General features: G+C 35.2%; 4 protein-coding genes and 1 long non-coding RNA gene across 9 annotated transcripts; 2 read left to right on the top strand and 3 right to left on the bottom strand.

The window, feature by feature from the left end:
* Positions 1–10,127: 10,127 nt before the first annotated feature.
* LOC127871025 (uncharacterized) lies at positions 10,128–80,363 on the bottom strand. Of its 4 annotated transcripts, none has more exons than XM_052413656.1 (28): positions 80,240–80,363; positions 66,530–66,644; positions 65,156–65,269; positions 64,802–64,863; positions 61,869–62,052; positions 59,962–60,092; positions 59,477–59,509; positions 57,704–57,791; positions 55,285–55,370; positions 49,664–49,732; positions 49,178–49,269; positions 45,953–47,179; positions 41,849–42,004; positions 39,325–39,485; positions 38,954–39,138; positions 37,200–37,302; positions 29,927–31,295; positions 29,320–29,437; positions 26,009–26,176; positions 25,137–25,247; positions 23,684–23,797; positions 22,896–23,008; positions 19,978–20,242; positions 17,854–17,929; positions 16,435–16,503; positions 15,924–16,009; positions 13,516–13,592; positions 10,128–12,851 (listed from the first exon to the last, which is right to left on the bottom strand). In XM_052413656.1, exons 2-28 carry the CDS (start codon positions 66,626–66,628, stop codon positions 12,796–12,798), a joined length of 5,412 nt encoding a protein of 1,803 aa, XP_052269616.1. In that variant the 5' UTR covers positions 66,629–66,644; positions 80,240–80,363; the 3' UTR covers positions 10,128–12,795. The 4 variants fall into 4 exon arrangements, with proteins under 4 accessions (XP_052269616.1, XP_052269599.1, XP_052269608.1 ...); XM_052413639.1 differs by having other exon boundaries at positions 16,423–16,503; XM_052413648.1 differs by having other exon boundaries at positions 16,423–16,503; positions 66,530–66,641; positions 80,240–80,337.
* On the bottom strand, positions 10,128–92,516 carry LOC127871108 (uncharacterized). The gene is made up of 2 exons (XR_008045100.1): positions 92,398–92,516; positions 10,128–10,477 (listed from the first exon to the last, which is right to left on the bottom strand). It is a non-coding gene; the product is annotated as an uncharacterized LOC127871108 (long non-coding RNA).
* On the top strand, positions 89,644–100,036 carry LOC127871093 (BET1 homolog). Its single transcript, XM_052413773.1, has 4 exons — positions 89,644–89,780; positions 97,762–97,880; positions 98,066–98,122; positions 98,865–100,036. Exons 1-4 carry the CDS (start codon positions 89,762–89,764, stop codon positions 99,018–99,020), a joined length of 351 nt encoding a protein of 116 aa, XP_052269733.1. The 5' UTR covers positions 89,644–89,761; the 3' UTR covers positions 99,021–100,036.
* Positions 100,037–112,679: 12,643 nt separating this feature from the next.
* LOC127865316 (uncharacterized) lies at positions 112,680–115,676 on the top strand. Of its 2 annotated transcripts, none has more exons than XM_052405319.1 (3): positions 112,680–112,776; positions 113,455–114,030; positions 114,824–115,676. In XM_052405319.1, exons 1-3 carry the CDS (start codon positions 112,758–112,760, stop codon positions 115,036–115,038), a joined length of 810 nt encoding a protein of 269 aa, XP_052261279.1. In that variant the 5' UTR covers positions 112,680–112,757; the 3' UTR covers positions 115,039–115,676. The 2 variants fall into 2 exon arrangements, with proteins under 2 accessions (XP_052261279.1, XP_052261280.1); XM_052405320.1 differs by lacking the exon at positions 112,680–112,776 and adding an exon at positions 112,787–112,946.
* Positions 115,677–131,770: 16,094 nt separating this feature from the next.
* On the bottom strand, positions 131,771–141,785 carry LOC127871110 (ER degradation-enhancing alpha-mannosidase-like protein 2). The gene is made up of 11 exons (XM_052413812.1): positions 141,673–141,785; positions 140,775–140,885; positions 140,226–140,371; positions 138,894–139,019; positions 138,354–138,565; positions 137,897–138,038; positions 137,253–137,377; positions 135,992–136,136; positions 134,617–134,738; positions 133,100–133,268; positions 131,771–132,865 (listed from the first exon to the last, which is right to left on the bottom strand). Exons 1-11 carry the CDS (start codon positions 141,768–141,770, stop codon positions 131,865–131,867), a joined length of 2,397 nt encoding a protein of 798 aa, XP_052269772.1. The 5' UTR covers positions 141,771–141,785; the 3' UTR covers positions 131,771–131,864.
* Between the last annotated feature and the right edge of the window lie 2,394 nt (positions 141,786–144,179).

Genomic DNA, 144,179 nt, shown 5'->3' on the forward strand with positions numbered 1-144,179 from the left:
CTGTTTGTAAAACATGCATGCCCCCCATATGGGCTGTCAGTTGTAGTGGCAGCCATTGTGTGAATATGTTTTTTGTCACTGTGACTATGACCTTTGACCTAGTGACCTGAAAATCAAAAGGGGGCATCTGCCAGTCATGATCAATGTACCTATGAAGTTTCATGATCCTAGGCCTAATTATTCTTGAGCTATCATCAGGAAACAATTTTACTGTTTCGAGTCACTGTGACCTTGACCTTTGACCTAGTGACCTAAAAATTAATAGGGGTCATCTGCCAGTCATGATCAATAAACCTATGAAGTTTCATGATCCTAGGCGTAAGCATTCTTGAGTTATCATCCGAAAACCATTTTACTGTTTGGAGTCACTGTGACCTTGACCTTGTGACCTGAAAATCAAAAGGGGTCATCTGCCAGTCATGATCAATGTTCCTATGAAGTTTCATGATCCTAGGCATAAGCATTCTCAAGTTATCATCGGAAACCATTTTACTATTTCCAGTCACTGTGACCTTGACCTTTGACCTAGTGACCTGAAAATCAATAGAGGTCATATGCCAGTCATGATCATTGTATCTATAAAGTTTCATGATCCTAGGCCTAAGCATTCTTGAGTTATTATCCGGAAACCATTTTACTTTTTCGATCACTGTGACCTTGACCTTTGACCTAGTGACCTGAAAATCAATAGGGGTCATCTGACAGTCATGATCAATGTACCTATGAAGTTTAATAATCCTAGGCCTAAGCGTTCTTGAGTTATCATCCAGAAACCATCTGGTGGACGGACCGACATGAGCAAAACAATATACCCCCTCTTCTTCGAAGGGGGGCATAATAATACATATAATAATAATTATTATTATTCATGTTATATATATAGTTGTTATTATTGTTACCAGTATCATAATGAGATACTATTTTTAAAGATTTAACAAAACATTTTCAAATTGCAAACAATTCTTATGGATATTTAAGGATACAAATTCATGTATTATATACCTGACATTATAGTTTTAGTATTATGTCAATATTCACACCTATTGTACTGTAAATATTAAATCTATGACAGTATTGCACTGAAAATGTAAGTGATTTAGGTCATTTTCTTATGTGAACATGTACTGTTCCAACTTGGAACAGTACAACGCTGATCATAACAGCTCAACTGAGTTAACAGAAAAATGCCAACTGACCCTTTTTGGCAAAAATTTAAAGAAATTTGTAAAAATTAATATGAACACTTTTTTCATGTTTCCTGTCAAGTTTCATCAAAATAGGATAAAAATAAAATCCTTTAACAAAAAAAGTATTTTCTTATAAAAAAGGAAATTACTGTCAACCAAATGACCAATATACTACTTTGCTTGATCATAGGTCAAAGCTTTCTCAAGATTTTGCTTGGAAATACATTTCCTGTTAGAAAATCCAAAGACCTTGACCTTTAACCAGTTGCAAACTTGCCATTTACCTCTGATTCCTGGAGGAGGGGCATAAAAACATCGAGATTTAAACGTTGATATTTAGTCATTGGAGACTAGATGATGGGTAAAAAATACATGATTGTATATAAAATTTGAGCAAAAAACATAATTTCTATACTTCATATTCAAAACATAAATAACAGTTTGTATAGCAAATTGTTCACAAATTAAGAGTAACATGTACTTGTATTATATTTTTTTTACTAATTATGGAAATGGAAATATATTCAAGCATGTAGCAAATATTGACTTTGTAGAATAACAATAATATAGTCTGGGGGCAGTATTTGCAGTTTTGAATAAGGAGGTTGATATGAAACATCGTCTTTATTGTTAGAGGAAGGCATTTTATATAATTGAAGACTACAAAAATATACACATTTTATTTAACCAAAAAAGAATAAAATGAGTAATGCAGTGTTTAAATGTATATTTTTCGGTCATTTATCAGTTTCGCAATATTTTTTTTGTTAATTAAAAGATAACAATAAATTACAAAATAAAATATGCATGCATTATTATATAGGGTTGATAACAAAAAAAATAAACTGCATACACCGAATTTACATTAAACAAGCACATAAATATATATTAATTCAGCCAAGAGTTCAATTAAATAAATATAAGCAATAACAAACATACACAACCATTTAAAAAAGTTGTATAATTTCCAATGTTAACATATATAAAATATGGATCTATTGGAAAATTAAAAAAACGGCCCTCATCTTCAGAGCAAATGATTTATTCACAATCATTCTAAACTAACAAACAATAACAGCCTTTGATAATACTAGTAAGGCTTTGGATGCAGCCTTTAGCAGTTAACAAAAGGGCCGCACTCTGTAAAAGTGTGTTTAATGCATGTGCATGAAGTGTCGGCCTAGATTAGCCTGTGCAGTTTGCACAGGCTAATCAGTGACAACAATTTCCCCCTTAACTGGAATTTTGTCAAGAACAGTATTCCTTTAAACCAATAAAAGCTGCGCCATGAGCGCATGATACGCCCGTCGTTCGCCAATGAAGTAGTAAGGTAATAAATAACCCTTTGAATCATTTTTTTACTTCAGTTTATTTGTATTTGAATACATGGTTTATTTTATAAGTACATGAGCATGGAAATCACGAAATTTTGACGAACAAAGTCCCATAACTCTGGAACGACAATTCAGAATTCCGTCAAAAACGAAAGGGGATCAGGGTTTATCAATATTAAGATTGTGTTGAAATTTGAAAAAAATCCATCGAAGGATATTTGAGCTACAGTAGGACATTCAATGAAATCACGAAATTTTGACGAACAAAGTCCCATAACTCTGGAACGACAATTCAGAATTCCGTCAAAAACGAAAGGGGATCAGGGTTTATCAATATTAAGATTGTGTTAAAATTTGAAGAAAATCTGTCAAAGGATATTTGACGTAGCGTACGACATTAACAGACGGACGGACGGACGGACGGACGGACGGACAGACGGACGCGGGGTATACCATAATACGTCCCGTCATAGACGGGCGTATAAAAAATCCATCGGGGGATATTTGAGCTACGGTAGGATACATGAACAACAATAACATTTAAGGTCACAGTGACCTTGACCTTAGAATGAATGACCTTGAAATGACCAGTGGTCATCTAAGTGTGCTTGCAAACCTTCATGTCAAGTTTGAAGACTCTATGTCCAAGCATACCAAAGTTATAACAATTTTAACATTTTAACATTTAAGGTCACAGTGACCTTGACCTTCAAATGAATGACATTGAAATGACCAGTGGTCATCTTCTAGTACTGGCCAATCTTTATTTCAAGTTTGAAGACTCTAGGTACAAGCATACCAAAGTTATAACATGAAATAAGAACTTTAACATTTTTACATTCAAGGTCACAGTGACCTTGACCTTCAAATGAATGACCTTGAAATGTCCAGGGGTTACTTACTAGTTCTGGCCAACCTTCATGTCAAGTTTCAAGACTCTAGGTCCAAGCATACCAAAGTTATAACAACTTTAACATTTTTACATTCAAGGTCACAGTGACCTTGACCTTCAAATGAATGACCTTGAAATGTCCAGTGGTTACTTACTAGTTCTGGCCAACCTTCATGTCAAGTTTCAAGACTCTAGGTCCAAGCATACCAAAGTTATAACAACTTTAACATTTTTATATAGCTACAGTAGGACATTCAATGAAATCACGAAATTTTGACGAACAAAGTCCCATAACTCTGGAACGACAATTCAGAATTCCGTCAAAAACGAAAGGGGATCAGGGTTTATCAATATTAAGATTGTGTTAAAATTTGAAGAAAATCTGTCAAAGGATATTTGACGTAGCGTACGACATTAACAGACGGACGGACGGACGGACGGACGGACAGACGGACGCGGGGTATACCATAATACGTCCCGTCATAGACGGGCGTATAAAAAATACAATAAATTATTAAAAGCAAAAAGTGTCGTCAATCATTAGCCTGTGCGGTCTTATCTGGGACAACCCTTTACGCACATGCATTTAACCCCCTTTTTACAGAGTGCAGCCCAAATAGAGATTTAATTCAATCCAATATATACTCTCCCATAATATAACATAGAAAAACATACTATGAACACACATGCAGACATTTTGTACTAGTTTACAGGTTTCAACAACACTCTTTTTCAAATAAACCAACACATACTGTCTCAATTGTAAATAGTACACTTTTAATAAACATCACAAATGTACATAATCAACAATGGAATGTTTAATGAGAACAGTTAGGCACATTTTCTGTTAAATTGAGATGCACAAAAGCCATCATAAAACAAGAACTGCGTTTGTGAAACACAATGCCACCTACTGCGCTTTGAAGTCACCCAGCAGTTATATGAGATAAAACAAGGCCCATAACTAACCCAAAAATTAAGCGAATGGAACGAATTGCATACTTTGTAAGTAATGAAGGTAGACTCAAATACAAAAAATTTGCTCAATATCTGAAAGTGTTAAGTAAACAAGGGCTGTTTGTAAAACATGCATGCCCCCCATATGGGCTGTCAGTTGTAGTGGCAGCCATTGTGTGAGTACGTTTTCTGTCACTGTGACCTTGACCTTTGACCTAGTGACCTGAAAATCAATAGGGGTCATCTGCCAGTCATGATCAATTTACCTATGAAGTTTCATGATCATAGGCCTAATTGTTCTTGAGTTATCATCCGGAAACCATTTTACTTTTTCGAGTCACTGTGACCTTTGACCGAGTGACCTGAAAATCAATAGGGGTCATCTGCCAGTCATGATCAATGTTCCTATGAAGTTTCATGACCCTAGGCGTAAGCATTCTTGAGTTATCATACGGAAAGCATTTTACTATTGCTAGTCACTGTGACCTTGACCTTTGACCTAGTGACCTGAAAATCAATAGGGGTCATCTGCCAGTCATGATCAATGTACCTATGAAGTTTCATGACCCTAGGAGAAAGCATTCTTGAGTTATCCGGAAACCATTTTACTATTTCGAGTCACTGTGACTTTGACCTAGTGACCTGAAAATCAATAGGGGTCATCTGCCAGTCATGATCAATGTACCTATAAAGTTTCATGATCCTAGGCCTAAGCGTTCTTGAGTTATCATCCGGAAACCATTTTACTATTTCGATCACTGTCACCTTGACCTTTGACCTTGTGACCTGAAAATCTATACGGGTCATCTGCCAGTCATGATCAATGTACCTATGAAGTTTCATGATCCTCGGCCTAAGCGTTCTTGAGTTATCATCCGGAAACCATCTGGTGGACGGACCAACCGACAGACCGACATGTGCAAAACAATATACCCCCTCTTTTCGAAGGGGGGCATAAAAACACCAGAAAACCGTTACTATTGAGAAAATTTGTAAGTCCAATGCCCATGACTTCCCCAACAAGAGCCCAAAGGCCCAAAGTCGCTCACCTGAGATAAAAAGAAATGACCTGTTTTTTGCAGCCCAAGATATCAATGGAACAAATGTTCTACCCAAGTTTTATGAAGAATGAACAACAAATGGCCCCCTGGCGGCCATGTTTTTCAACAGACAACCATTTTTGAACTCGTCCAAGATATCATTGGGAGAATTCTCCTGACAAAGTTTCATGAAGATCCAACAATAAATGTGGCGGCTACAGTGTTAACAAGGCAAATACTCATGATGCACAACGGAAGACAGACAATTGACAAAAGGTGATCACAAAAGTTCACCATGAGCAAAAAATATTATGCTCATAAAGATTGTCACCATGTTTGAAGATGATATTATTAAAATTAATTGAGTAAACTAAATCAAGATATGAAAACAACGTTTTCACTCAGCAAGTGCCATCCAGATTGAACTAAAAATGTGACTAAAAATATTCACAATGTTTCACTATAATAAAAAAAAACTATCAACCCCCTGAGAGCCTTGTTTATAAACACTAATGAACTATTTTCAGACTCGCCATGCAATTATATTTCCAATTAAAAAATCAATAAATCCGTTTTAAAACACAAATCTTTGATAATGTGGGTTATTGTATTAAGGAAGCGCACCTCTAATGGGCACATATCCAAATATAATCTAATTAATTATTTTCTTAATTAGCATCATTTCACTGAACTTCATGCAAATTTGTAGGTAGGCTTTCCATGCTTTTTAAAAAAAATATACCGATTTTTTCAAAACCACCCCCACGCTCGGCTTTTGTCCAGTTTATTTTCACCCCTGGGGTATATAAAATGGCCATAATTCATTCAAATTTCCAAATATGGGCATGCAGTTGGTGTGTACAGATGCTGTAAAGGTGTTTAAAGTTTAAACAAGATGAAATAAGTATTCTTTTACAGAATTTTATTTTTTACAAATTTTTATCTATGGAAGAGCGCCATGAAATGTAAGTGATTTCAGCCAAGTAAAAATTGGGTCGGTTAAAAACAAAGTGTCATAAAATTCAAAATAGTATCATTTAAGTCATATTTTAAACTTAGTTTTTATAGAAACACTACATACAGCAAAAATACCAAGAACTAGACAGATTTACCGTTTACTTTTTGAAATAAAAATAAATATGCAACATGCATGGTTCGTATTTTCAACAGTAAATCACCCAATTTTGCCATAACGTTGTTTTGAATTTTAATAATTGAAGAATGTGCATAAAAATTGCTACATATTTAACAATAAATATAGCTTATATGCCATATTAAATCAAATTTAGTTAGAAAATAAATAAAACGCGTCGCAAAAAAGTATACGTCGTCGGCAGGATTCGAACCTGCGCGGGAATATCCCAAAAGATTTCTAGTCTATCGCCTTAACCACTAGGCTACGGCACCTAATAGTAGGCTCTTCAACCTTCGAAGAAATCGCGGGAAATCATTAGAGGTGCGCTACCTTAAACAATAAAACCCAGTTTATTTGAGCAGAAATGTGGACCCTTCAAGGGAGAGTATCTTGAGCATACAAGTATGTTGATGAATAAAGAGTTCTCTCAAATTCCTGATTAAGAGTTACTGCCCATTATATAAATAAAAAGTTCTGAGATCAATTTCTTTCTGGCATTCGATTCCAAGCATTAAACCTACAGAAAAAATGGAAATTAAAAAATCTTCATTAATCTGCAGAGATATATCTTAGTTATATAACAAAAGCATCACAAAATGTCTGGAAGAGGTAAACCAGCAGGAAGGAAGAGGAAAGCTCAGACAAAACTGCCAGAAAATCAGGAAACTAGAGTGTTCACAAGCTTTTTTACTATATAAATATAAGGAAACCCCCCCGCCCCCCCCCCCCCCCCTGGTGGCTATGTTTTTGAGCTCACCTGTCACGAAGTGACATGGTGAGCTTATGTGACCGTGTGATGTCCGGCGTCCGTTGTGTGTGCGTGCGTGCGTCTGTCAACAATTTGTTTTTGTAGACAGTATACTTCACAGTTTTCATCCAATCTTTATGAAATTTGGTCAGAATGTTTATCTTGATAAAATCTGGGATGGGATTGTATTTGGGTCATCTGGGGTCAAAAAATAGTTCACTAGGTCAAAAACTAGGTCACATAATAGGTAAAATAATAGAAAAACCTTGTGTAGACAATAGAGGTCGCAGTTTTCATTCAATCTTCATGAAATTTGGTCAGAATGTTTATCTTAATGAAATCTGGGTTGGGATTGTACTTGGGTCATCTTGGTTGAAAAACTAGGTCACTAGGTCAAATAATAGAAAAACCTTGTGTAGACAATTGAGGTCACAGTTTTTATCCAATCTTCATGAAATTTGGTCAGAATGTTTGTCTTGATGAAATCTGGGTTGGGATTGTATTTTGGTCATCTGGGGTCAAAAACTAGGTCACTAGGTCAAATAATAGAAAAACCTTGTGTAGACAATAGAGGTCACAGTTTTTATCCAATCTTTATAAAATTTGATCAAAATGTTTATCTTGATGAAAACCGTGTTGGGATTGTATTTTGGTCACCTGGGGTCAAAAACTAGGTCAATAGGTCAAATATAAGAAAAACCTTGTGTAGACAAAAAGGTCACAGTTTTCATCCAATATTTATGAAATTTGGTCAGAATGTTTATCTTGATGAAAACTGGGTTGGGATTGTATTTGGTTTGTCAGGTGAGCGATTCAGGGCTATCATGGCCCTCTTGTTTACCGATCCAAACCATTTTCGAACTCAACTGTCGTATCCAGGAAACAAATGTTCTGACCAAATTTCATTAAGAATGGGCAAAAAATGATTGTGTCTTCTAGACTATTCACATGTTTTCACTATATACATATAGAGAAAACTGCCCCACCCCCTGGCAGCCATGTTTTTCCACCCATCATAACCATTTTCAAACTACTCCGAGATATCTATAAAATTCATGTTTAAAAAAAAATTATGATGATTAGGCAAAAAAAGTGACTTCTAGAGTGTTCACAAGCTTTTTTCACTATATAAATATATGGAAAATGTTTTTTTAACCGATCCGAACCATTTTCGAACTCAACCGTCATATCCATAAAACACATGTTCTGACCAAATTTCATGACGATTGGACCAAAAATGTGACTTCTAGAGTGTTCACATGTTTTCACTATATACATATAGAGAAAACTGCCCTGCCCCCTTGGCGGACATGTTTTTTCACCAATCTGGACCATTTTCGAACTCTTTCGAGATATCAATGAAACCAATGTTTTGACCAAGTTTCATGACGATTGGGCAAAAATTGTGACTTCTAGAGTGTTCACAAGGTTTCTCTATAGCCATATAAGGAATACTGCCCCGCCCCCTCAACGAACTCAACCAACATATCATTTAGACAAACATTTTGACAAAGTTACATGAAGATTGGGCATCAAATGTGACTTTTACAGTGTTCACAAGGTTTTTCTTTTTTATTGACCTAGTGACCTAGTTTTTGACCCAGCATGACCCAGTTTTGAACTCAGTCGAGGTATCAATGAGACAAATGTTCTGACCAAGTTTTATGAAGATCGGACAATAAATGTGGCCTCTAGAGTGTTCACAAGGCAAAATGTTGACGGCATACGACGGACATAAAGTGATCACAAAAGCTCACCATGAGCACGTTGTGCTCAGGTGAGCTAAAAATGGACCAAAATAAATTTCCCACACCATCTTTAAGTCATGTACGTAAACTCACATACCAAAAATCAGCGCAATATCTGAAAGTGTTGCCTAAAAAACCTACGGTAAACAATTTATATAAAGTATCTCTAAGTCTAAGGCCCATAACTTCGCCAAAAATTCAATGGACCGGAACACTTTATCTGTTGGTTATGTATTCATGCCAAAAATCAGCTCAATATCTGAAAGCTTTGATTAAAGAAACTCTGGAAAACTGTTATTATAGAGAAAATTTCAATATCTTCCTCTGTTTCAAATCTCAATTCCTTTTTAGCTCACCTGAACACAATGTGCTCATGGTGAGCTTTTGTGATCGCCTTTTGTTCGTTGTGCGACGTCAACATTTGCCTTGTTCACTCTCTAGAGGCCACATTTATTGTCCAATCTTCATGATATTTGGTCAGAAGATTGGTTTCAATGATAGCTTGGATGAGTTCGAAAATGGTTACGTTTGCTTGAAAAACATGGCTGCCAAGGGGCGGGGCATTTTTCATTATATGGCTATATATGGCTATAGTAAAATCTTGTTAACTCTCTAGAGGCCACATTTATTGTCTGATCTTCATGAAACTTGGTCAGAAGATTCATCCCAATAATATCTTGGACGAGTTCGAAAATGATGCCGGTTGGTTGAAAAACATGGCCGCCAGGGGTCCGGGCATTTTTCCTTATATGGCTATAGTAAAACCTTGTTAACACTCTAGAGGCCACATTTATTTTCCGATCTTCATGAAACTTGCTCAGAAGATTTGTCCAACTGATATCTTTGATTAGTTCAAAAATGGTAACCTTTGCTTGAAAAACATGGCTGACAAGGGGCGGGGCATTTTTCCTTTTATGGCTATAGTAAAATCTTGTTAACACTCTAGAGGCCACATTTATTGTCCAATCTTAATGAAACTTGGTCAAAAGATTCATCCCAATAATATCTTGGTAGAATTCAAAAATGATGCCAGTTGGTTGAAAAACATGGTTGCCAGGGGGCAGGGCATTTTTCCTTATATGGCTATAGTAAAACCTTGTTAACACTCTAGAGGCCACATTGATTGTCCAATCTTGATGAAATATGGTCAGAAGATTTGTCTTAATGATATCTTGGATGACTTTGAAAATGGTTACGTTTGCTTGAATAACATGGCCGCCAAGGGGCGGGGCATTTTTCCTTATATGGCTATAGAAGGCTATAGTAAAATCTTGTTAACACTCTAGAGGCCACATTTATAGTCTGATCTTCATGAAACTCGTTCAGAAGATTCATCCCAATAATATCTTGGACGAGTTTAAAAATGATGCCGGTTGGTTGAAAAACATGGCCACCACAGGGGCAGGGCTATTTTCCTTATATGGCTATAGTAAAACCTTGTTAACACTCTAGAGGTCACATTTATTTTCCGATCATCATTTAACTTGGTCAGAAGATTTGTCCCACTGATATCTTGGATGAGTTCGAAAATGGTTTGGTTGCTTTAAAAACATGGTCACCAGGGGCGGGGCATTTTTCCTTATATGGCTATATATGGCTATAGTAAAACCTTGTTAACACTCTAGAGGCCACATTTATTGTCTAATCTTCATGAAATTTGGTCAGAAGATTAGTCTCAATGATATCTTGGATGAGTTTGAAAATAATTATGTTTGCTTGAAAAACATGGCTTCCAAGGGGCGGGGCAATTTTCCTTATATGGCTATAGTAAAATCTTGTTAACACTCTAGAGGCCACATTTACTGTTCGATCTTCATGAAACTCGGTCAGAAGATTCATCCCGATAATATCTTGGATGAGTTAAAAAATGATGCCGGTTTGTTGAAAAACATGGCTGCCAGGGGGTGGGGCATTTTTCCTTATATGGCTATAGTAAAACCTTGTTAACACTCTAGAGGCCACATTTATTTTCCAATCTTCGTGAAACTTGGTCAGAAGATTTGTCCCAATAATATCTTGTTATCTCAGGTGAGCGACTTTGGGCTTTTCAGGCCCTCTTGTATATAAATAGAAGACTCCCTTGGATTATATCTCTTTAAAAACTATTACTTCAGTTGTTGAAAATAGACACTGTACCTGCCAAATGAAAAATATAAATTATCTCCCTTTAAAGCTTACTTCTTCCCTTGGCAAAAATTTAGATCTATCAAAACCTGAAAAAAACCTCTTAATTGAATGAAACGAATTTCCCACTTCATCTGTTGGTCTCATAGGCAAACTCACATATCAAAATTCAGCTTCTTACCTTAAAGCCTTGCATAAAAAACCTTCGGAAAACGAATGGATGGACGGACAGTGCAACTGCTATATGCCACCCTGCCAGGGGCATAAAAACATCACATGGCAACAACTGATATCTACAAATAATAGTTAATGTGGAGACCATTGCCTACTGATCAGCCAATCAAATACCACTTAACTGCTGACTGCCAATATGTCCAATAAACAAAGAGTTTCATAGTAAGGGATTGAGCTACACTTCAACACCGTTATTTCGAAGTCGTCGGGACCGTTAAAAAAACTTCAGATTAACGATTATTCGAAATAAACATTTGACAGACGACTTCTTTGATCCTGAAAAAATACAACATTGTGGAATTCGCATGGTTCGGTCACACTGTACCTTTAATAATTGTTTTACTAAAAAACGTAAACTAGTCAGATAGCAATAGATTTCTACTTGTAACAAACGGAGGAATAAAACGATTCTTTTTCTTCTTTTTATTTTTCTCTAATTACAGAACATATAAAATATAATGCATAGCGCATCATACATGTAAAATGTAAATACATATGAATACATTTTCGGAAATGAAATTTTTTTTTTTTTAAATAAGACGAAATGTCTTTTTGAACACCTGCGTAAGCAGCACTAAACTGGACGCGTGTAACATATTTCTCCAATTTGTCAAGGAAATTGAAGAACTGGCTTCCGCCCGTGTTTTTCTCGCAGAACTGCCTTACGTCGTTGATGCATGTGGTCACACGTTGATTAGATATCATGTTCATTCATGTGTTGTCGGCCTCATCGTCGGCTTTTGACGACATTATAAAATTAACATGCTACGCGCAGGCGACAAAGGTGTTATTATCGGCTTTGACGCACAACGCGCAGACGACATAAGTGTGAAATTACGCTCAGTGTTTTGCAGTTTTGACTTCGGATTAAAGATTGATAATAAGGTGCGAATTATAGTGTTGGGACCGACAAAATCACTTCGAATTTACGATTTCTTCGGTTTAACGAAGTTCGGATTAACAATGAAATTTTACATTGAACAAAGAAGAACCACAATCGGGACCCGAAAAATACTTCGAAATAACGGTGACTTCGGATTATCGGTGTTCGAAATAACGGTGTTGAAGTATATGTATAAGTGGGCTGAACAAATTATTATTTCGCAAATAACTAGGTGCAGTGCTCATACAGCCTTGATATACTGACCTGAACAGAGTTTATATTACTCATCGCTTCCAGCTTGTAAATCTACTTCAGGCAATCTCTAGTAAATGTTTTACATTATCATGTATTTTCATGATATTTCCTCCAAACAATAAGTCCTGATTTTTGGAGGTCAGTCCCTTGCTCTTACCATCAAATACAGCTATTAAGTAACAACTGATTTAAAAGAAATTGATGCATAAAGAACAGTGTCTGGTTAATGTATTTCTATGGAGTGTTTTGTAATATCCTTCACTGACAAACAAGGCATCTTCTCCCAGGCAAACAGTGCTTGTGGAACCCATGACCTGTCAACACATCAAGCAATATATTTACAATTTAGTAACAAGGGCTGTTTGTAAAACATGCATGCCCCCATATGGGCTCTCCGTTGTAGTGACAGCCATTGTGTGAATATGTTTTTTGTTACTGTGACCTTGACCTTTGACCTAGTGACCTGAAAATCAATAGGGGTAATCTGCCAGTCATGATCAATGTACCTATGAAGTTTCATGATCCTAGGCATAAGCGTTCTTGAGTTATCATCCGGAAACCATTTACTATTTAGAGTCACTGTGATCCTGACCTTTGACCTAGTGACCTGAAAACCAATAGGGGTCATCTGCCAGTCATGATCAATGTACCTATGAAGTTTCTTATCCTAGGCCTAAGCGTTCTTGAGTTATCATCCGGAAACCATCTGGTGGACGGACGGACCGACGGACGGACCGACCGACCGACATGTGCAAAACAATATACCCCCTCTTCTTCGAAGGGGGGCATTAAAAAGCAAATGTGTTATATTTTAATTGCTTTTTAAGTAATATTAGGCTAACACAAGAACGTTTATATTTTAAAGATGCTTGAAACTGCAATCAGGAATATAATGATATATTTTGTTACTGACTTGAACTCACACAATAAAAAATATCTTAATTCAAATAAAATAAGGTACACTATATCTCAACTTACCGCATTTAAATATCAAAAGTCCCGGCTCGTCTTGGGAGACTGGTTCCTTCAAACTGATGTTACAACAGGGGCACAGTCTACAGAAAATACAATACAGCCATATTCTGGGAAAACCAGGCTTAATGCATGTATGTTCAGCACTGTCCCAGATTGGCCTGTGCAATCTGCACAGGCTAATCAGGAACTACTCTTTCTGCCTAAATTGGATTTTTATTTAGAAAAGACTTCCTTTTAACAAATAATTCCATACATGCAGAAAGTGTTGTCCTAGATAAGCCTGTGCAGACTGCACAGGCTTATCTAGGATGACACTTGAAGCATATTCAAGTAGCCTAGTTCTCCCCAGAGCAAGCCCCAATACATGACAATCAATGCTATTCACGTATATAATGAAGTTACACAATCAGCCTGTTAATACACTACATAATAAAACTGAAATGTAAATGCCACTTCTGTCTGTACCTGAGAAATACTATGGATCAGAATTGTGCATGATTTAACATTTTACAGACAAATTAGGTTACAATACAATTTGTGAAGAAAAAAATTACCTTAGTGAGTGTTCAAAGCAAACTTTCCCCCCTTGTGTTTTTCAATGGACGTAAACCATATTTAACTTGCCTGAGAAATCACAGAAACATTCAAAGAAGGCTTCTTTCTAGAGATTGCCCAAACAAATGTGAGTTCTAGAGTGTTCCAAAGTTTTTTCTTCAATGAGACCCAGCAACCTGTTTTCTGACGCTACATTACCCAGTTTCAAACTCATTGAGATAAATCTTTTGACCAATTTAAATGAAGATGGGCATCTAGGAAGTCCTCATGGTTTTTATTTTAATTTGACATAATGACCTAGGGACAAAACATTAGATGTCATGAAGATTGGTCAATATTCAGAGATATAGACTCTATACCAATTGATAGATAATAAAGTTCAATTCACAACACCGGTGCTGTAAGTGACTTTATATTTTATTTATAACATCATTTTTGCTTATAGTTTATTAACTTCAGATTTGTATGCCCCCCCCCTCCCCGCCCCCCCCCCCCCCCCTTGGCATAAAGCACTCTCTCTCTGTACATATGTCTGTATGTGCTAAGATTCCTGTCTCAGCCTTAACCCTTTACCAATAAGATACATTGACCCATTGCTAGTCCCTTAGAAAGTTAAATTTAATTAAATACCTTTCTTACTAGATTAAAGTTTCAAAGGCTTCATTTCCAGCTTTAAGATACTGATGAGCAGCAAACAGCATAAAACCTGAACAGACTGCGAATTACTCGCAGGCTGTCCTGGTTATATGTTGTTTGCACATAGCCATTTTCAATTTGCTTCTGAGTGGGAAAGAGTTAAGTTTGCCTGGCATACAAAGATTTTGAAATGACTTGGCACAAATGTAAACCACCATAGGACAACTTGTCACTTGAACACTGTCTTCCTATCTCAACGGTCTTGGAAACATCTAAATTTTGCCATAAAGAGCTTGAACATTCCCGTCTTAGCCATAGTTTGGCCGTATATTGATGGATTTTGCAATAAGTTACCACAAATGACCACCATACCAAGATGATGTGTCTTGCATAGACCCGATGCCCCAACATTCCATTTTACCTTTGAGGAGGGGAGACCAATGTTACATCCGTTATGATGATTTACATTAGTGCCAAGTCATTTTAAAATCCAGCAATATACGGCAAAGTTATTGGTAAGACAGGATTGTCAAGCTATTTTATGTAAACATTTACTTTTGACCTCTTAGTTTGACTTTAAGCTTTAAGAAGAGTTGTTTCTAACACTTGAAATTCTGTCTCCTGATGATGGTCATTTATGGTAAATGAACCGTGCTCTATGAAAACAGGACAGGGTTTAATGCATGTGCATAAAGTGTCGTCCCAGATTAGCCCGTGCAGTCCGCAGGACGACACTTTCAGCCTTAACTTGATTTTTGCTTTGAAGAGTCTTTCTTTAAATGAAAAATATCATAAAAGCGAAAAATGTTGTCCCTGATAAGCCTGTATGGACTACACAGGCTTATCTGGGACAGCACTTTACGCAAATGCATTAAACCCCCTTTTCACAAAAAATGGCTCAAATTATTTTGAAATCTCATGATGAAGGACTATGTTACAGTCAAGACAAGCTGTATTATGGCCACAGGTGATCCTTCACCTCTAAGAGTGACCTTTAACTCTTTCAGTGCTGGAACCGAATTTTGAAGGTCTTTGCAAATAGTTTGGATCCAGATGAGATGCCACAGAACATGGCGTCTCATCTGGATCCAAACTGTTTGCTATTCTGATAGTATTCTTTGAAAAAAATCGAAGAAAATAATAATTTAAGAAATTCAGCAGACAACATTTTAGCAGAGGACAAATTTCCCAGCATGCAAAGGGTTAAACAATATACTTACAGCGTTGTTCTGGTTTCCAATCCCCAGTGGATCTCAGGGTCCTCTATTGAGGAGATGGGTGGGGAATGATTCCTCAGCTGACTGCTCTATATATGGAAGATATAGACTTACTGTTATTGTATTGTTATATACACAAACCCATACATGTTTAGATAGTTAGGCTAAGAAAAGCTGAGGCATTATTGAGGGGCGAAGGTTTTTATGATCTGCAAACCAACATCATTACACATGTACTACACCGCTGTATTGGAAATTCTTAAGTGAAAATTCAGCTCTGATTATCCAACTGGGTATAATCTTCTAAATGACTGCTGGATGAATTAAAACACACCAATTACTATCTTCTCATAATGTATACCTCTTAAATTAATCTTATCTATAAATACCTTCAATGTACTCTCAGGAAATATGAAACAATACCACTGTATGATACTTTAAAATACTGCATACTAGCACAGTAACCAATACAATATATTCACACGCAAGTGACCAAACATACCAGCACACTCACAAGGTCCGCTTCCTTGCTTCCAGACATAGACGTCCTCTGGTCTTTTTCTTGCATAGCCAGGTAGTGAACCTGAAGGGTGCCATACTCATATTAGATTGGTGTAAGATATAGGGAGCTTATCTTGCCATGGGTAGAACTCTAAACAAGAGGGCCTGAAAGGCCCAAAGTCGCTCACCTGAGATAACAAGATATTATTGGGACAAATCTTCTGACCAAGTTTCATTAAGATCAGAAAATAAATGTGGCCTTTAGAGTGTTAACAAGGTTTAACTATAGCCATATAAGGAAAAATGCCCCGCCCCCTGGCAGCCATGTTTTTCAACCAACCAGCATCATTTTTTGAACTCGTCTCAGATATTATCGGGATGAATCTTCTGACCAAGTTTTATGAAGATCGGACAGTAAATGAGGCCTCTAGAGTGTTAACAAGATTTTACTACAGCCATATAAGGAAAATGCCCCGCCCCTTGGAAGCCATGTTTTTCAAGCAAACATAATTATTTTCGAACTCTTTCAAGATATCATTGAGACTAATCTTCTGACTAAATTTCATGAAGATTGGACAATAAATGTGGCCTCTAGAGTGTTAACAAGGTTTTACTATAGCCATATGTAGCCATATAAGGAAAAATGCCCCACCCCTGGCGGCCATGTTTTTCAACCAACCGGCATCATTTGCGAACTTGTCCAAGATATTATTGGGAAGAATCTTCTGACCAAGTTTCATGAAGATCAGACAATAAATGTGACCTCTAGAGTGTTAACAAGATTTTACTATAGCCATATAAGGAAAAATGCCCCGCCCCTTGGCAGCCATGTTTTTTAAGCAAACATAACCATTTTCGAACTCATCCAAGATATCATTGAAAACAGTTTCCTGACCATAAGCACGTAGTGCTCAGGTGAGCTAAAAATCTCAGGTCTGTGTAAATTTTACAAATGGGGTGGTTTTGCTTTAATTCCGGAATTAATTTGGAGTATAATCCACACATTGTTTTCAAAGCATATGGGGCAGTTGCAGTTTGGAGATTCTGATTTGAATTCGTGACCTTTCAAAGGATTTGTATCATAAGATAACAGGTACTGTTTCTTCCCAGATACATGAATGTGCTTCAATAAGCATGTTACGTTCAACACCATTGAACTCAGCTTAACACATTTGATCTGAACAAATGCTTATCTTAATGCCTGGCAAAAACTCAATTCAATCCACAGGATTCAAACAATATTGCTTGTCATATAGAAACAATATAAGTAATAATTAACAAATCGTTATATTGGACTGATTTATTGATTTCATCGTGTTAGTTTTTTCTGTGAGTTGTTCAGTAAGATTCCCTATGAGAAATGATTTCTGAATTTTTAAAGTGTTTGTGGCTTAGGCTTTAAAGTAATTATTTTATACAATACCCTACTCACCTGTGGTAGAAGAGCGGTGGGTCGCTGCGACCAGAGGTAGCTGTCCACCTTCTCCAGCATTGAGTGCAGGATCAGTCTGAACAGTCACAAACATATTTACCTTTCACAGGAGTCGCCATAAACATTAAGTTTTAAATTTGGAAAAAATGTCAAAAATATTACACAAGAATATCTGTGAAACTGATAGAGCCCGCCTCCCATACAATACACGTTGTCAATCTATGGACTTATTGTTTCCACTAGCAATAGCTTCCTGAAAACTTATTAGAGCAAATTGAAATGACAATATATGGGACGTGCTCTGTGAAAAGGGGATTTCATGAATGTGCTTAATGAATGTGACTGAGCTTACTCATCCCAGATTAGCATGTGCAGTCCCCTCAGGCTAATCAGGGATGACAATTGTTGCTTTTCTGGTATTTTTCGTTTACAGAAAATCTCTTCTTTGCAAAAATCCTGTTTAAACAAAAAGTGTCATGCCTGGTTGGCCTGTACAGCCTGTGCCTTTTGATTGGGAAAAATAGTGGGATAAACCATGCAATTATAAAGCCAATCGCTCAATAGTTGACAAGTTATTGATCGGAAACAATTTTCACACTTATTGTGACAGTGACCATGACCTTTGACCTAGTGATCCCAATTTCAATAGGGGTCATCTACTGTCAAGGCCAATGCACATGGGAAGTATCAAGCCAATTGGTCAATCCCTCGACGAGTTATTGATCAGAAACGATTTTCCCACTTATTGTAACAGTGACCATGACCTTTGACCTAGTGACCCCAATATAAGTAAGGGTCATCTACTGTCTAATCATGAATGCCAATGAACATGTGAAGTATCAAGCCAATGCGTTGACGAGTTATTGATCGGTAACGAACTGGTCTACTGACAGACCCACAGACAGGCAGACATTCAGCAAAACAATATACCCCCCCTTCTTCGAAGGGGGCATAATAAGTAAATGATTAAATAAATGTTAAAATTGATGTTAACAAGTGTTAAAGTGTTATATCCCTGTAAAACAAACTCAATAGACAAATTATTACGTTTATTGGAAAAGTTTTTTTGGGAAATTTTGGTCAGAATTTTTCCATTGGGAGGCAGCCTATGAGAGGCTGTAATTTTGGGCAAAACACCACTGACCCATGTCCACTCAATAGGAAATCTGCATATGCATATGAAGTGTCATTAAAATAAGATCACTTGTGAACAAGATCAAAAGCGTTAGGGATTTATTATTCAACGTTCTATATTCCCTGCTTAATCAATGAAGTCGAATGACCTAATAAAATGTGCATATTTAGTATTATGTACTCTAAAGGAAAGCGAAAATAAACTTATCATACATCAAATTCAGATCATTAATTTCTTAGATTTTGTGTGGAAACAACAAATCCATTAAAATATTTCATTATAATAATAACAAAGCAAAAACCTATGATAAATCACTGGACCTAAACTACTTGACAACAAGGGACAAAATTATCACAAAACCAGGTTTTCAATTTGAAAAAAAAATCTGATAAAGAGAGACAACTCAAACTGAACTGATTGTTCAAAGTTACTCCCCTTGTTTGAAATAAATCTATTTATAGTCGTGTCGACCTTGACCTCGGAGATATTGACGTAATACTTTCGTGTGACACACCGTCCAATGAAGGTGAACAAATGTGCCAAATGATTTTAAAATCTCACAATGAATAACATAGTTATGGCCTAGAAAAGCTCATTTATGGCCATTTTTGACCATTGAACTCAAAGTGTGACCTTGACCTTTTCTTTTGTGCGACACACCGTCTAATGATGGTGAACACATGTGCCGAATGATAATTAAATCTGACAATGAATGACAAAGTTATGGCCCGGACAAGCTTGTTCCTCCCGCCCGCCAGCCGACATTTGCCAATATAATAACCAGTTTTTTCCTTCGGAAAACCTGGTTAAAAATGCAAATGTCCATCCTATAGCAAGGACTTTTCAATTCAAGGGGTAATGTGGCTGATAATCAAACTCTCATCAAATATTATCCATAAAAACATTTCTATATGTCATGAATATATTGTTATTTACTGCCTATATATAACAAACACAAATAAAAAACTGTGAATGTCCATCTGAATCACCTATGATGCCTCTGTACTGTTCCTGATAACAGGCAACTTCTGTAAAATAAATTGGTAAGTTCCCCCTCTTGTACCCCAATTTCATCAAGAAGTAAAACGGCAACATCAGGTCCCAAATATCGGACCAATAGAAATGCCAGTTTTTCAAATGTCATCAAATCAGATTGAACTTCCAGTTTTGACTGGTCCCGATTTGTCTTCACTTCTAAAGACTTGTATATTTCTAAAAGCTCTTTCCATTCTGCCAATGAATCTGGTACACAACCTGAAACAATTTAAAATATTGGAAGATAGTGAAAAAATTGTCTAGAGCTGTTTTCAAAACAGGTATGATCTGCAAGTCAAGTGAAATATGTTAAAAAGAACATGTTAATTTACAGGGTTCATTGAAAACCATTCAACTAAAAATGTCAACAAACAAAACTTCTAAAATGCTTCAGGTAAGAATTACAAAATACCCATCCAGGAATATCATAGCATCTGATGTAACACACTGAAAAAGCAGCAGGATCTGAGGAAACACACAGAAAGATAACATGGTCTGAGACAACACACACTTAGATAAAAAGGATTTCAGGCAACAAGCAGAAGACAACAGGATCTCAGGCAACAGACAGAAAGAAAACAGGATCTCAGGAAACACACAGAAAGACAACAGGATCTTAGGCAACACACAGAAAGATAACAGGATCTCAGGCAAACCACAGAAAGATAGCAGGATCTCAGGCAACAAACAGAACGATAACAGGATCTCATGCATCAAACAGAAAGATATCAGGATATGAGGCAACACAATGAAAGATATCAGGAACTGAGTTCACACACAGAAAAATAGCAGGATCTAAGGCAACAACACATAGATAACAGGATCTGAGGCAACACACAGAAAGATAACAGGATCTGAGGCAATGCACAGAAAAATTACAGGATATGACACAACACTTAAAAATAAAAGAATCTGAGGCAACACACAGAAAGATAACAGGATCTCAAGAAACATTCAGAAATATAACAGGATCTCAGGCAACACACAGAAAGATAAAAGGAACTAAGGAAACACACAAAAAGATAACAGGATCTGAGAAAACACAAAGAAAGATAACATGATATGAGGTAAAACTAAAAAATAACAGGATCTGAGGCAACACACAGAAAGGTAACAAGATTGTACGCAACACACAAAAAGAAAGCAGGATCTAAAGCAACACACAGAAAGATAAAAGGATTGTAGGCAACACACAGAAAAATAATGAGGCCATACTTAAAAATAACAGGATCTGAGGCAACACACAGAAAGATAACAAGATTGTACGCAACACACAAAAAGATAGCAGGATCTAAAGCAACACACAGAAAGATAAAAGGATTGTAGGCAACACACAGAAAATAAGAGGATAAGAGGCAACACACAAAAAGATAACAGGAATATGAGGCAACACACAAAAAGATAACAGGATCTGAGTCAACAGACAGAAAAATAACAGGATATGAGGCAACACACAGAAAGATAACAGGATATGATGTACAACACAGAAAGATAACAAGATCTAAGTTAACACACAGAAAGATAGCAGGATCTTGGGCAACACACAGAGTGATAGCAGGTTCTTAAGCAACACAAAGAAAGATAGCAGGATCTTAGCTAACACACATAAAGATAACAGGATCAGAGGCAACACACAGAAAGATAACATGATATGAGGCAACACACAGAAAGATAACCGGATCTGAGGCAACACACAGAAAAATAAGAAGACCTTACGCAACAGAAAGAACGATAATTGGATTGTAGGCAACACACAGAAAAATAATGGATCTGAGTGCACACACGGAAAGATAACAGGATATTAGGCAACTCACATAAAGATAACAAGATATGAAGCAACACGCAGAAAGATAATAGGATCTGAGGCAACACACATAAAGATAACAGGATCTAAGGCAACACAAATAAAGATAACAGGATATGAGGCAACAAACACAAAGATAAAACGATCGGAGGCAACACTCGGAATGATGACTGGATATGAGGCAACACAAAAAGAAAACAGGATATGAGGCAACATACAGAAATATATAACAGGATCGTATGCAACACACAGAAAGATAACAGGATCTTAGCTAACACACAGGAAAATAATAGGATCCTGGGCAACACACAGAAAAATAACAGGATATGAGGCAAAACACACAGAAAGATAACAGGATATGATACAAAACGCAGACAGATAACAGGATCTGAGTAAACACACAGAAAAATAACAGGATATGAGGAAACACACAGAAAGATAACAGGATCTAGGGCAACACAACGAAAGATAACAGGATACGAGACAACACACAGAAAAATAGCAGGATCTTAGGCAAGACACAGAAAGATAGCAGGATATGAGGCAACGCACAGAAAGATAACAGCATATAAGACAACACACAGAAAAATAACAGGATCTGAGGCAGCAAACAGAAAGATAACATGATATGAGGCAACACACAAAAAGATAGCAGGACCTTAGGCAACACACAGAAAGATTGCAGGATCAGATCTTAGGAAATACACAGAAAGATAACAGGTTCTTAGGCAACACACAGAAAGATAACAGAATCTGAGGCTACACAACGAAAGATAACAGGATCTGAGGCAACACACAGAACGTTAACAGGATCTGAGGCAACACACAGAAAGATAACAGGATATAAGGCAACACACAGAAAGAAAACAGGATATGAGGAACACACAGAAATATAGCAGGATCTTAGGCAACACATAGAAAGTTAACAGGATTTGAGTCAACCCACATAAAGATCATAGGATCTGAGCAATTAGTGTTTTTCTCCAGTTTTAATACAACAATTTACTGAAATCTCTTTCTAAATAAAAATTGATGGCAAATTTTATATTATTAATTGTGATTTCTAACCTTGATCCATGTGTGCTTGAAGCAACTGAATATCTCTTAGCTGTACAATCAACTTGAAATGCTCCTGCTTCTGATTGGTGGACTTAAGAAGTCTCAACACACCTGTCCAATACCTGCAATATGATCCATCATCAAACCATACAGTAAACACAATAATCAAGTAGTTAGCATCAATAAAACAAATTGAAGGCAGAATTTGTTCCTTAAGTGCTGAAGAATACCCCCTGATGCTGAATGTGGTAATGTGTCTCTTGATATTTTATAATATCTTGCTTTAAAAAACAGGGGCATAACAGTTTTAAATCTTAATGTAGGATGATCACGTACACATAAACAATTCAATATCATAGTTTAAATGATGTTCATTGAGCAGAGTCAGAGAACGACTGCTGACAACTTTGTGGCTATGGACAGACAGACAGAAAGACAGATGGCTATGGACAGATAGACACAAAAACAGTTGAGCAACAGACAGGCAGACATCCAGAGAGATGTCATGGTGATTCAGTATACTCCCCTTTTTGTAACTAGTGTATTAAGGTACTGAATGTTTTACAAATTGTGTAAATCCTGTGTTTACTTTCATATTGTTTGCACACAAGTATTACATTATCTAGTATATTGAAATTTTTCCACATACAAAATGCTTAATATAATCTGAATTCAACTGAGTCTGGATGATAAAAAAATGGTTTTCAAACAATTATTTGTCTAATATATTGTTTTGTTTATAAGATTACACTGTGTAATCAAAGTACATGTAGCAAAGTCAGAACAAAGTTCCCTACCCACACTTCCTGAATATTTCAATAACGTGTGCAGTCAAATCTTTTCCAGAAATAGTCTTTGTGACTTTTCCCAATAGATCTTCATTTCTCCATATAACTTTGTTGCCCATAGGGCTGGATATGAAACAAAAAGTGACACATAACAGATAACAAACAGAACACAGTCAGTTATGTGAGATATATGTGTACAGTTTAACACTTTCCCACTTAGAAGCAGAGTAAAAATTGCTTTTGCAAACAGCATAAAACCAGAACAGCCTGCGAGTAACTCGCAGCCTGTTCAGGTTTTACGCTGTCTGCTGCTCATCAGTATCTATGGATTGGCAATCAAGCCTTTTAAACATAAATCTAGTATGAAAGGTCTTAAATTAAACATAAATTTCTAAGGAACTTCAAATGAGTGAAAATACGTATCTTAGTGGTAAAGGGTCAATGGATGTGTTGCCTGCCTACACTCTCGATGATCATTAATTCATTCCCAACTCTGGGAACCATTTTAGTAAGGGAGGCGGAAAACTACAACGGGCGAGGCATGGTATGGTATTGCGCAAGGGGGGGTTAGAGGGTTAGGGTTTGGGTTAGTGTTAGGGGTCGGGTTAGGGTTAGCCTAAACCCAACCCTAACCCTAACCCGACCCCTAATCCTAACCCTTACCCTAACCCTTTTTTGGGGTTATCACCCCTGACCATGCCTCGCCCGTTGTAGTTTTCCGCCTCCCTTTTAGTAATCTCTCTCAGTTAAATCATTTATTGTCAAAAAGAATCCGCAGTTCTTAAACACAATTGCAAAATAAACAGAGTTACAGTAGATGTTATTGTTTTAATTCAGCATCTCGTGAACTAGTATTTCTGGGACACAGTGAAACGCGATACAATTTATCAAGTCTTTAACTTAAGTGCACAGACAAAAAGCATTGCATTACATGTTATATAAAGAAACATTTACAAAACAGCCAAAGTCAGCATGGGTAGCCCAATTGAAATATAACAGGAATGTCGATCCAGGGATCAAAAGTTTGAATACAAAACTGGCTTTTCTACACCCACTTCTAATTTAAGTAGGGCAGTTGTCAGTTACTGCCATACATATGCAGCATTTGTACAGGTCAAGTGCTTAGATCTGCTTGAATCTGCTAAGCTAGCTGCATATGTTACAGTCAGTTAATGAGTATTGTGATGGAAAATCACCTCACTGTGGAATATGTTACAGAAAAGCAGGCTCCTTAACCCTTTGCATGCTGGGAAATTTGTCGTCTGCTAAAAGGTCATCTGCTGAATTTCTAAAATTAGCATTTTCTTTGATTTTTTTTCAAAGAATACTATCAACAAAGCAAACAGTTTGGATCCTGGTGAGACGCCACGTTCTGTGGCGTCTCATCTGGATCCAAACTGTTTGCAAAGGCCTTCAAAATTCGGTTCCAGCACTGAAAGAGTTAACTTATTTTCATACTTACACAGGCTTACCGTCGCTGTCTCTGGTCCCTTGCACGCTGTCTGCTAGCAAGATTTCCAGCCATGCAATCAGCACCTGTGGATGCCTTCCTAATCCAGCCAGCACCAGGCTTCTGTACAGGAATGATAAGGTATACATAGGGACATTTTATTAGCACTTACATATCAGTATGCTGTATAACATTGTGATGGTGTTCTTTGCATGTTCAACAACTGAAGGCAACTATTCATAAAAACTAAACATTCACATAGTCTACAGCATGTTTCATATTTTATTAAAATAAAGTACAAGTACCAACAGAGAAATATACCAGTATATAATGCTTTACCATAATTTTTCAAACAACTTTCAGCCTTTAAAAAAAAAAAATTCACTCATTGAAACATAGCAATTGAAGGGCAAATAATTGTCGTCTTGATATCTACACTTCATACAGGCGACATACTTTGAGTTTCAATTCAAATGCTTGCAAAATGTGGAAGAAGTTCATTCCACATACTTTTGTCATTCAATGCGGACAGACCAACAAATCAATCCAATAACACAGTAACTCCAATTAAACCACCTCTCAACCCTTTACCACTTAAATACCTATTTTGACACATTTGTAGTCCCTTAAAAAGTTAAATTTGATTAAAGACCTTTCTTACTTTATTCAAGTTTTAAAGGCTTCATTTCCAACTCTTGGTTACTGATGAGCAACAAACAGCATAAAACCTGAACAGACTGCGAGTAACTCATAGGCTGTTCTGCTTTTATACTGTTTGCATTTACCCATTTTGGCTTTGTTCCTAGTGGGAAAGTGTTAAACTTCTTTTGGTGGGAATAAAGTAAAATTCATTTAGTTTTAAACATGTATACACTCATTATTACTTGATGCTGGAGGTAGCTTCCTGGCACATCCAATTCATGTACTGTTTGAAGATGGTTTCCATGGCAACATCATACTTCCTGCACATGTACAGGACGTCCAGTGGTAGCACGTGAGGGTGACATCTCACACACAGATCAACAGCAGATGTGCTTTGCTTCTGGAACAGCCTACATAGAAAATATCCAGATAGAGTAAATACAGGTTTATTTTCGCAGGGTTTTGATTTGAAAACAAAACACATAAGAAATGTTCTGTCTTTTGTTTTGAAACTAAATTAATACAGAAACACTGTATAATAAACAAATCCAGTCTTTATTTTATGCAGATTTCCTGAGTAACGCCCTACAAAGTGCTGTTTTGTAGGTTTAACTCTCAAAATGTGATGATGATTATGAGTTATTATCTTACAGCATACATTTTCACATATGACTATGAATATAAGTTCAGTGTGGTAAAATAAGTTCAAACAAGTATTCTGTTAGATGTTATACCTTGGCATATGTAATTTTCTATAGTGACTATGCAATGAGACTTTGCTAAGGTCAAACAGCTGGACATCTGCTCCAGTATTCACCAATCTATTCTTAGATGATAGACAAACAATTGTATACTTTTGAAAATGTTATATTTTAACAGCCCTGTGGTCAGAACTTTTCTTCATAATCATCCTCTCATATCAAAACATTTTAATTTTTACTCTTTCAGTGCTGGAACCTAATTTTTAAGGCCTTTGCAAACAGTTTCGATCCAGATGAGACACCACAGAATGTGGCGTCTCATCAGGATCCAAACTGTTTGCTATTCTGATAGTGGTCTTTGAAAAAAAATGAAAACAAGAGCACCGCATAACGGGTGCCACGCTTGGCTGCGAAAGCTTGTCAGATTTTTTTATTTTTTTTTAATGACCTTGACCTTTGACCTAGTGACCCAAAAATGGGAGTGGCGTGTAGAAGTCATCAAGGTGCATGTACATATGAAGTTTCAAAGTTGTAGGTGGAGGCACTATGATGTTAGAGGCAAAGTTGAAGTTTTATATTAGAGGTCACCGTGACCTTGACCTTTGACCTAGTGACCCAAAAATGGGTGTGGCATGTAGAACTCATCAAGGTGCATGTACATATGAAGTTTCAAAGTTGTAGGTGGAAGCACTGTGATGTTAGGGGCAAAGTTAAAGTTTTATATACAAGGTCACAGTGACCTTGACCTTTGACCTAGTGACCCAAAAATGGGTGTGGCGTGTAGAAGTCATCAAGGTGCATGTACATATGAAGTTTCGAAGTTGTAGGTGGAAGCACTATAATGTTAGAAGCAAAGTTAAAGTTTTATATTAGAGGTCACAGCGACCTTGACCTTTGATCCAAAAATGGGTGTGGCGTGTACAACTCAACAAGGTGCATGTACATATGAAGTTTCAAAGTTGTCGATGGAAGCACTTTAATTTTAGAGCCAATGTAAAGGTTTTAGCACGACCCCCGGACGGCAGACGAGGAGGCTATGACATACCTTGGGTTTTCTCCGAAAACAGCCCAGCTAAAAATTATGATTTAAGAAATTCAGCAGACAACATTTAAGCACAAAACAAATTTCCCAGCATGCAAAGGGTTAAATTATTTGCTGATGATATGATAAGCTGTTTTATGGCCGACTTTTACCTTGGACATCTAAGTTTGACCTTGGAAATACAAAGAAGGGTACTGCAAGTGACGGGTTGTCTTATAGTAGTTTACATTTGTAACAAATTATTTCACAATCCATCTACCAATTATTTCACAATCCATCAATAAATATTTCACAATCAATCAATATATGGAATAGTTATTGATAAGATGGCAAACATCCATGTATGTGGCCAGTTATTTTATAATACATCAATAAATTACAAAGTTATGGCTCAGACAGAAAACTTTGCACAAAATTTTAGACATACAGACAGAGAGACAATGCAACTGCTATATGCCAACTTCTTCAAATGGGGGCATACAAAATGAAACTCTTAAGACATTATCAGGGCAGAAATTATGATTAACCTCAAATAGTCTTTTAGAAAGCCATTGATCAAGTCATGTCTCCCGCTAATGATAGTTGCCACATGGCAGATACATTATGTATTATTATGTCACTTTGCCTACAGAGTTCACTGGGGAAAAACATGGTAACTATGCTCTTAAAAGTGTGTGCAATAGAACAATCATCTTGATTGTCAGCATATTCTTCATGTGACTAGTAGATACAATATCCAAATAACATAAGCATTTGAGTGGTATAGTAAATATTGCACCCCAAAGAGAAAAGTGTTAACTGAGGAAAACAGCAGAAGGATAGAAACTAATCCTTTAGAAGGGAAATATTAAGTATAAATGTAAACACCAACATGCCTCTGATAAACATTATAGGTAAAATAACATGCTAGTCGTAAATACTGATTTTGATTGGAAACTCAAGCCATTAAATAATATTTTATTTTCAAAACTAATTTTTTTAAGTGTCTACTGATAATTGACTTTCATGGAAGATCTCGTCTGCAGCTTGACCCACAGCCTTCAATGTGTTTATTTTTAAGAGACACACTATAACTGAAGTTGTGATGAGCTTATTTGTTAAGAGAAACAAGATAAATTAGTTCATAATTAATTATTTTATTATGTAACTGTTAACTGCAAAACAAACAAGCAAATTCATTGAATTGATATCCCTCGCCAATATGCTTCTGGACAAAAAAGTGTTATATTTGACACTCAAAAAAGCATTTTTTCAAGATACAAAGGGCCATAACTCCGTTATTAACAGATGGTTTACAATGCCATTTGGCCTGCATCATCCTCTTATCCATATATACACTCATACCAAGTTTCAATGAAATCCACCAAAGCACATCCAAGATATGGCTCCGGACACAAAAGTGTCGGACGGACAGACGGATTGACGGACGGACAACGCCAAAACAATATCCCTCCGCCTCTGGCGGGGGATAATAATCCACTATGAAATTGTAATTTCATTTTCATTATTTTACCTACCAAAGAGACCTACATTTACAGGTAAGCTAGCAAAATAGACATTCCTGAACTGATGACTTAAAAAAAGTGACAAACCTGAACAGATGAACCGGCAAAAGGGGCCTACCTTGACAAGGGACAACAGAGACAGGTGAAGTGGCAACAGGAACCGCCTTGAAAGGTGACCAAACAACAGTTACTACCAAGACAGGTGACATAGCAACTGACACCTACCTAGACAAGTAACCTAGCAACCAGGACATCCCTTGCAACTGAAACATTTCTTTCAGGTGAACTTGCAAACAGATATCTACCTTGAAAGGTGTCCAAGCAACAGAGCACCGCCATCTTTGTGTGCCTGTGTCTCCAGTAGATGGCCAATGATAGAACGTTGCTCAATCCCATACTTCTCACTGTCGTACTGGGAGAGCACTGCAACATGGCATTCTTAACCCTTTATCACTTGAATATACGTATTTTCACGCATTTTTGGTCCCTTAGAAAGTTAAATTTAAATAAGACCTTTCTTACTAGATTCATGTTTTAAGGGTTTATGTCCAACCCTTAGATTCTACTGAGCAGCAAACAGCAAAAACCCTTAACAGACTGCGAGTAAAACACAAACAAAACAGGTGTAACAATAACAATTTGTATTATAAGCAATTACCGTCTGAAATCATAACGACAAAGCGTGACAAAGTAAATTGGTCTTTATCCCTGATAAGGTGTAAAAATCACACTAAGCTGGTGAGAGTTGTTATAAGGAGCCGATAAAAGGATTAGTCTACATAAAAGAAAATGCTGTAACCTCTCGTACAGACTGAAGTGTGACAGACATAACAGTATCGTAAAAGCTACCAGTGAGCACTATGTGCTCAGGTGAGCAAAAAAAAAAATCAAAAAGGCTGTAGTTATACACACCTTCCATGCATGTGACCAGAGCAGACCAGGTGTGAAAGGCAACATTGCCACTTAGAACCTCCGATCTCACTCTATGGCAACTGAGGTACGGAAAGTAACATCGCACAAAGAAGGCTGATGCTAAATCAGCTTTGTTCTCTGATTCCCTATCCACCACAATGAAGGCCTTTTCCTCATCTTTGGTTTTCTTCTTTTCTAAAGCATTGCCCATGGATTGCATATTATTACCCAAGAGTGTTACGTTTTCAATCCCATTTAATTTCTTACTTGTTTCTTCAACAGAATTATCCGATTCTTTAGCTAATGCAGTATAAGATTCCATCACATCTGATTTTTCATTAAACTGAAGATGTTCAGATGTAAGACAGCTACTTTGTAAGTCACATATTTCATCAACAAATTTGATTTGAACTTCGGAAACTGTGTTTTCTTTCACACATGTTTCTACACTCTGTTGTTCCATACTCTCTGATTTTACAAGAAAACATACACTTTCATTCACAGAAGTTTGTTTATTGTTATCTACCAAATGACTTCTAGTAGATTCTGCCAAATCAACACTATCATGAGACTTGTTTATATGTCTCTCACTCATACTGGAATCACAGTTGCTATTACATTCTTCACAACTGTACTGTAACAATGCTTCTTCATACTTTTCAATATTCTGATACTCCAAAATATCTCCATGGCAACCTAGATCAAAACAAGCCTGAGCAAGTTCACTAACCTCTTTGAGTAAAACGTGTGGGAGAGTTAGAGGATCTTTCACATAAGCAAATTCCTCGTTTTTTATTATTTTAAGAATATTTGAACTAGTTTCTCTTGAAACAATATGATTTGTTTCATAAATTTTTTGGTTTTGTTCAACAGATGCCACTTTTTCGTCCTTTTTCAAATCATTAACTGAATTATCACAATTACTTTCAATAGCATCAACATCTTTTTTATATTCACTTTGAGAGATGTTTGAACCCCCCAATTTTTCTATTGACACTTCATTTCTGAATCCTTTTGAATAATTTAAACTACCATATTTCTTCAAATGCATTTCACAAAATGTTGCATTTAAAACATTAACCCAAGACAGCAGTTCTTTCTTCATTAATTCAGGGTTTGTTAATGTTTCAATATCTTCTAATGTTCTGTTTACTTGAGCAGTTTTGGATTTTAGTAGGCTAATATCAACTATATGTTTAAGAATAGTCAAACGTCCTCCTTTTGAATTGTCCTCCCCTGTCTTCAAACTGCTTTCAGAATTACTGTCTCTAGTTCCATTGCCGCTAGGTTCAACTGGTACTTGAACTGGACTCACACGAGGAAAATCCATGAAAACTCCATCAACTGATGCACGGAAGTTCTCTGATCCCTTAATATTAAAAACAATTTAAGACTTGAATGTTATAATAAGTAAGTATAATACTGGACAGATTTTTTTTCAATAATTACAGTATATACACCCCTGTACTTTGTTACTAAGGATATAACAAGAGCACTGCATAACGGGTGCCACACTCAAATGCAGTTGCATTTTTTAATACATGAAAGCTTGTCAGATTTTTTAATTTTTTTTTAGAGGTCACAGTGACCTTGACCTTTGACCTAGTGACCCAAAAATGGGTGTGGCATGTAGAACTAATCAAGGTGCAGCTACATACCAAGTTTCAAAGATGTAGGTTGAAGCACTTTCATTTTAGAGCCAATATTCAAAACCTTTAAAAAATGTAAAGGTTTGAGCATAAAGCGGATGACACGACGACGGACACGACAAGCTGGCTATGACAATACCTCGGGTTTTCTCTGAAAACAGCCGAGCTAAAAAGTACAAGAGTTGTAAGATGACAGTCGCTCAACTTTTCCTGTTCTTGTCAGTTTTTAGATTTTATTAAAATCTCAAACTGTTTGTATAGTTTGGAAGTTATTTAATTGATCAAGTAATTAAGTATTTTTATGCCCCCCTTCGAAGAAGAGAGGGTATATTGCTTTGCACATGTTGGTCGGTCTGTCGGTCGGTCAGTCGGTCCACCAGGTGGTTTCCGGATGATAACTCAAGAACGCTTGGGCCTAGGATCATGAAACTTCATAGGTAGATTGATCATGACTCGCAGATGACCCCTATTGATTTTGAGGTTACTTTGTCAAAGGTCAAGGTGACGGTGACCAGGAATAGTAAAATGGTTTCCCGATGATAACTCAAGAACGCATAAGCCTAGGATCATGAAACTTCATAGGTAGATTGATCATGACTTGCAGATGACCCCTATTCATTTTGAGGTCACTAGGTCAAAGGTCAAGGTCACGGTGACCCGAAATAGTAAAATGGTTTCCGGATGATAACTCAAGAACGCATACGCCTAGGATCATAAAACTTCATCATTAGATAGATCATGACTCGCAGATGACCCCTAGTGATTTTTAGGTCACTAGGTCAAGGTCACGGTGACCCGAAATAGTAAAATGGTTTCCGGATGATAACTCAAGAACGTATACGCCTAGGATCATGAAACTTCATAAGTAGATTGATCATGACTCGCAGATGACCCCTATTGATTTTGAGGTCACTAGGTCAAAGGTCACGGTGACCCGAAATAGTAAAATGGTTTCCTTATGATAACTCAAGAACGCATACGCCTAGGATCATGAAACTCCATCGTTAGATAGATCATGACTCGCAGATGACCCCTATTGATTTTGAGGTCACTAGGTCAAAGGTCAAGGTCACAGTGACCCAAAATAGTAAAATGGTTTTTGGATGATAACTCAAGAAGGCATACGCCTAGGATCATGAAACTTCATAGGTAGATTGATCATGACTCGCAGATGACCCCTATAGATTTTGAGGTCACTAGGTCAAAGGTCAGATGACCCTAAATAGTAAAATGATTTTCGTATGATAACTCAAGAATGCATATTCCTAAGATCATGAAACTTCATAGGTAGATTGATCATGACTCGCAGATGACCACTATTGATTTTGAGGTCATTAGGTCAAAGGTCACGGTGAACCGAAATAGTAAAATGGTTTTCGGATGATAACTCAAGAACGCATATGCCTAGGATCATGAAACTTCATGGGTAGATTGATCATGACTCGCAGATGAGCCCTATTGATTTTGAGGTCACTAGGTCAAAAGTCAAGGTCACAGTGACCCGAAATAGTTTAATGGTTTCCGGATGATAACTCAAGAACACTTACGCCTAGGATCCTGAAACTTCATAGGTACATTGATCATGACTCGCAGATGACCCATATTGATTTTCAGGTCACTAGGTCAAAGGTCAAGGTCACGGTGACCCAAAAACAGTAAAATTGTTTCCTGATGATAACTCAAGAACGCTTTTGCCTAGGATCATGACACTTCATAGGTACATTGATCATGACTCGCAGATGACCCCTATTGATTTTCAGGTCACTAGGTCAAAGGTCAAGGTCACAGTGACAAAAAATGTATTCACACAATGGCTGCCACTACAACGGACAGCCCATATGGGGGGGCATGCATGTTTTACAAACAGCCCTTGTTATAATTTGAGCTAGAACTTAGATGCAATCACGGATGCCTCCACATGTATGGACTCACACAAATCCACTATATATTCTACAATTGACATAACAACAAAAAGCCTTAAGTCACCCGAAACAGGTTGAGGTGGTAATTCCTCTCTATAGGCTAGTCAGGGGTGCCATTCAGGTGAAATAAAAGGGAAGTAATCAGGGGTGCCATTCAGGTGAAATAAAAGGGAAGAAAAATTATGTCGACTGATTTTAGACAATCAGCTAGATGCACATAACAGGGTGGCAAACATACTACAACAGCCATTATAATAAAAACTTTTTTGGACTGTACAATAAGATTTAATTGAAAAAAAAGAACAAAAACTAAATTGGTCCTAACATTTGGAATCCTTGTTATTCACATACATGCCATACGTCCCGATCTCGGCGGGACAGTCCCGCTTTTGGGCCCTTTGTCCTGCCGTCCCGACATTCGTAAAAAACGATGTAAGGTCTATAGGTTCCCAATAAAATTCTCTATTCAAGCTCTGTTTCGCTAACACTTACCCCCGCTAATCCCTTTATTACCCCCAATTAACAATCCGATTCTACTTATCGTGTGTACCAGTGTTGTTTATGACACCTTATCAGCGATTTATCGGCTAATTATTGATTTCATCAGGCATTCACACCATGGTGGTCTTCAAGATAGTGGTCGCTTATTGCTATCGATAGTTGTATTATAATGAAATAAATGTTGAAAATGTGTTTATTTTTGTTTTTGTTTGAAACGGTTTACAAAACAATTGTTTTGTAAAATTAACTCTACGTCATTAATGAGTCTTTTACATTCAATGTTTAGTTCATAAATAGCGGGATAATCTGAATGTGCAATATACCAAAATCGCAACAAACAGTCCAATAAGTGATACCCATCCTGTCTAGTATAATTGGGTGTAATTGTAATAAAAACAACTAGGTGCTATGCATGACAGTTTGACCCTACTCCAATTAAGCTAAGAACCACGAGGTGCTATGCATGACAGTTTGACCCTACTCCAATTAAGCAGCGACAATTGACAAGTAACAAACTGTGCATGGATACATGCTGAAAAAACATCGCAACAAACAGTAAAAGTGGTACCCATCTTGTCTTGTGTTATTGTAATAAAAACAACGTGTTGTTATTCATGACAGTTTGACACTACCCCAGTACAGCGCCTGACAATTCACAATTCAGTTAAATCTGTGTATATAAGAAGAAAACAAAATATAATTATTAACATTAGAGAAAAATAATTCGAGTAAAGCATCCATAGACTTCTTTTGTCCTTTTGTTTTTGTTGGTGTAAAAACGGTTGAGGCGTTGTTGAGAGTTAAAATGAACACAAAGACGGTTTGCTTCCACCAAAAACCTACCTCGGAAATGTGTACGGCCGCGCATTCCGTGTGTAACTGATGTAACTGTTCGGTAGGTAGTTTACTGTAACCCGTACTTTCAGTGTACTGGATAGCCACCCCTGCGTTAATGTTTGCCATTGAAAGTAATATAATGAGTATTGTTGTCGTAATGTTCTAGATTTTGTACTCTAAAAAGATGAATATTATCCTCGTTGTTTGCTATTGTATTATTTTATAAAACTGTTATTGTTATGTTTTAGATTCCATGCTTCATATCAGATGTTTTATGTCTTGAATAAAAGTATCAAGAGTATTTGTTAGTACTATACTGACTACAGTAAAGATGGAATGATTTTAGGTGTCCCGCTTTTTGGTCAAATGTCCCGACAATTTTTTATGGAATGTCCCGCTTTGGACCTAAAAAATTATGGCATGTATGGTTATTCATTGCAGTTTGAATTGTGCAGCATGCAGGATTTTATTGTTTATTTGATCATTAATCTGTTACTAACATATGCAACAAAAATGGATTTTAATAACAATATTTGAAAAATGCAGCCAACATTTACAGGCCCTGTTTAACCACTAGGCGAACTAGGTGGCTGCCTGAGGCAGCAAATTTATAGTGCGACACTATGAGCTACATACAATTTGTTATATATTAATAAATTGCCATCGTTGAGTTATAAATGAATTGACTTATTTATGGTGGCATTGGGCTGTTTTCACAATAGGTTATATTATACTAAATCATTTTGTATCCCTTCAGATCCTTTGTGGTTACATTAAGTATAATGTAAAAAAAAAACAAGATGGGAAAGTCGAATAGATGCTTGTTAACCTCTTTGTTATCAGCTTAGTGATGTCTACAATGCTCTGGATGAGATTGCAGATGACACAAATTTAACAGAAGCATCTGTTTATACATTCCGAACAGATACACTGGGTATTTCAAAAGCCATTTCTAGTTTAACCCATGTATGCCTAGCGTCTAGAAAAAAGGCCTTGGCAAACTGCATGATGCGGCGTCTCATCAGGGTCTGCGCTGTTTGCTTAAAGGAATTTCTGTAAGAAGTATTCTAAATATAGAAATAAATATACTAGACATCCCTTATTTTTGAAATAAATTGATCCAATTTAGCAGGATGGAAGAGTCCACTAGACATAAATGGGTTAAAGTTTGTCGTTTCTCTGCTTTTGTATGACATATTGTTTGAGATCAACAAGACTAGTAAACAACTGCAAGCCACAGAATTAGATATAAATGGCGCCATCAATCATTTAGATGAAACAAAGAAGTTTTTCCTAAACCACAGAAATGAAACAGAGTTTGAGAAAACATTGTAGTTTAGCTGAAATTGGATTAAATTTAGAGATACCAGCACTTTCTGAACCAGAACCAGCCAGTATCATAAGAAAGAAGAACCTTTTTGCATACAAAGCAGATGACAACAAAACTATCCAGGATCAAAAAGACAAATTCAAAGTAACCTTTTACTTTGCTGTTTGTCACAGCAAAACAATTGATTTAAGAAAGATAAACTCTGATGCAAAAAAAGTTGTTTGGTGTTTGGTTTCCTATATTGCGTTTACAGTGTACAGTAAAACTAGCAATTCAGTTATGGAACATTGCTTGAATCTTGAGAAGGTCTGGGTACAATCAATTTACATATTTAATTGTATTGTATTGCTAAAGTTATTATTGACATTATTATGAAGAAAAAAAACATGACATTGACTGCACCCTCAAACCATTCCTGAGAAACTAGCTTAGTGACGAACTTTAAACTGCCTATACATTGCACATGTCCATTTCTAATTGTAAAATGACCCATAATGTAAACATATTTAAAAACTCCAGTAGCCAAACTTGGCCTATGGGGTCCTATTAATATGGGAAATACATGCCTAAAATTGTAATGAAATTCCTCAAACCATTTTTTTAAAACTACCTTGTTAAACAAAATTGAACCTGAATTTATTTTGTTTATGAAAAAGGTTAAAATTGCTCCTTCTGTTAACAAATATCTAACACGTGTTACCAAATGTGGCTTATGGGATTATTTTTTATACACGAAATACATGTTTTGAGTTCTTAGCAATTTTTGAGAGAATTACTTAACACAAACTTAAACCTCAGATGCCAACACTTGGGTGAGCAGAAAAGCAAGCCTTTTCTAGAAAAGTCAAGCCTACAAGGAAAATGTTAAATAAATTGACAGTACAATCCAAATTAAAACAAGACACTTCATACACATATATAACTATTAAGAGAATCCAATATAACTGTATATACTTATGTTTATGAACATTTAATAATTTAATAATTATGCAGGAATTAAATAGTTTGAAAATGGTTATAAACATAATTCTTACCTGGGATAGATTTCCAGCAAAATCTTTGACTTTGGTGAGCAAATTTTTGTCTTTGATGTTTTTGATCAATGTTTTCGTTTTTGTTGTGACTTTGTATTGCACTCTGAAATTAATTGGGTTTGTTTCACTATCAGAACACATGAGGTAACATTTTTTCAGATTCATCTTAAAAAACCTTAGCATAAAACACTATCATCCACAAGATAAGCTGCAAAATATGTGCTGTTTATACAACTCCATTAAATATTGCATGAACTGTGATCTTCACGTTTGATCTCAAAATTCATCGCAGTCTTCCTTCCATCAATACTTAATTACTGACTTATTTTGAAGGTCAAAGCAATTTCTAGATATACTGATGAAACATGAGGGACATACAAGTCTTACAGTATTCATCTCAGTTCAAGATACAACTGCTGAGAAATACTTGACTTGGTCACCTAGTTTTTTACCAAACTTGACCTACATTAAAAATTGATATTGCCAAGATAAGCATTCTAACCATGTTGACTTCAAAACTTGGCAATATATGTTGCTATATGAGTGATCATATGGTTTTAATAAGATATGACCTGAGGACCTAGCTTTTAAATAAACTTAACGCAGATTCAAACTTGGCAGTGATTTTGAAAAGACCAATCAATACAGTATTTACCTTTTGACCTTGGTAATGGAGAAACATTTCCCCTATGCAAAATCAGCCTACATATTGTTCAGATAAAAATTCTGACCAAGTTTTATTAAGATTGCATAAAATCTAAAGTTTAAATGAGGTTTTTAAATGTTTAAACTAGTGACGAAGTTTTATGACACATATGACCCACCTTTGAACTTTGCCTTTTAATTCTGACAAAGATTTACCAAGATTGAATAAACAAAAGGGACCTTAAAGGCCCAAAGTTGCTCACCTGAGATACAAAGGAACTGACCTGTTCAATTCAAACCAAGATATTATAAGAACAAATGTTCTGACCAAGTTTTATGACAAGTGATCTATAAATGTAACTTTTAGAGTGCTAACAAGGTTTTACTATTATAGCCATATAAGGATAACTTCCCCGCCCCCTGGCACCATGTTTTTCAACAGACCAGATCTATTTTCAAACTCATCTAAGATATTCTTAAAACAAATGTTCTGACCAAGTTTCAAAATGATTGAACAAAAAAGTGACTTTTAGAGTGTTAATAGGTTTTACTATAGCCATTCAAGGAAAAATGTCCCGCCATGTTTTTCAACCAACCGGAACCATTTTCGAACTCGTCCAAGATATCCTTGGTACAAATCTTCTGACAAAATTTCATGAAAATCGGACAATAAATGTGGCCTCTAGAGTATTAACAAGGTGTTACTATAGCCATATAAGGAAACAAATGCCCCGCCCCCCCCCCCCCCCCCCCCCCCCCCCCCCTGGCGGACATGTTTTTAAAACCAACCAGAACCAATTTCTAACTTGTTCAAGATTTCATTGGCAAAAATGCTCTGACCAATTTCATGAAGGTCAGGCAATAAATGGGGCCTTTAGAGTGTTAACAAGGCAAATGTTAACGCCCAACAACGCAAGCCGCATGCCGGACAAAAGGTGATCACAATAGCCCATTATGAGCACATTGTGCTGAGGTGAGCTAAAAATGTGGCCTCTGAGTGTGCAAGCAAAGTAAATGAAGAACAACACACGACGCCTGACATAGGCTGACCACTTGAGCAGCATTTTGTGCTCAGGTTAGCTAAAAGGATTATAACTTTAAGAACTAACTTGTCTTTGAACTGTTTTAAAGTGCCTTTTCCCAAGGATGTTGCAGGAGTTGACTCCCTTTCAATACTCTCCCCTAAAGGTGCATCTCCACTCAACTGGAACTCTTCACTTCTACCAAATTCTTCACTTAGCGTAAAATCAGCACTTTGAGTAGAGGGAGAACCACCACTTACACTGTCCACATTCTAAATCATAGACAAAATGAATACAAATGAATCTGATGAAATACTACAAAAATTTACAACACATGATCATAAAGAACAGTCTCAGATTCTCAAAATGCATTTAACATACACCTACTTTCATACACAGTGTTACTGGCAATAGATCAAAATCTTAAATGGGTTGAGGCAAATATATGATACACTTACAAAATCCACACTTAGGTTATCTGGGGTGTCTTTGGCATCTCTAGTATGACCAGGTGACCTCGTGGGGGTATCCATGGAAACAGAGTCATTAGAATACAAGGAAATACTATCCTCCTCCTCCATCACCTCAGCAAACGAGCCACTGGGGGAGATGCTAAACTCTGAAAATTGTAAATTGTCTGAATCCGAGGTAAAAAGTTTAAATAAACAAGAGATGTGTTTGTCAGAAACACAATGCCCCCTACTGCGCCGCTTTGAAATTTACATTTTTTTATTATATCCCCTTAAAAAATATTACTTCCCTTGTGAAAATGATCTTTATCTGCCCAATGATAAATAAAAATTGTCTCCCTTGAAAGCTTGTTTCTTCCTTTGGATTTGTTTTTTTTACCATTGACCTTGACCTTTCAGCACTCACATTGTGCAGCTACATGAGATACACATGCATGCCAAATATGAAGTTGCTATCTTCTTGCAAAAGTTAGGGCCAATGTTAAAGTTTTCGGAAGGACTGACAGACAGACGGACGGAAAGACGAACGGACTGATGGACATTTCAACTGCTATATGCCACAATACCAGGGTATAAAAATCAAAGTCCAGAATTATCTCAATATCAAAATTGCTGTTAAACTGGTTTGAACTCCCATTGCATTGATAATATTAAGGCAGTGACTCACGGCTTAAATCATATTTATGTGTTATGTTGTGTTGTTTGTATTTTTCTGTATCGTATAGCCTATATCGTACGATTCCCTTATTTCGAGAATAGCCTGCTTTTGTTTACATTAAGAACGCAGCTCTCATGATGACATCACACGCATGCGCTGCGAGTATTTTGTTTTACTAACATGACTACGCTTGAAAGTAATTACTAACACGACTAAAATAAGGAAAAACACAGTTTAATTGTATTTCAAAATCTTACTTCAACTGAATTAATCCAAATGTATGCCTATTCCATTCATTTTTTCGATACTCTTCATAAACGTGCACATAAATTGCAGACCAAAGCGCTAGTAAAAACACAACACTTTCATGTTTTTGATTTATTTTAAAGAAAATTCTGGATGTTTTTCATGATTCCCATAATGTTGCATGGAACATTCTGTGTGCGCATATGGCAAAAATATGTGACATGATATACACATGTTCAGTGGGTAAACCCTGTCCCGATTGGATGCTTATTTGATCAAATCTTTTAATAGTAACATAATATGCTGGAATTTTATTTAAACAAATTGTGAACGCTGGTTTTTTTTTCAATTCTTAAGCACTTTTTTGTGTCAACATTGCTCAATAGAAGATCGACCAATCAAACAGAAACTTGTAAAAATGTAAATTGAAGTTATAAAAAAATTGATTTAATCTTTCAGTTTCTATAAATATGTTCAGTGAATCGAATTTTCAAATTTTTGTTGGTCTAATGCCTATTGCAATCGAGTACTCTCGCTATTAGAATGTGACGTCTCAACATCAGGTAAACAAAGCGCGTAGTGGATGGAATTTGGTTAACACGCTGTAAACAAGGGCTGTTTGTAAAACATGCATGCCCTCCATACGGGCTCTCAGTTGTAGTGACAGCCATTTTGTAAATATGTTTTTTGTCACTGTGACCTTGACCTTTGACCTAGTGACCTGAAAATCAATAGGGGTCATCTGCGAGTCATGATCAAGCTACCTATCAAGTTTCATGATCCTAGGCATAAGCATTCTTGAGTTATCATCCGGAAACCATTTTACTATTTCGGGTCACCGTGACCCTGACCTTTGACCTAGTGACCTGAAAATCAATAGGGGTCATCTGCGAGTCATGAACAATCTACCTACAAAGTTTCATGATCCTAGGCATAAGCGTTCTTGAGCTATCATCCGGAAACCATTAAACTATTTCGGGTCACCGTGACCTTGACCTTTGACCTAGTGACCTGAAAATCTATAGGGGTCATCTGCGAGTTATAATCAATCTACCTATCAAGTTTCATGATCCTAGGCATAAGCGTTCTTGAATTATCATCCGGAAACCATTTTACTATTTCGGGTCAGTGACCTTGACCTTTGACCTAGTGACCTCAAAATCAATAGGGGTCATCTGCGAGTCATGATCAATGTACCTATGAAGTTTCATGATCCTAGGCCTAAGCGTTCTTGAGTTATCATCCGGAAACCACCTTGTGGACGGACCGACCGACAGACAGACCGACCGACCGACATGTGCAAAGCAATATACCCCTTCTTCTTCGAAGTGGGGCATAATAAACAATTTTGACTTGGATTTTACAGGAATTAAATAAATCTTGAAAGGTACATCGGTTATTGTGGCATTGTTCGAATTAATTAAGAAATTCTTTAACTTGTTTCCTTAACCTCTCCACTCACAGAAATTGGAGGATATGTCATTTGTTGATATATTGCGCTGCTAATAAAAATAAAATGGCAGCAAACAGACTTACACACATATGTTCATCTTTAAATCTTATAATTCCCATGGCCCATGCAAGAATTCAACATTCATGTTCTCTCACCTTTTTCACTTATCTGGATTTGCCCAAGACTCAGTGACCTTTTTGTCTTTGCCTTTAAATCCCTTGCCATGTTGCCAGATGAAGACCTCTTCTTTTTCTTCTTGATCTTCTTTCTGATCACTGGAATGGCGATTAGCTCTGTCCCTGTGCTATCTTCTGGAAAGACAAAACAGAAAATCAAACTCACGTGCCCTTAACCTCTGACATTTATAAGTTTCGCCTGCTCCTCTTGATTTTCTTCCTGAATAACCAGCATTCTTAATGAGATTTGTGTAGGTCAAAGCATTCCTTGCGCTACATACATCATATTTACATTAAATATTCATAACTTAGAAAAGGTTTTAATCTGTTGTCAAGACAGGGTCATACAATAATCTGTTATAGCAAAGAGGGAATTTAAATGCGAAAACCAGGTGTGATGAATCTGCGTTAAGTTGTTTCCAAAACCAGCAAGCGACGCTGCAGATGTACACGCCTTTCTCAGATAATACTTTTCATCTAAAGTACATTAATGTAAAAACAGATTTTTATTAACACGGAAAATAACATATAAAGAGATTTTGTCATGATAGAATGCACATGCTGATATAGGACGACACATTTTGTCACGTGATGAGTCACGTGGTTTTACAGTGGATGGACATGCAATTTTTGATGTGCATTTTTTTTAGATATTTCGGATTATTAACCTTATAAACCATCCTCAACGTTAGATAAAAACAAGTCAAAAGTGTTGAATTAATGTCACAGAAAACTATTTTGATGAAAAATAGCGAAACAAGTGTTAAAACGCGGAAAGAAAAACGAAAGGTAACATCTCCATTATGGGACAATACACAGGACATAAACCCCATTACACATAACACGGAAAACTCGTGCAGTGGTATCTACAGTACTATTGACAGTGCGAGCTGTGGGGTTTGTAAAGACTACATAAAGAAGGCCAGGTATGAACCATACGTAGATTTCAGTACCCATTTTCATCCACTCAACATGGCGTATGCTCCGAGCCCTTATGCTATGCCGGGGTTCTGCCACAGTCCGCCGCCGGGGTCCTCGTTTGGTATGCAACCGCCGTGGGCAACAGAGTTATTGCAAGAAATGAAGGACATCAAGTCAAAAATGAAATCACTTGACAAAATAGAACGAGCAGTTAATCAGATAAGCAGTAAACTCTCGGAATTGGAAATAAAGGTGTCAGAAATCGACAAAAGGGTTGGAGACAGGGAACACGCTTCCACGTTTATAACTGCACAATACGAGGATACATCCACAGCGCTGAAAGAGGCCACAAGGCAGATAAAAACTTTCAATGATGTATGTAACTCACTTGACACTAAGGTGAAAACATTAAGTGATGAGAAATCCAAGACAGAAAACAAGCTCATAGAGCTCAAAATGAAAACAATGAAAGATAACTTGGTATTTTATGGCCTCCTGGAAGCATCGCCCGGCATGCGCGAGGACTGCAAGGCAACGGTGCTCAACGTGCTCAACAAAATTCTCAATATTCAGGAAGATATCATGATCGACAGCGCATACCGTCCAATGCAGCAAAGCTGCTAAGGGTGACCACGTCCGGTTATTGTAAATTTCCATTATAATCAACAAAGGGAGATGGTCCGGAAATTATCATTTGAGGCCGAAAAGCAACAAACCCTGAAGCAGCAGAACATCGGCATTGGTGTGCAGCTACCGAAGGAAGTTCGAGAAGCCCGAAAGCAGTTGTATGACGTCATGCGCCAAGCAAAAAACTCCGGAAAAGACATAAGATTCGTTTGGAAAGATCTACAGATAAATGGCCAGATCTACAAGGTTGGAAACAAGGAGCGATCGGATAACCAATAGGAGGATCAAGAGCAGTCCCTTAACATAGCTGCATGGAACGTGAATGGTCTAAAACAGAAGTTAGGGGACGAGGAGTTTATTAATTACATAAACTCGTATGATATTGTGTTCCTATGTGAAACCTGGATACGAAGTGACACTTGCCTAAATTAAGATATTAATGGCTACACAAGTGAACATCTCTTTGGACAAAAATCAAAGCAGAAAAGGTTAGGAAGATGTACTGGAGGTATTTCTCTTTACTATAAAAACTTTCTTAAAGATAACATTCATATTGCTGAAAAAATATAAATGGATTGCTCTGGATAAAATTAGATAAAAATGTTTTTTCTCACAACACTGATGTATATTTTTGTCATGTATATAGGTCACCAAATGTAGGAAAATGTTTTCGAGCAGAAACCGATGACTTCGATTTTTTTGAATATTTAGAATCTTCAATTATAAAGTATGATAATTTAGGACATGTATTTATCACAGGCGACATGAACAGTAGAACATCTAATGAATGCGACTATATTTTGTTCGACAAATATCTAGATGAGAACCAGCCATTTGTTTGTAAACATAATAGTATTCAACGGCGTAGTAGCACAACACGCCTCGTTCTCGTTACATAAACTGTTCCAAATATTTGAACAATTTGAATTTTCAGTATCCCAAAAAGTTTAACTTTTCGACATATTAGTTGGACCATTACTGCGCTGAAATATGGGGCTCAAACTCGGGCTCTGACGTTGAATTTATACATACCAAATTTCTAAGATATATTTTTGGACTAAAAAAATCGACTACTACAGCAGCGCTCTACGGAGAGTTGGGATGAGTGCCATTATCAGTCCACCGTAAATATATTATGATAAAATATTGGAAAAAAATTATAACTTCGCCAGAAAGCAGTCCTGTAAAAAAGATATACTATCTACTTAAAACAGATGATTTGAATAACAAAACGTACAAAAATAAAAATTGGGCTACACAAATAAAATCAATATTAAATGAACATGGTTTGAGTTCAATATGGATCTCTGAGGAAATCGATGACAACTGTTTATCTCTTGTAAGACAAAGGATATATGACCAATACTTTAAAAAATGATACTGTGACATAAATAATTCACCGAAACTAACAACTTATTCAAAATTTAAGCATACATTTACCCGTGAAAAATACCTAGACGTAGTCATGGAAAATTACCTTAAACGATCACTTGCTAAATTGCGAACGTCATCACACCAGCTTGCTATAGAAACTGGGCGATATTCAAAAACTCCGCAAAATGAACAGCTTTGAAATTATTTCAAAATGAACGCGGTAGAATCGGAATATCACTTTTTGTTAGTTTGCCCAAAATACAAGGATCTCAGAACAAAATTCTTCAAACCTAATTTATGCCAATGGCCTACTGTAAATAAATTTATCGCATTTATAAACTCAGAATAAAAAATTGTACTGAATAATTTAGCAAAATTCGTTTCTTTGCAATTAAGACCAGAACACTGCAGATTGATTAAAAAAAAAGAAGATTTATTTCAATTGTTAGTATCATTCTAAACATCATTGTGTGTACATGTACTAACTATGCTCTTGTTAACCATTGTTGTTAATTGTATGTCTTACCCACTGTATATTTGTTCTATATATTGTTTGCTATAAACATTGTATATGTTTTATGCAATAAAGAATATGGTATGGTATGGTATGGTACATTGAGCATGGTTTTCTTGGTATTAATCTTATATCATTAAAAATGAGTCGTATCATGCTAAAATGGGTCTTAAACCATATGCGGCAAGTGAGCTCCAGACCAGCCAGCCCAATCCCAGTCTGGTCAGTGGCTACGGTGTTCTGTTACAAGACCAAGAAATGTTGTTTGACTTTATAGAGGACATGGTAGCCCTCAACCAGACTGGACAGATGTGCAGACTCCTCTGGAGCTATGCCAGCTGCATAAGGCATTAATACCTTCCTACTATAAAGCAAACTGAAAATTGCTATATGCAAACAGCATTAAACCAGAACAGCCTGCCAGTAACTCGTAGTCAGTTCAGGTTTTATGCTGTTTGCTGCTCGTCAGTATCTAAGGTTTGTAGATGATGCCCTAAAAAACTTGAATCTCGTAAGAAAGGTCTTCAATATAACTTTCTAAGGGAGTACAAATGCATGAAAATACATATACATGTATAAGTGGTAAAGGGTTAAACCCATTCTAGCATCACACTTGTCAAATATGCAATTGTATAAAAGTTCCTCACCAAAATCATGAGGCATGTCAAAGGTCACATCTGCACTGGACATGCTCGATAGGCTGGTTAGGGATGACCTTCTTCCAATCATGTGCTTCTTAGGCAAGAAACCAATGTTATCATGCTCTTTAGAAGCCATTTCTGACTTATTTGATAAATCTGCTGTGGACTGAGCATGCATTGACCAATGTTCTTCTAACAAAAGTTCTGGTACAGCAGTCTCCAATTTTGTACTGAAAATATGGTTTAATTCTCGGTTTGTTGTGTCCTGCTTTTGTTCTTCGGTTTCTTCAATATCTTTTTGAGAAACAAGTATTACATCATTTATAACCCTCTGAAGGTTTTTCTCAGTATTAGAAGGAGAAAATTCAATAGAATTGTCCACATCATAAACAAAATCATTTGTATTGCTTTTTTGCCAATGTTCACTGTAACTTGGTATTATATTTTCTCTGTTGGAAAATGTATGCCTTACCACATTTTCAATATTTTCAACGTCATCATCTTGATAAAGTTTGCCGTTGCTGACATTCACTTGAATATCAGTTTTGGCTTTGTTAATACTTGTATTGCTCCTTTCATTTGACTGATTTTCTATAACATCTTTTTTTGGATTCAACAACCCTTGTGGCACTGTTGTAGTCCCATCAATTTGGTCCTCATATTTACCCATGCCACTGTCATTTTCAGTACTTGCATAAACTTGACTTTTCATTAAACCATTTGCATAGTTATCAGTCTCTTCTGAAGCTCTATCTATATTCTGGTCTTTTTCAGTAGTCACTTTAGCCTCTACTTCCTCCAAATCACCTGATTTCACACTCAATGAATCATTTTCTGAGCTACTTTTATAACTCAGTTGTTTTGCGCTCATTACATTGCCAGACATGTTAGTTTTCACAATTGCTTCGGAACTTTCCGAATCAAGCTCTACTGCAATCTTTTCATTAACTTCTCGCATCAGCTCATGAATTTCCTCTGCCATTTCAACAAGGCTATTTTCCAGCAGTTTATTATAAATTCTCATAAGATCTGCAGAACAAAATCGTTTCTGGACTTTTTTGTGTGAAAAGATTGATCGATGCTTCAAACAAAGCTGTGCAGCTGCCAGTGGATTGCTAGCCTTTAAATAAAGAGGCAGTACACCTGTTACTGGAAGAAATGACAAACAATGGATCTCCATGCTGTCTAAAAATATGTAAAGTTCTTGACGCACACAGCAGATGTCCAGGATACCTGTAAAAATGTAAAACTTTACATAAATTTGTATTATTATTATTATGTTAAATTCACATAAAGCACATTTCTAAAAATATTCCACAAAAGACTTTATTACAATAATTGTAATATCAATGTAAACCAATATTTCTGGACAACATCAATTTTATAATATTGCTGTACGAAGGTAATAAATGAGGAGTTATCATTGGAAATCTTCTTAAATATACTTAAACAAATATTTAAATAGATTATTATCATTTTTGTTACAATGTGATGATATGTTGCAATCATTAAAATAAACATATTAATACTGTAATACTGTCAATGCTGAAATTAATATAGCAAATTGAAAGTATTATTTTTCTTTCATTCAAAAAAAGCAGCAACTGTCAAACCTATTGGAAGAATCAATGCAATATTCAACCATCTGGACATTAAATTGCATACAGCTAAAAAATAAACTTGCTGGCCTTGACATTCACAAGTCAAAGATGTACATCTAACCAACTTTACAACCCATTGACATTGAGGGGGTAATAGACATACAGCTATCATACCTGACATCTTATTGCACCATAGAATAACCTTAACATTCACTGGATCAGGGACATACAGTAATCTAGCTTATGACTGATTGCATCTAATAAAACCCTTGACATTATCTGTGTCAAGGACTTTCAGGCCATGGATTGCACCACAGAATGACCTAGACAGGGTCAAAGACATACAACTAACTTACATAACACTTCATTGAACCATAGGATGACATTGGCATTCACTAGTTAAAAGACTTACAGTTTACTTGACTAACAAATCATGGCAACATAGAATGACCTTGACATTTCCTGGACCACAAGACAAGCGCACCATAGAATGACCTCAAAGTTGACCATGAAGTCATATTCAGTAAAAACTGACTTAGCCGTCAAAAGACAACAACGGTTAACTGCAGACAATGGTCAGTCTGTATTCCCCCGACGAACATCACTGTATATTACACTTGAGAACAATGGTCAACTGTACATAGTGGCCAACAGCAATTATATTACACTCTGGAGTCATTTTTCAACTGAGAACAACGGTCAAGAGTCAGTCTTTTCAAGTTGCAGTTTGATTGCATGAAACAGGTGCAAGTAAAACAACAATATGTAATGTAGCAAGTATAACGTCATAACGACAGAGTATGAGGATGTGACAAAGATCTTCATCGCTGATAAGGTGTTAAAAACAACCCTTAGCTCGCAATTGTTGTTATAAGAAGTCGATACAAGAATGAGTGATCGTCTATTAAAGCAAAACAGACATTGAATTGCAACTTTTATAACAAACCTTAGGCATTTTATAAGAAAGAATTTTTTTAATGTTTAAATAAATCTGTAATAAAAAATGCAATTTTCAATTTCCAGACGAGAAGCTCAAAAAGTTTTGCATGATATTCTATGTTGTTTTGATAAAGAATGATTGTTTGTGTTTTGTACAAAGTTATTTGAATGAAAATGCTGTGTGTGTGATGTTCATTCTCACAATGAATGTTATATGAACAGTCGGATTTAGTGAATGAACAAGATGCATTAGTTAACAACAATACTATCGTTGATAAAGTCATACATTTCGTTTAAAAATAATTTATGTATAAATTTAAATGAATTTATAAGATATTATTCTGTATTATTAAATAGAAGTTATTTCTATTATTATGCTTAGTTATCAGAAATGAACCTTTGTTGAACACTGTGTGCAAACCACTGGGTGGGGTAACGATGTAGAAATACTACCAACTAACCAATCATCTAAAAAGTGGTGATCTAAGAACTGCGGTCACCTGTCAACAGTTTTGAATGTACCTAACATTTTCTTACATGAGTGTGACGTTCACTTAGTCTACTCACCAATTCATCTATACAACGAATTGTTTTGACATGCACTAGGTCATATAATTCATTGAAATAACAAATCATATAACAATAGAACAACCTTGACACTTCCTGGGTTAAGGACATGTAGCTTACCTACCTGACAAATCCTTGCACCAGAGAACAACCTTAACATTCACAGGGTCAAGGACATACAGGCTGGACATTGTCCATGTGAGAATGAAGTTGGGACTGAAATAAAAATATGCACACTCCTTTATTAAAACTAGAGTGTTAACAAAGATTTACTATAGCCATATAAGGAAAAATGCCACACACCCTGGCAGCCATGTTTTTCAACAGACCAAAACCATTTTCGAGCTCATACAAGATACATGTATCATAAGAACAAATGTTCTGACCAATTTTCATGAAGATTGGACTTTAAATGTGACATTTCGAGTGGTAACAAGCCTTTCTTTGCCTTGTGGCAACTTTTTTGGGCATCTGTGACCCAGATTCTAATTTCAGCCATATCACTATGGTCAGTTCACCTACTAAAGCTTGTATTGGGTGTGATTGCATCAAACAGCAAGAAAGTAAGAAAAAATTCTCACATTTTTTAAATAAAGTTATGCACACTTACTTGAGCACCTGAAGCCTGGTAAAACTGACTGACTGGGTGGTAGATACACTGTTATCTTCAGGAAGAGACCTGCAGTAGAAACTGGCCAACATCATCATCTGTATCTGACCATATGCCAGTGATATGGCAATCAACATTAATTATACCATACCATGCATATTATAATTTATACCTGTAAATAACAAGAAACATGGCCATGCAAACAAAAAGTTTTCACCATTTTGATAATGTAATTACTCTAATTTGTATTATAATAAAATGCCAAGTTAGGCCTGCATGAAAGTTCCTTACAAAATTATTTCAGCCAAAACTTCTAACCCACCTCAATCATTTTATTAAGATACAAACGAATGTATTGACTGGATACCACTTTGCTGTTTTTTTTTATAAATTTTTTTGTAAATGTGACCTTAACCTTGACTAACTAGCCCCTCATTCAACCTCAAGTTAATGGCGCTGAAAGATATTAACACAAAATATAAAGATTTGTTTAGTGCAATATCTCCATTAAAATCAACATGTTTCTCATTTGAAGACAATGTATATGTGTAAATTTTAGTTGAAAATGTTTCTTTGGTAACAATTGTTACTTAATTTATTTGCTTCACAAAAAGTACTCAATTCAGTATGCCCAAGAGGACTGAAAATAACCCATTGAAACGTCCATACCATGAATAACCCATTGAAACGTCCATACCATCAATAACCCATTGAAACGTCCATACCATGAATAACCCATTGAAACGTCCATACCATGAATAACCCATTGAAACGTCCATACCATGAATAACCCATTGAAACGTCCATACCATCAATAACCCATTGAAACGTCCATACCATGAATAACCCATTGAAACGTCCATACCATCAATAACCCATTGAAACGTCCATACCATGAATAACCCATTGAAACGTCCATACCATGAATAACCCATTGAAACGTCCATACCATGAATAACCCATTGAAACGTCCATACCATGAATAACCCATTGAAACGTCCATACCATGAATAACCCATTGAAACGTCCATACCAATGAATAACCCATTGAAACGTCCATACCATCAATAACCCATTGAAACGTCCATACCATGAATAACCCATTGAAACGTCCATACCATCAATAACCCATTGAAACGTCCATACCATGAATAACCCATTGAAACGTCCATACCATGAATAACCCATTGAAACGTCCATACCATGAATAACCCATTGAAACGTCCATACCATGAATAACCCATTGAAACGTCCATACCATGAATAACCCATTGAAACGTCCATACCATGAATAACCCATTGAAACGTCCATACCATCAATAACCCATTGAAACGTCCATACCATGAATAACCCATTGAAACGTCCATACCATGAATAACCCATTGAAACGTCCATACCATGAATAACCCATTGAAACGTCCATACCATGAATTATTTTTTACCCCATTCTGACAAACCCGAGCTCATAAATACACTAGATCTTTCTCCAGCAATGTTGACCACTGTTCTGATGATTTTGTATGAGTTAACACCCTTACTGGTCTTACAGGCCCGTACCCAGGTCCTGGGCCCTGGGGCCCCCATCTGACTGTCAAGTAAGGATTTTTTTTAATAATGAGCCTATTGCAAATTGTTCTTTCTTTAAAGGGCAAAAAGGACACATTCCCATAATACAAAGGGCAAATGTGTTTCATTGTCCCTGATAAACAAGGGGATTAGCCTTTGCCATTGGAGATAAGCCCCTTGGCAATGTTTTCTTATCAACGTTCACACACGTCCCCGATCAGTCAATCTTGTGATCCTGAATGCTTCATCTATCGATGGTTGATGCAACACATCTTTTGATTGGCTAAGGAGAAGGAAGCAACTTATAGAAGCAACTGATACAGGTGGTTGTAAAACAAATAATAATAGAAGTGAGGTGATATTGATAATCTTCATTATAGTCGAAACTGACCTAACGGCCACCTGAATTTACTGGTCACCTGCAGAAACGGTCAGTCTGGAATCCCCCCGACGAAAAACACTCTATATTACACTTGAATTTAACCGCCACCTGTCCATAATGGCCAACAGCCACTATATTCCACTCCGAAATTATTGTTTGACCTGAAATCAACGGTCACGCGTTAGTGACAGCATGTCATTTGTCCGTCTATTTTGCGGTGAAAGCGTCTGATAGCAGTCATTGTCTTTGATATTATAAAAGTGGCCCGCTGCGTGTTGAGACGGTTTGTTTTCAGGGGATAATTGTGGGGGTATCTTCAAAAGAAAATATGTTACAGTTTGCGACACGTTTTAAGTAATTATCGCTAATTAAATGACCGCTAATTTGTACATTGTACTTACAGCATTGAGTATCAATTTGAAAATAACATTTTCGGATCATTCTTTAAAAGAGCTTTCTAGCGTACACAACACTTTTAAAGGCAAACGGAATAATAAATCACTGAATAACAATGAGTGGTAAACGTAAGTTCCTCACATTAGAAGAGCGAGTGTAGTGGTTGAAACTGTTTGAATATTTTTTGGATAAAGAATGAAGGAATGTTTGTATTTTGTATGAGGTTGTTGAATTAAAATGCTTTTTGTGTGATGTTTGCATACAAATAAATTTTAACCAACTTTTTTGCGTCTTTTTCTTTGAATTAGAACGGTACAATTACACCGTACTATCGGTTTATGACAGCGAATCCGTTTTTTAGACTTGTACGGACGTGACGTCAACGGCACGTGACAAGCTTTATTTACTGAATAAACCAGATGCATGAGTACACAATTATACCAGCCTTGATAAAGTCATTGCTTTAGTTTAACAATATGAAATTAAATCACTCTATAAGATATTATTCTGTATTATTCAATGTACACACCTAAGTTATTTCTGTTATTATGCTTAGTTAACAGCAATGAGCCTTTGTTTTACACTGTATGTAAACGACTGGGTGGGGTAACGACGTAGCAATAGTACCAACTGACAAACCATCTTAAAATTGTGATCCGAATTCAACGGTCACCTGTGGACAACGGTCACTTTGGTCATTTCCCTTGACTAACCGCTGTTCTCAGGTTTGACTGTATTTGCAAAGGTAAGTTTCTTTGTTCAAGTTCAAGGCCCATAACTTTGCCAAAATTCAATGGACCGGATCTAAACTCATACTCCATCTGTAAATCATGTAGGTAGACTTACACACCAAATAGCAAGTCAGTATCTTAAAGCGTTTTGAAAAAGTATGGAAATGAAATGCCGGAAGGACAGATGAACAGACAGTCCAACTGCTCTATGCCATCATACCGGGGGCATCAAAACCAGCTCAATATCTGAAAGAGTAGCGTACAAAAACACTCGAGAAAACAGTGATTATAAATATAAAATTAAGTATAAGGCCCATAACTTCGCCAAAAATCAATGGACTGGATCAAATTTCAAACTTCATCTGTGGATCATGTAGGTAAGACGTACATACCAAATATCGTCTCAATATCTGAAACTGTTGCATATAAAACCTCCAGAAAACGGTTATTATATAGAACATGTCAAATTGCAAAGGTTATTATATAGAACATGTCTAATTCCAATCTAATGTCAGAGTTGTAGATGATTGTGATTGTTCATTTGTGTTGATGATGGTGAAAGTTAAAATGTGTAGTGGATGATAAACATTTTATTAGGAATTTACTTTAAAACATTAGAGGAGGTTTGAATTCAAAGAGAAAATACAATTACGGTTATGTCAGTCATACTTTATTCTTCGGTTTAAAATAAAAAATAGTAAACTCCACTTAGGTCCTAATGGCATTATAGTGACCAGTCAGGCAGCCAAAAACTGTATATGGACCTCAGCCTAAGGCTTCGGTCAATATACGGTTTGTAGCTGCCTTGCTGGTCACTATAATGCCATAGGGACCTCAAAGGGGTTTACTATTACTAAATTATTGGTTAACGTGTAATATTAATCAATTTATTCAGCACGGCTCTGAAAACTAAATCATAGGCCCTGACAAGTGATTCACATTTGCTTGCACAACCAGGTATTCAAAGTTTAAAATATTAAATTAAATAATTTCAAGTTTGATTTGCAGGCAAGCTACCTATGAACACACTTTCAGTGAAATTGTATGCATTCTAAATTCAAGTCATTGAGCAGATAATTTTTTCTATTTTGATAAACAATGACCTTGACCAACGCACCCTAATTACAGGATGGGTCCCTATGCAAGCTTGCTGTACCACAAGTTTCTTTAAGATTGATCAGTGCAAACTAAAGGAATTGACTGGAAACCAACTGTTTGCTGTTTTTCTATTTCAAAGAATAGTTGCCTTGAACATGGCCCAACTGGACCTAAATGCAAAAGGTTCATCATAATTGGACAATCTATACTAAGTAATGTTTCATCATAATTGGATTATCTCAACTAAGTTATGTTTCATCATAATTGGATTGTCTCTACTAAGTTATGTTTCATCATAATTGGATTATCTCTACTAAGTTATGTTTCATCATAATTGGATTATCTCTACTAAGTTATGTTTCATCATAATTGGATTATCTCTACTAAGTTATGTTTCATCATAATTGAATTATCTCTACTAAGTTATGTTTCATCATAATTGAATTATCTCTACTAAGTTATGTTTCATCATAATTGGATTATCTCTACTAAGTTATGTTTCATCATAATTAGATTATCTCTACTAAGTTATGTTTCATCATAATTGGATTATCTCTACTAAGTTATGTTTCATCATAATTGGATTATCTCTACTAAGGTATGTTTCATCATTATTGGATTATCTCTACTAAGTTATGTTTCATCATAATTGGATTATCTCTACTAAGTTATTTTTCATCATAATTGGATTATCTCTACTAAGTTATGTTTCATCATAATTGGATTATCTCTACTAAGTTATGTTTCATCATAATTAGATTATCTCTACTAAGTTATGTTTCATCATAATTGGATTATCTATACTAAGTAATGTTTCATCATAATTGGATTATCTCTACTAAGTAATGTTTCGTCATAACTGGATTATCTCTACTAAATTATGTTTCATAACAATTGGACAATCTCTACTAAGTAATGTTTCATCACAATTGGACAATCTATACTAAGTAATGTTTCATCACAATTGGACAATCTCTACTAAGTTATGTTTCATCATAATTGGATTATCTCTACTTAGTAATGTTTATCCTAATTGGACAATCTCTACTAAGTTATTGCCTGCTGCCCCACACAACCACCTCCCAATCTAATAACTAGGATTTTAAAACTTGGATAAAAATGGCTGAAACACACAACATAAAATGTCACTATATTGTGCCTGTCTGGTATTTTCAACAGGGTAGAACTATAGTTTAAAGGTCAAAGTAGTTTAAACCTATTGATTTGAGATCGATTGCATAGAAAGCCTTAGTCTTATTTCAAACACTCTTGAGTTGTTTCCTGGGACTAGAAATAGTACTTGGTGAAATCTAAAGAACGCTCCCACAGTGAGTATCAAACCTGTAACCTCCTGATCGCTAGGCGGACACCATATCCACTACACCACTGCGATGCCAATTAGGTCAATGCACACATGATGAAGGCATACAGGTTTAGTTTTGCTTACAGTTCTGGTTTTAGAATCTTCACAGGTGGTGCAGCAAGGAGCTGTTTGAACTGATGGGTGTTAAGCACGTTACCCTCAATGTCCACCTGCAATATGGCACATAAATATAGGCTTCATCAACATTAAAAACTCATAAAATCTACATCTTTAAGTTACTCTTAACGTTGAATCACTAAATGAGCATTAGATAAATTAACAGAATTTGATTTCATACTAATGGAGTCTTCCCAATAAGTTATGCTTTTTTATTTAAGCCGCACACCTTGAAATGAAATACATGTTAATCAATACATATAGATGCAATTTGAAAGTGTGCAAAATTGCCATTAAATCTATAGCATAGTTAGCAAGTAATTTATTATTATTTTTAATTTTAAAACCGAAAGTAGAATTTCTATACGTATACGTCCATTTCGACAAACGCAATTATTTTTAAGTTTTACAGCGTAAAAAAAAACGGATTTCTACCTCGTTACCACCAGATATATTCTAATTGGCATAGATAAAATATTTTTCTTATTTATTCGTAAACTTACTATGCCAGGTTTTTCATGGGTGGCTTTAATTATTGATGCATAATATTACGGTTTGAATTAAAGATTTAAATATATACCAATTCATCATATATTTATCAGGTTTTCACATTCATTTACTGTGAAACCATTTATTTTCGACAGCACAAAATTTCGTCATTTTTATAAAAATGACGATTTCGTCAGCACTTAAATTCGCCGATTTCTTATTTTTAATTTAAAAAAAATGCGTCAGTCAATATCCGATTTGTGTGTAATACATATTCGCGATCAATCGCAGTTGCGAAAAATCGTGGTACGAATGCGAGAACACACTTGAGAATCACTGCAGGAGGTGGGGCCTGTTTGTCACATGCCAATTAAGTAGTCTTTTGTTATCAAGGGACAGTAATGGACCCTCTTAATGTATGCCATTCACACGTTCATTGTTATGATTAGCGGACAAGTGGGATCGAATAACGGTTAACGAGTGTTTGTAACAACGAAGCCAATTGCCAATTAGTCTTATTCTATTATTATAATTGCCAAAAGTAAACTACCGGTATATAAATCAATAATGTAAATAATTTAAAAATAAATAAATTGATACATATAAAATAGTAATAAGTGTGGTTAAACGCAAACAATCAAACAACAAATAGCAAATAAAATATTCTTTATTAATTTGTGATAAATACGCATGTTGATCACACATCGTCATCTTTTCATTTGGTTTATTGTCTTTCATCGGCATTCGCTGAGTGATGGCTAATATGCAACACCCCTGAAAAACACAATGCACCTAATGGGTAATAAAGTTATTAACAATTAGCGCTAATTCATTACCATTCTACAGAAACGAAGTCAATGCATTCGATACAGCTGTACTGCACACGCGTTTTAAAGTAGTGTAACGTGTCAGTTAAGTACCTTGTGTAATCTACATCCCTTTGTGTCAAAACCGGATTAATCTTGATTACGAAACAGCAGTGAATGTGTGCATGGATTATGTTGGAATTTAATGCCTCATGTCTACGGTAAAGTTTTAAAATATTGTTCAACTTAGTGTTTGTTTTTGTTCAAACATAGAGCATGATTGTTCATTAGGATCTTAAATTCGCCGATCGGTCGACTGACGAAATTTATGAAAATTAATGCCTGACGATTAATAATGGTTTCACAGTATATGTATACACATATCATCACATTGCAAACATGTACACTGACCTCTTGACAGTCACATGTGACCATCTATGCATTACCATCAATTTAATCACACTGTTACATAAGCAGAACTAATGTAATGCCTTGAGAGTTGAGACTAGGTTTAGCTAAAGAACTGGTTACTACACCACAGTAACTTTCCATATTGATAGACAGGGCAATAATAAATAGTTATTTCAAAATGCAGTCAAGATGCACTTTCAAAATATGGACTATAAGATATATATATTAAACTGAAAGTCAACATTAAACATTAGCCTGTACGCTTTGAAAATTTGGAGAGAGCACGGCCCATATAAACAAAACTAATTACTGAAAACTTAGACAACAATTGTTTTATTCATCCTTTCCTTTTGAGCAATAGTTTCCTTTGATTAACACTTTCCCACTTAAAAGTGAAAATGGCTATGTGCAAACAGCATAAAACCAGAACAGCCTGCGAGTTATTCGCAGTCTGTTAAGGTTTTATGCTGTTTCTTGCTCATCAGTATCTAAGGTTTGAAAATTAAGTCTTAAAAAGTTGAATTTAGTAAGAAAGGGCTTAAATTTAATATAACTTTCTAAGGGACTACAAATGCATGAAAATATGTATCTAAGTGGTAAAGGGATAGTTTCAATTGATTAAATATTTGACAAGAAGTATAACCAATGAGCAAATCCAAGCTCCACCCTCGCTGCCCTACCTCCCAGATCCTGGAGCCAGGTCGGGCACTGTAGATCATGGGCAAAGACATTCCAACTTGGAGAAAACAGGCCCCAAAATTGCCATCCCTGGAGTAAGAAAGACTAAGCGCTATATGATCAACATCATTTGCCTGAATAAATGAAGTCAAAATTAACTTTGATTAACTCTTTCCCACTTAGAATCAAAGTGAAAATGGCTATGCGCAAACAGCATAAAACCAGAAAGGTCTGTGAGTAAAGGTTTTATGCTGTTTGCTGCTCATCAGTATCTAAATGAAGCCTTTAAAACTTGAATTTAGTAAGAAAGGTCTTTAATTTAATTTTAACTTTTTAAGGGACAAAAAAGGCGTAAAAAATAAACCTAAACGCAGATTCGAAACCTAAACACGGACCCTAAGTTCAATGTCAAGGTCACAGGGGTCAAAATTTTTAAGCGTATGGAAAGGCCTTGTCCATATACACATGCATATCAAATATTAAGGTTACATCTCAAGGGACATAGAAGTTATGAGCATTTTTCGAAACCTAAACGCAGATTTCGAAACCTAAACACGGAACCTAAGTTCAACGTCAAGGTCACAGGGGTCAAAATTTTTAAGCGTATGGAAAGGCCTTGTCCACATACACATGCATACTAAATATGAAGGTTACATCTCAAGGGACATAGAAGTTATGAGCATTTTTCAAAACCTAAACGCAAAGTGTGACGGACAGACAGACGGACAGTCTGATCACTATATGCCCTCCTTCGGGGGCATAAAAACAAGGTAAAGGTTTGTTCCTTTTTTTCTTTTCTCCAGCTCTCGTTATCTCTATATTTTTTCTTGTTCCCACCGACTTCGAGATAACAAGAGTAGACTGTATGCTGATGATCAATATAAAGACCGTTATCAATGAAGGTACAAATATTTATGCATAAAGTTAAAGGTAAAAAACCAACAACTCACAAGACAATAATCCATAAATTAGACAATCCACTCGGGTTCAATTTTAAATGTATCTATAAACTTACTTTATGGTGCATTTTATTCAGATGAATGGATCAAAAAAGGGAAACATAATTTCCAGACTGTAACAGCTATAGACCATTTAAATGTATTCTTCACCCTTTGCATGCTGGGAAATTTGTCGTCTGCTAAAATGTTGTCTGCTGAATTTCTTCGATTTTTTCAAAGAATACTATCAGAATAGCAAACAGTTTGGATCCTGATGAGATGCCACGTTCTGTGGCGTCACATCTGGAATTCGGTTCCAGCACTGAAAGAGTTAAAAATATGAAATCCAGCTTGTAAGCCAGTTGCAAATCTGGCAACTTGTTTTGCATTTCAACACTGATATGGATTTATTTATTGAAATGGGCTACTTATTAATATGTGGAATTTCTGTAACTGGAAGTATGAAAACAAGAGCATCGCAAAACGGGTGCCACACTCGGCTGCCGGTGCAGTTTTGAATATATGAAAGCTTGTCAGAATTTTTTTTTTTAGAGGTCACAGTGACCTTGACCTTTGACCTAGTGACCCAAAAATGGGTGTGGCATTTAGAGCTAGTCAAGGAGCAGCTACATACGAAGTTTCAAAGTTGTAGGTGGAAGCACTTTGAATTTAGAGGCAATGTTCAAAACCTTGACAAAATGTAAAGGTTTTAGCACAAAGCGGACGACAAATTAACCAACATGCTCTTTAAACAACAAACTTAAAAGCAACAACTACGAGTACTCCAATTCATTAAACTGAAACACACAAATTCACAAATTATTTTTACCAACCTACCTTAATTTCTTGCCAATCTGTGTATATGTATGTCTGAAAAGTTAATGATTTCCACTGAGTTTCAAGTCTACTGGTGTTGTACGTTATAACAGGTTCTTTTAGAGTTTTTCTCTCAAGAAATCACTATGTCAAGAACTTATCAAAAATATTATTAATATTTTAATGTTCTATTAAAAACTTTCAAAATTAATAGAATTTATTTGTATCTTCAGGACAATTATGTTGTTTTTTTCATGTTTGAACTTTTTCATAAAATGTTTTGCTGTGATAATTTAACCATTAGGGTGCTTATTATCATAATGCTATGTTGTGAATCATATCTTTAATATGAAAACATAAGAATTGTATCTTTTACAGATCTTTGGCTGAATAATTTGACATAAGTTTATTTTGTCATTTACAAAAACTTTAAAGATTTAAAGAAACATTATTTACTGTTTAATGCAAACGAATCGTAACAAATAATTGACAAAACATTTGTTTACAGTTTTGTGTCACACAGGTAGCATCGTGTGACAGTGGAGACAACAATCTTATCTGCCACCCCATCAATCTGAATCACTGTGGAATCCAGTTTCATGATGACTTCTAGAGGCATGGCAAACAAGTTCATGGCCTGAAAACAGTACACATACACCAAGCTTTGTGCTTTTCTTGCATTTTATTTGCTACTTGTTTTCATACTGAATGACAATTTAAACTTTTCTTAACAAATATAGTTCTTAACATTCTTTTCATATTAGAGCAGAACTTTAAAATGTAAGGGCTCAATTCTTTACACATCTTTTTGTAATATATCAGGCAAGGCTTAGAATAATATAACAGCGAGGCTTGCCAAGCCGTTATTTCATTCGTGCCCAGCCTGATATGTTACAAAAAGATCAGGCAGTAACCTGTTTTTCTGTTTATCATACCTCTTCATCCCCGATTTTAAAGAAATAATGAAAGAAAAACGCTAAAAAGGTGCAGTTTTAGTGGGAAAGAATATGACGTTTGTCGTTTGATGTGTTAATAATGACGTCATGAGCACGCGCGCTTAATATTTGTAAAAGAATGTTTTTTGCTGTTTGTGTTGCATTTTGTGTTTAAAATATATTACATCTTGGTATCAAATTCTTTGTTTTGTTAAATCTGATTTGATTTTACTAAAAATGATTACTTTATATTTGATTCTGAGTAATTTGACCATCCTCCACACATGACTGATATAAGAACTTCCTGTTGACCATGACATAAAAAACAAGGGCTGTTTGTAAAACATGCATGCCCCCCATATGGGCTGTCAGTTGTAGTGGCAGCCATTGTGTAAATATTTTTTTGTCACTGTGACCTTGACCTTTGATCTAGTGACCTGAAAATCAATAGGGGTCATCTGCCAGTCATGATCAATGTACCTATGAAATTTCATGATCCTAGGCCTAATTATTATTGAGTTATCATCAGGAAACCATTTTACTGTTTCGAGTCACTGTGACCTTGACCTTTGACCTAGTGACCTGAAAATTAATAGGGGTCATCTGCCAGTCATGATCAATGTGCCTATGAAGTTTCATGATCCTAGGTGTAAGCATTCTTGAGTTATCATCCGGAAACCATTTTACTATTTCAAGTCAATGTGACCTTGACCTTTATCCTAGTGACCTGAAAATCAATAGGGGTCATCTGCCAGTCATGATTAATGTTCCTATGAAGTTTCATGATCCTCGGCGTAAGCATTCTTGAGTTATCATATGGAAACCATTTTACTTTTTTGAGTCACTGTTACCTTGACCTTCGACCTAGTGACCTGAAAATCAATAGGGGTCATCTGCCAGTCATGATCAGTGTACCTATGAAGTTTCATGATCCTAGGCGTAAGCATTCTTGAGTTATCATCCAGAAACCAATTTACTGTTCTGAGTCACTGTGACCTTCACCTAGAGACCTGAAAATCAATAGGGGTCACCTGCCAGTCATGAACAATGTACCTATGAAGTTTCATGATCCGAGGCCTAAGCATTCTTGAGTTATCATCCGGAAACCATTTTACTATTTCGAGTCACTGTGACCTTGACCTTTGACCTAGTGACCTGAAAATCAATAGGGGTCATCTGACATTCATGATCAATGTACCTATGAACTTTCATGATCCTAGGCCTAAGCGTTCTTGAGTTATCATCCGGAAACCATCTGGTGGACAGAAAGACGGACAGACAGACGGACATGTGCAAAACAATATACCCCCTCTTCTTCGTAGGAGGGCATTAATATATCAGGCAACGTTATATCAGGCAGATATCAATGAGGTGGTATGATAAATTATTACTTCAAGCTCCAACAATTTTTAAAGGAACAGCCAGAGATGCTTTTTTTACACAATTTTTGTACCATATCCAATCCTATTTTGACCCACCTTATTTGCATACACCATCATGAGATGAACTCTGCCAAGGTCATCTCCGATGTACAATTTGCCACTTCCATCATCCCAGCTCAGATAAGTAGCCACAGCAACCCCAAGGTCAGAGGATGACCTCAAGGTTTCTGCCTTTGACCTTGAATCAAGCTTCAGGTCAAGGACGTGCACACTGCCACCACTAAATGAACAGTTACAGAATACATGATGTATATTGTATATTAATGGTAAACTTTTCTTTATAACGAACCTGTGTTTGTTCACATGTGCAGGATGAAGCTTGTCTGAATGCATTCACTAAGATTAATTGTTGGTACACACATAAAGTTACAGTTAGTACCTAATAACATAATATTTGCATGTTATTTTTTAAAACCATAAATATACCTAAATAGTTATGTTTGAAACCTTTGATATACATAATTACCAACAGGGTTTCTTTTCCTGCATACCAGGGAACTGTTTTACTAAGCAACTTACCCAAGTCTTAGACTTACGCACATATTTTTAAATAATTGAATTTCATTTATTTTAGATTGATGCAAATTAATTTTTACTTGAAATGTAACATTATATTATGAATTTCATTGAAACATAAGTTCACCAGAAGTGACTTTATATTGACACAGCGTTGCCGTCGCTAATTCGAAGTTGATTTTGTTGATTATTTTTTATTAGATGTTGATCAGTTGAAACCAAAAGTAAATTTATGTCAAACACCATTGTTTATCGGTCAGCATTTTCGGCTTTTAATTCAATACGATGCATCCATCAAGATCAATTAGCAACCCCTATCATAAAAACCATGGTGTGAATGCCTGATAAATCAATAATTTGCCAATAAGTCGCTGATAAGGTGTCATAAACAACACTTTTAGCCAAACGGAGCTTGAATAGCTTATTTTATTTTGAACTTATAGAGAGAGTACGTCGTTTCTACCAACTTCGGGACAAATTGTTTCATACGCATTTACTCAATTCAATTAGAGCAAAAACAACACAACATTTTCGATTAGAGAACACGGTTTACATTAATCAAAAATCTTTTGCACAAGTTCTTTTTTGTTTTTTGTTACACCAAGTCAGCTTTTCCTTTACTTATTTTATCGTTTAAATGTAATTCGAGGCATAAGATCAAGTGCAGGTCGGTGTTTTAATTGCCGACGCGATTTGCACCTATCATAATTTTGACACAAAGTGACTGTCTTTGGTCAATTAAAGTTTCCTAAAGGTGGGCGATTAGCGGGATTTATGACAGGTATACCATCATCACCATAGCAACGCATTATCGCACCAGGAATAAACACTATGACACGAAGATCAACTTTTTTAACAATGTTTGAAGCAAATTTTACGAATACAAAGTCTTTGAAAATACTCGATTTTTTTCCCTGAATATTCGATTTGGAAAATAGCATTCGGTGTGGGACCGAATATTCAGATATTCCTTGACATCCCTACAATAAAGCAAGAATTTGAAGGAACTATACTGAATTTAAAATATGTGTGTAAGTCTACGAATTGCGTAAGTCAGTTCTTTGTATAGAAATAATAATCATTAAGCACATGTGATCAGCAAAAAATGCTTAATAAAAGAATATACTACATGGCCCTAAATCTATCAAATCTGCTGCCGAATTTCGGCGGCAGTCCCCCACCTGAAAAGTATATTTTCCCCCCAAAAACTGATTTTACCCCCCTCAGAAAATTAGTTTTTTTTTTTAATCCCTGATTTATAGTTGAAAATTGACTCCAATATATCACGGTCCATTATACTGCGTTGTCCAATATATCTCAAATCAGCTATGGCTATGGCTCCCAAAAATCTGACGAGCATAATCCCCAAATAACATGTTTTAATCGGAGAATTTGCTGAGATAAAATCAGTTTCAAGGTAGTATTTTACCCTTTTTTCACCCACTTAAATTTTCTGTTTAATCCGACATTTACAATCCAGTTTTGACCAGATTGTTTGCTTTAATTTTACATAATTTTAAGACCTGTGTTCTGCAATAAATAATAACCACACTTGCCAAACATCACAGGTCATTTTGGGTGATACCATTCTCTCTTGAATTTGCTTTTAACTTCCGAAACACACCAGTCCACTCATGAAGGTCTATACAATTATAACTGTAAATGTCACCAGTCAATACTTACCTATCTCAACAATCTTTGCGCGTTAGATACAGTGTAAACTACTTGCTTTTAATTTAGAGGTAAAGATGCATAAGTTTGTCAAAATGCACTACTATTAAAGCCCATGCTTTCCATGAGGATGAATGACGTAATTTTGTACATGGGTCTAATTTGTGCATGCTTTCTTGAACAATAAAACTTGGCAATTGTTTTCGGTTTACAAATTTTATAATACGCATTTGAAAATACTAACATGGAATAATGTTTTGTGTTATACCAACGAATAACATATGGATATAACACATACTTCAATAAGGTAAGTAAATAGCGTGTGTTGAGATTTCCAAACTATGCTTATAAACATGCATGAATAACATGACAATTTATATCGCACGCCGGATATATAACGGTTGCGATCTTTGGACCCCTTCGACTGGGATATATTGGAGTTGCAGTGTATTAATACAAGTTTAGACAAACTTTGCATGCAACTGGACACAGCACTAGCTTGTTTAGGTACAAAAATGACATAATGGTGTTAAATAAGATTACTGTTATATAGATTGAGTAAAACTCCACCTTTCTGTCCTATAGACGGTCACATATATAGAAATATATGTTTATAACAGTTAAACCCTTTTTTATTTTATAAAAATTCCCCTATTTACAAAAAATTCCGCCTCCTAAGGGCTGCGGACCCCTTCCCCCAAAGTAGTGTGAGGGTGCTGTAATTATGAGAAAACATAAAATTACCAAGCAGAAAGTAAAGCCATACAAAAAGCAGTTCCTACCAGGTAAAGGCGATGTATTTCTCATGAGGACTGATCTTCACAATGGCCACACTGTTTGTTTCCTGAAATGGATAATTATAACATCAAAATGAAACAGTAAAGTCCCTTAATAAAAGGTTTTTTAAAGAAATTATTGGCTGTAAATTTGGAAATTGTTTGATCAGACCTAGCGCTTCCACAATTTTTTAACATAGCTTCTTTTTCCTTTCATAAAGATTTTCACTAAAAAACACTAATGGCAACAATAAAATGGCTTATGTTATTTTTATACACACTTGTTATGTAGCAATGAAAAGTTGCTATACAACAGAAATATTGCTGCAATTACTGAAAACTGATCAACGCTATGACTACCTTATCTGCAAATGCAATCTGTAGCAGTTTCTTTTCTTGTCGTGAAAACACATAGATGCCTCCAGTATTGGATCCACAGGCCACAAGCTTAGTTGATACTGCCACACAGTTAAACTGAAGAGTTCAATCAAATGTTAATCACATCATCTAGATACAACTTCTGACCAAGTTTGGTGAAGCTCGGATGAAAACTACTTGAATTAGAGAGCAGACACCATGCTCAATGTTTAAAACGCACTAAGTGACCCCGTGACCTAGTTTTTGACCCGACATGACCCATATTCTAACTTGATCTAGACATCATCTAGATACAACATCTGACCAAGTTTGGTGAAGATCTATCTGATGAAAACAACTTGAAATAGAGAGCGGACACTAAATACGGACCGACAGACAAGCTCACTCCTACATACCCCCTAAACTTTGTTTGTGGGGGTATAATCACATCAATCACTTAAATGACAATCATGAAAAGATTCTACACACACAAAATAATATCTGACCCTTTCCCACTCAGAAGCAAAGTGAACATTGCTATGTGCAAACAGCATAAAACCAGACCAGCCTCCGAGTACCTCGCAGTCTGTTCAGGTTTTAACTTTTATGCTGTTTGCTGCTCATCAGTATCTAAGGTTTGGAGATGAACCCTTGAACACTTGAATCTAGTAAGAAAGGTCTTTAATTAAATATAACTTTCTAAGGGACTAAAAATGCGTGAAAATACGTACCTAAGTGGCAAAGGGTTAATAAAATGATACATTGTATAATCAAAAAGCTTTAAAGGTTTTATGTTGATAACTCGAGACTTGAAATAACTCACCTATCATGTGTAGCATTTACCGGTATGACTTTGGTGTAATAACTGTAAGTTTTTATCTAGGTGTTTTTCACTGTATGACACAGACTAATAATGACATTGTGGTTGGAGTTTTTACCCTAGACACATGATCAATAGGAAAACTATACCAAGTTACACACAGTCACAAAGTTGTAAGACTCTTGTTACAATCAATTTTAAAGTATGCAATTTTATATCTTTGAAATGTTTACTCATATGATTCTATGCTTCTAAAAACACAGAATGTTTGCTTTTTGTTATTTTTTCTGTATAATTTGAAAATATTTATTACAGCATGACATTATATACTACATGTTATTCATTGCTGTATCTTATGTCATATAATTTAGAATGCAATTGCATGTATATCTTTGCAAAATGGACAATTGTTACTAACGAATGAGAATACAACTAATAATAAAGTATGTACCTGTACCATAGGGAGCAATAAAAGTTTATACATTAACATCACAATAACTAAGCCAAACTTACTTTTTCCTATGACTTTTTTGCACATGAACAAAATAGAAAACTACCTTTAGTCTCGTTGACCTGGTAAGTGGAGTTTGAAACTCCTCCATTGATATGTGGTCCACAAGCATGTATGGTTCTGGGCTGGCTTCAAGTTCATCCATCTTGGAGTTTTTTCTGCTATTAACATTTGAAATATTTGTATTCAGCCTTGAAATGCTATTGTTTTTTCATCTGATGTATCATGATAAGCGCAACTATTGACATAGTCTGCTTCATCCTGAAATAATCATACTGCCATGTGATTAGGGAAAGCACTGCAAACACTATACTTTGAATAGAGCTAAGGAGCTTCTAGAATTTGTTAAACTGTCATGCTTACAAATGGGCAATACAGAGAGTTTCGCAACTTAAAAGGCAACTAAACACTCTCTGACATTCTTGTGCGTTTCCACAACAGAAAGACCATCAAAAACATTTGGTTGCCCATGACCAAGACCATATGGTGACAACATGTTAAGACTGAATTAAGTCCCAGCTCCCGCTAAAAATGGCAAGAAAATAGGCGTGTTAATGTAAAGACCTTAACCTTACCTAGAGGGAAAAGGGGTGGCCACTTCAAGTTTGACAGTGTGACAGATTCAGCGGTTCCAGTTGAAATTGGCGGTCAGACTTAACAACATACATGTACAATTTTTGTACATGTAAACAGAATGACAAAAACGCGTAAATTATATGACAGAAGGAGAGAGCAACATTCGGTGGATAATTACCGGTACATTGACAGACTGAAAAAAGTTAATGTTTATTTTACAAAAGATAATGTGATTTTTGTGCTAATAATACTGAAGTATAGTAATATGGAGAAATGTAAAATTCTGTTTGTAATTGCTCAAAGTTATTGATCACTCTAAGTTTTTGGACACCCTGTTTTTTGGCCAAAATAATTATTTTTCGTGACTCTTAATTTTCGGACATGCGAGTTTTCGTCTATCATTAATGACTCTAAATTTTCAGACAGTATACTTCACAGTATTATTTTAACAGATTTTGGCACTGTATCGCTTATCTTGTAACAGTACTTTGATCATGGATTTTTACAAAGGGATTAAGGTCATAAAACCTGGGAGACGCATGCCTGACGGAAATGGACCATAACATTTGCGTCATTGGGTAAATAACCATGTATACCGATAAAAAACAATCACTTCATCCAACATAAAGGAAGCAGTATGTTGGTGTTTTTTTTACGCTTTTGTTCTGTACCATTTCAGGCAAGATCGAGTTAGCAAAGCTGTGGAGTTGTATTTATTTCAAAGTAGAACCACTATTGTGCATCTAGTTATTGATTTTATTTCAATATAATTATATTTTTGGTCATTAAATTTGTGTCTCTAAATTTTCGGACACCTGAAATGTTGTGATATTTTCCGTATCTAAATTTTCGGACACCAAAAAAAATTATTATTTTTAAGTGTCCAAAAACTTAGATGTAATTATGGTATATCTAAATTATTTTCTTGTATTCGAAATAGTACCAGTTTAAGGCTATGTTTGAATCTTTATGAATTCTTAGTTGTGTACTGTTATTATTCATGTTTATCTTACACTTATCATTAATCTTATCATTGTTTTCATAATGACATTGCATTTTGGCGGTAAATGAAAGAATAATTATTATTGCCCTGTATTTTTAAAAATAATTTTGTTATTATCATTATTGTTATCTTTTTTTAATTATTATTTTTATTAATCTTTATTATTATATTACAACTTGTGTTCATATTGGTATTTAAGCGCTTTTCACCACCCAGCATGTTTTTCATGGCCATGGCCGGTACTGTAATGTTATATCTTGTTTTGTGGAGGTAGAACTAACAATTACAATAACAAAAAGAAACAAGACATGTGTTTGTCAGAAACACAATACCCCTTCTGCGCCGCTTTGAAATAAAATTTCTATTTATCAATTGGCAGGTATAGATATCATTTCCCTTTAAAGCTTATTACTTCCCTTGGATTTTATCCAATCCAACCGGGTGGGGGGGGGGGGGTCTGTAGACAGTCAAAAATGACCAAGTCAGACATCACTGACAACCAAGGCCTGTGTTTTTTTTAAAGAGATCATAGCCAGAGTTCATCATGTATCTATGGACATAAGTCCACAGGTATATAAATTAATGAACCCTACCATACACAAATTAGTACAGGAAGGAAATGATAATTATATCATTTAAAAAAAACTTTGACAAATCAATCATTTGAGTCATAAATAATCAAAATAAAAAATCTGTACAGTAACTGTGGAAAGAACTTAAATTCCTGGTAAGGAAATATATATAATCTGAGATTTATAATTATATAAATTACTTCCCTTGAAAATAATTGTCTCTAACAAATCGCTATTTTTAGTAGCAAATAATTAAAAGCCACGACCGTGACTGTTACAGATTCACCACTCAAAATGTGCAGCTCCATGAGATACACATGCATGCCAAATATCAAGTTGCTATGTTCAATATTGAATAATTATCTCCCTTTAAAGCTTATTACTTCCCTTGGATTTGTATCTTTGACATCAGACCTTGAAGGATGACCTTGACCTTTTACCACGATGTGTTTGTCAGAAACTCAATGCCGCCTACTACACGGCTTTGATTTATTTAACAAAAATATATAATTTGGCAGGTCAGATAATTATGTCCATTTAAAGCTTATTACTTCCCTTGGATTTGTTTTTTCGACCCCATGACCTAGTTTTTGACCCGGCATGACCCATATTTGACTTGACCTAGATATTGTCTAGATTCAACTTCTGACCAAGTTTCGTAAAGATCGGATGAAAACTATTTGAATTAGAGAGCGGACACGAAATGTGTGACAGACTGACAGACAGACAGACGAACAGTGCGAAAACTATATACAGTGTACCCCCATTTCTTCGAAAGGGGCATACAAAATCTTCAAGTCCTTTTGATTTAAAATAATATTTTTAGTGTTTATTTTCTTTAATTTGGGCTGGTAATGTGACACATTCTAATAAGAGAAACTTAGCTAACAGAACAAGTAACCAGGTTTGTAATATTCCAAACCAATTAAACAAATCTTAATGATGGTACAGTCAAGTTACCATTACCGGATTATTACCCATAGTGGATGTTGATGTTCAAGACGTATCACGATAAAAAGTTGACATTTTTAGATGATATTTTGCACACAGCATCTTCAAGCATGTTCATTAAAATTAAAATGAATTGATTGAGTCGTAATCAGAGCTAATCTTTGTCAAACATTACGGTATGTTGAGCTGACATGTATATATGACTTTGTTGACTTCTGTCTCTTTTCAAAATTGAGTTTGAACATTTTTCGCCGCCACACGCTATAACTCTGTTGTAAGAAGTGTACGCTTTAATTTAAAGTCCATTAAGTAGTATTTAAGTCTTTAAAAGTCCATTTCAGTTTTGATTTGTATTTTAGATTTTGCAACACCTTAAATGAAATGAAAAATTAGGGCAATAACAGATCAAGCGTGATAACATGCGTATTGATAATTTTATATTATTAAAATATATGCAAGTCTTGTTTATTTTTACAATAAATGATCTCAATATTAATGTTTTATTTATGTTCCATGTTCAATATCGATGATTAGATATGATTCAAACAATTTACATTTATAAGATGCCCATATCTGTTCCATCTATTTAGAATCTTCAACAGATAATTCACACAAGAACACCATGCGTAAAGTGTAGAGACAAGATCACATTAAAGACAACAATTAATAACAAAACAAGAGCACTGCATAACGGGTGCCACGCTCGGCTTCGAAAGCTTGTCAGATTTTTATATATTTTTTTTAGAGGTCACAGTGACCTTGACCTTTGACCTAGTGACCCAAAATGGGTGTGGCGTGTAGAACTCATCAAGATGCATCTACATATGAAGTTTCAAAGTTGTAGGTGGAAGCACTTTGATTTTAGAGCCTACGTTAAAGTCTGATATTAGAGGTCATAGTGACCTTGACCTTTGACCTAGTGACCCAAAAATGGGTGTGGCGAGTAGAACTCATCAAGGTGCATCTACATATGAAGTTTCAAAGTTGTAGGTGGAAGCACTTTGATTTTAGAGCCAATGTTAAGGTTTTAGCACGACGCCTATGGCGGACGAGCTGGCTATGACAATAGCTCGGGTTTTCTCCGAAAACAGCCTCGCTAATAACATGGCATCTCGCAGTTCAAATTGGACTAAAGAGGAAACTGAAATTCTAGTCGACGGCTATGTGGAAAACAGAGAGGTGTTTTTCAAAAAGTTTTCGTGCAAAATTACAAATGAAGAGAAAGAAAAAAAGTTTGGTGCCATTTTAGAATCGTAAGTATTATTTTATGCGAGTTTGTTCAGTTGACAGCTTTCAACTGGCCACTCAATGATTTTGTATTCAAAGTTTGTTATTTGTTCAGAGGATATGTGTGCAGCTTGGGTTGCATCGGGTACCGTAAATAGCAACTGATTGTACTTTTAACTAGTTTTTGATAATAAATGTTACCTTTTAAGTAATTAAAAAACTAGATCTAGAGTTTGTTACTTATTGAAGGAATTATTTTGAATTGGATCCAATTTTGTTTTTAAGTTTGTACCGGTAGTTAATATTTAATGAGCTATGTTTTAAAAACTGTAAATTTAACTCAGTTGATCAGAATAACTTGTCTGGGTAAAACATTGATATATGAGCTGTCATGAGTTATTGTTTTTCTCATCTAGTATTAATGCTGTGGGAGGCAATGGGAGGTCTATTGAAGACCTCAAGAGTAAATGGAAACAACTGAAGGTAAATTAAAGTAGTTTTTTTAAGTAGTAATATTGAAGTTCAATAAAACATCATGAGGATGAAACATCCCTCCCCAATGTGTACTGCTTTATTTCTGGGGTACCATCATGTACTGCTTTATTTCTGGGGTACCACCAGGGTCTGTGCTTGGTCCGTTACTTTTTCTTCTCTATATAAATGACTTACCTCAATCTATTACTTCTCAAGTTTGCTTATTTGCAGATGACACTGCCGTATACCTAACAATCAACAATAGGCATGACTGCCATACTCTACAAGAAGATCTAGATAAACTAATGAAATGGGAACATCTTTGGGACATCAAGTTTAACCCATGTAAATGCCAAGTTTTAAACATAACCAGAAATAATTAAAAATTCTCTTTTAATAACATTACAGACTTCACGGTCAAATATAGAAACTGTTGACAATGCAAAATACTTAGGTGTAAGCATTTCAAAAGACCTTTCCTGGAACACCCATATAAATAGTATCACAACGCTAATAAATCTCTTGGTTTTCTCCGCAGGAACATACAGACAAGAAATTCCAACATTCGCCAGCTTTCATACGAGACCATAGTTAGACCACAGGTTGAATATGCTTCTTTCGTATGGAGTCTTCACACATTACAAAATATACAAAAAATTGAAAATGTACAGCGTCAAGCAGTCAGCTGGGTCAAGCATAACTATTCCCTGTACGACATTTTCACCTCCATGCAATAGGAACTTGGTTGGCAGACCCTACAAGACAGACGATATGACACTTAATTATTTATTTTTTTCAAAATTGTTCAAGGTTTAGTTGCTGTGCCCCTACCATCACATATCGAGCGACCCACCGGATTCACTCGTCACATGCACCCCCGCTCCTACAGATCCATACCACTGCAAATTATTATAAGTTTTCATTTTTCCCAAGTGCTTTTGTGATGAGGAACAACCTCCCTGCCACTACAGTTTTACATCCTGATCTTGAAGGGTTTAAGCAGTCCCTGCTTTCCCCTTCTGCCCCTTGAACTCCAGGAGACATGTTTTTATCAGTTTCTAACCTTAAATCACTTCACCTTTTAATAAATCTAACATACTTTTATCTTTCACACTTTTTCATTTTAAACACTTTTATCTGCACTGACTGCGCACCTGTCAAGAATACCCGCAAGGGGAGTTAGACAGTATAGATAGATAGATAGATCCGTTAATGCATGAACTTTTGGCGAAAAAAGGTATCACAAATACATTTTGCCTGCAATTAAAAATAAGACTTTGTGCTGAATCAGTAAGCAAGTGTAATATTTAATAACACTGGTGTAAATAGCATGAACCAATGATTTTTTCAAACATAAATAACTGATGTAAAATGCCTGCAGGAATAATATTTAAGGTTTAAGAAGGCATTTTCTGTTTGTTTTAAAGGATTTCTTTTTTATGAATTTTTTGGCAACAAGGGGTAACGCATTTAAAAAAAATGTTATTAATTTTCTGACAAAAAACTGGTACCATGAGTAGCATGAAACAATAATTTTTTTAAACATATGTAATTGATGAAAAATGATTGCAAAAATAACATCTAGGGTCTAATAAAGCGTTTTTTATTTTATTTTAAGGTTACTCTGAAAATTCTATTTTTCATGATTTTTTTTTGCAACACGGGGTTATGAAATTTTAAAAATGTTATTGGATTTTTAGACCAAAACTGGTACTATGATAATACTATGATGCACTTCGCCAAAACATTTATAGTTATATTGTTTATTCTTGAAAATGTATTTCCCCTTTTCATTAAAAATAACACTTTTGATCAGAAAATTCATATATAATAATGATGTTTACTTTAATTTTCAAGAAGCATAATGCCTCTTTTTATTTGTATTCAGCCACAAGTTCTTGTCAGCCACTTAAGGGTTATATTTTGTCTTTCTTTTACTAAATGCAATATTAATTCTACACTTTGAGACATTTCATAAAATATTTTATGTCTTTACAACACCCAAAGGCTAATAAATTCAGATATCAAGTACTTCCATACTAACAGGACCATTCTAGGCGGGCAACCTAGCAACCTTGATTTGTTCATATCTTTCTATCAATCTGTTATATGTGCTATGAATCATTTGTTCGGAGAACATTTCATGTTTGTTATAACTTTTAAATAATTCAATGTTCAAAGTAATATTGTTATTGACCGATAAACCAACATACTGATTATAGGGAATATTTTATTAATTATTTGCATTTTATCTTACATGAGAAATATTTGCCTAAATGTTTTTCAAACTATAGAAAAATCTATATACAATTAATAATTGTCAACGTTTATCAAAATAAAATAAAATTATGAAATGGAAGTTTAAAGATAAAAATAAATAATGCAAGTTTAATCAGATATTCGCAATAATTTCCAATATAATTGAGTGTCTGAGCAATGTAGATGAATGAATATATCGGATGAAACGAACACTTGACTACACTTGAATTATGTTTTAGTTTTCAATATTTTATGCACTTAAGTTTAGCCTTAATGCGTATTTATAAGCATTTATAGACAGTGTCCCTCCCCTAAAGCAAGGATTTATAACTTGTTATTCATTTGTGTAATGGTATACAATAATTTTGTGGTAGAATATTTGAGAAAAACGTTAGAAACAAAACTTGTAAGTGATGAAATTTTCCATATGGTTATGGAAATTAACAATCGTCGGTTTCCGAAAAACAATACGTCGCGGTTTCCAAAAATATGATGGTTGTGCCCAAAGATTTTGGTGTTAATGAACATTACTGGTTTATATTTTAATAATTTTGATTCTCATTTGATTAATAGGTGATTTCAAGGCTGATAAACTTGAAATATGCAAGCTAGTCTTTCGTTTTGCATATGTCTGTCGATACATCTGTACGATCGGCAATTTCTGTAACCACTAGTTAAATTGTAGCAGACACAAGTTTAAATAAAAATTCTTATGTTTTACACTAATATTCTACCTCTTTCTTGCTAAAAACAAATACATGAATGATTTAAAAGTAATATTGCATCGTTTTCAGCCAGGAACACTGTCTATGACCGCGAAAAAAAACATAACAAACTTTTTGATTTACGATATTTACTTTCTAAATAGCTTGCATGCGGCATGGCATTGCATGTTCTGCAAGATAAATATCTCGACTTTATTTATTGGATGATTTCGGACTGTTTCATCCAATCAGAAAATAGCTTTTAAACGTAATTTAGACCCATGTTTAGCAAGATAATTAGCATACATGCCATACGTCCTGGATCGTCCGGGACAGTCCCGGAAATGCATACCCTGTCCCGCAGTCCCGGAAATTTGTCAAATGTCCCGGATTTCAGTAAAACCTGTATGTTCCTTATCTTAGCATGCATATCTGTACGCTCAGCGCATACAATGTAAGTTGTAACAGTTTGACGTCATAGCTTACACCGCGCGCGCCACCCATTACAACGTCTGAATTCATCACCCGTGTTACACGCAGTCCACGTTTTAAGTGTATACAGTGACTGAAAATTAAATCAGCACTGAACTATCTCATGTTTATATACATGTGCTCTTTTCAAACACGCAAAACACGTGGCTTGTATCTAGTAACGGATGTAGAAATGTTTAATTTGTCAATTGTTTAAAGGGATCTTTTCACGCTTTGGTAAATTGACAAAATTGAAAAAAGTTGTTTCAGATTCGTAAGTTTTCGTTTTAGTTATGATATTTGTGAGGAAACAGTAATACTGAACATTAACTATGCTCTAATATAGCCATTATATGCATCTTTTGACGATTTTAAAACCTGAAAATTATAAAGCGTTGCAACGCGAAACGATTGAATAATTTGGAGAGTTCTGTTTTTGTCGTTAAATTTTGTGAAACTACGAAGATTGCATATATAACGTATAAAATACGTCAAGAATGTGTACTCGGCGGAATAGCTCAGTAGGCTAAAGCGTTTTTACTTCAGGACTCTGGCAGGACTCCAGGGGTCACTGGTTCGAAACCTGCTCCGGGCAATGTTATTTTCCTTTTTTATTTTTTTTCTTGATTTTTTACTGGAGCTTTTACGATCCAATGTTTACATTTATCAATATAAAGCATTTAATGAATAAGTTAAAAAAATGCCAAAATCTGTGAAAAGGCCCCTTTAAGCAATTTACGATGTTAATTTTAATTTATTCTTCTTGTTTAAATAACGTTTTTTTGTGCATTGATCTTAAATGGATGTTAAATTTGTTTATTCCAGGTAAGTTACATAAGTAATTTAACTAATTGGATAAATGCGAAAAAATGCCTACCAAAAATACATGTATGACTTCATATATCGCTATTTGTATACATGTCCCTGAAAATCAGCAAATGTCCCGGAAAATTTAGCACAATGTCCCGGAATCGGTCTGAAAATTTATGGCATGTATGTTATTAGGTACCACTTTTTATACACTGCCAAATTGTGACATAATGAGTTGCCTCCCTTGTTGGTTCATGCTAGTGTAAAAGAAGACTGAAAACAGTTATTGCTTTTCACCAGAACAACTTTATTATGCTACTGATCCGGTAATGGTATACCTGGATACCTGGACTGTTGGGCCGTAATTTAGCTATGCTGTAGTGGCCCCTCTGATAAATGGTCTCTTCTTTATAATCTCACTCTGATAATTACTATTTTGTTAAAACTTCTCTAGAGTGCGCTTAGTAAAATTAATTGTTAATTTTTCTTAAATTACAGACGGGTTAAACTTCTTAATGTTCCATTTTTCAGAATTTAGCAACGATTTAAATTGATTAACACTTGTGGCAGCTATTGTTGATTCTTCCAAACTGTTCCAATAATGAATTGATCTTTGACTAAAGGTGTTGAGTCTTACATTACTTTTGGAATTCTTGCCTCTTAGTTTCAAATGATGACCACGAAGATTATCCTCAGCCAGATCGAACAATTTTTCCCAGTTTAAATCATCTAGCTTATGTAAGGATTTGAAAATTTGGATCATATCCGCCCTGTCCCTTCTGTACTCAATTGTGACAAGTCCCAACTTTCGAAGTCTCTGGTCATATGGTAGATGTGCCACCAATGGCACTAGTTTAGGGGCTCTTTTTTGAACATCTTCAATTAACTTAATATGTTTTTTTAGGTGAGGGGACCAAACACATGATCCGTATTCCAAGGTTGGCCTGATTAAAGCCTTATAAAGAGGCAGAAACATTTCTTCATCAAGACACTCAAAGGATCTATGTACTAAGCCAAGAGTTCGCTGTGCTTTATTCGTAATGTTTGTAATGTGTTGGTTAAAACTTAGCCGCTCGTCAAAAGTCACACCTAAATCTTTCTCATTTGTGACTGCTTCAATGGCTGTATAATTTCCGTCCAGGTCTCTCATGGAATAGCGAAAGTCACTATTTGAACTTCCAAGGTGAAGAACTTTGCATTTCTTTGCATTAAATGTTAATTTCCATTTATCACTCCAGTCACTTAAGTTGTCTAGGTCAGATTGAAGATTATAACACTCCTCATTTGTTGTTACTGGTGAAAAAAGCTTTGTTTCATCAGCAAAAATCTTAACAATTCCTGATACTATGTCAGGTAAGTCATTGATAAAACACAGAAAAAGTATCGGTCCAATTACACTGCTCTGAGGGACTCCGCTAACTACATCTGTCCATGATGATAAAGTAGATCCTATACGAACACACTGCGTTCTTCTAGACAAGAAATCCCTAATCCAATTCAGGACTATTCCTCGAATACCCAACTTGTGTAATTTATGAATCAAATGCCCGTGTGAAACGCGATCAAAGGCTTTGGCAAAGTCCAGGTAAATGACGTCTATTGGTACACCTTTGTCTAAGGATTCTGTCCAATTATCAAGAATCTCTAATAACTGAATAGAGCATGACCTTCCTGATCTGAACCCGTATTGTGCGTCAGAAAATATCTTGTTGTCATTCATATGCTTAACGAGTTTATCCCCAGGTTTTTTTTTGGCCCGATTTTATAGCCGAAATTCGGCTATGATCCCAATCCCAAAAAGTATACATTTTTCCCAAAATGGGGCAACAAATTCCCAATTTCAAAAAAAAAAAAAAAAAAAAATTTTTTTTTTTTTTTTTAGAAATTAGTGTCTAATGTGTATTTTATCTCAATTTTAATTCAATTACATCTAACAAAGTATTATATGATTTTGTTCTTTTAATTTGAATGATTATAAAGAGTTATGTAAAATTTAGTATTTCCCTAATCAGTGGACTTTTTTGGTGGAAAAAAAAGGCTAATGAATTTATTTTCCCAATTTCATGAAAATGCAGATAAAATTCCCAATTCCAAAGCCATGGGCTATCTTCCCAAAAAGTGGGGAAAAAAACCTGATCCTGGACAAGAAGTTCACATAATTTACACACCACAGAAGTTAGGCTAACTGGGCAGTAGTTTGCTGGCTCTTTCTTACTTCCATTTTTAAAAATGGGAGAAACAATGGCTTTCCTCCAATCCTCGGGAATAACTCCTTCACTCAACGTCTGATTAAATAAAATTAATAGTGGTTTTACTAGTTCCTTCTTAGTTTCGTAGAGAACCCGAGGGTGAATATAGTCCGGACCAGGTGATTTCTCTGGGTTAAGTGAATTCAAGGCTTTTAACACATCCTCCTCAGACAACAAAATATTCTCTAGTAAATTCCGATTTTCATGTTGAACAACATCAATATGGTCATTTCCTGCATTGTCTGGTCCAACAAAGACACTGCTGAAGAAGCAATTTAATGTTTCTGCCTTATCAAAATCTGTCTTAGCTTCAGTATTATCCTCCCTTACCAACATGCCTATGGAATCCTTTGTTTTTCTCTTTGAATTAACATATCGCCAAAAGGATTTGCAGCTCTTATTTACTTCATTTGCAATTTTTTTCTCATAACTTCTTTTGGAACGTTTCACAATATTAGCACATTCTTGTCTACACTCAGCATATTTCAAGTAACTATCATGTAAACGTGAAAACATATATTTTTTCCAGGAGCTCCTTTTCTTGTTAATAGCTAATCTTGCAGTTCTATCCAACCACAATGGTGAATTCACTTGTTTTGAGTTTGACTTTTTCTCAGGAATAAACTTTGATGAGAGTTCCAGCAAGGTTGACTTAAAAACAGCCCACATATTGTTAATATTCTTCTCATTAAATAAACAATCCCAATCTAACAAACCTAATTCTGTTTTCATGCCCTCGTAATCCCCTTTAAAATACTGGCGTCTGACTGGTTCCTCACGTAGTTCAGCAACATATAATTTCAAATTACAGCTAACAATAGAATGATCACTTTCATACATGCCATACGTCCCGATCTCGGCGGGACAGTCCCGCTTTTGGACCCTTTGTCCCGCCGTCCCGCCGTGAGACGATTTGTCCCGACATTCGTAAAAAACGATGTAAGGTCTATAGGTTCCCAATAAAATTCGCTATTCAAGCTCTGTTTCGCTAACACTTACCACCGCTAATCCCTTTATTGCCCCCAATTAACAATCCGATTCTACTTATCGTGTGTACCAGTGTTGTTTATGACACCTTATCAGCGATTTATCGGCTAATTATTGATTTCATCAGGCATTCACACCATGGTGGTCTTTAAAATAGTGGTCGCTTATTGCTATCGATTATAATGAAATAAATGTTGAAAATGTGTTTATTTTTGTATATGTTTGAAACGGTTTACAAAACAATTGTTTCGTAAAATTAACTCTACGTCATTAATGAGTCTTTAATATTCAATATTTAGTTCCAATATAGCGGGATAATCCGAATGTGCAATATACCAAAATCGCAACAAACAGTCCAATAAGTGATACCCATCCTGTCTAGTGTAATTGGGTGTAATTGTAATAAAAACAACGAGGTGCTATGCATGACAGTTTGACCCTACTTTAATTAAGCTAAAATCAACGAGGTGCTATGCATGACAGTTTGACCCTACTCCAATTAAGCCGCGACAATTGACAAGTAACAAACTGCGCATGGATACATGCTTAAAAAAACATCGCAACAAACAGTAAAAGTGGTTCGGTAGATAGTGTACTTTAACCCGTACTTTCAGTCAACTGGATAACCTCCCCTGCGTTAATGTTTGCCACTGAAATTAATATAATGAGTATTGTTGTCGTAATGTTCTAGATTTTATACTCTTAAAACGATGAATTTTATTTCGTTGTTTGCTATTGTCTTATTTAATAAAACTGTTATTGTTATGTTTTAGATTTCATGTCATATCAGATGTTTTATGTCTTGAATAAAAGTATCAAGAGTTTTTGTTAGTACTATTTACTGACAATAGTAAAGGTGGAATGATAGATCGTTTTAGGTGTCCTGCTTTTTGGTCAAATGTCCCGACAATTTTTTATGGAATGTCCCGCTTTGGACCTCAAAAATTATGGCATGTATGATCACTTTTCCCCAATGGCGGGTTTATTTTAATTGAATCTTCATCTACCATAGCTTCCTCATTAGTGAAAAGTAAATCAAGGCAACTTGGCAATTGTCCATCCCTAAAGCGTGTACTTCATTTCACATGTTGAAACAGAAAATTATCCAAAAAACAGTCAAAGAATTTGTGTCCATCTGAACCAATAGCATAATCACATGTTGGTATTGACCAGTCTATATCCATGTAATTAAAATCGTAATCTTGACTGTATCTTTACAAACTCTGACAGCAAATCAAACCCAATATGCAGGACCCACACAAATATGTACTCTAAAAAGTTTGCATGATGGAGGGTTAAAAGTACTAACGTATGACCCCGAAAACCATGCTGCAGGTATTCTACAGGTATAAGTTATAACTATAAGATAACTAGTCGAGAGTGAACATTACTGGAAGAGAAATGATATTTAATGATCTTTGAAAACGATGACGTATAAGTTATAATTACATATTATATACAATGGTTTATTACCTGCACTAATTCAACGTATTGTTAATGGCAAATAACACTTTAACCGTCATTACTGATATAAGTTTCCTCACTTTCCTATTTTCAATCTGGTCCGCCATGTTTTGATCATGTGATTTCAGTTAATGTTCAGTCAAGACGGTTTATAGTTATTAGTCCATCTGGTACCGGGTTTAATTGAACGACTATGCATGATAACTAGAAGCACTCAACTCACAACAAATTCAATGTCGGGCCTTTTTATTTTAACTTTAGTGTTAGTTAAATTTATTAAGAAAGACAGACAGACATACGGACGGACGGACATTTTATTCAAGACTTGTACATGGTATATCGTCGTAACATATACATTTATAAAGAACATGTTAACATAATAAGACTTCTCATTTACGTATTTTGTGGATTAAAAAAAATCAACAGTTAGGGATAAGGTTAACATAAATATCGATACCATTTCTGTAGTGGAGATGAGCAAATATTGAGTATACATTTGAATTTGCAACATTTGTATTCATACATAAATAGACCAACAAACATTATTAGATATTATTATTAAATATATCAAGAGCATCTAAAATTTAAGACCGCATAGTTAGTGATTCTTTTCTAAAAATGTGATAGTTTGGTACGTTCTTGCTCTGTTAGTTGATTTAAGTAATTCTAGATATGTAAATACTGGTGGTCTTATATTGTACTTAAGTTTGATAAAAAAAAATATTGTTTCGTATCTTGTGCAATGATATTCATCTTCAAAATCGTTTGTGTTACAAATTAAACAGTGTCGTTCCTGTGTCGATGTATTATTTCTTGCATACATACCTGACTGGATACGTAATGGATGAGCCGACATTCGCAATTTACAAAAATAGTTCTAAGACTTTTGGAGAGAACACCAAACTGTCATTCACACTCCAGCATTTGTTTAAATCCCTATAGATTTTTTAGGGTTTTTAACCATTCTTGTTGGTGTCAATAACTCGTTGTTTTAATATATCTGTAAATGTTTTAGGGTTAATACTGTTAACGTAGTTGAACACATCCGCAAAAGCATAATTTTTCACTATAAAATTTCAGCTTAAAAGTATATACGCAGTTCCGGTTACCTTTAGAATAGTTTTCAGATGATTGTTCGTAAACCTTTTTTGAAATTATATTATCTGTAGATGAAAGCTGAAACCAATAACTTACTATGCGGATGTACATATTGACATATAGCTAGTGTCTACATAGTTCACCATAAACTGTGACATAATTAGTATTATGCTAGATTTTTGACAAAATTTTAAGTGTACTCTTTCGATTTATTTCGATTTATTTCGCTTTTCAATGTCCCCATGTTTCTAATGAATAATTAACGTAGATCAAACAAAGGCGTCGAATAATTGACAATACAATCTAGGATTTAAATAAAAACAATTACACTTACTTAGTAAAACATGACATTAAAGGCCGTACCCTCTAAATGCGCTTGATTCATATTAAAATTACTAGTTAAGCTGCATTGTTTAACATAGTCCTTTGGTAATTAAAAGCATGAACTGCTTCAATTCGGTGCCCATTGTAATGAAAATGTTCAGATTCTAAAAGACATCCACGTGTCCGAAGAAAAAAAACTACATAATTTTCGTGTTTTTTTATGTTAACTTTTAAACCTCATGAATCACAATATTGAAAGCGCGTATATAAAATATACTGAACCTCAGTAGGTGTTTGCGTATAATTGCCATATCATCGGCAATATCAAAAGTTATTGTCATCTATTGGCATACCAGATTGAACATCTTATTTAAGTAACATTTTCACAATCTTCAACAAATAGGGGAGACAATAACGGGGACACTAACTCTCGATGACGTAAACCAACGGCATAATTACAATTGACCAGTCGCCAAATTACCGATCGCTCCGCCCACATAGTCACGTGGTCTAGTGATTAGAAAATTCCGACAAGCAGATCGCAATTATAGCGGATTACGTGAGGGAAATTCTATATTTGTAATGATGTATTATGCTCTTTTCTATAAAATAAATTATCAAAGCCGCACACTAACCTAAACTGCTCTGTAAAACGTTAATACAACAATAAAAACTTGAGAGAGAAATGGCGTAATCAAAATAAATGAGTTAACGGCAGACTGACTATCAGAAACGTTTCTTATACATATTATATAGGGAGGTGATGAAAAATCTGTTGTAAAAATGAGCATTTATTTCATATTGATTTTGAACTTGTATTCAACCGTCTGACTGTGAACCCGGTGGCTATTCATATATAATTTTGAAAATATTTTTTTTAATGCAAATGACATATCCATATCATGATGGGTTTTTTGTTTATTAAAAATGTTTAGATCTTTGTTTTATTGTGTTATTTTTAAAAAGACACCGATTTTTTTTATTTGGATATAAATTAAATTTTGATTGCAATCATAATTTAATACAGGTCTAATTTCGTGGTTTCATTAACAGATAGTCTAATATGCATTTTATTTCATTTATGTTTAATGCGAACCTGTTACATTTCACTATCAAAAAATGAAATGTTTGTATTACGGTGCTGTTCACGAAAATTCGAATTGAATACATTTAGCATATTATGCATTTGCTTATTTATAACAAGATGGCCCTTATATGTTAATTGCAATTTTCACATTTCTCCCCGTATCAATATATGTTGTATTAGAAATGTTGTTGTTGTATTATAAGCCGTACATTTTACACATGAAGTCGCTTTAAGCTGGCTTAGCCGCGTTGAAATCACCTTTTTGTTGTTTTTACTTTAGTTAAAACAATATTTAAGTTAACAATTTACAATGATTTCCCTTGTTTATGATCCACAGCAAATAAATATATAATTGGAAATCATTTAAGTAATTAAATAGTTTTCTTTAAATGTGTACAGTACCTAACAATGCCTTAATGTTCCTTCATTCTGAGATCCACGCAACATACTGTTATTTATTAATCATCGACAATTACGCTGAGATTAATAAGCACGTGTGGCAATTATTATGTTGTCCAAACTGCTTAATAATATTGTGCATAAAACGGTATAACACGTTTTATAGAACACACACCTGGTGTGGTTAAACTATTTATTGTGTTTGTTTTCTCATTACTCGTTCATATGTTCAAAAAATAAAGATAAAATAATAACCTTTTATAAAGTATGTATAGCACCTACAATTTTGAATAATGATCGAACAGTAATGATCATGCATTTGATATAAAATCTGTGTAAACTCTTAAAAATTACGACCATTCCATATGTACAACACGCTTTGTTTGTCGGACAAAATGGCGGCCAGATAAGCGTTGCTGAGGGGTGTGTGAAAAAACGATATCTGATTGGCTGATCGACAAAATGTGGGCGGAGTTGGCGACTGGTCAATTATCAAAAGTATCAAGAATAGTTAGAGCATGGAAAAGCTCATGATTTTACAAAACAATATATACCGGTATTCCTAACAATTCTTAAATTTTGTCCTATATTCCAGATTTATTTAATTTTAGCAAAATACCATTGCTATAAATTTAATCAAAACATTTCATATTATGAACAAATATAACATTAAGCCTGTTGTTTCCAAACAAATAATTCTGAACAAGTGACAAAAGCATAAATATTGCGTCAACTGTAGAGCGCCCTTTGCGATGTCCAAATTGGGCGTCAGAAATAATATTATTTTGTTCACATACATGTTCTATACGTTTATTAAAACTGTAGAAGCATTTTCGATAAACAACTAAGAAGAGTTATGACCCTGTAATTATTAACGTCAACAGTTGAACTTTACTTATGTAGTGGATTATAATGCCATTTGTTCACTTCTCCGGGAAAAGCCGAATCAATTATTGTGATAAATGTCTCACACATGTGACCTGATTAAATAACAACAGTTGGGAAAAATTACTCGTTTAACACGTTATCACATTGTTATCACATTCATAAAAATAAACAATAAACAATCGGATTACTATTACTTGTTAAACCCGCGTTATTCGTGCGGAGATTAAATGTTAGCGGCGCATGATTAGAGAATTCCGTGAAATTGTTAACGGTAAAATCTAAAATATCACTGAAATTTGTACGCGCAGTTAATAAATAGTCTACCGCGCTTTCACCATTATGTGTACAGCATGTTATATTCCCTAAATTGTAGTCGTTATGTAACCGTCCATTCACGATACGAATATTGGTTGCTTTGCATATGTCTAACAAGTAGTCGCCAAATCGATTCGTAACTGGGTCACAATTTGAACGCGGGATTAGGGTTTCAATATCTGGGTCGGAAACAAAATCAATATCGCTTATATACCTGTCATTTTCGATGTAATCTGCTTTGTGTCCCGTTCGCGAGTTTGTATCTCCCGTTAAAAACACTTTACCTTTAGTTTGATAAAAATTAATATCACACTCAATCGTTTCAAAAATATCATAGGTATACAAAGAATGAACAGGGGAATTTTCTGGTGCAATATATACAACACATAGATATACATCAAATTCAATATTAAAAAACAGCTTATCTAATTTTAGCCAAACAATGCAATCAATATCATTTTTTACTAATATGACACCTTTACGAATAGAATCTTTAATATAAATAATAATACCACCACTTGAGCGCTTCGCTCTACGGTGTTGCAATCGTCTATAAGAATGAATTGGTTTGCTGTAGCCTTTTAAATCTATTGTAGAATCTTTATTTGTCCAGGTTTCAGTTAAGCATATAATGTCATGATTGGAAAGAAAAGTTGTAAACTTACTATCAGAACATTTAAGTGCACTTAGTCCTTCCACATTCCACGTGACAATTTTAACGACATTCTCACGACCGTCCTATTCCACATACACTTGTTTGTTAATGTATAGTTTGTCAATTTTAAGGAACGCCTCCTTGCCCTCGGCTCGTGCCTTTTTCATAATTGGTATCAGCCTTCGACGAACATCCATTACCTCCTTTGGATATTGTTCGGATATTCCGAACGGGGTACCTTTAAGCTGCTTTGACTCCTTTCGGACTCTCTCCCTGTCCGGGTAATACGCGAACTTGGCGACAATGGGGCGCACTTTATTTGGCTGGTATTCATACGCTGTATTGCGTTTCAGCGATTGGATAGAAAATACAATTCCTTTGGTCTTCGGATTATAATTCTAAGGGTACACAGTATTTGGTATATTAAAATCATTGTTAAAGGGGCATTTTCACGTTTTGGTAAAATGTCAAAATTAAAAAAAAGTTGTTTCAGTTCCGCTTATCTTTTAAGTTATGATATTTGTGAGGAAACAGTAATGCTGAACATTTAGCATACTCTAAAATATCCTTTATTATATCTTTTGATGATTTAAAAACCTGAAAATTATAAAGCGTTGCAACGCAAAACGATTGAATAATTTGGAAAATTCTGTTTTTGTCGTTAATTGTTGTATTATATAAAGTGTTACATACATGCATCATTGAATGAGCACGGATGGTCGAGTGGTATTAGCGCTAGACTGTTCTTCCAGGACTCCAGGGGTCAGTGGTTCGAGCCCAGTTGAGGGTTACTTTTTAAAATTGTATTCTTGTTTTTACCGAGGCTTTTCGATCCAATGTTTATACATTTATCAATATAAAGCATTTAATGACAAACTTTAATACATGCTAAAATCTGTGAAAATGCCCTTTTAATATTGAACTTCTCTGCCTCTTCATGTTTGCAGTCAAATAAATGTTCCCCATAAATTCATAAAATAATCCCGAAATTAATATTCGAATCTCGAACGGTATATTTCCATAGTGTTTACCTTAACGTGATTTACAGTGCTTCCAAAAATCCTTTAGTTTACAGGTTACGGTGAAGTTTACGCATTTGCTCCTTAGAGCTAGCAATCTTTTTCTTCCTTGTTATTTTTTTCATAATGGGTTTTATATTCACATAAATTAATTCTGTTTAGTTTCGATTTTTCACTTTTAAAACTATTAAAGGCGTTTATATAAATATCTCTACCTGTTTGGCATTCCGTATCAAATCGTTCAGTATTAAAGCGCATACACTCACAAAAATACGTTCTGTTTGAAAAAAACAACAACAACAACATATTTTTGGAAAGCAATTGGTTTAATGTATTCTGTAAAATATTTGTACAGACACTAAGCATAGTGTCGACAGACCATCAGTACTATTAGATCTATAAACAATCGCAGTAAATTTTGTACAGATTTGCAATAACACCTGATCGAAATTAACTCATCGATTTTTTGCCTAATTTTGAATAGTACGTGCATCGTACAAATTTGGAAAAATAGTGCGAAAAACACTGAAATTGGGAATTTTGCGTTGTAAAATCTTCAGATTGGGAACAGAACATAAATTAATTACACATTAACTTTACAGTTTCTAGTGTTAAACAAAAATTATAATACAAAATACATGAATATAGTTAGTGGGTTTAGCAGAAATGTTATAAAATAGTAATGAAATTTACAGATAATGGAACACAAGTCGTTTTAAATCTCATGTTAACAGTGTATATTGATACATATGGATACTTTATAATACATAAATGTATTTATAATCATAAAGCTAAAACATTAATTGTAATTTGAAGGAGCATATAATAAAACAGTGCGAATCCATTCCACATATTATTTAAGAAGCAGCGGCACAAAAACGAACAATAGTTATAATTAGTGTATTTATATAATATATATAATCATAAACTCTATAATCAGTAAAATATAATAAATTTAATAATTTTAACTTCTAAAAATAAAACAAAAATTATAAGTTCGAAGGAGCACACACTGTACATTCGAATCACAATCACATAATCAGGTTTCGGCACAGTACCGGATTATACATATACTAACGTGAATGCAATATCTATATCAGTATATACTATAATCTAAACATGTTCAAATATTGCATATCAGATGATGTCATTATTTATTTAATGTAAATTTCAACTATAATTAAATACATTCAATAAATTATACATTATTAATGGCATATCGATTACGAGTCTTGAGTGCTTCTGAAATAATCTTTCCTAACTTAGGCATTAATTTGGGAATTATGGGTCTTTTTAATTGCGTAGTTTAAATTGCATAAATCAAATCAAATATTCATTTACATGCATTTTGGCTTGGAATGTTCGGTGTTTGTTCTCATTTTATATCTAAACTTGCAAATAAATAATGTTTCGAATAAAATTATCGAGCTTTCGCTTCCTTCTAGGTATTTTGCATACATCAATTTGAAATTTGTATGTTTTCCTTAATTGGGAAAGTTCCTTTTACGAGTACTTTATAAAGAAGGGAAAAAAAGCTGTATAATTGTTCGTTCTATTTCAATTTTGTTCCGGAAAAAGACGAATCTACAGAAGTAACATTGGTAAATTGTAAAGAAAACATGGTCATTCCATTCAGTAAAACTACCAAGCAAACAATCTATCACAGAATTACCGTTATGTGAAAGAAATGTGTATTTGTTCGAATCGCTTAGTCTACTGTTTACACTGCGAAAACCGGTTGCTTTACATAAATCCAATAATTTAGTCCCATGACCATTGTGCCGGACATCAACTGAGGCCCTACTTGAGGTGTTGTCCGGACTGTAATCAATATCATAGGTGCAAAAATTAATTGTATCATGGATAATAAAATTATTATTTTAATCTACTATCCAACTGTCAAAATCTCCAAAATATAGACTGCTCTTAAAGTACTGTACACATTAGAATCATGTTCTAATGCGTTTAAATGATCGACGTAAAGAGTATCATAAATTGGCGAATCTTGACCCCAAATGAATGCACCACATAAATAAATGTTTTGTTCATTATGAACGAAATCTCGATCAAGTTTAAGCCAGACCATTGTATCGTTACTACTCTGAATTACTTCAATACCACCTGTTAATTATTCATTCTTATATAATATTTAACCACCACTACTACGTTTAGCATTCTTATGTTGATACTTTTTTATAAAATGTATGAGAAACATAACCGTTTAATTCAATTTAAGAGTTTGCATAACATCAAAATTCATAAATAAAACAAATGTCATTTTAACAAATATATTAACAAATTAAGAACTATCTTTTTTGTTCCTCGTTAACCCATGAATGTTCCAAGAAATCACTTTTAGTTTCTCTCATGCGTTCTCATCATATACTGACTCACTGGCCGGCCATCAATATACAGCGTGTCAAACGCAATCTAGGCTCGCTTGCAATCTCTCTTGGCTTCCTTCATCTTTGGAACGAGACGCCGCCGTTCCTCCTTAATCTCAGGGGGAAATTATTTGAACCAATCGTAATGCGTTCCTTTCAACTCTGGCTACTGACGCCCACTACCTCGCGATCTTTGAATAAGGCAAATTTCAACACAAAAGTAACCGGATGCGATGGTGAACGGTGGACACGTTCAAGGCGCATCGCATCGAATCCTTCCTTGGCTATCTTAAGTTTCTATTGCAGAAAGGATTGCATCTTATTTTCAGTGACCACCGAAGGTTCATTTCCGGCTGTGTACATATGTGAAGATTATTTGGTCAATATGGTTTAAAATAAGATTGTTTAGGCTATTGTTTGCATTAAGCTTTAGACCGAAAAGCAGTGCTGTATTTGTAAGATACGTGTTCCGTATCAAAAATCGAGGAAAAGCGCACACAGTGCACCCAAAATCACCAGGGCACTAGTAAATCTCTCTACCAACTTAACATACCGAGTAACAGTAACTTGTTTTTTCCCACGCACAATACACTCCTCCTTCTTTTACAACTTAGACCGACGTCAAGACACTGTTGTCTTATTATTTCTTTAACTATCGAAGTTTACCTATGGATAAAGTTAACCCGATGCAATGACCGCCGGAACACTAGTATGGCGTTTAACCGACAGAGGCTCTTATACACGCACACGACAAAAAAGGTGGGTAAACTATTCCGAGTTGTTAATTGTTTATCGCACATTGTCATTAAAATGTTGTTATTAGTTTGACATGTTTACTATTAAACATAAATGTAACTATGCTAACTGTGGAATGTATTTAGTTGTCGCGCATGTCTAAGACGAGGCGAATTATTCATGCACCATATATTACCTGGTCTATACAATACAATACAATTTTTATTTTAAATAATACATTTTTAGTCGGTGCTCATATGAAAATATAACATTGGGCTTAGCTGGATGAAAAAACTAGCCGCAATAATTCACAATGACAATGTCTACAGTACGCTAATGTGTTACTGTGCATACTAAAAAGCATGTATCTTAACGGTCGATCAAATAAATACTATGATAGTAATCCAGAATTTGTGAAATGTGGGTTCATTCTTAACTTCGTTTTGTATTATTTGTCGGTCTTATTTCTTGTCAACAACCTTTAATGCTTTCAGGGTTTTGATTCCGGAACATTTATTTACCGGATTGACTAATTCCCGTCTCAACTTTAACGATGTGACCGATTTATAATAAAACAAGCAGGAAGTGCCAGATATCAACATATTGTCAACGAACAATAACACATCAATGAGACGTTCGCACAATGGTAATGTTAAAGATATTTGTTTGATTATTATAACTTCACGTTCATTACCGTTCTTTTTGTTTTCATGAGTGTGTCAGCTCGTTCATTTTTGCTTCATATTTTGACGTGCTTGAAGTGAATTGTGTGTCAGATTGAACCTTAACAATTATCCAACTCCCATCTAGGCTAGATCTATAGAGATAGATCTATTCCCCCCTTGGTTGTTGGGAGTTACATTTGCTTAAGACTTTTCACATAAATTAGACTTCAGGTGGCACTTTAATTTGTAACATGGGGAAATTTTGGTGAGCTTTTTGGGAAAAAACGTTGATTTTTGCGATTGGGAAGCAGCCGAAAATCGGCGGTAATATTTAGCAAAGAAAATCACTGCAGTGTCAGGGACCAAACTTAACTCACATACTCGCAAATGCGAGCGAGATTTATGGATAGCGAGTTAAAAAATATACATGTAAAGCTTGCAATTTTATCGTTGAATTAATTACCCACAACTGTTAATGTTTTGTTTGATTCTCAACTGAGCATTATTAGATTTGTAACCCGAAACACGCTTCCAAATTATAATGCTAGGGTCAAACAAGACTATTGTCAAGCAATATAAGTCCCCTACCGGCTCCACCATTGTCAGAAATTCCACCATTTTCAGCTTATTTTTTTTATTTTTTGCCATAGCAACCAGAATTTTTGACATAGGAACAAAATGAAATGACGTGCATAATGTCCATATTGCCATCTATCCATGTTTCAAGTTTCATGAAACAATATTAAATACTTTAAAAGTTATCGCAGGATCCAGAAAACCACCATTATCAGCAGTATTTCTAGTCTATTTGTTGCCATAGCAACCAGAATTTTTTATGTAGGAACGAAATAAAATGACGTGCATAATGTCCATATTGACATCTATCCAAGTTCCAAGTTTCATGAAAAAATATTAAGAACTTTTAGAGTTATCGCAGGATCCAGAAAAGAGTGACAGACTGACAGACACACAGAGCGAAAACCATAAGTCCCCTCCAGTGAAACCGGTGCTTTATCCTTTGTCTCAATGAAAGTGAGCGAAAATTATGAAGTCAAGTAGAATGTGGTATGGAAAGTGTGGGTGTATTTTGTGTTGTATAAAAACTGGAACATCACGTCAGGCAATTTACGCAATTGTTCAGTGCAGGAAAAAACGCCCCGATAGCACGTTATTTTATTACATCTTTAAATAGTAACATATGCCAAAATGTATTTGATACTTAAGAAAAATGGCGAATGTTTGTGTTTCTTGAAATTCTTTACGCTTTTATCGTAAATAATTACCAGAATATGCTTTTTAAACTGGAATATACGGGATTATCAGGTAATGAGTAGCGACAGGAAAAGTAGTTAGTATGAAGTAATTGATAGAAAGTATGGTTGATACGGATGTATTAAGGAATGGATCGAGATGGGATTATGCGTATCTAAGCGGGAAAGGGTTAAAACAGTTTTTTAAATTGTCGTTATCATGACTTCATTGCTGTTTTGAGCTCACCTGAGCACAGCGTGCTCATTGTGAGCTTTTGTGATCACCTTTTGTCTGTCGTCCGTTGTCCGTTGTGCGACGTCTACATTTGCCTTGTTCAATCTCTAGAGGCCACATTTACTGTCCAATCTTCATGAAATTTGGTCAGAAGATTGGTTTCAATTATATCTTGGATGAGTTCGAAAATGCTTACGTTTGCTTGAAAAACATGACTGCCAAGGTGCGGGGCATTTTTCCTAATATTGCTATATATGGCTATATAAAATCTTGTTAGCACTCTAGAGGCCATATTTATTGTCTGATCTTCATGAAACTTGGTCAGTAGATTTATCCCAATAATATCTTGGACGAGTTTGAAAATGATGCCGGTTGGTTGAAAAACATGGCCGCCAGGGGGCGGGGCATTTTTCCTTATATGGTTATAGTACAGCCTTGTTAAGACTCTAGAGGCCACATTTATTTTCAGATCTTCATGAAACTTGCTCAGAAGATTTGTCCCACTGATATCTTTGATGAGTTAAAAAATGGTAACCTTTGCTTGAAAAACATGGCTGCCAAGGGGCGGGGCATTTTTCCTTATATGGCTATATAAAGCTATAGTAAAATCTTGTTAACATTCTAGAGGCCCATTTATTGTCCAATCTTAATGAAACTTGGTCAGAAGATTCATCCCAATAATATCTTGGACAAGTTCGAAAATGATGCCAGTTGGTTGAAAAACATGGGTGCAGGGGGCGGGGCACTTTTCCTTATATGGCTATAGTAAAACCTTGTTAACACTCTAGAGGCCACAATTATTGTCCAATCTTGATGAAATATGGTCAGAAGATTTGTCTTAATGATATCTTGGATGAGTTCGAAAATGGTTACGTTTGCTTGAAAAACATGGCTGACAAGGGGCGGGGCATTTTTCCTTATATGACTATATAAGGCTATAGTAAAATCTTGTTAACACTCTAGAGGCAACATTTATAGTCCATTCTTCATGACACTCGGTCAGAAGAATTATCCCAATAATATCTTGGACTAGTTAAAAAATGATGCCAGTTGGTTGAAAAACATGGCCACCACAGGGGCGGGGCTATTTTCCTTATATGGCTTTAGTAAAACCTTGTTAACACTCTAGAGGTCACATTTATTTTCCCATCATCATGAAACTTGGTCAGAAGATATTTCCCAATGATATCTTGGATGAGTTCGAAAATGGTTTTGGTTGCTTTAAAAACATGGCCACCAGGGGCTGGGCATTTTTCCTAATATGGCGATAGTAAAACCTTGTTAACACTCTAGAGGCCACATTTATTGTTCAATCTTCATGAAATTTGGTCAGAAGATTGGTCTCAATGATATCTTGGATTAGTTCGAAAATAATTATGTTTGCTTGAAAAAAATGGCTTTCAAGGGGCGGGGCATTTTTCCTTATATGGCTATGGTAAAATCTTGTTAACACATTAGAGGCCACATTTACTGTCTGATCTTCATGAAACTTGGTCAGAAGATTCATCCCGATAATATCTTGGATGAGTTAAAAAATGATGCCGGTTGGTTGAAAAACATGGCTGCCAGGGGGCGGGGCATTTTCCTTATATGGCTATAGTAAAACCTTGTTAACACTCTAGAGGCTACATTTATTTTCTGATCTTCGTGAAACTTGGTCAGAAGATTTGTCCCAATAATATCTTGTTATCTCAGGTGAGCGACTTTGGGCCTTTCAGGCCCTCTTGTTTTCTTGAAGAGTTAAAGTGCACCAAATAACGTCAGTTCTCTCTTCAAATTAAAAAAATTTAGGTATGGATGGTGCAGCCCTTCCTTACCCCCCCCCCCCTTAACGGCCTCAGGACATCTGAAAAAAATCCTGTCGAAAGCCCTGAACACAACTAAATCATAAATACATGTTAATCCCTATTGCGCACATTGAAAAACTTATGTGCTTGCAGAATAAAGATTTAAATCCACATTTAAAACATGAAAATGTGTACGTTTTAGCAATGGACAAACCCATGTATTCAGAGTTTTAAAATATGCATCGACTATCTCCAGACTTCACAAGATAGATCTCATGTCTTTATCAACCAATCTTCATGTAAATATTGTTTTACTTCAGAGCCTCAGTACTATATTGATCATAATTCAAATCGTTAATTCAAAACTTCCACTTTCGGTTATTGCAGATTTTTATTTTTAGCAGAATTTTCCATTTAGGACAATTAGGACATGCACAATTGCACATTGATTTTGATTTTAACCAGCTTTGTGTTTGATTATTGCATGTATAAAGTTGATTGAACTTGATTTCATTGCCATTAAGACATACTTTTTTGCATGGTTTTGCCTTTTACCAGGAAAAACTTTGAGCTTTAGACTGTATGTATGTACTTATGTAAGCTCAAAGCATTCAAGAAGACCTCATCACTTTCTGAAATGGTCAGAAGTTTGTTAGCCATTGTGAAATAATAATTCCTTATCCCTTTCTCACTCATGTGCAAACAGCATAAAACCAGAACAGCCTGCAGCCTGTTCAGGTTTAATACTGTTTGCTGCTCATCAGTATCTTGTTTTATGTATGAATCCAGTGTCACCATGTGGAACTTACACAACTGTTATTTAGAATACTATAATGCACTACTCGTCTAGAAACAATAAAGGCTTAAAGGCTTTTTTTTATTTTTTTGTAAAAACAAAAACTTGGGTCTGAAAGTAATTCTCTGTAAAAAGTATGGTAGGTCAGAAATAACCAATATAAAAGTTTGATTGAAACATTCTGGAACTACTGTTTAACATCACTTTAACAAATACATTTATATATCATGACAGTATAATTGGCAGTTATATTAAAGGTAGTTTATTGGAATGTATCCATATTTCTGTATCTTTCATTATATAAAAAAAATGAATGACCATTTTATATTAAGCTATATATCCTTTCAGCATGTTCAGCTCCAGAATATGACCATGGTACATTTGTATTCTTTAAAGCAAAATAAAATCTGTAAAATAAAATGTGAACAGTTTATAATATTTACATAATACATGATCGTGTGTAGTGTTATTTCCCATCAATTTAATGATAGATGATCTGTCACAAACTAAATTATAATAATTACTACATGTACATGTATAAATTAAATAAAGGTTTGTCTTGGAATTTTTTAATGCAACAAAAAGAGAGACACAACCTTTGTATTAATTACAAAATGTATGATCATTTAGAATTTTATGTATTATCCTTTAAACAGTTGAATGATTTTTTTTATAAATCTCAGTAATAGTTTTGTGTGCATGGAGATCATACAAAATATATGTTGTTAGTGTATGAATAGTAGTTAATGTATCGGAATAATAGCTGCATGATTATGTTGCCATTGGCTTTGTTAAATGTTAATTCTTATGTTTTTAGGATTTTATATGGAAAGACTTTCATTTAGGTAAAAAAGGTCAGCAATACAAAAGTGCATTATAAATATACTTTTCTATATCTGGTGTCAATGGTAAATTTTATGTTATTTTAATTTTGTTTTGTTATCATTTAATATGGAGCAGTTTACAAAAATGTATATTCATTTCCTTACTCAGTTCTCCAGATAGGATTTGAAACAGACAGGGTGCTCTTTTGTCAAAACTGCACTTAAGCTTGCGCAGTAATATTGTTGCATTGACATATGTTTTATTATGAGTGTGTATATAATAATGTATATAATTAACTATTATACTTCATATTACAAGTACTTATTACTTTTATTAGCACTTCTTTATTGAAAAAAGTTATGGAAAAACAACATTTTCAGTACAAATCTCTGCTATCATGTAGTCAACCAACACCAGGTATTTCTTTCTTAACTTAGGTTTTACAGACAGATGTGGTTGAAAATGTTCTGGATGAAGTTGGGGTGACGAGTTCACAGTAAATAGCAGGATGATCCAGCCAATGGTGATATTCTAGACGATTGCTAAAGTAATGTGATTTGGTAAGCTCGGAAATAAATACAAAAAATATGTATCTTTTGAGAAAAGGAAGATGTAATGTTAATCAAATGCATGAAAATGGTTTGAAGAAGGAGAGGAAAAAACAAAGTCTATAGAAAAATAAAGTAACAATGAATTCATACAGTTGTGTAAAATGTGGAATGGATTTTGCACACTTGCGTTTACATAATCATCATTTTCGGAGAGTCCATGGCACAGAGCCACCTCGGCTTGATTATAAATGTGTCATGTGTAACAAAGTTTTCAAATCTGCTTCAAAGTTGAATAGACATAACCTTATCCATGAAACAAAAGGCTATAAATGTCCCAGCTGTGATAAGTCATTTAACAGAAAAGATCATTTACTGAAACACCAGAAAATCCATGAACCGCGAAATGAACGCCGTTATTTATGTGAACTATGTCAAAAAGGTTTCAATGAGAAGAACCTGCTACAACGACACATGAATTCACACACTGGTAACCGCCCGTATGCATGTGGAATATGCAATAATAAATACTTTTCAGATACTACTTTAAAGCAGCATCTTCTTACTCATTCGGATGAGAAACCATTTCTATGTTCAGTGTGCGGAAGGAGATTTCAACGCAAGGGCACTCTCAATCAGCATATGCGGGTTCACACGCAAGAAAGACCATTCTCTTGTGATACTTGCCACAGAAGGTTTAGCTCGAAGAGTACCATGGTTACACATAAGAGGGTTCACACTGGTGAGATGCCCTATTCGTGCAAGCGCTGTGGGGAACACTTTGCAAGAATTGATGTTTTACAGTACCACGTCAAAAGAAAAACCAACTGCAAAAGTCGTAAATACATCAAACCTGAAAGAACTTGGACTTTGTCGGATAATTTTGATAACAAAGAAGTTAAAATCGAATCAGAAATTTCCACTGATGTTGCTGGCACTGACTCAGACTTTGTTATTGAAATTGTAAATGATTTGAAAGATGAAGTATGCAATTGAACATTGGCTGTGAAATACTGTCTGTTAAAAGATGATTTTAGTTTGTTCATAAATGTTTTTTTCTATCATGACCGTAAAGCTTTAACTGTTATTTATTTACAAAGTATTAATTTTACCATTTTGTACATAGTTTTTGTTTTGTTACAAAGATGACTTACATGTATTTAAGGAATTATTTTTTTGCTTTACCGCTTACAAGGCATACATCGTATTTACATTGTTATTATTATTATGTGTAATGTAATAGAAAAATTATGTTTAATATTTACTGTTAGTGTATTTATAAGTTACCGGTACTTATAATTGCTTAAAAGCTTAATTGTTAAATGCATATTCATGCAATTCTGTTTTTACACCCCGGATCGAAGATCGGGGCCATATGGTTTTGGGCCAGTCTGTCTGTCTGTCATTCATTGTATGTGTGTGTCCCAAAACTCGAACCAAAACTTTAACCTTCGCTAAAGTTTGGTCATTACTTTTTGTATATTGAAGATAGCAACTTGATATTTGGCATGCATGTGTATCTCATGAAGCTGCACAAATTTGATTGGTGAATGGTCAAGGTTATCCTTCAAGGTCACAAGTCAAAAAATACAATCCAAGGGAAGTAATAAGCTTTAAAAGGGAGATAATTTCTCAACCTGCCAAATGATATGTTGAAATTTTATTTCAAAGCGGCGCAATATTGGGCATTGTTTTTCTGAAAAACACATCTCTTGTTTATTTATACAGTGCAGTGAACACATTTTTGTTTTTTGTTTCTTTTTATGTAGATGATATAATTAGACGAAGACATGTTAAGTCTCAATTTTGAATAAAATATTTGCTCAAAAATTAGTTGTATTATGCTTGGTTATGTTGTTTTACAAGACCCCCTCTCTCCTCAAAAGAAAAAATATGAATTCGGAGTCAGAAGTGTGCATTTTAGTGAAGTTCATTGCATGAATATGAATGTAAGTAGATACTACTACTGTATCATCATTATTATTTTTATATGTTACCTTCCACATAAATAATAATTCCTATGCTGGAAGTATAAACTTTTTTATGATTTGCTCATGTTTTGCTTCTTGAATAGGATACATGTAGGTTAGGTCTTTGAGGCATTCATTTACTTGTATACTTTAATTACACCAAATGCTTTGATTGTCATGAAACAACATTTTCTGCTCAAGCATACTTTATTGGTCATCTCACTGTATTGTTAGATTGAGGAAGGCTGTTTGAGTGAACTTAATTGGTAACAGGCTTTTTGGTGTTTATGATGACAGAATCACTGTCAGATGAGAACACAAAATTTTCAGATAAAGACAAGTAAAATAACAAAAAGCGATTGGTTGCCTAATGATGTTTAGGTCCCTATGGCATATTTCACAAAGAAGTGAAGGTCCCCATGCCATTATTCACTATGAAATCAACGTCTGCATGGCACGTTTCACAATGAAGTCAAGGTATTCATGCCATGTTTCACATGAAGTCTAAGTCCATATGGCATATTTCTTCATGAAAGATGTCTGTGTTACAGCCCCTGGCTATGGGTATGCTGGAGGTAACCAGACGTACCAGCCGACGTACGAAATGCTGGAGCAGGAGAATGACCAGAAAGAGGAACAGCTGTCCAGCAAAGTGAAAGCTCTTAAATCGGTACAAAAACCCATTAGGCATGTTGTAATAAGTTAAATTAATTAAAGTCCAAAAACAACACTTGGTCTGTCCACAAACCAAGTTTTCTTTTAAGAATAAAAAAAGGTGATATTTTACTATATATTTACCTTCTGAAATGTTTATAGTTTTTGCAGCTCCTTTTATTATATTGTTTCTATTGTTAGTTGACGATCGACATAGGGACTGAAGTGAGGGACCAGAACAGAATGTTGCTTGGAATGGTATGAATACAAACGTGTCTCACAAGTTTTTAATTTAACACTTTTGTTTGTACATGTATTTAAAACAAATGAGCTGACCACTTCAAATGCTGTCATGGATGCTTCAATATCATTATTTCATAACATTTTCTATTGCAAATTATTTTTGTTACTGGTTTTGTAAAAATGTTGAAAGACGGTTATGCCTTTCTTCAAATAAAACATGTCTAAAATCTTTCAAGTTTTGAATGTGTTACTGTAAAGCAAACACGATTCATCTATGTATTGATTTAACACTGAATTTTAGCATAATGTACTTAAATATTCTGATTTTACTCTTTGTTTCTTGATATAAAATTTATAATGTGTTTTTGCGAGTCATGACTCGTGAAAGTGGACATATTAATGAGTAATTGGTTGGATGTATGTTATTTTATTTGTTTATAAGAACGTAACACAGGTTATATCTATTTCACCCATGATGCAAGCTCAAGTTCACACTTAATTTAAATATTGTATGCATTGAGAGACTCGTTGCATCTCTGTTGTCTTTATTTCTTGTAAATAAAAAAAAATCACACTTTAATTTCAATTTTAATACTTGCCAAAAACGAATTAACTGTATTGCACATGGAGTAAAATCTTTTATTTAAATTATATTATTATTCAAAATTAAAATAAAATCGCAGATATAATATGATTTTCTGGTGGTTGCTATTATCTTATTTATTAATATGTATTAAAATGTTATTGCATGCTTCAGGATACCGACTTTGATTCATCAACGGGTTTGTTGGAGGCAAGCATGAAGAAGTTAAAGTTCATAACACAGATGGGCGGACACAGACAAATACTTTACCTGGTGCTCTTCTGCTTTTTTGTTTTCTTTATCTGCTGGATCATTGTTAGATCAAGATGATGAATCAGTAATTGTTTTGGGGATTGCGTGACCTATGTAATTTGATTAAGGTGTCTTTAAAAGTATTAACTGGGTGTTTATAATTACGGCTCGTTATTTGATTATTTCTAATGGAAAAGTCAGTTGAATAGAATTGATTCATGGCACACTGGTTTCCGTTGTAATACAGTAAATGAATCGTTATCTATATCCTTCTCAAAATGTGTGTTTAAGGAGCAGTTGTACAAGTATCATACATTTAAACAAACCAATAAAAATGGTATAAATGAATTGGAATACTTAAAATATTAGACAAAATTTGTTGGTTTCGCTTGACAATATACTTAATTCAGATATGATTATATTATTTATTTTATTTAAAATAATGTCTATGTTCGCTTATTACTTGAATAATTGAAACCAACACGTATTTTCTATATACATATAATGTCTATTCAGTATTAAGAGGTGAGCTAAAGCGTATGCTTTAAACTATATTTTACACAAAAAAAACGGGAATTAGTAACTATTGTATTATTATCTGATATTTTTTTGTTGTTCGTCAAAATCGCTGTTCCACAAAAGCCATGTTTATACCCTTGGAAAATGTTTAATCAACATGATTCAATATTGAGTACGATGTTAATATGTGTATCCGTTTAATGATGGTGGTGGTTATATATACATCAATTTTCGTATGATTGCCTCTGATTGTGGGTGTTTGTGATACCTGCATGTAGTTTTCCGCTCATTCACCTTTAACATTATAGAGAAGACTAGCAAGAGTCATGTTGGTCATCATGTTCTTTTCTCAGTTCTATGTCACGAGGGTGATATGCAACCGTAAATGTTGCATACTGCATTTTACTGATCGCCTGTGTTGTATTGAACATAACAATAGACTTGTGGTTTGGTGTTTTAGACATTATGCGAATGGTATAATTTATTTATATGATAATTATTCATTTATTTATTGTTTCATGGATTGCCTCGTGGCAATTTCATCTTGACATGTGAATAAATAAACTTAAACAATACATTGCATTACAACTATTTGAATTTCCCCTTCAAAATAAAAATGTCCGTTGATGCCAAGCGCTCCCCAGTTTTTGTTTCGGCGCAGCTGTATACGCCAGCTTTTCACCTTAGCCTGACCTTAGTAAGCCACCAATCAAGTTGAATATAAAATTTCCCGCCGGTAGGCCTGAAACTTTTCGCAGTTAAAAAACGTGCAATCTACAAACAGATTTCACATTAACATTAACAGGAAATATCTTTAAAATAGATATACGGCGTTGATTGAGGTTGGAGTTGGTGAAAGCTAAAGAGTTTAATGGATGAGTTCAAAGATAACGAATGTCTTTTTCCATGCAGTTCTGAACTGTATCACAGGGAGAACGGGATGTTACCCGGAGTTTTTGCGGCTTATTTTACATTATTACATATTGCTTATCATATATCTATAGATACATAACAGAAAAACAAAAGATGAATGGAAGTGAAATTCAAACATACAAGTCAACCGGCCACATGCAAAGTATACGTACATATTTTAAATATTTACACGCGCGTTCTTCGACCAAACCTGTTTTAGTGGTTGTCGGTGATTTCTTTTTGATTTGATTATTAACAGTATCGGGAGTCATCGCGCTTATGCTTAACAAATTGGTCAAAATGGTGGAATAATGCTTGTTTAATTAATAAAAAAAATTATTTATCATGGTATTGTTGAAAACACATTAAGAATCTATGATTGACCTACTACAGTTATATCGCCGAATGTCTTCATATATATATATATTCACACATATGGCACAGTTACAGGGTCTCTGATTTAGAAATAGGTCATGGGGTTCCCACTTTCAACACATGTATCTCCATACCCTTTTTTATCCGATATAAACACGAATTAAGGTATGTGGGGGTACCTAATATATTATTATATATAAATACGTCATTTATTTAACGTCTTATACAAGGACATAAATAGCGAAATTAATTACGAGATATATACAATTTCAGACGTTATTTTCGATTTAAGACCTTATTGTGACATTTGATTGCATTACCTCCCCTACACCCCCTCAGTAATTAAAGGTGCCTAGAACGCGGGGTTGTATACAGACCCATTTTTCGGCGTAAGCTGTATTAAGCCAGCTTTTCACCCTGACTTGACCTTTGTAAGTGTCCAATAATATTCAAATAAATTTCCCGCGGCTAGGTACGAATGAATACACTTTATTTATTCCATTGGCTGATTTGAGTATAACACCAGAACATTGGAAACATATCCGCGTCTTTGTAACACTGTTTTACTGCATGAAACAATTTTATCTCTAATGAAAAGGCTCAATAGATAGAACAGTTTTACAATCAATTATCGACATAAATACAGTTTGTGCGTTCACCTTTTATTTTCAGAGAATTACCAGCGCAAAAGCGTTTATATTAAAGGCTATATTCTCATATTTAGTACTTACTTCCATTGCATTTCAACCCGCGAGGTTTCGGGTCAATTCGCGGCCAGTGTGTGAAAGTCAGAGTTTATATACAGTTCATCACCGGAGTTCGCAGAAGGGGTTGCGATCTTTTCATTGAAGGAAAAAATTGGAATCTATGCTATTTTTGTCTGATGGAGTAAATAGTTCGTTTAGTCGCTTTGTCGATATATCAATATTTTAGGCACAGCTGTTGCCTTGGTCGTGTACAGTTGGCGTAAACAAGCCGTCGTTTCAGCAGCAGAATTGTTACCTAACTTTAATGCATTGCATTCCAATCCGCAATGTATCAAGGTCAGTTTGCGGTCAGTTGCAGAAATCTTTATATAAACGCCGTCTCGTAAACTGTGTGCACTTGAAGTCTGTTTTGATCAGAAAGATACTAAATAAAGATATTCGGCGATATTATTGTGGTATGTCAATCATCGATTTTTAATATGTTTTTAACATTTGCATGATAAGGACCAATTTTGATAAAATTAATTAGAAATATTTATCCATTTAGACCAGTTTATTAAGCATGAGCACAATAATTCACTATACTATAATTATGCAATTAAATAAGATTCGAGTATTGCCGGCTGACCTATAGCACTCGTTTATTTTCATGTTTCTTGTGTTTTTCTATTCTGTAAATAAAGATATCTGAGTAATAATATCACATAAAGTAAAATAAGCCACGAAATCTGGCGCAACACCCCGTAATTGATTTGCTTGTGATGTAGCTAAGAACTGCGCAGAAAAAAGGAATCCTCTACTTTTTAGAGATAACTTTTGATCGTTCATAAACATCGACCACAATCAACGCCGTATATCTTTTTTAAAGATATTTCTTGTTTATATTGACCTCGTAAGTATAGTCTGAAATCTACCGAGACTATATTTTATAAAGAGAAATAAGCCACGAAATCTTGCGAAACAGCCCGTAATTGATTTTCGTGTGATGCAGCTAAGAACTGCGCATTTGTAACTACGACAACTTATTCAGTCCAATATCTTTAAAGGACATTTTCACGTTTTGGTTAATTGACACAATTATTTTACAGAATGTTTCAACTTTTCGTTGTAGTTATGATATTTATGAGGAAACAGTAATATTGAACATTTACCTTGCTCTAAAATGTCTATTATATGCATCTTTTGACGATTTAAAAAACATGAAAATTATAAAGCGTTGCAACGATAAACGATTGAATAATTTGGAGAGTTATGTTGTTTTCGTTATATTGTATGGCACTTAATACGAGAAATTTTTCTCATATAAAGTATAAACTACATCACCCATTGTATGAGCACTGATGGCCGAGTGGTCTAAGCATTAGACTTTTACACGGGTCCGTGGTTCAAGCCAATGTGAGGGATACTTGTTTTCTTTCTTTATTTGTATTCTTGTTTTTAGCTTACCTGAGCACAACGTGATCATGGTGAGCTTTTGTGATCGCCTTTTGTCCGTCGTGCGTCCGTCGTCAACATTTGCCTTGTGAACACTCTAGAGGCCACATTTCTTGTCCGATCTTCATGAAACTTGGGCAGAACATTTGTCCCAATGATACTTCGACTGAGTTCGAAACTGGGTCAAAAACTAGGTCACTATGTCAAAAAAAGAAAAACATTGTGAACACTGTAGAAGTCACATTTGATGCCCAATCTTCATGAAACTTTGTAAAAATGTTTGTCTTAATGATATGTTGATTGAGTAAAAAAATTGTTCCGGTCCGTTGAAAAAGATTGCCGCCAGAGGGCGGGGCAGTATTCCTTATATGGCTATAGAGAAACCTTGTGAACACTCTAGAAGTCACAATTTTTGCCCAATCATCATGAAACTTGGTCAAAACATCGGTTGTAATTTTATCTCGGATTAGTTCGAAAATGGTCCAGAGCGGTAAAAAAGAATTGCCGCAAGGGGGGGGGGGTCTTTTTCCTTATATTTAAATAGTAAAAAAGCTTGTGAACACTCTAGAAGTCACATTTTTTGCCTAATCATCATTAAATTTGCTCAAAACATTGGTTATTTGGTTATCTCGGACGAGTTTGAAAATAGTCGTGAACATTTGAAAAACATGGCCGCCTCGGGGTGGGGCAGTTTTCTCTATATGTATATAGTTAAAACATGTGAACAGTCTATAAGACACATTTTTTGCAAAATTTTTATGAAATTTGGTCAGAACATTTGTTTCCTTGGTACGACGGTTGAGTTCAAAAATGGTTCGGATCGGTAAAAAAAAACGCTAGGGGGGGGGGGGGTCTTTTTCCTTATATTTGTATAATAAAAAAAGCTTGTGAACACTCTAGAAGTCACATTTTTTGTCCAATCATCATGAAACTTGGTCAAAACATTGGTTTTATGGATATCTTGTTATGATATCTAGGCCAAGTTCCTTTATGGTTGCGGTATGTTGACAAACATGCCTTTAAATGGCTTTATAGTGTAGCCTTGTTTTATACACTCTACTATGAAATTACCTATGTACGTGTTGAATGAACTTTATGCATATTATGATATTCATGATCTCAATGCAGTCATCTAAATATTAATCCTGCCGATAAGATATACAGTTAAATTGCCAAATTTTATTTATTTATTTTTGTTCCTTTTTGAAGAGGATTATTATGTTGATGATTGGTTGGGGATGAAGTGCAATAAACATATTTTTGCCATCTGAAAACTCTTTATTAAATATTCTTAAATTTTAAGTAGTAATATTGATTTCACAGAAAATCACTTTGGGCAGAAACAACTGTATATAACTTGAATTCTGTTTGACCTCCAATCATGAATGCGTTGCTTGTCAGGAATGCACTCTTATTTCTCCATTGATCATTTCATCCACCTGCTTATCAGCAACTAATCCGCCAGAGGCGGAGGGATATTGTTTTGGCGTTGTCCATCCGTCCGTCCGTCCGTCCGTCCGGCACTTTTGTGTCCGGAGCCATATCTTGGAAGTGCTTTGGCGGATTTCATTGAAACTCGGTATGAGTATATAAATGCATAAGAGGATGATGCACGCCAAATGGCATTGTACACCATCTGTTAAAAACAGAGTTATGGCCCTTTGTATCTTGAAAAAATGCTTTTTACTATAGGCACTTTTGTGTCCGGAGCCATATCTTGGAAGTGCTTTGGCGGATTTCATTGAAGCTTGGTATGAGTATATATATGCATAAGAGGATGATGCACGCCAAATGGCATTGTATACCATCTGTTAAAAATAGAGTTATGGCCCTTTGTATCTTGAAAAAATGCTTTTTACTATAGGCACTTTTGTGTCCGGAGCCATTTCTTGGAAGTGCTTTGGCGGATTTCATTGAAACTTGGTTGGAGTATATATCCCCTGCCAGAGGCGGAGGGATATTGTTTTGGCGTTGTCAGGCTGTCCGTCCGTCTGTCACTTTTGTGTCCGGAGCCATATCTTAGAAGTGCTCTGCGTATTTTATTGAAACTTCGTATGACTATATATATGCATAAGAGGATGATTCATGCCAAATGGCATTGTACACGATTTGTTAAAACCAGAGTTATGGCCCTTGTATCTTGAAAAACATCTGTCAGTATGTTCATCCGTCCGATTTGCACCCATCCACAAACAAAGCATACGTTGCGGGGGATATCAATTCTACGAATTTGCTTGTTATTTCTCTATTGATGGTGCCTGAATTGTTTATTTGATGTAACAGGCTTGCAGCGTAAAAGCCCTTAGTCCCTAGAAATAGGCTCCAGCTGGGAATTCACATAAAAGACCTTCAGACTGATAAGAGTTGAACACAAATTGTTATGGCACACAGTTTATGGATGTCAGGCCGGTAGTTTTGGTGTGATTATCAAAGATTTGTGTTTTAAATAGGGTTGATTGTTGTTTTAATTGGAAATATCATTGCAAGGTGAGTCTGAAAATAGTTCCAGTTTGTTTAAAAGCAAGGCCCTGAGGTGGGTGGCAGATTTCTTTTTATTGCGATAATGAAACATTGTGAACTCTATAAGTCACATTTTAGTTCAATCTTAATGAAACATGCTGAGAACATACGTTCCTATATCTTGATTTACTTTGAAAATAGCTTCTGTGCTCTGAAGAGCATGGTTTCCAGGGGCGAGCAAATTTCTTCTTGTGAACCTTATGATGATATTTATGTTTCATGAAGTACTTTTATTATTTTAAACTCAACCTTCCCAGAATAGTTTAGATCCTTTGGGTCTCAGGTGAGCGCCTTAGGGCCCATGACCCTCTCATTTAGATCCAATGTTAACATTCATAAATTAATATATATTAATAAATTAAATTATTATATTTATTTAACGTCTTATTTAAGGAAATACATAGCGAATTAAATTGCGAGGTATATATAAAATTCAATTTAAGACGTGATTGTGAAACAGTAAAATGTCGAGTTTCAGTCCATAGTCCGATATAACATATGATAATTGCGTGACGTGCTAGATAACTGACTGCTCGCGAAACAAGATACGTTACAAAAGTCGTGCATTTTACCATCCGGCCTCGTAGTTCATGACATATTTGTTTCAAGTTCATCGAATTGGGACACCACATTTTGCGTGATGTGCTAGATTACTGACTGATCGCGAAGACAGGTACATTACAAAAGTCGTGCATTTTACAATCCGGCCTGGTAGTTTATGACATATTTGTTCACGTTAATCGAATTGGGACACCACATTTTGTGAATTCGACGATGACGTATTTTTTAATTCGTTTGCGTTATTCCAAACGTACAAACTTTAAATATCATGGCAGCGATTACGGTCATTCCTTTTCAAAATTCAGAAAAATCTTCTAAGTTATTTTAAGAGAAATTACTGGGTATTTTAAAATAATTCTAACCGAACTTTGCTTAAATGGTTGTACACATTTAAAAATCGCGTCGTCATTTTTTGTTATTGTTGGTACCGGAGCCCCGGTGAATGCCGGTGGCGTCCCGGCAAAGAGCAGGTTTACCGATGTACCGTAGCTATACCAGGACTCTGACGGCATTCACCGGGGCACCACCGTCGACAACCGGTGCGTTGCCGTAGCTCAGCCGGGGTCTGTATGGGCCCCTGTGGAGCTACGGTGCCGTCCCGGTTGTTCCCGGTGACGCGCCGGTCGTTGTCGGTCCTTCTCGGTGACTACTGGTTAATCCCGGAGGTATTAAACAACATTTTAATACTTACCCAGTGGAGCCAAATCGACAAACTTAAAAAAAGTTGTTTCGGAATCGCAAATTTTGGAGACTTCGTTTGTTGTCGTTATATTTTGTGAAACTTTGAGGAGTATATAATGTATAAAATACACCCTTTATTTTTTACTGGAGCTTTTTATATCCAATGTTTACATGATTTATCAATACAACGCATTTTAATGACAAACTTCAATACATTCCAACATCTGTGAAAAGCCCCCTGTAATTACATTTTTACAAGTATGAACCTTATATGTAGACACGATCCGGTCATGGAAGAAGTTATAGCATTTCGTAATTATTAACGTCAGATCCTATAGCGATATTGAACGTAATGTATATACACAAATGCATTATCACTGTTATCAATCCACAATTTAAAAACTTTTTTTTCATTGACCTGATATTCATAGACCAATCAATATTTCAATCAATCAATCAATCAATATTTATATGCGAGAAAAAGTGATTTGCATTTATCAAGAAATGACAGATGCAATTAAGACTTTTTTTTACCAGCTATGCTGGTTCCCGTCAACTCTCTGCGCGGAGGTTGCAAGTATTGTTCTTAAATAACCATATGCCGTACCATTTGGGTCTAAAGTACAAATACGCGAACAGCTAAAAATAGATATCACCGCGGTGACAAAATTGTTTCCGCGGTGACAATTTGTCACTGCGGTAAAATTTTTGTCACCGCGGTGATATATATTTTGTCACTGCGGTAACAATTTTGTCACAGCGGTGACAAATTATGACTGTTGTTTTTTTTTTCTTTTCCTGCTGTTACATTTATTTGTTAGGGTCAGTTTTCAACCAATCATTTTTCCCACAACAACCCGAATTTTTCCAGAAAATAATTAAATATTTAACAATAGTTTAAAATAAAATCGGCTTTTAATTGAACCTTTATTCGTTGTAACTTGAAAATTGTCAATTTATGTTTATAAATATAACTTCATCAAGAATTAATAATCTAGGTGACAATTTCAGATACCTTATTATTTTCCGTTGCCTCAACGTCTGTGCGTGTTTTTACAACCGGATAAGTGTAAAAATCCGGGTATACCGTGAAGGCAGTGGACCGTTACACAAGCGATACAGTATTAATAGCACAAGTCTTATACAATGTATTCCCTATGATCTAATTGCGATAAAGCAGATGATATACCGATAAGTGTAATTTAACATATAAAATGTACAATTCACTTAACCATTTATTTACTCATTTACGTGCCGATTGCCGCTTTGTAAGACACTACTTCATTGGTCAATTTGATTAAGCTTTTATCAAACTCTTGTGGTCAGACAAAGTATCACCGCAGTTACAAATATATCACCGCAGTGATAACTTTATTACCGCAGTTACAAAATTGTCAAAGCGGTGATAATTTTGTCACCGCGGTGATATCGATTTTTAGCTGTTGGCGTATATGTACTTTTGACCCAAAGGGTGCATCATATAACCAGATAGGTTAAATCGCCCTTGAGTCGATTTTGACCTTGAGTCGGACATTTTTATCTTTGTAGTTTGCAAAGATAATTTTTGTTTAGTATGATTTGTGGCGTAATATCGAACACTTTAGCCTTCATACCCAAAATAAATTAAATTTCGAAATAAAATGGTATTAAATATTATCTCAAAATGAATTTAGATTCGTTACAGTATTAATTACTTCGGGCGACGATCCATTCAGAATTTTCAATTATCGATCATCTTTATACCATCGGCATTTTTGTAAGTTAAGTTTCACATCATTACAAATGACTTGATATTAAAATCATTGCATTATTCTGTAATAATTAAAGGTAATTTTTGGTGGTTCGCTCTATTGTATAGATTTAACAGTTGAAATATATTACAACTCAATTAGGCCTTCAATGAGGCGAAAACAATTTGCCCTTATGTCGAACATTAGTTTATCTATTGGCAGAGGCATACAGTTGATAATTAACCACATACCAATTTACACGACTCAATCTATAAACAATCCTATTGCTCGCAAATATGGAAGCGTATATGGTACACCCCAATAGTATAGTCATACCGGATTAGTTTATATATCGACTTACTGTGACATAAGATGGTATGTCGTCATAGTTTTGTAGGTTTTCCCCTCTTAATTTTACTCGCCATAACGACATTAAGTTAAAGTCTCGACGTAAATGTTTCCGGCTTTTCTCGAAAAAATATTTGGTCGACATGATCTAAGTCGACAAATCAACATAATTTTTGGCGTCATGCTTTTTTGAAAATGACTTGCCATCATAGTTTAAGTCGACACGATGAGTTATTTTTTACGCCATGACAACTTTTTCTTATAATGCCTTCATAGAATGTTGACATCATCACACCATCAGGGTTTACCATTTACGATTCCATACTTCCATACACAAACAACAGGAATCACATAGTGTTTTATCTTTGTGTGTTTGTACTTTTTTGTCACCCCTCAGTGCTACAAATGGCTCCGCTGTTGTTATGTTCAGATAAACACTAAAAGTGACCATGTAATTTGTCCTCTTTTTATAACTTATTTTCGTCAACATGTTGTCAAAATAATTTGCGTCAACTTGTTGACAAAATAATATACTTTAACTTCAAAACAGGACTGTTACTGTGCAATTTGCAGTTTTATAAATATAGGGAATATATAACCAAATACTAGTAGATGTTAAATACAAATATGTGTCCGTGTTAAGGGCGAACGTGTCCGACTCATGGGCGAATCCAGTGGGTTTTGTTAATCAACTGTTTTCCAATGAACATAAGCTGGGAATCAAATAATTATTTGTAAAATGGACTCATATGATATGGTACTTATAGCCTGCACAAGCTTAGCCCCGGCTTTGATCACACAGCTTGTTATTATAGACTTATACCTTTAACCCGTCCGACTCAAGGGCGAGTTACCCAACGCTTTGTCGAAAATATTTTAACTTGTTTTCGAAACTGACCGTTACACACGAAAATGTATAAAACTTTGAACAAGCCATTGTTCCGGCAGTGGAATCGTTACCTAAAAAAATAAATAACTTTAATGCATTGCATTCACACGGCCGTTAATCACGCGCGCCACATCTTTTTTTAGATGCATTAATAAATGAGCCAACGCTACTTCCGATGTGGCGCTCAGGCCCGGATGTTTTGAAATTTAACGGATAATTTTACAGACTGACTAGGTTTGACATGCTTTTTCAACATATTTCGCATTATTATTAGAAATCGGTCAATGCAGTGCAATTCAGCGATTATAAATTCATTCCAAAATGTACATAAACATACAATCAAAACCCATTTGGAAACGTGAGGACCTTTATAAGTTGTGTCATGGTAGAATTCTTAAAAGCAAATCGATGTCTTGCCTGTGTGACGAGCCGAATCCCAGCCAATTAAATCGCTTATTACATAAAACGATTGCTTTGAATAGTGTTTTTCCCAGGAGGAAAAAGGGGCATGGCGCATTACTTTGAAATGGGGCATTTTAACGCGCAGTTGAGGTAAAAAAGGGCAAAAACGTTCCGTGAATAAGTGGTTTTGAGAGAAACAAATACACAAAAAAATATAAATATGCAGCGTTAATGGTTATTGGTGTATTTAACTTACTTTAATTAATATTAATACATTTACTTTGATATGTCTCCATTTAAGTTGCATGCTGTTGCAGTAAACTGTACAAAATGACAAACATAATAAAGCAATAATTGCATATGAATCTGATTATACACAGATCCACTAACATATAAATGAAACCATGTTTGTCTTATCCCATTTTCTAACGATAATCTAGTCAGAAGTTTTGCCAGTTGAGTAAAATGAGTAAACTGAACGCTAACAATTTGCAAACACTCTTCCGTGACATACATCAACTGTACAGATTACTAATAAATATGTTGTTGTTGTTGTGTAAAACGTTTAATGCATCGTTCGTTATCACACGAATTTCATTCATCCCTTCTAAATGTGTGATCTCCATCGTTAATTCGATCGTTATTTGCCATTTTTGCCGAGAGTCACAATTTATTTGCTGTATTGTCCGCCATCTTGTTAAAATGATAAGCGACAGGTGCGCATAGCAACGTAAAATCGTATAATATGTCCGCCTAATACACGATTCGCATTTTGTTTAATTAGAAAACGTAACAGTTATTCTGTCAATAATTAGTTATTTAAATCTAAAATAAATGTTTTGATAATACTGTATTATGCATGAAATGCACATTTTCCACGATGAAAATCTAGGTTTTCGATAGAAGTCTCCGAAGTAACTGTCCACGATTTTGGACGAGAACACATAACCGACCCATTAGTGTGCTTGGTATAAGCCACTAAAATTATCGATAAATATTGACACGTGGTTTTTCACGCATGACTCATTCATAACCGAGCGAATCTTCGCGGCCTTGGGGCCATACTCTGATACTAGTCGGCAAAGTAGTTAGGACAAAGGGCTATAAAGATGTTATCAATAAGGGCGCGGAAAACAGCGGGTGCTCATGTCATGAAAGGGCAGGGCGGCAGCCTTTGAAAAGGGTAGCGTGGCGCTTAATGACTTTGAAAGGGGCAGCATGGCGCTACAAAAAAGGGCATGGCGCAGCGCCACGCTAAAACGGCCTGGGAAAAACACTATTTGAACCAGTAATAGTTAATGCGTGCACAAAAACATCGGCTTCCAGCCGATCTAATAGATAAATTTGAATTTTTCAAAAAAAAGATATGGGACAAATGCCAAAGAGGTGGCACTCAGATTACGAGGTGGCGCCAATGCACATAAGTGAAATATTTTATGTTTTGGTTTCTATTATGTTAACAGGAATTGAGTTTTTTGTAAGTTGATTACTCCAGCACATTTGAGTCGCGTGCGTTTTTAATTAGAAACACTAGTTTTCTTATAATGTCTTGATGGATTTAAACTATCGTCTTCATAAGATAAGAACATTTAACATGTATTTTATAAAAAAAAATAACGGAAAAAGACAGAGCTTCATTTTTTTTGGAGTTGATAGTTGGAAAAACAACATATATGAGCCTAGTTAAGATTCGTTGACATTGGCCTTTTAGTAAATTAAGCATTTGGATTAAGTGACAGAAAGCATCGTTTCAAAAAGAAGTATTATTTTATATTTATTTCGTGAATAATCATACTGTATACAAATATTACTGTCGATGAATTATGTTGATAATGTTGAACATTACGTTATTGGTTTTATTGAGTATTACAATTTTTGGTATATATGTTTTATTCATGTTGTTGACTTCTTAATTGGGTTGATCACTTATATATTTAATAAACTACATCTTATTTATTATATAATGTTATTATGTTCTGTAAAGATTTGGGCCTTCGTATGTACGTTGAAAAAATAAAATAAATATAACAAATAACATTATCTATCAAATGTACGTCATGTGATAATGCCATTGCGATACGACTGTTATTTGAAACATCCTGCATTGGCGCCACCTCCTATAAATAGCGCCATCTACTAAGCATTGGATCCATTTCTTTTGGAAAAATGCAAAATTATCTACAAGGTCGGCAAGAAGTCAATATTTTTTTGCATGCAGCATCTAATGTATGTTGTACGTAATCGTTTGATGCCGTTAGTGATTTAATTGGGTGGAAATTTTCTCGTCACGCAGGAAAAACTCATCGAAATGCTTTTTAAAACTCCACCATGCCACCAAAAATAAAGGTTCTCACGTTTTTAACTGGGTTGAGAATGTATTTTTCTGTACATTTTTGGCTGAATTATTCTTCGCTGAATTGCACTACGTTGCCCGATTTAAAAATAATTCGGAATATGTTGAAAAAAGCCCATATAAAACCTAATCATCCTGTAAAATCCATGAAATTTCAAAACAACCGGGCCAGAGCGCCACCTCGGAAGTTGCATAGGCTCATTTATCAATGCATCTCAAAAAAGAGGTGGCGCGCGTGATTAACGGCTGTGATTCCAACCCGCAAGGTATCGAGGACAGTTTGCGATCAGTTACAGTTATCGTTATTTACACCCTATATGCGTCAACTATGTGCACTTGAAGAAGTTTATTTTAATCAGAACGATATTACAGGTAAACGAAGATATGCGGCGATCTAATTATGGTATGTCAATCATAGATTTACCTGTTTTCAACAATTGTATGATATGTACCAGTTTTGATTAATTTAATTAGAAATATTCAACCATATAGACCAATTTATTTAGCATTGTTAACGATACTATTAATAATGGAATTAAATAACAATATCCGACAAACCACAACAACAGACTGGTATGTTCGAAGAATGAGCGTATAAATATTTCAAATATGTACGGATGATTCGTGTGTTTATGTTCATTATTCTTGTGTTTTTCTATTCTGTAAATATCGATATCTGAAAAATAATATGTAATAAAGCGAAATAAAACAATATATCTTGCCCGACACCCGTAATTGATTTGAGTGTTATGCAGATAAGAAATGCGTAGAAAAAAAGGCATTCGTTATCTTCGATGTCATCGGTCGAGGCCAACCATTTATCTACTATTGCACTTGTACACTTTAACTGACCGAAAAACTGACCTGTACACGTACGAATACTTTTCGTATGCCCTTTATGACCGCCATTTTTTACATCACGATTTATATAACAGTCACGTGGTAATTCTTAAAGAGTATAAAAAGGATGCGCTGGTAAATCCAACTGACAGAAAAGGTTGTAGATGGAAAAGAATGCATTTCAAGTTAAATTTAGTTGTGTTTATTGGGATATGCAGCGGCAATGCTTTGTCATTTATAGGTTTGATGATGGGTCACGGGGTGAATGCCAAAAGTAACCCTGATGTGCTATGCATAGCCGAACATTGTGGTCGTCAATCGGCAGCATGCGTCACCGACGCTGACTGCCGTCATAACATGGAGTGCATGACGAAGTGCGGACTTACAAACCACAAGTGCATGTACGAGTGCATGAACACGTACGAGGACGAAGTGTTTGACGCCTTCATGAAATGCATGGTCGACGACAACCACTGCATGACCTTGACGCCACCGGACCCAGCGTTCCGTTGCTCTCCGCCGGTGTCGGCTTTGGGCGATTTCAATTTGTCCGAGCTTACCGGCCGGTGGTACATAGTGCTAGGGTTAAACAGGGATTATGACTGTTTCGACTGCCAGATCACGACGTACAAACCCACGCCCAATTCGAGCAACTACACGCTTACCGAACTTTATGACGTCGTAATGTTGAACGGAAGTACACGTCACATGGTGGCCACACAGCAGGTGGCTCAGCTTGATCCGCTGAAACCCGCCGTGCTGGATTATACCAATCACCTGATGGGGATAACTATGTACGAGAAGTGGCAAATAGTTGGTATGTAACATATTGGAAGAAGTATTACAATGGAATACAGAAGTCTCTCTCTCTCCGTCTCCCCCCCCCCCCCTTCCTCCCTTTGTTGGCTTTAAGATAACACATTTGCCTCGCATTCTTAACATTATTATCCATGTTCATGTCATAAGCATACTTGCTGTGACATAACTCGTGACCACAACACAATAATTTCAAACGACGGCACAATAATACAATTCAGAACAAAGTCAATACGAATTAAATTCTGTTCACATAATAATAATTATAAGACATTACTGAATTTTTATACAAAGTTTCCAAATAATATAATTTCAAAGTCCTAAACAACAATTGTCATTTTCAATTTTATGAATTAACAGTAAGTTTAAATGTTCTGATACAAGCTAATTTTTTAAAATGAGCTTCATTGAAGTACATAAAACATGGCCCTTTTTTTATAGTTAAAACCACAAATCTACGTTGCTACTAAATATAATTCTTTGTGATCAACTACAGATGTATACTATCCTGCTATAAATATTGTTATATTATTACATAAAAACTGTCATCTTCGTGTTCGGAGTCAACACTTATCTACACACCCAATGTCGATTTCCCAATCATTTCTATATTATTACATGAAAACTGTCAACACATTGAATAAATGTTTGGTGACTTTAACGATTCACTTATACACGCTTTGTGTTTATTAATAACTTAACGTGCGTTTTTTTCAATCTGACTTGTTTAATTGATCAACCTATAGCGCGGGGTATTTTTTTCACTTTATATTTTTTCATCGAACTATTTTCAGATGTTTCGCAGTCTGGCACTTACTTGATCGTTTATTACTGTGGTCACATGTCAGCGGACTGGTGGTACGAAGGAAATCTCGTGTATTACCGACAACCAACGATTAGTCCCGAAGACTACTCGAAAATCTCCGATGCTGTCCGACAAAAAATTGGTCACGACGTTGGTGACTACTGTCGACCACGGACGACGTCCTGTTCTTACATGTATTTGTAATACTATACGTGCAATACATGTACATATATTGTCACAATTTTCTGTCATTTATTTTTATTAATGTGTCATGTTATACTAATACCTGACTAAACTGATTGCTGGCCTCATATCAAACATTCAGAGAAGTCAGTAACACAAATATATAGGATCTGGCATGAGTTGTCATATCATACCATATTTTATTAAACGAGTTCAGGAATTTTGTTAGTTAGCGAGCCATTGGCGAGAATGAATGAAAGCTTTAGGTGTAAAGACACACCTTCGCATTGGACCAATGAGATACCCGTGTGTTTAAAATGTCGGTTAGTTAAAATGTATGTAAACAAAGGTTTCAGACGGCGCTGGGCAGTTAGTTTTGATGCCTAATAGAACGGCAAGCACGGTAAGAATGTTTTTTTCATACGTTTTATTGAATTATGGTTTCAAAGTTCGTGAAATTTGCAGGAAAATGCCCTTCACTCCGTGAAGTTTTCATTCATTAATCCTGCCTGATCGATGTCAAGTATGTCACGCGCGTTGTGTATCGTGTTATTTCTTAAAAGTTGACCCAGAATTTGTAAAAATATTGCAAGACATGTACATATCCGGAAAGGAAATTTATGTCTGCGTTGAATAAGACCGAGATCGTGAAAATCGCTGCACAATTTATGAAGTTATGGCTGCTCAAAGCGATGCACCCCGTTTTGGGGTGATTTTGAGTTGGATACCTTGTTATATATATATATATATATATATATATATATATATATATATATATATATATATATATATATATATATATATATATATATATGATAGTGATTTTTTCAGAAAAGTTGATCGTTATAATATGATTATTTATCACTCAAAATGTTGTTGTCACTAATTATTATCATAGCCACACGCTAACCCAATCTCCACGCAGAATTGTCGTTCCTTGCTCTCACATACAACTCTGCGAAAGGCTCAGCACGCCATTTTGTCTATAAAATAGCTAAAACCGAACAAACGCATTCAATGTATATATGATTGGATATGTAAGATCGCATGCATTAAATTAAGAAATATGACTTTTAAATGCACGATAAATCGTTCAAATACTTGCGAGTTTTAATGCAACTCTTTGGAACTATTTTATTGCCCATTTACGCAGATGGAATCATTCCACGCACTTTACATACATTGAGTGACGTTAGGAATTGCTTCGACGTGTGTATGTATGTTGGTTTCTTAACATAAAAAAAACATCAATTTTATAATAATGAATTAAGACTGACATAAGATATCATAATATGAGATGGTATCTTTAATGCAGTGAATGCAATGTAACCGTTGTGCCAGAGATTGTTTAGTATACTGTAACCTCAATGATGAACGCTTGGTATGATCCACTCTGGATCAGCAGACGATTTATTTCATAAATCAATCTCTGGGTTAATGGTCGCCATCTTTCGAACTACTTTCAACAAGAAATATCTTTAAAAAAAGATATACGGCGTTGATTGTGGTCGATGTTTATGAACGATCAAAAGTTATCTCTATGAGATAAAAAGTAGCGGATGCCTTTTTTCTGCGCAGTTCTTAGCTACATCATAAGCAAATCAATTACGGGGTGCTGCGCCAGATTTCGTGGCTTATTTTGCTTTATGTGATATTATTACTCAGATATCTATATTAACAGAATAGAAAAACACAAGAAACATGAAAATAAACGAGTGCATATAGGTCAGCCGGCAATACTCGAATCTTATTTAATTGCATAATTATAGTATAGTGAATTATTGTGCTCATAAATAAACTGGTCTAAATGGATAAATATTTCTAATTAATTTTATCAAAATTGGTCCTTATCATGCAAATGTTGAAACCATATTAAAAATCGATGATTGACATACCACAATAATATCGCCGAATATCTTTATTTAGTATCTTTCTGATCAAAACAGACTTCAAGTGCACAAAGTTTACGAGACGGCGTTTATATAAAGATTTCTGCAACTGACCGCAAACTGACCTTGATACCTTGCGGATTGGAATGCAATGCATTACAGTCACTACGTTATTGTCAGTAAGACCGGTGTAACACTTCGCAACCCCTTCTGCGAACTCCGGTGATGAACTGTATATAAACTCTGACTTTCACAAATGGCCGCGAATTGACCCGAAACGTCGCGAGTTGAAATGCAATGCAAGTAAGTACTAAATATGATAACATAGCCTTTAGTATAAACGCTTTTGCGCTGGTAATTCTCTGAAAATAAAAGGTGAACGCACAAACTGTATTTATGTCGAAAATTGATTGTAAAACTGTTCTATCTATTGAGCCTTTTCATTAGAGATAAAATTGTTTCATGCAGTAAAACAGTGTTACAAAGACGCGGATATGTTTCCAATGTTCTGGTGTTATACTCAAATCAGCCAATGGAATAAATGAAGTGTATTCATTCGTACCTAGCCGCGGGAAATTTTATTTGAGTATTATTGGACACTTACAAAGGTCAAGTCAGGGTGAAAAGCTGGCTTAATACAGCTTACGCCGAAAAAATATTCGCATTTTCTGACCGTGCTTAACAATAACAGAAGGTTTATGCAAAGTCGTCTTTCACAGATATCAGGTGTCCAGAAATTTCCATTAATTATCGTTTATTACATGGTGATAGGAAGCAAACTCCTCGCAGTGTTTACCTTCCCGTTCGAATTAACGGTGACAAATAAAATGTGCAAACATGCATAAGCAGAGTTTCATTCAAATTTATAAACAAATAACTTTCACAGTTACCAAGTACGTTAATTATATAGTGTCGCCTGATAGATAAACATTTTTAGCAGCACAAAATAGCATTAAAAAGTTTGAAATTTATTTACAATATAAGGTTGGTTTGCCGACAAAATTCGCTTTAGTTAAAACAAGAAATATCTTTAAAAAAGATATACGGCGTTGATTGTGGTTGGAGTTTGAAAGGTAAAGAGTTCAATGAATGAGATCAAGGATAGCGAATGTCTTTTTCTGTGCAGTTCTTAGCTGCATCACACGCAGTACGGGATGTTACGCGTTGTTTTTGCGGCTTATTTTACATTTTAACATATTGCTGGTCATAAACCTATAGATACAAAACAGAAAACCAAAAGAATAATGGAAGTGAAATTAAAACATATGAGTCAACCGGCCACACGCGAAGTATCCGTACATAATTCAGAGGCGTATCCAGAAAATTTTCAGAGGGGGGGGCTCAACAGGGGAGGGTGCGGGAGGGGTGTCCCCTTCCTTAAATTTAAATATTTATACGCGCGTTCTTCGAACAAATCTGTTTAGTGGTTTGTCGGGCATTGCTATTTGATTCGAGTATTAACAGTATCGCGAATCATCGCGCTCATGCTTAATACATAAGTCAATATGGTGGAATAATTCTTGTTAAATTAATTAAAAATAATATTTATTATGGTATTGTTGAACACACATTAAGAATCTATTATTGACATACCATAATTATATCGCTGGATATTTTCATTTAACATCTTTCTGTTCTAAAGAAAATTCCAGTTCACCTAATTCACGCTATAGCGTCTTTATTATATAAAGCAGCGATGACCTGTATATAAACTCTGACATTCACACACACTAACCGCGAACTGACGAAGGTGTAGAATCTACGCACAAATTGTATTGATGTGAAGAGTTGAGTGTAAAACTGTTCTATCTATCATGCCTTTTCATAAGAGATAAAATTGTTTCATGCTAAACACGCAGTAAAACAGTGTTAGAAAGACGCGGCCATGTTTCCAATGTTCTGGTGGTATTCTCAAATCAGCCAATGGACTAAATAAAGTGTATTCATTCGTGGGTAGCCGCGGGCATTTTTATGAATGTAACCTGAAGGTCACGTAAGGTCAAAAGAGACGTTAAACAGCTATGCCGAAAAATCATTCCAAAACGCAATTATTTCGCCTTCGCTACTGCTCATAGGGTAATCGATAAACGCTTTTTTGTTGCAAGAGCGGAAAACCATAAAAATACCACGCGTTGCGTCAGAATCGTAGAACAGGGCCAATGCTTTTGCCTTCCGTTTGTGTTTTGTTTCTCATTCGTCACATGAGCAGCTATATTCAGAGGGGGTAATCACGTGATAGTCAAGATGGCGATGTCCATGCCGAGACAGTTATATTTCGCCGTTTTTTACCCTTTATTGCTTTTGCGTAATTTTTAAAAGACGCTCACTTTCCAGCCTTATCAGTTAACATGTGATTAGCGTTTATTTCGCATTAAAATTCGCTTTATATCTCGACTTTACTCCCCGCACATTTTCTTAGTGGAGCTTTAATTAGGTCATTCCACCAAGAAATTTCGCAGCGAGTAAAGTCGAGATAAAGAGCGAATATCAACGCGAAATAAACGCTTGTTACTTTCTTGCTGATATGTCTGGAGAGTTAGCGGCATTTAAACGATAAATACATGTAATAAAGGATATAAAGCGGCGAAAAATACCTGCGTTGGCATGAACGTTGCCAATTTGACTATTACGTGATTACCTCCTCTGATATTCCACTCTGAAGCTTCTCTGGAACCATTTGAAGACACAGACACAATAACTCGACTTGCGTGAATATTTTTTGTCAGTACTTTACAAAGCGGTAGTCCATCCACAATGTCGTCATGCACACATACGAAATATTCCAGCTCAATGAGTTTTGGGTTAATCTTTTCCAGTACGAGCGTCTTCCTCGTAGTCCAGATAAATGTCGTATTTGAATCGGGAAAATTCCAAAGAATATTCTAGGGTCGCGCATCCGTTTGATGTTTTATCTTTGCTATGCCTAACGTAGTACCAATATCGAATCTTCCATATTAACAAATGGATAAGTGACGCAACAATGATATAAATGACGGAAAATACGATAATGACCAAAGCAATAATCCGTGATGTGTTCGAATATAAATTAATTTGTCTCATTGTGGTCATTTTTAAAGCCTTAATAATAAATCATGCGCTTTTTATATTTAAAATCGGTGGCTGCATTATTCAAAAGTATGGTGTTGTCAATTAATAATTGAATTAACCAATCTTAGATTTATATTTTTATTAGTGAATAATAACTATCTCGCTCGACTTGACACCCGATCATGTCTTAATTTTTAAATGCACTTTAAAACAACGGTTTTGACCGTATGTACTATTTGAGCGAAATTTAGAATAATCAAAATTGGTTTAATAAATGCTCAGTATTCAATTTTATACAGACTTAATTTTTAAAAATGAACAAATAACGACGTCATCATTTCAATTTTTACGTTTTTATTGGACAGAGCTTGTCTGTGTGACAAATAATCTGTTTTTGTGATGGTATCTTTAGACGTACATAATACATGTAATAGTACACTGTTTATGGACACTGCTTCACGCCTATGAAAAGACAACCAATTCGACTGATTGAGAGTCTCAAAGTAAGATATAGGCATAGTATTCAATATGTAAAGTAGCCCTCTTTTGGAGTAAGGTATTGGCATATTATCCAATGTGTAAAGTAGCCCTTTTTTGGTGTATGATATTGGCATATTATTCAATGTGTACAGTAGCCCTCTTTTGGAGTAAGATATTGGCATATTGTTTAATCAGTAGAGTTAGCCCTCTTTTGGAGTAAGATATTGGCCTATTATTTAATCTGTAAAGTAGCCCTCTTTTGGAGTAAGATATTGGCATATTATTTAATCTGTAAAGTAGCCCTCTTTTGGAGTAAGATATTGTCATATTATTTAATCTGTAAAGTAGCCCTCTTTTGGAGTAAGATATTGCCATATTATTCAATGTGTAAAGTAGCCCTCTTTTGGAGTAAGATATTGCCATATGTTCATATATTCGTTAAAACTTTAATATCAATATAAAATGAAATTAATAGGGAAATGTAAAATAGTGCTATGCTACAGCACTGTAGATGTGTGCAGCTAAATTTGAAAACCTGTGAATACTGCACATATAAAAGGAGCCGGTCACTGGTAAAAACCGAGCGTAATGCATGTGCGTAAAGTAATGTTCCAGATTACCCTGCGCAGTCCGCGCATGATTATCAGAGTAGACATGTTCTGCCTAGAATAGTGTTGTTTTTTTCCTTTCAATAAAAAATCTCATGTAAACTAAAAGTTTCGTGTTTGATAAGCCGGTGCGGACTACACAAGGTATTCTGCGAAGAAACTTTTCACGAATACCTTTTAAAATTCATTACCGCCACATTGCAGAGTTTTTCAACATATATTCACATTCAAGTGTATTGTGTATGCCATCCCGCCTTTCTATTTTCTATTACCGTTTTACAATTAAAATATGAAGTGTTAAAAACGTACACTTTCAAAGAAATACATGCTATATGTTCGCGTTGGTTGCAAGCAACTAGTAGTATTATATTTACGATTGCCAATAATGAATATATACATAGTCACAACATATAATCCATATATATAGGATGAGACAACACTATATCACTGGTTACAGTGTCACATAAATATGGAATATGTATAGATTGTTTAATTAAAACAACGATTTCAGTGACACTATTTCAAAATAAACAAGAAATATCTTTAAAAAAGATATACGACGTTGATTGTGGTTGGAGTTTATGGAAGGTAAAGATTTAAATGAATGAGATCAAGGATAGCTAATATCTTTTTCTGTGCAGTTTTTAGCTGCATCAAACGCAGTACGGGATGTTACGCGGAGTTTTCGCGGCTTATTTTACATTATTACATATTGCTGGTCATAAACCTATAGATACAAAAAAGAAAACCAAAGTCAACCGGCCACACGCGAAGTCTCCGTACATATTTTAAATATGTATACGCGCGTTCTTCGAACAAACCTGTTTGAGTGGTTTATCGGGAATTGCTACGTGTATTTGATTCGATTATTAACAGTATCGAGAATCATCGCGCTCATACTTAATACATTAGTCAATATGCTGCAATAATACATTAGTAAATATGATGGAATAATTCTTGTTAATTAATTAAAAATAATATTTATCATGGTATTGTTGAAAACACATTAAGAATCTATTATTGACATGCCATAAAATAATATCGCTGGATATCTTCATTTCACATCTTTCTGGTGGTAAAGAAAATTCCGGTTCACCTAGTTCACGCTATAGCGTCTTTATTACATAACTATTATATAACTGACCGCGAACTCCGAACAGCACAGAAGGTCTGATCTGTATATAAACTCTGACATTCAAACACACTAACCGCGAACTGACCCCTTATACCTCGCGGGTTGAAATGCAACACATTAAAGTGAGGCATCGCTTCCACTGCTCTTTATACTTTTACATATAACATGTTGACAGGAATATGGAAGTCAGTACTAAATATGAGAACATGGCCTTTAAGTACACGACGTTCTCGCGCTGAAAATCCTCTGAAAATAAAAGATGTACGCACAAACTGTATTGATGTCGAGATTGAGTGTAAAACTGTTCTATCTATAAAGCCTTTTTATTAGAGAAAAAACTGTTTCATGCTAAACACGCAGTAAAACAGTGTTACAAAGACGCGGACATGTTTCCAATGTTCTAGTGGTATTATCAAATCAGCCAATGCAGTCAATGAAGTGTATTCATCTGTACTTGGCCGCGGGAAGTTTTATTTGAGTTCTATTGGACGCTAACAAAGGTCAGGCTAAGGTGAAAAGCTGGCGTATACAGCTGACGCCGAAAAATACAACAACAACAATAACAGTTGGAGACAATTTTAATTGCGAGAAGTTGAAAAATTGAAAACATGTGTCACGGTTGTTGAGTGGAATAATGTTATTTTCAACTGTGCACGAAGCATTTGAACTGGTAGTGGAATAACCGAATTGTTGGTGGAAATGGAATTTAGAAATATATTTAGTAATTCATCATCGTGTAGAATTATCATCAGCATCATTTCTGTGGAACATTGCAATATTCAAAATACAAGTGTTTCATAGCTATGGTGCTTTTGACATAGTTCACTAACCATCAAGACTGAAATGATTCATGCACACAGGTAAAGTAAATAATTGAATTTGTGCAGAATGTTTATTTTTTACAAATTATTATTTAATTTGACCAATTTATTTTAGATAGATTGCACTGAAACTCAAAGTCTAAAGCTTAGTAAGACACTTAAGCCAGTTTTCTGAGAAGAAACAATACTTGTTCAGAGTATAGCAGGCTCATGCCGCCTCTGGTTTATTTATTTTGCCTCGGCCTTTAACGTGGGTCGCTTTGATTTCAGGTGTTTAGCCCCTATATCAACAAGGCTCTCGACCCTATATGTAGTTATGCATATTGTTTAAAGATTTTGAGAACCCTCACTCGGTGCCAGTGGGGATAAAACAGGGACCTTCTTATAGCTAGATGAATGCATCAAATATGCCAGCAACACAGTCACTTTATAATCAATAACATTATAATTGATGATTCTGTTCTTTTAACTACATGTTTGTACATTACTAATTTACCAAAACAATGTGAAACACATTTATATGCCCCCAAAGGAAGGCATATAGTGATCGCACTGTCCGTCTGTCTATCCGTCACACTTTGCATTTAGGTTTCGAAAAAATGCTCATAACTTCTATGTCGCTTCAGATGTAACATTCATATTTGATATGCATGTGTATATGGACAAGGCTTTCCCATACACACACAAATTTTGACCCCTTTGACATTGAACTTAGGGTCAGCGTTTAGGTTTTGAAAAATGCTCATAACTTCTATTAAAGCGTTTATCGGGGGCGTATGTCATCCTACGGAGACAGCTCTTGTTTTTGCTACTGTCCTCTGCACAAACCATGATATATCTGCATATATGCATCCAACCAAATCAGTAAAACTATTTGTCACTTAATTACAGTAAGCTTATTGCATGTTAGCTTTTCAACAATATATATATATAAATGTATATAACAGATCTTGAAAAAAACACACATCAAACTTCAAATTGTTTTAGTAAATTATAGGCTTTAATTGGTCTTGTGACATTGACACCACTCATGCATGCGACTATACAATTATACAACTATGGGACACATTATTTATGAGAAATTCCAATACATCAACATATCGTCTCAGATTTAAGACAGATAATCTGGTGCTTTTTTGCTGCCATTTTTACTATTACACATTTTTTCATTTTATGTTATGATGCATTGAACTTGTTTCTAAATTAACCAAGCAATCATGTTAAACTTTTGAAGAAAGATGTTGTCTGATAAATATAGAAAATATAATCACTACAAAGTGAACAAAATTCAGTTGAATACTCTGACCAACGAAGATTTGCCAAAGAGCAATTCAGATCATGATTTAAATTAAATACAAGTAATATGAAAGTCTGCCTATTGGATCCCAGTTAAGACTTATTTGTCAAATCTTCACATTAATTTTCCCTTAGCCATGTAGAATTGGGGACTAAATACCATCAAGTCATGTAAAAAGGAGAAGGGTATAGCACGCTGCTTTTGATCTCTTGAGCTTTCACATGAATTTTACGGGTAATTTTCATACAACAAATGATATTATATAGTGTAATGATATTAATTTGGCTTCAATAGAAAAAAATCAAAGCATACACATGTATATAATGTGTATGTATATATTAGTTAAACTTAAATTGATTGACCATCAATAAAAAGATATTATAATATATGTATATATATATATCCTTGTAAAACTAAAAATTAAATATGTATGTTTCTATTACATCATTTAGGACTTTTATTTTCAGACAAAGTAGAGTGAAGCTTAAAACAGTACCCAATTGTAACAGTCAATTTTGGGAAAATCAACCTTATAATTATTTTCTGTGTTGGTCAATGTCATAATTGGTATAAAATGTATATTGAACTGGAAGTTTTCTTTATTTTAAATGATAACATTTGCTTGGTCAGCCATAATTGTCACAATCAAGTGGTCTTTTTACACTGTAGTTTTCTGACTGACTATGGGTTTGTTCTGAGAATGAGCCACACTTAGTATCGTTGGGGAGATGAGTTGTCAATTTTATGTGTATCAGTCTTTCATAATGCAGTATACCTGTAAAAACTCAAACTGAACAAATATTTAATGTTTACATCGCGAAACGTAATGCATCCAGTTTCACTTTCGGTTTGGTTGGTTTTGTAAACACCGTAATTTCATCTTAAAAATTGGATGATAGGGTGATTAAATAATAATGGAAAAGTAAATCACTTGGATAATAGGTCAAAATGCAACACAAATGAACGTTAATAGTGCTTTTAATATCAAAGTTTCGGTAACAAGTTTGGCGCTAGTTCAACGCGCATCGTATACAACCTCATAACAATAGACTGACAACCTTTTGGGTAGTAAAGTAGTAATACAAGGCAATATGGCGACCGTTAGCCACGAGGCCTATCTTACGGAGGAATCCGAGATAGCCGATGTATCACGATTGGGTATGATCATGACCAATCGTGATACATCGGCTATCTCGGATTCCTCCGTATGAAATAAATCGTCTGCTGATCCAGAGTGTGATCATGACATGAATGAGACGCTTTCATAACAATAGTCCGTTCTGAGCCCAACACAGAGGTGAATGTAATGTAACCGTCGTGCAAGAGATTGACGCTAACCACCTTTGCCTTAGCCATTGCAGTACGAAAGAATCAATCTCCAGGCAGAGTTGTCATTCCTTGCTCTCGCATACAAGGAGCCAGCTATGCTGGTTCCAGTTAAATCTCTGCGCGAAGGTTGCGAAAGAATAACAAAGTAAATAAAAAGAAATAATTTCTTGCTTTAATGGTACCATTTGCATGAGTTTGTGCTTAAGACAGGTACACGTTGATAAGTTTTTGCCGTATTAGTGTTCCTTAGCCTTTGCAGTGGAGATCAAATTTTGCACCTTTGGACATAAGACGACACATTGCAACTTTCAGCAAACCTTTGGGTTATATAGCTAAAAGTTAAAATATTGCAACTAGATTGACCCAATCGTTAAGGTTACTGGAGGTTGTGTGGGTGTGTAAGGGGTGGTTGGATCTGGGCTTATTTTCAACATTTAAATACGAAACAAACATAAAGATTGTGAACTTTGATTTTGCGAAACAGATTCATTTTAAAACATTGACGTTAAAAACGTATTACACCGTTCCGATGGTGATATAAAATCGCGTACAAAAAGTACATGCATAAACACTGCCAATAAATCCCTGAGGGGTGAGGTGACACTAAACTTCGTGTATCGCGTATTGAAATCCAATACATTATAAAGCATTTTATTTGACACGCATTCACGACGATAAATTTTTTTCAAAGTGGGCAGAATTTCGAACGTGCGTCAGTTACTCGACTGCGGTCAACAGTCTGGATTCTAACCTATAGCCCCAGTCCATATAAGCACGGATGAATACGGCAGTCCTGGATTGATAATTTTTAATCAAAATCTAAACTAATATATGAGATATTCAAGTTTGAAAAGTGTTGCGTTAGAACACTTTACAAGTGTATATACCATTGAAGAATTTCATATTTATTGAGAGAACAAAAGTTTTATCTGCTAGAAAATGTGTCCTGTTTTCCCTTGAGTTTTGTATGTACATCTTTTGTAACGTTAATAATATCTCTCAGCGATCAACACGTTGACTGCGCGTTTAAAATGTAGGACAAATGTTCAATTGCAATGAAACCTTTTGTGAGCACGACACGAAATATATGTAAAAAAATATTTGCGGCGTTTATTGTGGTTGTATTTATTAACGATCAAACGTTATATATATATGAGATCAAAAAAAGCGAAAGCCGTTTTATATTTTTGCTCTCCAATTTCCTAGTTCATTTGTGGGACAGAAAAACTAGAAAACAATAAATGGATTGAAAAGGGCTGGTGCAGAAGCTCCAACCGACATTTCTTAATTGTCTAAAGCGTAAGCAAATTAGTGCAAATAAATTAGTAAATATATGCAACATAGTCCCATAAAGTTGGACGAACAACAAAGTCCACAAACCAGTCCAACCAAGAAAATGGAGAGCGTATGGAAAAAGAGAGTTCTATTACAAAGAATTCATAACAAACAACAAAAACATAGATATGTGTGGTGTAGAGATTCAATCATACACTTACAGGTTTGCATAGCTATATAAGCTTAGGCAGACACATACACAAAAATAAAATCATAAGCAAGTAAAAAGGCGTTTACTAGTAATAAATCACGGAACACAAAAAATAATGCACTTTAAAATGACTAATTGTAAGTAAAATAGTATTAAAATGAACAAACCCATACAAGGTGTCATGGAATATCACAGGCTCACAATGGCAGTATGTAAGAAAGTTAAAGTTAGTGAGAATAAAATAAGTTTTAGAACGACATAGTAATGAGCCAATATCTATAATGGTATATGAATTTGGGAGCAGATATATTGTTGAATGTAATAACTTTGGTATGGTCATAAATCAATTTATAAATCCTGCGTCTTATAAATTATATTTTTTGCGCCGTTCTTAGCTGCATCACACGCCATATTTCGTGACTTATTTCGCTTTATTAGATATTATTACTCATGTATCTATATTTACAGAATTGAAAAGCACAAGAAAAATGAACACAAATGAAAACATATAGGCCAGCCGGCAACACTCGAATCTTAATTATTTGATTCCATTATTAATAGTATCGTGAATCATCGTACTCGTGCTTAATAAATTACTTAATACCCTTTACTTCCCAAAGATATAAAGTCGATGGAATAACATGTTAATTTTAATATGAAATATGTTTGTATATTGCACGTTTTCTACTGTGAAAGGTTTCAGGCCTACCGGCGGGGAATTTTTTAATATTCAAATTGATTGGTCGCTTACAAAGGTCAGGCTACAGGGCCGGATCCAGAGAGGACATAACTGGGGGGGGGGGGGACAAAATTTGTTCCACAAAACAAATGGGGAGGGCGGCAAAAAGTCAGTGTACAATGAATGGTTAGATATTAAAATATGTTGACACTTAATATAGGTGCTTTAAACATAAAAGAAGTTAAATAACACGATGTGTATTAAATATGTTTAATTTTTATTTAAAATTGTAACATTCAACAGTAAAAAAAGTAACAAATACATACAAACTAACAATTTTCAAACTGTAATGGGGAAAAATTACAAACTTATCACAAGTTACATAATGGTCCCATATCCTTATACAGTCATCTTCGTGAATTCTGAAAATAAAAATGAGTGAGTATTTAGAAATGTGAAATTCAGATGAATTATACGTAAACATTTTATTACAAAATATACATTGATACTGTTGGTCTGATTAATATTTCAATAACCATAGTTTAACAAGGCTTATATAAAGCGTGATAAAACGTGAATGTTATTAGTTGAAAATGCATTGTATGGGTTTTATTCATTATATATTACTTAAGAAGTATAAAGAAATTTGTTGATAAAATTCAACTCAAACAATTATTTTGTTCTTTCATTTCAATATTTTAGAGTTACACATATAACATATTGAATAAACTTAGCACAATAAACGGGTTATAATACAAAATAATGTTTTAATAAATTCTTACCTTAGACTCGACTACTTTGGCTCCGAGTCTGACTCTGTTTTTTGTTTTTGTTTTTTGTTTTTTGATGGACCAACAAATTGAGCCAGCGTTGTTGCGCCTTTCGCTTCATTGCTAGGAAGACAATGCCGTGAAACGTGGTATATACCGCATGAAACGTCTCCGTATTTAACGTTCCTATGGTTATGACATCTGACAATACACTGTGTTCTGTTGTTGTTGTTCAGAGTTTATTTGCAGGTCCTACGCCCCTTCACGGAGTCATTTTAGCTGGACCTGCCCCAGGGGAAAAAGATTAATTTTGAGTCAAAGTAGGTCAAATTTACCCCGGCTGCCCGGGTATTCGCCAAAGATATAATTTAGATCCAAATAGACCAGTGCACGGTGGTCAATGAGACCTTGATGTGCACTGGTGGATAGACAATTTCAAGACAAATTCGTGTCTGAACGCAGCTCCGCCAAGGGGCTGCAGCGCACAGCTCTGCCTTTAAGACCACTCTCGTTGTCACCAGCCATCGTCTTCATCCCCGACACAGTTTCCCCAGTTCGTTGAGCACACTGAGTACCGCCGTCCCGGGGTCCCTCAATAAGGCCACCCCCTCGATGTTCTGATCAGAGACCAGGTCCGCCCCGTGTTTCTCCTACCCTGGTGATCCCGCTGTCCCACTGTTCCAGTCCCTCTTCAGACGGGACCTCTGGCAGGTCCGGGCCAGTTAACTCCCGACGATAAACAGCGGTTGACGAGACCGCTGCATCTTGGGGAAGACAGCAATCCCAGCAGAATAGAGTACGTCCGGCTCGAAGGTGGCGGCTTGCTGGATTAGCAGAGCCGCCCGCAGAAGTACCCTCAAATGAGAACATCTTCTGCGGGTCACTCTCGCCTCGGTCGCGACGCACACGCTCCAGCTGCAGCCAATGGGCTAGCTGACCGAGTCAACACTGTGTTCTAGATCATCCAGATGCTTATATAGTGTTAATGACAGACGCTCACTGTTATCCAGACGCTTAAAATTTACTGCCGAACAGAGTGCATATCGCACTAAAGAGATTGTTGCCACTGTGATAATCGATTTTTAACGTACACCTGTTGATAGTAAACAGCAAGGTTGGTAGGCGCACTTGCTCTGTCGGAAATCAGGGAAATCGGAACATGTGGCCAAGTTGGTTCACAAAAAACACATGCAAAAAGAAGGCTTTAGCGGCTAGGGGGGGGGGGGGGGGCACGTGCCCCTCGTGCCCCCCGGTAAATCCGTGCCTGGGCTAAGGTAAAAAAACTGAGGTAGACAACTACGCCGAAAAAAAGAGCTATACGATCTGGCGTCATTGTCTTTCATATGCTCTGGATTGATGATAAAGGACTCCGACATGTATTTAGCGCGAACGCATCGTTGAAAGACAGTATGGTAGAGCTCTCTATCGAACAACGTGAATTGAAAGAGCCAATGAAAGATTGGAAATTAAATGAAAATATACGAGTCAATGGGCACACATGAATCAACCGTACATATTTGAATTATTCATACGCGCGTTATTCGAACAGACATGTTGTAGTGGTTTTTCGGACATTAGTTACTAGTATTTGATTCGATTGTTAATAGTATCGTGAATAATCGCGCTCATGCTTAATAAATTGGTCGCTATGGTAGAATAATTCTTGTTAAATTAATCAAAAATAGTACCATGGAATTATTGAAAATCTAGAAATATCTTTTAAAAAAGATATACGGCGTTGATTGTGGTAGGAGTTGTTGAAAGATAAACAGTTCAATGAATGAGATCAATTTTAATTATTTTAAATATTTATACGCGCGTTCTTCGAACAAACCTGTTTTAATATACCAGTCGTGATATTTTAATAAATACAAAACAACTAATTGTCAAAAAGACGGTATTTTAGAACTTTTCTTTTTTTCGTCAATCTGGTTGACGGTCTCTTTAAAAGTATCTAACCATACTACGGGTACTTGTTAGCATATTTTCTGTAACCCGGTTTTTTTGTGGTAAATCAAAAGGTACCCGGAGTACTTTAAGAAATACCTGAGCCGACAACAACTAATCGTGATTGTCTCTCTTTGTCATCATTGACGCTCGACTGCTAATTGCCGTCTCAGATCCATTTTCTTTCGGAATTCGCTATTGGCAAAACCAGTTCGAACGCCAATATTATTGTTTCGACACACGTGGGCTGCAGAAACTAGCAGAAAAAGGGCTTTTTCGACAAAAATAATCAGTTGTTTAACAGTCAACACTTGACTTGGAGTTTAATATACCCGATATATATGTTTCTCCGTTTTACAAGATTACACATTACAAATTGTGTTGCGTATTATTAACTTCATATTGCGTCTGCCATGCAACATGCTTAGTGCGTATTGCGTCCGTCTTTTTGAATTGCTTTTGTAACTACTAGTGCAATCGCTGGTGTACAAACTATAAATGACAAGAACTTGAACATGATACGCAATGGATGCGTTTTTATTTATACGCACGAGAATACAAGAATGTGATCCACGTGTATCAAGTAAAGACAGATTCAACGAAGCTACTAGTATGTGCCACCAAGAGATGTAAACAAGCACACACTCGCACGGAATTTGCAGTACTTTGGAAACGAATAGCCCAATTAAAAACTTTTTTTCATATACCAACATGCAATTGTAATGTCAACACGGAGTTGCAAACAAGCAATATATGATCTTCATTTAGCAATATGCAATTGCTATTTAATAACAGGAACGGACCAAAGGACGTTTTATTCCATGCTACTAATATAGACACTTTTATTTCCGAATTTTTTCATGGGTAAATTAGATAAATATATCTCATCTCTTAATCTCCTAATAAAAAAAATATATTCTTTGCATTACCCCAAAAGTAAACTAGTATTATCTTTATAATTATTCAAGAAAAACACATAACAATAATCCAATTTTCACCGATAATAGATCTTTCTATTTACCGTTACTCACACACGCGCGCAAGTGTGTGGATGATTACTGTAAAAGGAGTATTCAATGATATACGAATTTCAATATCCAACAAATTAGTTGTAGTGTATATCGCTAGATCTACATATACAGACTTCGATATTGTTAACATTGTCAATAATTACACGTCTCAGTTGCGTGTTCGTTAAAATGAGTGGTTAAAAACAACAACACATACATGTTATTTTTTTGTTTTATTATTTATATTTAACAAAAAACAACAATATTTTAGCAAATAAATACTAACTGGATCTCTGTATTATGTCATGATAAATGAAAAATGATAAAGAAGTAATATTTTGAAATAGCTTAATTCTCTGTCAAAAACATTTCACCCATTAATGAAAATCTCATGTAAAATGGCTGAGCATCGCACACCATCATCTCTGGTTTTTCTCTGTGGAACAAACTGTAATACTTCATTTTCTCGTGAAGAGTTTTCACACTTTTAACGCCAGAGCTGGCTAAGTAGTCATCAGTGAAAGACTTGATGAGTTTCAAAACGTCATTGAACTTATTGCTACTAGTAGTGGACCTAGCGGGCGATGTCTCATATCTGATTGTATGAAACTGTTGATTTGTAGTTTCTGAGACACTTGGGCCACCTGCTGCAGATGGAATTTCGACATTTAGCTTCACACTGTCTTTTGCGTTCCGACTTTTGTCTATATGTTGATCTTCGAGCGTTTCATCAATTTCAGCATTTGCATCAATATCTCCGCTGTCACCACTGGTAACTTTTTCACAAGATCCATCTGTTTTACAGACTTCTATAGTACTCTTTTTTTTATCATCGCCACTCATAGCTATTTTTATCTTAACCTTTTGCTGTTCAGCTTTAACTTCATGCTTTTCTAATGAGCCTGAATCTTGTGTAGTGGAATCCTCTTTTGACTTTTCCTCAACAGATACACTACTTGTCTGAGCCGGAATATGTTTAGCATCAATTGTCACAACCTTAGTATCCTTTTTGGAGTGTTGTTTCTGTGTAAATGTCTGCCCCTTGATGGACACAATTCGTTGATGTTCCCCCTCAGACTGAACCTGAAATCTTCTTACTTGCTCTTGTAGGTCATCAATCTGATTTGCAATGTCCCTTTCCTTAGATTCTGTTACATTCTTCTTTTTATACACACTCCATCGCACACCTTCAGAGGTGACATCTTTATCATTGAGGTCAAACAAGGTCAAAAGGTCAAGGTTATCTTGGAATTCTTGAAGTTCAAGGTCATGCTCTTTTTTCTCGGCACTGCAGCAATACATAGCTGCTGTATCTATAGGATGAGCCTCTGTGTTAAAAATGTAGCTTCCTAAAACAAACAGTATAGACTTTTGTTTTATAATTATGATACTATGTAATGATATATAATAATTTTACAAATAAATATAATACATGTTATAATGTATAGGTGTTAATTATTTAACTTGAAACGTTTGGATCCATTTGATTAAATGTGTTGGATTTAAACAGGTTTCTGTAACAAGATTAAGAAGGTGCAAAAAGGCAAACCTAAAGATAAGAAGGTTTGGACTTAAGCGAATACCTGTGTCTATAACACACTTTCCATTGGGTGTATCAATGACTGTGCCATGGTCTCCTGTGTTATGGATGAAGTTGTCCTCGTCAAAAAGCAGATACAGGTACTTAACCGTTTCAGCAAGGAAGAAGCTCTCCATGCGGTTCTCTAACTCATGGGTGCTTACATCCTTTACCTGAAGGAAACAACTAATAGCTGTAAAAAAACTTGAGTAGGATTTAAATGAATCTCAACATAGTGGTAGATGCTTTATCACATTGATAACACACAAAGACTCAAGGCTTCTCATTGATTTATTGAATCACATGCCCACATTCAGGGGAAAATAAGTATGCGAATTGTGTGGCATACACAAAAAGAAAGTCTTACACTTTTATATTAAAATCAAAATTTCTATCAAGATTCCTTTTCATACTCAGAAAACCGTTCGTAAATAGATCACATGAAAAATGATGTAAGTATAAAAAAGTTCAATGGAACAAAACTCTGAAAAGAATGACGCAACATACACCAAAATTACGTAAGAAAGAGGGCATGTTTCAATGTTTATACTTTTATTACGATACACTTATTCTACAGTGACAAACTGAAGACAAATGCAGTAATAATATAAAGATTAGCAAAGACATAAAATGCAGCTTTCTTCTACAAAGAATGTAGTTATAGTGTAATAGGCAGACAACTGAGAGACTAGTAGACATGTCAAAATCTACATATATTTAGTGTGACAGACTTACAGACCGACAGACAGGGTTTTTCCAGTTTAACCCTGCACAAATTTCATTTGCATTGGTTAAAACTTGTAACTATAAACTTTGTCCTTAAAAAATGAACTTAAAATGTGTAGCTACTAGCACTAACAAATTTAACATGTATCCTTATGACACAGGTGCCACATTCCACTACCAAAATACGTTTACAAGTTCACTTGATAATTACTTATTATATTTTTTTTAAGTTTCACTCCTCAAGCAGCAAAATAAGGATCAATACATCTTAAGTCAAAAATAAACCAATCAAATATATTGAGGTAAGCAATGCACATTTTAATTTTATTTAATTTTTAAAGAGCTGTGTTTGTGAAACACAATGCCCCCTACAGCGTTTTGAAGCCAAATATTTGACCTTTGAACTTAAAGGATGACCTTGATATTGACCTTTCACCACTCAAAATGTGCAGATCCATGAGATACACATGCATGCCAAATTTCAAGTTGCTATCTTCAATATTGCAAAAGTTATGAGTAAGGTTAAAGTTTTGGGACAGACACACACATACAATGAGAGACAGACACACACATAAAATGACAGACAGACAGACAGGCTAAAAACAATATACCCCCGATCATTCGATCTGGGGGCATAAAAAAAGCTTTAAGAAAATATGGAAGAAAATCTACTTATATTGCTGCAAAGTCTAACACCCCTAAAAAGCGTAGATGTAAATATGATGATTAGGCAAAACTTTATGTAAAAAAAGGCCGTGAAAGTGGGTATACAACCAAAAACATGAGAGTACTCACAGTAGCGTACCCACAGCTGGTTCTGGTGGTGTGCTCAATGGACTGGATCATGTCTACACCAATCTGGAGCAGGTATGGGTCCTTGGTGGCCTGGTATAGGTACATGGTTGCCTCAATGAGTTCTATGGAGTACCAAAACAGAGAGATACAAATTAAGACAAAGCAGTGATGTTGTGGCTATGTTATGCCGCCAACCATTTGGTTGGGAGGTAATAAGTTAAGTGCCTACTCGAGCAATGTGGGCCCTGAAGGCTCTCAAGTGTCAAAGACATGACCATGTGTCCTAGATTTTGACCCGCTAGACCCAGTTTCAAACATGGCCCTGGCATTGTTGAGGTAAACATTCTGGCAGTTTCATCCTGTTAAAGAGTAAAAAATAAAGCTTCTATAGTGTTATATGTTTTTCCTAGCATTAACCTAATGATCTTGTATCGAACACAACAACTTTGCCTAAATAATGTCCAGATAAACATTTCAATCAAGTATTATCGAGACTGAATTAACAATATCTTATCACATATGTGACAGAGAATACCCCCATCCCCTCCGATGCTTCATGTCCTAATGTGCAGCAAATTCATTCACAACAGTTACCCCCTACAGGTCTTGACACTTGCATGGTTTTAAAAAGCTTTGTAGAGGACATATATACAAATGTATAAAACTAAAAGGAAATGCTGTTTCCTAGGAAAAGTATTTTTTAATTGATTCTGATATATATATGGTAATGTATATATAACTAATGAAACTCACATGGTGTTGGCTTTTTTCCCTAACAGCCATTTATTCTTCATACTACATAATAGACCAGTGGGCCTTTTGATTTCAGACGAAAATGTTTTTTGAAGTAAATATTATGCAATATTCCCTTAATAAGTTTGTGACTCATAGGGAATGAAACGTGTTCACCTCAGCGGTTTAATGTCAAAGAAGTTATTTTGCTAATAGTTTATGATCATGAGGTCTTGTAAAAGTTTTTAAAAAGTTGAACAGTTGTATTTAAAAAAGAGAGTGCCAGCTGACACGCCTGTGCCCACGTACAGACAGACACACAAAGACACGTCATCAGTGATACTGGCAACGCCCCTCTAAACTTGGTAACAGGTAATTAACGAACATGAGATCTAGGATTGTCACACGGTTTTTCTAATCAACCTTTATGTTTTTACACTTGTCAACCAAACGGTCAAAGACCATATGACTAAGTTTACACACACACCCAACAAACTGACGCAGTTTCACAAAAGGCATAGATTTTGCAAAGTTTCCCAAACATTGAGCCTCTAAAGTGGTAAGTTTTCAACGCAAACCACAAGGCGTTGGACATTGATTGATCATAAAATAGGACAAAAATATCAAATTATGACAGAATTACCTGGTCGGAGAGGGTAGCCTTCCCTTCCAGCATGAGGTTCATTCTTTACAATATTGTAGAACTCAGGAAGGAAACCAAACTGCTTCCAAACTTGGTGGAAATTGTGAATGGTCTTCATTGCTTTGTCTATGTCACCTAACATGGCCTGAAGTACATATTCAAGAGTTGAGTTAACCTTGGAATTCAAATAATAGAGCAATGAGAGATTTAAAAATAGTTTTAGTGAAGGTGTATCTTAACCCATATATAAAAAGGGAAAGCCCAAACATTTATCGTAGTGGCATCTATGTCAACCAGCCACACAATTTAATTTTGTATCAACAAATAATTTACAAGGCGTTTGGCTGAGGTAGCTTTTATTGTTAGAATATGAATCCAATATAAGCACCAAGTAACTTTTTTATAATGGTATGGTCTTAACTGGTTTACAAACTAATAGTACCTTAACACTGGTAAAGGGAGGAAATAATAGTACCTTAACACTGGTAAAGGGAGGAAATAATAGTACCTTAACACTGGTAAAGGGAGGAAATAATAGTACCTTAACACTGGTAAAGGGAGGAAATAATAGTACCTTAACACTGGTAAAGGGAGGAAATTGCGACAAGAATGACAAGCCAGAAACTGTCAAAAGGTAATCCTTAAATGAATGCCCAGTCTGTTGCACTCAATTAATGACCAATTGTATCTATATGCCAGGCCAATATAAGTAAAAGGAGGTTAATCTTCCTGAATTCCAGGCCAGAAGCAGTCAAGGGAGGTAAGTTTTTCTTCAATGCAAGACCAATAGCAGTCAAGTTAATTCCAAGCCAGTTGAAGTCGAGGTAATTTTTACCTGAATACCAACTCAGTAGCAGTGACAGGGGTTAAGCCTTGCCTCCTGAATACCAACTCAGTAGCAGTGACAGGGGTTAAGCCTTGCCTCCTGAATACCAACTCAGTAGCAGTGACAGGGGTTAAGCCTTGCCTCCTGAATACCAACTCAGTAGCAGTGACAGGGGTTAAGCCTTGCCTCCTGAATACCAACTCAGTAGCAGTGACAGGGGTTAAGCCTTGCCTCCTGAATACCAACTCAGTAGCAGTGACAGGGGTTAAGCCTTGCCTGAAAACTGAGCAATTAGTAGTGAAGGGAATTCAATCTGTATTACTAGGGCAGAAAATGAGGAGGTACATTTACCTGAATACCAGGCTAGTAGAAGTCAAGGGAGATGCATTTTACCTGAATATTAGGCAAGAGGCAATCATGATAAGTAAATCTTACCTGAATGCCAGGCCAGTAGCAGTCAAGGGAGGTAAATATAGGCAGACTGACTGAGCCCTTTGTCATGTGAGCCCACATATACCAGTCATCTTTCTTCAAGTATGTCTCTACTGCACTCTGGTAAGCTATAGATACAAAAATTAACCAAAATATCACTCTACTTTAAACAGTTGTTTGATATAGATTGTTTGAACATTATTTAATATTCTTTGAAGTGCTTTCTACAAAATTGAAGAATATGCAGGTGTTTTCAAAATAGATGATAACATGTGTTCATTATAAAAGAATACATGTAGATGCACATTGTAAACACTGCGAATGTCTTAAGTCTTCTTGACCAAAAAAATTATTTTGTGTTTGGTATATTAATGTGCATCGATGTTATGCCATTTTAACACATTGAACACATTTTAAACGGCTACAAATCTTTACTTTGGCAATTTGGTAAAAGAATCTTTTTGGTTACAATATTTTTCCTCTTTAAAAGGATTACAAAAAACACCCTGCCATAAGAAGGATTCCAATATGCAAAATTAATTTATGAATTGAACACAGACTGCCTTCTTAACCAAGGAGAGCCTTGATGGGTGGAAGACATAATTTAGTGTTTTACAAAATAATGTAGATAGTATTGAGAAACTTACTGTTGAACATTTCTAATAGCTCTGTGTTTGAAAACATGATGGAGCCTTTTACGAGATATTCAAAGTAGGAGTCAACGCCACCACCAATGCCTGCATCCAGAGCTGTCCACTGGCCAGTGGAAACATCAATATGGTTCCCCACCTAAAAAACATCCAGATAAAAAAAATTACCACAAAAAAACATGAAGAATTTGTACAGCTTATTACACCTAGAAAACACCCAGGTTTAGTGTAAATAACTCAAAGAAAGCAACTTAAGATTTTAAAACTATGTGTTTTTTACAAAACTGATGACAAATCAATAGGCTGAAGTCAAAGATACACAATGTTTATCACATCTAGCTCAAAACAGTTATTTTACCCTAGATTTAACAATGCATGAATTTGAATTTCTGCACAATGCACATGTTTCCAAATGCTCAATGTATATTGCAATCTTGTAATTAAAGCAACTTGCCAGGTCAAGTGGTGACCTCGCTCTCCAAAGACTGTGCATGGCTCTCATGGCAACCTTCTCAAAGATTGGGTCACCAGTCAGACGACTCAAGGCCCCAAACTCCACGACAAATGTGCCGACCCCAGCAGTGCATGTTATAGTGGTCTCCCCTTTTGGGACTCCATACTTGAGATTCACTGTACCATAGGGCATGCCGGTTGGTGTGTCAAATGCTAGGAGTACAGTAAAAATACACATTAATCCCCATACAACGAATAATGGCTTTTCATCAGAAACTTAGCTAATACACGTAACTTATTATATACTTTTAAACATCAAGAACATAATTTTAATAGTAAATGATGAAAAAAATGTTTTCATCAATATAGATTTAATATCAAATGAAGGGGAAATTAGTTTCGCTTTTGTATGGATTCAAATTTCTACTTGTTAGCATTCACAAAAACAGAATTGATGAGCAAAATCTTAACAAATTAAAAGCAGAAGAATGTCTAATTTTGTATGACTCTGATTCAAACAATGCTTTCAAACACAAGTTACCAGGCAATAGTCTCCGAGCGACATCTTCTGCCATCCTCAACAAGGGCCCGGAGCAGGGCCAGCCTGGCTCCAAGGGTAGACCACCCTGCTTGGAGAACAGGTGGGCAGACAGAAGACCTCCCACAACTACGGGGGAAACAAGCAAATGGGCACCTTTGAATATTTGTTTCATTAAATACTTTTATTACTATATTCAAGTTTTAAAGTCTTCAGTTCCAACCCTTAGATACTGATGAGCAGCAAACAGCATACAACCAGAACAGACAGGGAGTTACTCGCAGGCTGTTCTGGTTTTATGCTGGTTGCAAAAGAGATTTTCACGTTGTTTCTTAAAGGGGAAAGTGTAAGGAGAAGTTGTGGTCTATACAAGTTCACTGTGACATGAGACTGCTTACGACTAAAGAGAGAACAAGTCAATATTCAGATTGTTCTATTCATCAGGGCTTTTTGAATGCATGGTTTTGACATTTATAAGATTACTTCACCATCTGAATTCTGGAACAGTTTAATAGATGTGATAAGAGACCACCCACCTACTTAAAGGATACAAGTTAATGTTCATAGTATGCTTTTTTCTTTCTGCTTTTTTGTCCCCTACCAGTGAAACCATGGGGCCTTATGGTTTGCGCTCTGTCTGTCTGTCAGTCAGTCTGTCACACTTTTCTAGATCCAGCGATAACTTTAAAAGTTCTTTATATTTTTTCATAAATCTTGAAATATGGATAGATGGCAATATGGAGATAATGGACGTCATTTCATTTTGTTCCTACATGTACGTCAATAATTTTGGTTGCTATGGCAATAAATATATAAAAAATATTCTGACAATGGTGGAGTTTCACCGGTAGGGGACAACATTGCTTGGCAATCTCTTGTTTAATTTAATACTTTTAGTTGTGGCCTTTGAAAATGTACTCCACACTCTAAAACCACTTCCATACATAATTATGCCAATACAGCTTCTCATACGGAGATGCGAATATAAGGTTCAGTTTTAATTACAGAGTTGCTGTTTTGTTTGTTACATGTTTCAAAATATTTTACCATTTTGCAATGTGTATTTTTCACAAATTACAGTACACAAAGTTCTAGGCTTCTTCAAAATTGTTATGGAAAAAAAGTTTATTAATGAAATGTCATGATTGTGGCTGCATTTACTCCTCACTTGAGGAATCTACCAGGCAACCTTATTCCTGGCCATAATATTACGAAAACTACCAAAATTGAGAATGTAAAAAATCATTTGCCATTCAAAATTAAAAAATCACCCAATCCACCAAAACATTTTGGAGAAATTTACCAGAATAAGACTGAGTATGATTTCAAAAATACCTCTAATATTTGTCTCAAAGACAGACACGTTGATGTCATTATCAAAGTTCATTTTGTCAATAACAATGTCTGCCACCCTCTGAAATTCTGTGTTGTTTCCCATTATCACAAGCATGTCAAATGCATCTATCAAAGTCAGGGAATAACTAAAACAGAAAAAGGTTTCTTAAAAGATACTGTTAATACATTTTATTGCTGAATTGTTTTCAGAAAATTATTCTGCAGGTGAAATGTTTTGTTTTTTAAAGACTTAAAATTGCAAAGGCATGATTAAATAGTAAAATTCTTGGCAATAAACAACAAACATTTTATATTGTGATACAATTTTAAACATGATAAGCACAGCTCTTAATTGTACTGGTAAGTGTAAGACTGTGACTGTCACTTGTAAAACAGTGGCAATTCTCAAAACATAACATTTTGCTCTGTAAATTTATTACATGTTATTGCCTTCACAATATCTCTACTCGAAATTTCGTTTAAATGATAATTATGCATGTGAGTCACAGAGTCAGTATAAATTAAGGAGGTAAATTAATACTGGCTTACCTGCCCCAGGTGTCATGCCCATCACAGGTCAAAGGGCGCAGTTCATCATAAGGGTATGCGTATTGAATATAACCATCATATGCATGGTGAAACATTTCTGTTACCTTCTGTCTGAAAAAAAACAACTTCAATTTTGACTATATGATTTAATTAAGAAAATTATAAAACTCCAAAAATTCTATCAGTGAGTGGTTTATGCCACCCTACTGAGGGCATAAAAGCATACGGTAATCAAAACTGGGATCATCACCTTAAACTCAGTTTAACTTAAAGCACAATCGATGGAAAGAATTGCTTAGTATGAAAATGAAATAGTATCTGGTTAAAAATACTTAAAAGCCCATTAGCACTCAAAATCAATGCATATTTTTTACAATATTTTGAAAAATTAAGTAAACACATACAAAATAATGTTCCTAACTGCAATAGCCGAAATTTCAGTGCTAGATGTGGTCTGGTATCCAATGTTACAGGCTATACAAAATGCTCATCTTTATTTTTTAATGTCAGAATATATTCGGTGTGAATTTTTTGCTATGATATCTGAACATGTACGAGCGAATGGGAGAACAGCTTTTGGCAGCTTTAGAAACAGGATATAGTTCTCATGAATACGTCGTTCATTTTAATTTAAATTTACAAAGTATACTATATAACTTATTAATATAATTCTGTTTTTATAATTTGAATCATTATAAAAAGTTATATTCATTTAGTTATTCCCAGTTCAGTAGAATAATGGGTCAAAGCAATCCTATCCTGATTAATTGCCTGATTGTGTCAGTCCGAAATTATACGTCTTAAAACTACTCAACTATTTATTTGTGTTTTTATTGCACTATATTATCATTTCAGTAGGCATATGTATATTTCTACATTATTATATCGTAGAACATACTTATAGTGCGCCATATCTGATTGATTTATTCGTCTGCAATCCGTGATGATACCTAAAATAGTACATATTGACAGTACACGTATAATGGGCGCAGCCATTTTAGGATTGCTAGAGTTACTTCCCATTTTAGGTTACATATAACGTACTAGCTTTTTAGTTACAGATAAGGCATAGAATCTTTGGCACCTTCATGGGGAATTCCTCTCAGTGAATAGATTTTTAATAAACTGTCTCATATTTATCTCGTGTATTTTGTCGTTATAATTTATCAAGCGTACAGTGCACTATCGCTTAATCATAATCATATGTGTAATATTACAAAACATCACAAACATTTTTCAGTCACTTTGAAAAAGAATCACTGATTCATTTTTTTATTATTTCTATTCGTTTTCAAAAGTATTGAAAATATTTTTTTTTTACATTATCAGATGTTTGTCGTGGGGCAGGTAATGTTGTTTAATTACGTTAAGATAGTATATATATTTTATTTTTGATTAAATAATTTGATTACAATTTTCTCACAGGCGACCTCAAACTCAAAGTTATGTATAGTGACTTGGCTTCGCACCACACGGGTGGATCACCATCGATCATAGTCGCTTATCAGTGACAACAACGGTTGTCAGTATGTGTAATAGCAAGGGTTCCTAAGTCTGACACCTAACTAATTAAGAGATTGTAATTAAGAAACTAATGAACAAACTATAACCTATTTTATGTTTTCCCTAAATTTTATTGAACGTGTTTTAAACATACCGGATATTATGCGAGTTCAGGATTCCAATTTACAAACACGCCACACTACAGACTGAGACGTAATCACGTCATCGGCACAAGTAGTAAACACAACAATTATACAATAAACATATATCTCAGAATTTTATAACAAAATAAACAAGTGAATTATTCAATAGCGAATATATCCAAATGGGCTGTGATAGTATGTTTCTGTACATTTTAGATGAATTTATGATCGCTAAATCGCACTAATTTGGCCGATTTTTTTTAAATAATGCGAAATGTGTTGAAAAACATATTAAACCTAATTACCCAGTAAAATTGTTCATTAAATTTCAAAACATCCGGGCCTGAGCGCCACCTCGGAAGTAGTGTTGGCTCATTTATTAATGTATCTCAAAAAGAGGTGGCGCGCGTGATTAACGGCCGTGCATAATAGTATTCCACAGCGAAATCTGCATTTCTGATTCACTAAACATATATATTATTGTGCGTTATATATGGTAAAAAGTGTCGACTAATCGGGAATAGAATTGCCATTGTCCTTGAGATGATCGGTTAAACAAGTGTCCATGAAAATTTTGGCATTCGACTCTTTAAACATTTGAATTTTCTCTAATACGTTAGTAAACTAAAATGTAACATGTTTGGATATGTTGAACTTTAATTTCGAAAAGAAAACACGTTCTTGGTTTATTTCTAAGTATTTTTATTTTGTTCAAATATGTACTGATCAGTCTGATCATCCAATTCATGCAGATTATCGATGGAATTATTGTATCGTGTTATATATATATATATATATATATATATATATATATATATATATATATATATATATATATATATATATATATATATTTTTTTTATTACCTGATGTCTTATATAAATGATAATTAATTATTTTTTGCTATTTCCTCGTCGAAAAAGAAATTTGCAATGTTTTAAACTGTTACCGGTGAATATCGAACTGTTGACCGGTCAACAGTTTGAACTGTTGCCCGCTGGAATAATGACGTCATTTCGTCGAAAAATTGACGTCATTTTACAGTTAAACGGTCAAAATTATTTATTTTATCGATTACTGTTGTGTGTAAATAAAAAATTAGTTTGCTGTTATTTCTATGTTGGAAGTTTGATCAGGTAATAAAACACTTATTTCATGGATGCTTGGTGAACAGTCAAAACTGTTGTCCCTCGGTATCAGGGCTGACATCCCTGATACCTTGGGAAACAGTTTTGACTGTTCACTGCGCATCCATGAAATAAGTGTATAATGTTTATTTATTTATTCATTTATCAGCCGTTCCACGACAAAACCTGCATTAGTGGTGACGATGTGAAAAACCCATTTATTATGTCGTCGTCACTTTCGAGTTTACGCAGTGCATTTACGCGGAGTTTAAATTATATCTGTGATTTACGGAGTGGTTTTTAGAGTTATTTCTGTTCTGTTGAATATCAATGGAGTTGGAGATAGAGGTAAATGTATGAACTTATTAAATAATTTTATTTCATTTTTTAAGATCTATTTATATAAACACCGATATTGATGCAAAACTCGGTGTGACAAAGTGACGATCATAACAATGGCGCCCATTTGTATGCAAAACATGGGTTCAAATCCGATCGCAATTTATGTGATGAATTCTTTACAAAACAAGGTCTAAAAAACAATAAACAGCATTGACATATTTAATATGCAATACTTTAACCACCATTCAATTGTTATTGAACTTGTTTATATTGAAGTAAGCAAATTAATC

Source organism: Dreissena polymorpha, chromosome 1, assembly GCF_020536995.1.
Source record: "Dreissena polymorpha isolate Duluth1 chromosome 1, UMN_Dpol_1.0, whole genome shotgun sequence".
Classification (NCBI taxonomy): domain Eukaryota; kingdom Metazoa; phylum Mollusca; class Bivalvia; order Myida; family Dreissenidae; genus Dreissena; species Dreissena polymorpha.

Excerpts from the sequence above, each read along its gene's own strand:
- LOC127871025 (XM_052413639.1), bottom strand. The coding sequence starts at position 66,628 with ATGGATGAACTTGAAGCCAGCCCAGAACCATACATGCTTGTGGACCAC. Across the intron at positions 29,438-29,926 it reads TCTGGTCACATGCATGGAAG|TGCTCTCCCAGTACGACAGT; the intron begins GTGTGTATAACT and ends GCCATGTTGCAG. Across the intron at positions 26,177-29,319 it reads TTGCTTGGACACCTTTCAAG|GCTGTTCCAGAAGCAAAGCA; the intron begins GTAGATATCTGT and ends TTTTCTATGTAG.
- LOC127871093 (XM_052413773.1), top strand. Across the intron at positions 97,881-98,065 it reads AAGTGAAAGCTCTTAAATCG|TTGACGATCGACATAGGGAC; the intron begins GTACAAAAACCC and ends TTCTATTGTTAG. Across the intron at positions 98,123-98,864 it reads ACAGAATGTTGCTTGGAATG|GATACCGACTTTGATTCATC; the intron begins GTATGAATACAA and ends TGCATGCTTCAG.
- LOC127865316 (XM_052405319.1), top strand. Across the intron at positions 114,031-114,823 it reads CGAGAAGTGGCAAATAGTTG|ATGTTTCGCAGTCTGGCACT; the intron begins GTATGTAACATA and ends AACTATTTTCAG.
- LOC127871110 (XM_052413812.1), bottom strand. The coding sequence starts at position 141,770 with ATGGCTGCGCCCATTATACGTGTACTGTCAATATGTACTATTTTAGGT. Across the intron at positions 140,372-140,774 it reads GGGCATGACACCTGGGGCAG|TTATTCCCTGACTTTGATAG; the intron begins GTAAGCCAGTAT and ends TTTCTGTTTTAG. Across the intron at positions 133,269-134,616 it reads CCAGCTGTGGGTACGCTACT|GTAAAGGATGTAAGCACCCA; the intron begins GTGAGTACTCTC and ends TGTTTCCTTCAG.